The 141405-nt window shown below is 40.5% G+C and overlaps 11 protein-coding genes across 19 annotated transcripts in view; 6 read left to right on the top strand and 5 right to left on the bottom strand.

Annotated features, from left to right (window-relative positions):
- pcp4a (Purkinje cell protein 4a) overlaps positions 1–7356 on the bottom strand; it is a 24229-nt gene extending 16873 nt beyond the window's left edge. The window contains exon 1 of the mRNA XM_058626591.1: positions 7207–7356. Within this exon, the coding sequence (XP_058482574.1) occupies positions 7207–7215 (9 nt within the window). The 5' untranslated portion in view covers positions 7216–7356. The remainder of the gene's footprint in view (positions 1–7206) is intronic.
- Positions 7357–13652: 6296 nt separating this feature from the next.
- Positions 13653–24649, bottom strand: igsf5a (immunoglobulin superfamily, member 5a). 2 transcript variants are annotated; one of them, XM_058627637.1, is made up of 9 exons: positions 24467–24649; positions 23664–23745; positions 20887–21201; positions 18213–18503; positions 16419–16529; positions 16182–16206; positions 15988–16085; positions 15418–15476; positions 13653–14298 (listed from the first exon to the last, which is right to left on the bottom strand). In XM_058627637.1, the coding sequence occupies exons 2-9, from the start codon at positions 23728–23730 to the stop codon at positions 14191–14193; spliced, it is 1074 nt and encodes a 357-aa protein (XP_058483620.1). In that variant the 5' UTR covers positions 23731–23745; positions 24467–24649; the 3' UTR covers positions 13653–14190. The 2 variants fall into 2 exon arrangements, with proteins under 2 accessions (XP_058483620.1, XP_058483619.1); XM_058627636.1 differs by lacking the exons at positions 23664–23745; positions 24467–24649 and adding an exon at positions 21507–22787.
- A 6303-nt stretch (positions 24650–30952) lies between these two features.
- Positions 30953–34515, top strand: hmgn1b (high mobility group nucleosome binding domain 1b). Its single transcript, XM_058627346.1, has 6 exons — positions 30953–31155; positions 32837–32860; positions 33026–33058; positions 33160–33201; positions 33293–33400; positions 33495–34515. The coding sequence occupies exons 1-6, from the start codon at positions 31138–31140 to the stop codon at positions 33537–33539; spliced, it is 270 nt and encodes an 89-aa protein (XP_058483329.1). The 5' UTR covers positions 30953–31137; the 3' UTR covers positions 33540–34515.
- A 2057-nt stretch (positions 34516–36572) lies between these two features.
- slc37a4b (solute carrier family 37 member 4b) lies at positions 36573–43498 on the bottom strand. Of its 5 annotated transcripts, none has more exons than XM_058627341.1 (10): positions 43340–43498; positions 41705–42097; positions 40258–40490; positions 38743–38989; positions 38488–38640; positions 38327–38412; positions 38123–38236; positions 37972–38037; positions 37747–37885; positions 36573–36757 (listed from the first exon to the last, which is right to left on the bottom strand). In XM_058627341.1, exons 2-10 carry the CDS (start codon positions 41844–41846, stop codon positions 36591–36593), a joined length of 1347 nt encoding a protein of 448 aa, XP_058483324.1. In that variant the 5' UTR covers positions 41847–42097; positions 43340–43498; the 3' UTR covers positions 36573–36590. The 5 variants fall into 5 exon arrangements, with proteins under 5 accessions (XP_058483324.1, XP_058483326.1, XP_058483325.1 ...); XM_058627343.1 differs by having other exon boundaries at positions 41705–42139; positions 43340–43496; XM_058627342.1 differs by having other exon boundaries at positions 41705–42094; positions 43340–43496.
- Positions 43499–62227: 18729 nt separating this feature from the next.
- b3gat1b (beta-1,3-glucuronyltransferase 1 (glucuronosyltransferase P) b) lies at positions 62228–79131 on the top strand. Its single transcript, XM_058628329.1, has 6 exons — positions 62228–62480; positions 73995–74103; positions 75786–75924; positions 76022–76533; positions 76639–76935; positions 77234–79131. The coding sequence occupies exons 3-6, from the start codon at positions 75813–75815 to the stop codon at positions 77318–77320; spliced, it is 1008 nt and encodes a 335-aa protein (XP_058484312.1). The 5' UTR covers positions 62228–62480; positions 73995–74103; positions 75786–75812; the 3' UTR covers positions 77321–79131.
- A 680-nt stretch (positions 79132–79811) lies between these two features.
- LOC131458453 (beta-galactosidase-1-like protein 2) lies at positions 79812–86113 on the bottom strand. 2 transcript variants are annotated; one of them, XM_058627571.1, is made up of 19 exons: positions 85985–86113; positions 85407–85592; positions 85256–85324; positions 84701–84796; positions 83903–84011; positions 83714–83806; positions 83548–83629; positions 83389–83453; positions 83199–83283; positions 82115–82252; positions 81854–81934; positions 81654–81763; positions 81412–81558; positions 80951–81022; positions 80737–80815; positions 80546–80633; positions 80347–80458; positions 80162–80278; positions 79812–80031 (listed from the first exon to the last, which is right to left on the bottom strand). In XM_058627571.1, exons 1-19 carry the CDS (start codon positions 86077–86079, stop codon positions 79945–79947), a joined length of 1911 nt encoding a protein of 636 aa, XP_058483554.1. In that variant the 5' UTR covers positions 86080–86113; the 3' UTR covers positions 79812–79944. The 2 variants fall into 2 exon arrangements, with proteins under 2 accessions (XP_058483554.1, XP_058483553.1); XM_058627570.1 differs by having other exon boundaries at positions 80347–80633.
- Positions 86114–87917: 1804 nt separating this feature from the next.
- On the top strand, positions 87918–95112 carry ei24 (EI24 autophagy associated transmembrane protein). The gene is made up of 11 exons (XM_058628368.1): positions 87918–88055; positions 89298–89434; positions 90741–90886; positions 91446–91506; positions 91972–92038; positions 92135–92259; positions 92511–92630; positions 92819–92930; positions 93020–93131; positions 93739–93813; positions 93896–95112. The coding sequence occupies exons 2-11, from the start codon at positions 89393–89395 to the stop codon at positions 94056–94058; spliced, it is 1023 nt and encodes a 340-aa protein (XP_058484351.1). The 5' UTR covers positions 87918–88055; positions 89298–89392; the 3' UTR covers positions 94059–95112.
- A 388-nt stretch (positions 95113–95500) lies between these two features.
- Positions 95501–104001, top strand: stt3a (STT3 oligosaccharyltransferase complex catalytic subunit A). 2 transcript variants are annotated; one of them, XM_058627487.1, is made up of 18 exons: positions 95501–95650; positions 96616–96736; positions 96835–96895; positions 96991–97112; positions 97293–97438; positions 98244–98334; positions 98429–98535; positions 98615–98779; positions 98922–99102; positions 99224–99379; positions 99474–99565; positions 99699–99854; positions 100358–100546; positions 100664–100780; positions 100848–100950; positions 101557–101745; positions 102344–102459; positions 103331–104001. In XM_058627487.1, the coding sequence occupies exons 2-18, from the start codon at positions 96649–96651 to the stop codon at positions 103367–103369; spliced, it is 2118 nt and encodes a 705-aa protein (XP_058483470.1). In that variant the 5' UTR covers positions 95501–95650; positions 96616–96648; the 3' UTR covers positions 103370–104001. The 2 variants fall into 2 exon arrangements, with proteins under 2 accessions (XP_058483470.1, XP_058483472.1); XM_058627489.1 differs by lacking the exon at positions 95501–95650 and adding an exon at positions 95918–95939.
- A 796-nt stretch (positions 104002–104797) lies between these two features.
- On the bottom strand, positions 104798–107853 carry si:ch211-266i6.3 (cytoskeleton-associated protein 2). Of its 2 annotated transcripts, none has more exons than XM_058627491.1 (7): positions 107645–107853; positions 107255–107334; positions 106393–107159; positions 106000–106300; positions 105852–105912; positions 105450–105705; positions 104798–105340 (listed from the first exon to the last, which is right to left on the bottom strand). In XM_058627491.1, exons 2-7 carry the CDS (start codon positions 107294–107296, stop codon positions 105082–105084), a joined length of 1686 nt encoding a protein of 561 aa, XP_058483474.1. In that variant the 5' UTR covers positions 107297–107334; positions 107645–107853; the 3' UTR covers positions 104798–105081. The 2 variants fall into 2 exon arrangements, with proteins under 2 accessions (XP_058483474.1, XP_058483473.1); XM_058627490.1 differs by having other exon boundaries at positions 105450–105708; positions 107645–107850.
- A 1120-nt stretch (positions 107854–108973) lies between these two features.
- Positions 108974–113505, top strand: thap12a (THAP domain containing 12a). Its single transcript, XM_058628403.1, has 5 exons — positions 108974–109148; positions 109735–109852; positions 110063–110161; positions 110255–110291; positions 111000–113505. Exons 1-5 carry the CDS (start codon positions 109063–109065, stop codon positions 112817–112819), a joined length of 2160 nt encoding a protein of 719 aa, XP_058484386.1. The 5' UTR covers positions 108974–109062; the 3' UTR covers positions 112820–113505.
- A 594-nt stretch (positions 113506–114099) lies between these two features.
- si:dkey-250d21.1 (uncharacterized) lies at positions 114100–127322 on the top strand. The gene is made up of 11 exons (XM_058627023.1): positions 114100–114475; positions 116978–117098; positions 117546–117653; positions 117740–117776; positions 117943–119738; positions 119840–119870; positions 120661–122423; positions 122528–122576; positions 122687–124482; positions 124992–125028; positions 125130–127322. Exons 1-11 carry the CDS (start codon positions 114387–114389, stop codon positions 126659–126661), a joined length of 7359 nt encoding a protein of 2452 aa, XP_058483006.1. The 5' UTR covers positions 114100–114386; the 3' UTR covers positions 126662–127322.
- Positions 127323–141405: the final 14083 nt, after the last annotated feature.

Genomic DNA, 141405 nt, shown 5'->3' with positions numbered 1-141405 from the left:
GCTCAAGTGAGCGATAAAGTAACTGCTTATATTAATACAGTATATGGTGGTGATGCTTCTTTATCCATTCATTTATGACAAGTGATATGACTTGGTGATGAGTGGGGTTTTTTGTTCAAAATTAAATGGAAAATTAAAAAAACATTATTATTATTATAATATTAAGTTATTTGATTTTCAAAATAAAATAGAAAACGGATAATGACTTGTGTTTTTCCCAATTTCTGATATTGTACTCAAATGAAAAAGGTTCCTCTATGTCCACTGGCTGTTTAACAGCGTGGTTACAGTATGAGGTCGATACACTCTGCCATCCAGCTGGAGTTATTCAAGTAAAACTAATGGCAGAGCTGCACAGTTTTACTAAACAACATTAGCATCCATTAGGCAGAGTTTGGGCCTCCCAGCAAAACACATCAGACTGTACAGAACAGTCGTCTTCTCGCTCTGTTCGCACAGTGAGCGGTCATTAAAAGAGGGAATAAGCAACTTTTTACTGCTCTGTTGACCATCTGCAGTCATTTTGATGGAAAACGGCTTCGCCTTGTGCTCTAATGCAGTGCAATAACGGACTCAAATGCATTTCAAGTCAAACAAAGACAACTAAAGCTCAAATCATCTCCCAGTCGTCATTAAAAACAAAATGGCTAGTCAAAATGGTTTAGTCCATAGGTCCTCGTTTACTTTTTTGAGTGTACAAACGTGATGAACACGTGTACCAACTTTCACTCATGTACGTTAAACGTGGCACCTAATAGAAGTGTTTGGGGGACAGTTTTTTTAGCCCCTCCCACTTCCAAATTTACCACATTCTCCAAACCACTTTTCGCAAAATGAGAGTTTTCAGGCATGTTTAGGACCTTAAATTGATGATTTATTTCAAAATAATGCACACTTTGTGCACTCTGATCCTAATACATGATCATGAAGGAGGTAGTTTTATTCAAATCATTGCATCCTGTGTCATTTCTGTTGCATTTCTGCTGTTACAGCAGGTGGTACCTTTACCTCACCCTTCATTTCTAATTTCCTGTAATTTCCTATTCATACAAGCGGGTGATTGTATACTTTGCAGTTAATTACAATTAATTTATCTTCAATTTCTGTCAAATGAAAATAATTCCACCTAAATTCCACTTCATTTTAAGGTTAACAGCTGTCCTGTGAGATTACATGTACAGTATATATGCCATTCCTGAGAAATGATGTGTGACTTCTGAAGAGCCTCGGGGCGAGGTCCTTGGCAGTTTCATAGCAATCTGCACGATTTCCTCGCGTCTCGTACCATTCACGTTCATTTTCTCTCCGCGACGACCCGGCAGGACCCGGGATTACCCCACAGGCCGGGCTATGGTGAGCTATGGTGAGGCACCCACCACCAAAGCCTGTTGACTGTTCAAATGGATTACAGATTATTTTCAGTGTAATCTCTGTTCATTGTTTAAAGTAGGATTAGGGTCAGCGACATGCCTCATGACAAATCACAGACAGAGTGTATTTGAGATGAGGTAAGAAAATGATCATATCAACAAATGGTTTTAAATGCTCTTTGAATGTTTTCTGCACTGACTTTCAGTTTCAGTTTGGATCCCAATCACTTCATCAGTATGAAGTCAGCAAAAAAAGAAAGAAAAGAAAATCCGTCTGCGACCACTTTTTCCACGTCAGCTTGCTGTTTCTTTCTACGTTGATCAGCAACTTTTAACACTCTTATCTCATTAATTTAATAAAAAGGGGCTCTGGCCCACTTTGGATGATGAAACAAATGGCTTTGCCAAGTAGCTCCCGCTCTCCCTGTAATTAAAGTATGGGGGAGGCGCGCACGGCGAGAGACCACTTAAATGTTGACGCATTGATTGAAAGGACGGTCATCTGCAAACCATGATGTGCCTTTTAATTCTGCTTATGGAAGTCGTTTAGTAATTACATCCTCGGACTGAGTTTATACTGATGGGAGAGGAATCGCCGTTTAATTATTCATACACTGCCCTCCCACATAAATGCGGACGCCGATGCATATGAGCATAAAAGAGACTTCACATCATGAAGGGCAGTAAAATTCCAGCAAATTCAGATGTCAAGTAGCATTTCAGCGAAGTGTCCAGCATTGAAATCACAACAAATTCAGATTTCACAAGCCGTTCCTACACGAGGTTCATGTTTCTGCAGAAAAAGACAGCATTTTAGGAGACCTGTAACGGTATCTTTTCAAAAACGACGACGTCATTTCACACATGGGGGTGGAAAACAAAGTGTTGAATTGTAAAATAAAGACAACCTAGTTTTACTTGAATAAACAAGACAGATCAGTGCGGCAGAATTGTGCTTTTCCTCCTCTTATAAGTATTTAGGTTACGACGGCACAAGTATTTAGGTTGCAAAAAACGGCACGAAACAACAACATAAACAAATATAAACATTATTTCTCTTTCTTTCTCCTGGCTCGATTCATTCTGTATTCATTTCTGTTATTATACCTGTAATGTTTACAATGTCTTCTTCTGTGTTTTGGTGTAACGTTACAGCACAACTCACAGTCCTGGCATATGTACTACAGCGTTTTGAGTTGTTTTAGGTGTGGAGGAAGATACTGTATTTCTTGAAATGATGCAAAGAAAAAGATTGTTTACGTTTCCTCCTGTTTCCATCTGGACGTGGCCTTATATTTATGTTTACAGACTTTACAGACTGAACATGCTCATGAAGCCGATTCTCTCCTCCGCAGTAGTTAGAAGGTGAATGTGTGTCATTGTTTTTCACAGCTCTCTGTTTCTGGCCCATCCAGAAGTGTTTTCAAGGTCGTGAGGACGGCAGGTATATGTGGAGTAGTGAAAAGCAGGAGAAAGAGAGCGAAAAGGGAAGACACGCAGCAAATGACCAACAGCCAGATTCAAACCCCGGCGGAGAACGCCAGCCCTAATGTGAGCGATCCATCACCCGTGCATATTTAAACAAAAACAGAGTGCTGTAAATGTAGCCTCAGAGAATATACTCTGTGCAGAATGTTCCTAAGGTTTGTGTAAAAGTATAATTGCAACAGTTTTGTCAAAGCAGACATGTTTTTACATTAGCTTTTAGCAGCTGGAGTCGTCCACCATCCGTGTTCCTGTTAGGGATGCACGATATTATCAGTACGATATTCGGTATCAGCAGATTTTGGATTTAAAATGTATCGCATAGATCACCTGATATGACTAATGATGTAAACGTTTGCTTTTATTAATCGATTATGAAAATAATCGTTAGTTGCAGCTCTAAAATATAGTAATAATAATAATAATCAGTAATATTGGGATGTGATTCTTGTTGATACCATGAGCATTATTGGCTTATTATCACTCCTCCAACTCTAACTTCATCTCTGTCACAGCTACACTGAATAGAACAGCTATTAAAGACTGTTTTGACCTTTTACTAAAATGCAGACAAACAGATGGAGAGTGACTGACAGCAGTGCACATGTGCTCTGTTCTGTAGGTGCTCCTCCTGCTTAGAATCAACTCTTAACAGGGTACAGAATCATTTATCAGCTTCTACTGAAAACCAGAAAGTTGGAAGTGACATATCTTGGCAACCTCCCACAGCTGGCTACAGCCTCTGCACTAAGTGCCATCTAATTAGTTTTGTTGCACCACCTGAGGCTTAAATGGGCGATGACATGTGTGCGACGTGGGGAGAGGTGGAAAGTAATGAATTACATTTACTCACGTTACTGTAACTGAGTAGGTTTTTTGTGTACGGACATGTGATTGATGAGGACATGTGAATGATGAGGACAGGTAAACGATGAGGACAGGTGAACGATGAGCACAGGTGAATGATGAGGACATGTGAATGATGGGGACAGGTGAATGATGAGCACAGGTGAACGATGAGGACAGGTGAACGATGAGGACATGTGAATGATGAGGACAGGTGAATGATGAGCAAAGGTGAATGATGAGCACATGTGAACGATGAGGACAGGTGAATGATGAGCACAGGTGAACGATGAGGACAGGTGAACGATGAGCACAGGTAAATGATGAGGACATTGGAATGATGGGGACAGGTGAAGGATGAGGACAGGTGAATAATGAGGACAGGTGAAAGATGAGCACAGATGAATGATGAGGACAGGTGAATGATGAGCACAGGTGAAGGATGAGGACAGGTGAAGGATGAGGACAGGTGAATGATGAGGACATGTGAACAATGAGGACATGTGAACAATGAGGACAGGTGAACAATGAGGACATGTGAAGGATGAGGACAGGTGAATTTGTGCTAATTAAGGTCCCTGAGTGAGTGACAAACTTAAAGAATTTGTGACCTTTGACCCATGTTGACTGATAAATTGTGTGTTGACATATTTTATTTTTCCAGCACATTTAATTTTTAAAGGTTTGCCTTTAATTAAAAAACAATTAATGTGAGATTTGTGTCCCCTTGTCCTTTTTGCACGACACAAGAAAGAACCTCAACTAAATAACTTATCTACTCGGAGTACATTTGAAACAAGCTACTTTTTAACTTTAACTTGAGTTCATTTTTAGAGTCAGTACTTTTACTTGTACTTAAGTCAAATATTATCAAAATAGTGGTACTTTTACTTGGGTAGATTATTTCCACCTCTGGACGTGGGTTTACTCCAGTTTTCTCCCACAGTCCTAAAACATACAGAGGTTAATTGGACACTCTGACTGCTTGTTCATCTCAGCTGGGATCGGCTCCAGCGACCCCGCGACCCTCATGTGACGGATAAAACTGTAGACAATGAATGAATGAACTTATTACAGTCGCACCACTTCACACATGACTTGGTTTGACATGGAAAAAACACGAGAGGCAGTCGCCGAGGGTGAGTTTGACAGACGCGGCGTCTTAATCCAGAATCAGGATTTAACGGGTAGTTTATTCTATGTAGTGTAACATTAATGCTGAACTGTCGTTATTTGAAAAATATAGAATCCATGTCTGCTGCAGCCTGGAGGAAAAGCTGCACTGTTTATTACTATGGTGACAGGCAAGAGACATTAAAGCTGCTCTCGCCACATGGAGGCTCAAGCTGTTTGACGATTATGGATCCTACAGAACATAAATCAGCTGCTGTCTCACCAGTGGAGACGTGGTTATGGCCTCATTTCTGCACAAGAATCACAGCAAAGTATCATTATGATACTGATATTCTCAAAAGGAATATAGTATATACGCTTATATGTAGAATTAAAAAAGATATGTCAATCAACCAGTGCTCTGAGGTTTGGATCTAACGGATATTTGGCTGAATGATTTATTCATTTTGAGTGTAAAACATATCTTTATGTTCTCACCCTTGCATTACATTAAATACTGCTCTATTGTGCTTTCATTTTAAACTACAGCAACATTGAACTAGCAGCATTACCTTAACAATAATATTGCAAATGAAATTGCCATGGTAATATTTGTCATTAAAAATAGCACGTGGATGTTTTCCCTATGATAATTCAGCTGTATTTATGACGCAGCCTCTGTGAAGGCTATTTATTGTTTGTCAATATTATACTTGCCTGCAATTATATTATCAATATTTAAGGGCCCATTGAGAATGAAGACATTCCGTTTCTTGGTCCAAACTTGCCTGGAATGCTTAATTAACCTGCAGAGCAGCAGGCCACTAAAACTACAGTATGTGTGGGTCTGAGCACAATCGTTCCTATTAAAGTATTTATTCAGAAAAACATTAATGTCGTGTCTGACATTAGATGTAACGTCCTCGGTGTAACGTCTCATTTATTTAGCTCCACTGTCGACACAAAGGAGTCGGTGAAGACTGTGCAGCACAAAAAGTCTGCAATAAAAGATTCATAATGACCGACGAGGCACCCGGGGGCTCGCGGTTTAGATGATGAAGGATAACATCTCGTCCTCAAATCCTTATCACAGCAATTTTGGTTCATGTTTTTTATCTCATATTAGCTGCTATGTGTGTGTGTGTGTGTGAGAGAGAGAGAGAGCAGGAGTGGACGCCGTCGTGTTTAACACGACCCAATTAATACATTACATGCTTTTAGTCAGTGCAGTTGAACAAAGTCATGATGAGGTCCTGCCGGAGACTGTAGCTCTCCCGCTCTTATCACTGTGCTTTATTTCTCCGGCTGAGCGCAAGCTTTGAATAATTCAGTGACGAAAGGATGTGCTCTTTGCTACTGAATTGTTTTTCAGTGAAGACTCTCACTCAGGTCTCGACATGAGCTCCCCCCTCTCTCTTCAAGTCCACATATGCATACATGAGTTGTTTTATATAAACACAGCTGCTCCATACATAGTGTCTCTGCAGGCTCAAAAATATTGCAATTGTGACATTATTCATTAGTAATTTAACTCAATTTTACTGTCAGTCTGTAAATTAATAAAAATATATTTTCTTATGTGAAGAGAAAGAGTTTTGGGCCATTTAATTCCTGCATTTGAATCCTGAATGTCATCATAATGCTGTTTGGACACGCTCTGTCTCATCAGATAAATAATTGCATTGTCTTTCGATCCCGATATTGCACTTGGCTGGTTTTTATTATTATTATTTTAAGTTTTGCAGCCCCAATAGACAGACTCTCACATCTTCTGCCATTTTACATTTGGTTGATTTGACAATAGGGCTGCAACTAACTATTTTTTTCATCATCGGTTGTTATTTTCTCGATTAATCGAGTACTCGTTTGGTCTGTAAAAGGATGTTCTCAAATGTCTTGTTTTGTCCACAAACCAAAAAGGGTTTCTTTGTTACATGGAGCAAAGAAACCAGAACATATTCACATTTAAGAAGAAATATCTGAAAACTTTGCTATGATTTTGGTTTGATTGTGTTGTTCAGTGGCTCTAAGCAAGTACACTATAAACACTATACACTGTGGTGTGTTTAACAGCAGATGGACGGTGGTTATGTGCAGAACTGTGGGTCTCACTGAAAAACCCACTCACTTCAAAACAAAACCACAATCCATTCTTTATTCTCGTAGTTGGTTCAAACAACATTTATAAATAACAACATTTCACAACATGGAAAATGAAGCTATAATGACTCTTTTTGCGTGTATTTGGACAATAATTCCACTGATATTTATGCGTCTCAGCATGTCTCCACACTCCCTGCTGACGATCGCGCTCTGAGAACTTTTTTATTTTGAGACTGAAGAATAACTGAACGCTTAAATGTCATCTTGCATGACTAAAAGAAGCTCCTACCTCACTCATGGCTGTGTCGCGCTGTGTCTGCGTGTGGATCCAGGAGTGTGTGGTGCGCACCGGGCAGTGAGTGAAGCTCAGTCCTCTTTCTTTCTTTCTTAATCTCTATTTCTCCAAAACGCAGCGCTTGGCTGCTTTTATAGCTGCACTCTCTCTCTCTCTCTCTCTCTCTCTCTCCTCACATATCATCTCCATCAAAACCAGTAGATACGGGGTTTCCTTGTCTCCAGCGCTGCACTCAACACCAACCTCCTTATTTTTATAATCCGCCTCGTGTTTGACTTTCCCTCACTCTCTGTTGTATGGAAGCCTGTTTCTGCCATATGGGGAAAAGAATGATATCCAAGTCATAATGATGCCAAACTAAGTCATAATTTATGCTTGATATTTATTATGAGATACTAAGTCATAATAATGAGATACTAAGTCATAATAATGAGATACTAAGTCATATATATGAGATACTAAATCATATTTATGAGACACTAAGTCATATTTATGAGACACTAAGTCATATTTATGAGACACTAAGTCATATTTATGAGATACTAAGTCATAATGAGATACTAAATCATATGTATGAGATACTAAATCATATTTATGAGATACTAAGTCATAATGAGATACTAAATCATATGTATGAGATACTAAGTCATAATAATGATACTAAGTCATATGTATGAGATACTAAGTCATAATAATGAGATACTAAATCATATTTATGAGATACTAAGTCATATGTATGAGACACTAAGTCATATGTATGAGATACTGTTAGGAACGGTGAATACACTGCTTGGACCCAAATGCACGAGACAGGAGGCAGGACGAATGGTTAAAGAGTCTTTATTTTTTCTCTTGAGAAGGCATGGAAACAAACAAAATCACTTCTTAACAGAAGGAGAACAAACAAGACTTGACTTGACTAAGGTGAAACAAACTTGGGACCTGACGTGAACTCTATAGGAGCATAAACGACACTCTGGCAAAAGACAAAAGAACTGGGGACACTATGTAGGGGAGAGGGAATCACGGGCAGGTGCAAGTGATTACTTAAGGATCACCAGGTGAAGTGCATGAGGGGATTTGGGGACATGTGTCAAAACTACTGAGGAAACTATGAGACAGGAAGACATGACATTTACCAAAATAAAAGGGGAAGTGAAAATCAAACCCATTTCTAATACATAGTTTTATTTTTCAAGTGGCACAAAGGGGCTTCCACACTGGTGAGCTATACTGACTGATTTACATAGGAAATAAAACACATCCTTCCATTTGATAATGATGAAGTTAATCTAAACAAATGAGGATGAAATATTTAATTAAATAAACTGAGTCGGTGTAAAGAACCACAGAAAAAGAAGAAATCCTCCTCTGATTGGATCAATATAGAGATATCCCCCTTGTACCGTATATTCACCCTCGCTCCAAATTGATTTAAATGAAGGGAGACATGTCACACACAGAATACATGATTGCGAATGGATTCACCCGCTCACCCTTTTTCACTTCACCTTGAAATACCACAATCAATCACTCTGTCAGATCATTTACTGTAGATTCCAGATCATACATACAGATGGACTTTCTCTTTTCAATTGGACTCTATTATTTCTGTTCTGGACTTATAAGATGATGCATTAAAGCATCATCAAGTGTCTGAGGTAGATTTTATTCAGGTATTACACAGTAAAAATCATATCAGCCTATATTTTATATATATATATATATATATATATATATATATATATATATATATTATTTTAAAGATCTTCTGAATCCTAACATTTTTTATAAGCAATAGAATTCGCAAGTCTTGAACGTCCAAAGTAGAGCTGAACGGTTTTGAATAAGTGTCTAAAATGCCATTATTTTGACAGGAATTGTGATATGATCACGATAGAAAGAATTTTTAACATCATTTTTCTCATTTCCATTGGAAAACCATGTTTTAAAATGATTAATTGTGAGATATGTGTGCAACAAAGATGTTTTTCTTCACTTAACATTGAAGTACAGTTCTTGGTCTGTCAGATTACAGATTATTCAAATTTCTGCTCTCCATCTGTAAAAACTGCAGCATTCGAGGCTAAAAGGAGGTTGGGACATACTCTGCACAACAACTGTTGTTGTAAGGGAAATGGAGAATTGAATAGGATTTATTTCCCGTTTTTAAATGTGTGCGTATCTTGGACACATTTGAAGAGACCGTTTCTCATTTTTACAGTAAACCGTTTCCCCGGTGCCGTGTTGACTTGTTTTATTATTATCAGCAAATCCAGTTGAACCAGCGCTCGGGGCGTCTCTGCTCTACAGAGAATAAAAGTGCTGAGCTGTTTCAGAATAAACTACACAGGCCGTGTGCGGTGTAATAAAAGAATTTCTCACCCAGTGCAACAGTATGATGCCTTTTATAGAGGCTTTTAGAAGGAGTGCGGAGCGGTGTGTCTTTTTTATCTAAACACAGTAAAAATGATATAGTAAATTAAACTGTGAGCGTTTCTGTATTAAAAGCTTCTCTTCTGTTGCTCTGGCTGCTCCTTCTTCACTGAACAACAATCTCACACTACAACCTAACGTTGGGTTTATACTAGTACACATTAATTGTGTGTGTGTGTGTGTCATTAATCAGGCTGACTTGGCATAAATCCGTCACTTTTTAATCAGAGCTCTCTGCTGCGTGGAGATCCAGCAGAAACAGAGTCCCTGAGGATCCACGTTTTGAGACTAATTGATCACCAGTCAGCCTGAGAATCGATTTATTTGGACTGCACTCACACACACACACACACACACACACACAGAATCTCATCACCTGCTTGAATTAAAGCTCAAGCTTTAAGCGAAAATAGGTGCATCATTTAGTTAGTCCCCATTTATAATGCCTTTATGTTTTTGATAAATGTTCCTAAATAACTTAGGTTAGACTCTTGTTAATATTCTGTGAATGTTTGTAACCAGGAGCAATATTTTCCTTAATAGCCTTTTACACTCACCTTATATTGCAATTTGCTGAGTAGGTTAAAGATAAACTTGTTAGGAAGGGTGAATAGTACACTGATTGGACCCAAATGCACGAGACAGGAGGCACGATGAATGATTCAGGGGTATTTATTTTCCTCTTGAGAAAAACAGGCAAATCAAAATAACTTCTTAGTAGAAGGAGAAACTAAACTAGACTATTCTTGACGAAAACAAAATCGCTTCTTCACAGAAGGAAAGACTGAACTAGACCGAACTCTGACAAAAAGAGAGAGGGAATCAAGGGCAGGTGCAAGTGATTACTTAACCATCACCAGGTGAAGTGCATGAGGGAATTAGGGGAGATGTGTCAAATCAACTGAGGAAACTACGAGACAGGAAGACATGACATTTACCAAAATAAAAGGGGAAGTGAAAATCAAACCCACACCAAAAGAGACAAGAACATGTCATGTAGCCATTGTCATGATGTCAATAATGTATGTAATGAATGTTTTTCTCAGTTGTAACTACTAGCAAACTTTTTTTTAACTTCTCTACAACTAAACGTGCAGGTTTTTATTGACAAAAATGGAAATCCAGTTGTAACATTTGTGTACTGTTGAATGAGTTTAAGATTTTGTTGCACATACAAGTGCATTAAGCCTACACAGAAATGTGATTGTTGTCTTGAATCCTGGGACTGTGACAATTACACAGAGATGATAAAAGAGGCTTGCAACTTCAAGGCTACCACGTGAGGAAGAGGAGGATGATGAGATACAAATTATCTTATTGGGAGTTGTGAGTTCGGCCACTGTATTTTAATGGTGGTGATAATAGTTTTATTTGGAGGGCTCAATATTTTGCTCAGGTGGTACTTGGTATAACACTGTGTTACACCCATGTGTTTCTGTGTCTTCCACAGATTTCTCAGCACATTTATGCTGCATATCCAAGGGTTTGGGCCATTTTCAGTTGTTTTTTAATATAAGGTCTTCTCTGAAATCAGGATATTGCAGATGGTAAAATAAAAAATAAGATGTTAAACTAAAAATAAGAGAACCCTATAGACATGTCTATATTTGAGGGTGTGCTCAGTGTGTAGCAGCTGGGGAACATTTTGGCTTTCGCATGGTTCAGCTCTGCAAACTCGCTCTAAACTTACTCTGCCCCGTGTCCCGAGGACATATTGACAACCTGACAAAGTGAGCACTCCTCTGCGGCCTCTCTTTGCAAGCTAAGTTGCAGGGTTTCCATTACTAGATACATGTCAAGTGTGCTCTCTCCCTTTCCTTCTCTCTTCCTCCCTCAAATTCTCTTATTATATTATGGAGGCTTTTATAGTATAATATCTGCTGCCTCAAGAACGGCTATTTTTAGAGTTGCTGCTCTGAGGAGTCGTCTTTGTCGGTCTTGATCAGTGCATTTTGCTGTAAGAGGCGAGGTTTTTAGTATGACGAAGACAACACAGTGCAATACATTATGCATTGTTTTTTGTTTTACAAACACAGCCTCACATATTAAAATATTAATCTTTTTCTGCACACATAATTACTGCATGTCTACGTTGCTGCGATACGTGACCGTTGTTGCGCTGCAAATTTTGCTCGCTGAGATAAATCCTTGTGCAGCCAAAGAAACTGGAAGCATCTCCATGGCAACATCAATCAACCAACCTTGATTAATGTTGCATGCACTCCTTAGAAGAACTCAGCACACAGAAAGGACTTATAAAGAGATTAAATAAGATAGTGGGATCATGTTTAAGAGTTCATCACAGTGAGATTTAAACATTCAAATCTTCCAAATGATAATTCACTCAAAGAAAGGAGTGATTTTGAAGGCGAGTTTGCTGCTTTTACTTAGAAGCCATATTTTACACTTAAACCACTTAGTGCTTTCCATTACTTTTCACTCACCATTTTACCTGATGCCAGCAGGAGACATACGTGCCATCCCAGTTCCCTGCAGAGCCAATTTGATGATTGGAGGCTGCTGTGCTAAATTAATTTGCTAGACCTTCCTTACGCAATGGTAAAACTGCTTAGAGCGAGCCCTTAAAAGCCCGAGTGGCTTGACAACCCGCACTATATATGGCTTATCAATAGTCATTACCACAGCTCTATTTATTCATTCTATTGGTCCTATTCATTAACTCTTTCAGCCAGTGCCAACATGCTGCTTAAGTAATTGTCTGTAGAGTCTGTGAGTCATGAGAGAAGTGTTCCTCTGCTCAAAACGGGATCAAATTACTACGATATAATTGATTAATACACACAAACACTGTCTTCTCACAACAGAGGAAATACAGATTAAGACAGAAAAGGATCTTCGGTGCTATTTATCACATGTTAGAGAAGCTAAATTGAGGAGAACATTAATGGCACTAATGTCATTTCCAAGGTGGATACACAGAGTAAACAGAGCAGGTAATCAGATTTAGTGTTGGCTTTCCCAGACTTGAAGGGTTCTTAGAGCCGGCTTTAAAAGAAGAGTCTCATTCACCGTCAAGACACGGGACAAACAGCCTCAGCATGTCACGCTGACATAAAGTGACTCAAAGCAAACCCGTCATATAGACGTCATTTCTTCTGATGCACGGCCAGACTCCTTTTTCAAATTATCTTTCATATTGAATTGGACATTATCTTATCTCCTCATCAACTTCACATTTTGTGAGTCTTCTCCTTTGTATTTGATTATGTGGCTTGTTTTTCTGGTTTGTGCTGTAATCTGTAGTGAATTAGATTTAAATCTGAACAATGCAGATGCATGCGTTTAGGCAAAAAGCCACTTCAATTCTGATATGACCATTTCTCACTGGATATACTGGTTCATATGATGTACAAAAATCTGATTTGAGTCACTTCAGCCTGGTAATCTAAATGTAATCAAAGAGTAAAGAACATCATTTATAGTAGCAGACATGATTCCAGTGTGGTACAACAGAAACCTGCTCTTGCTTTTTTTTTGATCTTGAACCAAGAGCTAAGTAAGTATGATACTATGGACATTTATGTTATTATCCTGTTTTAACTCTAAGTACTTTTTATATTCAGTATGAGCTTGCAGTTAAAGCTTCTCCGTTATTTTTTGCACTATTTTCCTCTTATTTAGTCTGGTTTATTTTGTATATTTTCTCTTGTGTATCATGTCTCATTTTACCTGCTTCCCTTCTGTGTTTCTTGCCTCCCTGATTACACACACACACACACACACACACGTCTCATTAGCTTCCTGTTGTATATAGTCTCTCTATTTAAATCTATATCATCTTGAGAATGTTTGCCACTTTATCTTGATGTTAGACAACATTTTCTGACTGGAAACAGAAAACTGAACTGCATCCATTTCCATATTCATGCATGTGTTCAAGACGATTTTCATACATTATAAATGAAAATGCTTTCATCACAATCCATAACTAGTCATGGTGACTGTTATATAAACAGACATTTACGGATGTAGAAGAACGGCAATGAATTATTTGAAGAATTTAATATGGATTACATAACAAAAGATAAAAATCTATGGTTTAATATAAACTAGATGTAGACCCAGACCCGTTCGTCCCCCATATGGAAACAGTTTCACGTCAAATGTAGCATCAGTTGTTTGTCATTCATTTGTTCCTTGTTGGAAAATTCCATTCCACTCTATTCCATTTAGCTTTGTCAGTTCCATGGTGGTTCACTGTCACACTGTACTGACGTACATAAACTGGACAGGTCCATTCTTACTGTGATCAGTAAAATGTTTTTTTTTTTTACTGCTGAAACATGTCAAAATGTCCGATGTGCAAAAAGGCTCAACGATTTATAGAAGACTCCAAAAAAAATGTGTTCTACTCGTTTCCGATCGTACGTTCTGCCAATACAACGTCAAGACAAACGGGGAACATTGACTTTAGTCCAGCCTTCAGTCTTCCCACCTTTCTACAGTCTTTACATTCCATGGTTTGCTTTAAGCTTCAGAGAAGCGAGTGCAGGTGTGTTGTTTGCAGTCTTCTGTCCGTCCTTACACTAAGGTAACATGTCTGTGTTTCCTGATGCCCGATGGATTCACAGAGTTGATGCCATAAACGTTGATATTAACTGCCTGGTTATTGTTGATAATATCAGGCATCTAAAAGAATGGAGGGGGAAAAAAAAAGGAAGTTTACATTAGTAATATATCTCATTATCACCACCACCATTATCCCATGCTTTTTCAAGACAAAGTTTATATAACACATAAAATATATAACTGTTGTGCATTATTCAAATGAAAAAGGCCATTAACAAGCTGTCATCGTGAGCCCTGAATACATATGTGTTTATGAGCTACCTCATCCATACAGTAGTTTAAATTAAGTTGAGTGATCAACAATCATCAGCAGTGAGTGATTCAGCTGTCTGTACAGAGGCTGATAAATAACATACCCAGTGATTAGTATCCTCAGAGTTAAATATGAGACAGTCTCATGGTTGATGAGTGTTTTATTTTGTTTGCATGAGCAAAGTAAAGAGATCAATGTAAATGATCACCTCGGAAGGCTTTTAAAAAAAGGGAAGTGCTCAGCGTGAGCAGCCGATCAGAGACTCTGCACAGTTTCTCCTGTGCATGGTGCGTGACTGACAAACAGTGACATGATTTAGAGGCAGGATGCCCAATTTAAAATAACACATAGGACTTTGTGGAGCGTCTTAATGAGGGGCTTCAGCTCAGTTTGTTCCTGAGAGGTCATACTGCAGCGCATGCCGGTGGGTCAATGCACTGGCTTGAAAAAAATTGTACATTTGTACAGTCCTCAGGGGGTTGGATTTGGCTTTAAACACAAAGTGGTTCACATTAGAATGGCGCATAGCATGTTTCCAGAAGTCTACATCTCAATTATCTGCTTTATGATTTTGGTTTTCGGCCTAAATACCTGACCTGTATCATAATTGATTTTGTTCTTGATCCTGCTGTGAATGCTTTACAACGATAACATCCTTCAACAATGACGGGTTAGACGTCATTACTACTTAATATCTTACAGCTATACTGATCCCATCATTAATATCTTTAGGTAAAAGATTAATATGTGCACTAGCCAAGGGAAAAGAAGAACCCACAATTCCACTGATGCTGTATCCACCAAACACTGCATCTCTCTCTGAAGCACCTCTTAATTCTTGCATCCCCTGATATAAAAGGGTTTATGTATACACAACTGCATGCAAACACTGATCGCACATCACCCAACGACACTGAAACACCTACCGCATAAACAGTTTCCCTGCGCGAGCTGTGGTCCGAGAGTTCACTCGGAGCTCGGACACCTGTGGACGGAGACAAGAGCCAGAGAGACGGTTGGACTTTATAATATCTGATGGTTGTGTGTGAAAAGCTAGATTTGATTCTAAAAAGGTGATATTTGAGGAGACTGAAGTGCAAAACAGCATTCGGACAGTTCTTTCTCAGTTAAAGGTTTGGAATACCTTTTTTAATAAAGACGTTCAACACTGAAGCAAAAACCTACGGCTTAAACAACGACAGACCTGAGGACACTAAGTTGTGTTTTATACACAATAGTCGTTACGTTCAGCTACTGTTCTTAATTCCATGTTTTTCCCCGTCATGATTAATCTGATCATCTTTACTGTTAGTTTTTATGCATTTATGTGTCTGCTGTACATATATTCTGTTACTCATACATCCCATAAGCCTAACAAGGGAAAATGACTGCACATTAGCCATGGCTAGAAGTACTATATACTGTATTTAATGAGATATAACAATTAAAGTATTTATGCAATTTGAAAACCATGTACATGCACACGTTAGACTTACTTGTTTGACCCTCCAGTTCAAACCCTGTGTTCACCTGACCCCGGCTCTGTCCAGGCACACTGACACTACTTATCTGGCTCTGTGTCCTTACTCTGCGTCTACACACACACACGAAGGTAAACACAGCATTTGAAGAAACATATCAAAGCTGCTTAGTATTTAAAGAATGTCTTTTCATTTGAGTGTTTTCTCACATCATTTCATCTTGGTAGCTTGATTCTGGAGGGGAAATAGGAAATAACAAATTACAACAGTTTCATTCTGAACAGATTTTACACAAGTCTGTGTCTGAAAGCAGCCCCGGTTTTGTTAATGTTATATTCATATATAAAACAATATGATAAAATAAATTTTAATGGTTATTACCATGACATATGACACAGTATACACTGCGAGTTGAGTTGCGTTAGAAGAATTTTAATGAGCCTCACGTTTTTCTTTTCTGCGTTTGTAGCAGAAGATGATTCCCAGGATGAGCAAAACCAGCAGAGCGGAACATCCAAACGACAGGACCACAGCGATCAGCACAGTCCAGTCAGGAACTGCAATAGGAAAGACAGTCGCACTACATTTCAGAGACGCTGTAAAGAAAAGCACATTACATAGATCCCAATAGAGACCAATACAGCAACATCTCTGTACCTGAACTGCTTCCATTAGATACAACACAAAACATCATAACAGCTCTGTGGTACCTGTGTAAAACCTGACACTCCGGTGCATGGCTGTTATTGTCATGGCTACTGTGTCATTCAAAGCACATAAGAGGTTTAAATGGAATCAATGCCTCTTTTTTTTGTAATGAGATGCCCTAATGTTGAGAAAAAGCATCAGTTCCCCTATTCAGTCCATAATTACTACAGCAAATCCATTCAGCCTCTGAATGCATGGTCATTGCTCCTGTCTCTTCAAGTCTCCCTCTCAATAAGTAACAGTCTGCTCTGATTGGCCACATAACAGGCGGAGCACTCACAGGAGCCCGAGGAGCAGTGTGTTCTTACGGGAGGAGTGTGGCATCAAGGTATCCTTTGACCATGCAGCCATTTTCAAAGGCTACAGTTGGAAAATCACAGACACAAGCGATCAATGAATGATGTGCCAAAATGGCTGCCGTGCAAAGGGTCCATTACCACAGTCTTGCTGAACATCTACATAGTTCGCGTTAACCGAGAATTCTCCATCATTGACGGATTTATGATGTTCAAACAGTCATTTTGACAGAGTGAACACTGAGGGCGATCTACGGTAACATCAGATAATTCACACACACACACAACACACTGCAATTAGATATACTGACAGGTATATAGAAGCACAGGCCGCCTCCATTTGGCACACCATGGAGATACAGTACTACATCTATCCAAAAAAAATATAACTTCCCTTGAAGAAATGTTCCCTCACTTTAAAACTCTAGCCGAAATGGTGCTGGTGATTCCAGTCGCGGTTTCAGGCTTCAGAAAATCATTAAAACGACCATGAGAAGTCGTCTATCTGACAGAAACACAGAACCTAATGACAATCGCCTCTGCAGCAGACTCTCTTTCTCCCTCTCTCCCTCCCTTGATCCGCTTCATTGCGCTGAAGCGAGCAAGTTTAAGTCTTAAGAAGGTCAGCTAAGTTTAATTTCTTAATAGCGTGCGCATCCTTTTAGTTGTGATTGTCTAATTCTGTATATTTGCATCATTCATATTTGCTGTAGTGGTTTAGTGGCCTTCCTCCGCTTTGAGTGACTAGACTAGAAAAAGCACTATATAAATACAAACCATTTACAGATTTGCCCCTCAATATTTCACAGACTGTAACTTTAAAGCCACTGGATCAGTTTTATTTTAATCCAGTGTTTGTAAGGTAGGTGGTGAACTCTATAATCGTATCACCTTTCATATATTCCTGCTGCGGTTAATTTATTTAAATTTTATGGTTGTGTTGCTGCATCGAACCAGTTGTTAATTCAGCTCCATTCCCAAGGCAGTCACTGATTGGGGAGTTTGGTGGTAAAGTGTACTTTCTTGAGCACACCGTGTGTGTGTGTGTGTGTGTGTGTGTGTGTGTGTGTGTGTGTGTGTGTGTGTGTGTGTGTGTGTGTGTGTGTCTAGTGGGCTTGAGCATCTCCTCACAGCAAGCCCATGGGGAAGGGCTTTGATCATATTTTTCTGGCTCCAAACTTGGAATAGCAGAAAGTGTGGGAGGAAGGTGGTTGCTAAAAAAGTAAACTTTCTTACCAACTACCAAGAAGACGGAACTGGATAGTGGGTTTGTTGATGTTGGCACAGTTGCATGACACGCCACTACGGTGTCGCCAACTGCATGTAATTTGAGAATGCTGGTGGAGCTGAAGGAATCCCCATCTGCCACGCTGGTGGTGTTGGGCAGGCTGCTGTCCACAGCGTGTCCATTCAGTGTCCAGGTTATAGTGGGTGCAGGGAACCAAGCGGTGGTTACACACTGGAACGCCACCTCCTGGTCCTGTGTTACAGTCACGTTCCCTCCCAGGATGTTGATTGTACCAGTTTCTGAGATAAAAAAAAAAAAAAAGACAGGGACAATGGAGATTAAATAAAGAATGCATCAAGTGACTCTCTGCATCTATGTTTCCCATTTTCAATAAAAGCTTCATCTCCTGACACCATTTTATTAGTTGCTGTTCTCTGGGTGTCAAATATGCTGCATGAATCTTCATCTCAGTATCAACAAATTAAGACCTTGTGTTTTGATACAGAAAGCAGTGAACTTGCAGTTATCTTACATACTTAAACCCTAGCTGCACCTCCTGAACCCGACTTGGCCTTCATGTGAAATATAAAGCCAGGATTTAATGATTCGACCAGATCAAGCGTGACATTCTCAGTATTCTTCGTTTATCTTTTCTTCTGCTTTTGTGAAATAGCCCTCTGTATTCTTCACAAGACTTGGGGTCTGTTGTTAAACTTTGCTTTTGAACTGTCAGTGTCCCTCATTAACGCCCACATGCAGAAGAGCAATCAATGTGCTCAATGGCAGGTCTATTAAGTGGATTTATTAGCTTTAGTACATGCCACGTGAATACGTCTCTTTATCAGGGAAGTCCTAATCAGCGGCATGAGAAAGGGCTCCGGCATCTTCACGATCAATAGCCATTCACAGCCAAGGAGCACAGGATGAGATATCTAGATATTTCATCATGAGATTAGCTTCAGATTACTGTCAGGTTCGTGCATGGCTTTTGCTTGTGGTGCTCTATGGCACTTTGGCATTTTGAGGCACAAAGGGTGAAGATAACCATTTCCTGGTTATGGGTGTTTTTAGGTTTAGGCACAAAAAACATCTGTTTAAGCCTAGAAAAAGATTGTGGTTTTTTTGAAAAACACAATGCATTGCGACATAAAAAGAGATTGTCATGTCCTTATAGTACTGTAAAAACCATAAAAACTAAATTTGTCACAGAGCAAAAACACACCAACGTTTGGTTCTAAAGTGTGGTTTGCTGCCTGACAGATGTTTCTCTCTTGCTCACTTGCACGCAACCCAACTCCTCCAACTCAAATACTATACAAGATGTCACTTTATGTACTCCAATATGTGTCATAACAGGACATTATTGCATTTAAACCTTACTCTAATGCAATTAGAGATGTGGATGTTTAGAAATGTTGAGATGTATATGAACCAATTTGCCAAAACACCACATTCAAACATTTGATCTGCTCACAATCTGCAGATGTAACGTTTCTCGTGGTTTGCAGAATAGAAACATTTATGGGACTGTATACATGTTCTATTGTATAACAAAGCCTCCTTTTGTTTCCTGAAGAAAACTTGTAATGAAAGATTTTACTCCAACATAAAATACATTATTCTACTGGAACTATTGTTTTCTTTGGTTTATATATAACCTGTAGACTACAGTGTATCTGACATGACCCCCTCTTTAACAAATCCACTTTCTCATTACAGAAGCAACAATAGCTATTCTCTGTTTGCTCAGAGCTGCAATGCTCAGAGGATCTGACCACACAGATAAGCTGGTGGGTTTTTTCCTCATCCACTCTTGAACACTGCTCTCCAGTGAAGTTGATATGGGAGATAATGAGTCCTACAAGGGTCATGGTGTCACGTTGTGATGAAAGGCATGCGTGTGCACATGCACTAAGGCACATTTAGATTTATGCTTATCAGCTGAAGAAATTATCTTTTTTTTTTCTTGCATATTGTTAAAGCTTCTTGGGGAAAAATGTCTTGTCAAGATCACAGGAAGCTGAAGCTTAATGTCTGATTCTTCAGTGAGTTGCAGAGAAAATGAGCACACTGCTGCCCTCCACAGTAGGTCCCAGGTATTACACCACTGTTTTTGTACTACATAATGCATTCACTATAACATCAGTGGGACTGCTGAATGAAGGCGTGTACATTGCCTGACCAAATAAATGTTACACGGTATATATTTTGTCGGACCACCTTTAGCTTGGTGGTGTCATGCATTAGCTGTGACATTTAAAAAATAAATAAAAATAAAGTTAAAATTTCAGAGCCGAGTTGCACTGACTTTTCACCAAGACCTTGTATTTATGAGGGGAGTTGGACCAGTATGTGGAGTCTTCTCCAACACATCCCCAGTGGGCTTACTCTGAACTCTGTAGAAGCCAATCCATATATGAAAATGATGTCTCATGTTTCCTGAACCACACTCTTTAAAATCTGAGCCTGATGAAACCTGGCATTCATCTTTGAATATACTCTAAAAACACTGGTCATTTAGAATGTTAAGATAGAACTGAAGCAAACACAGATCATAACACTGCTCCCAAAGGCTTGTACTATAAGCACTACATGAAATATTTATTTATTAGAGTATGTGACCTTGTATTGGTCGACCAGTGTATACTGTATGAGCCCAACCTGTGTGTTTACTTCATTTACCTTCAACATAAAGCTGTGCAGTCTTCGATCCGTACTCCCCCTGCACAGTGCACATGATCGGCCCAGACTCTCTGCGGGTGACGTTGTGGATGGTGAACTCCACACAGCGGGTGTCACCGGCCGAGCAGAATCTGGCAGAAAACTGCTCTGAGGATGAGGTTACGTTGTCATCCACAGGGACAGTGAGAACCAGGAACCCTCGGACCTGCCAGGTCATGACCTGCCAGCTTCCACCCACCTCGGCTTGGAAGCTTGCATCCGTGCCATACAGCACTGTTGAATTCTGCGGACGCAGCAAGAACTGCTGCAACATCACTGAACACACAGAAAGGGATATGTAAGAAATTATATTTGAGCCATAGAGTTAATCACAGCAATTAAGTTCATCACTGAAATTGAGGAAACTCAATGGAACTCAACAATTGTTAATAAAATCATTTCTTACTGTGATTTGTTTTGCTGTGATGCAAACTCGCTTTTATCATATGGTGGATAATACATTTTTTCAGTGTTTATTAATTTACATTTATATCTTGGCTTCGTGCATTGCACAACAGTACCGGGACTGGATTTAAGTTTAAATGCACATTTCACTTGACTAAACATTGAGCTGCTGTTACCTATGTTGCAATGTCTCAATACAATGTATTGCTTTTTAAAGGCAACCCATGCGACCCAGCCAGCGGTGATGAGATCCTGACTTCTGTCCAAGCTGTGCATTTACCCACAGATCTCCCCCCTCTGGATCCACACCCACCCATAGGTGTTTTCTGCTGCCTCCATAATGTTAAGCAGGGTTCTTCTTTCTTTGCAGTCCTCTTTTCCCAAGGAGTGTGAGAAACCATGTCAGTGAGTGCCTCCAACCATTCCTCGACTATGACCTGTGCATACTTTGCTCTTCTCCACAAATGATCTTCCTGAATCCTGTCTTCATAGGGGATGGGAAGTTCCAATACGACCACCTGCTTTGTTGTTTCAAATGTTAGAACGATGTCTGAGAGTAGCTGCAATGTGGTGTTGGATTCTTCAGCTGTTTCCACAGATCGACAGGGAGCGGCGGGTGGTGGTAAGAAGCCCTCCAACAGCCTCGCACTCCCAGACCTGATGAAGGCGGTGTATTGTTTGGGGAGGGCTGGTCTTCGGTGTAGTTTGCATCTGCCCATATCCTGGTCATGGTGCCATGTGTTCCAAAGTTCCCTTCTTCAGGCACAGTTGGCAGGCTGAGGAGTCCGTCATGCCTCATAGGTGAAGGTTGGCTGGGCTCGAGTGAATGTCATACGCCGATTGGATGAGGAATTTGGTGTGCAGTGGTTCAGCTTTCCAGAGCTCTGGCCAGGGGATTTTGCACAGTTCTGCACACTCTCCCCTGGTCCCGGTGCCATGATGGTGCATATTTGCCATCTTGCTGTGGAGTTCTTCCTCCATTTCTGCACATACTTCATCCTGCCTCAGCCTGCTCTTCTCTTTTACCCTGGGGCTGTTCAGGGTGTTGTGCCGCAGCCTTGCTTCTGCTCTTATTACCACCTTCTGTGCCTGCCACTTCCTTAGATTCTACTCTCTAAACATGAACAAGGTTAGTGAGTGACTTAAGAAGGGGAAAGGGAAAGGAGACCAGGTGCTGACAATCAGGGAGTGATACCAGGTGCAAACACTCAAGGTAATCAGACAAGACAAGGACAAGGTAGACGTAGTGCAGGCCAACAGGAAACCCTAAACCCTCACCAAAATAAAACAGGAAATGACAAAAACATGACTCCCAAAACAAAACATAACTAACAAATTTGCCGACATGTAACAGGTTCTTGATTGGCTTTTCTGTCACTGTTGCTATCTGCGGCCTTCCCAGGCTAAAACTGAACCGCTCACACCTTTTCTCAGGACCAGAGACCGGCATTTGGCTGCCTTCAAAGTCATGAGGTGAATTGTTCCAGGCCTTGGAGGAGCTACCGACATCATGGACAGATGTAGATGGCAGTGTGAGGTCGCCCATGAAAGCCCTTTAGACTTGGGGCCTAAATTCAATTTCTATGCTACAGAGAGGCACATCAGTAACTGATGCACTGGAATGCAATTTAATACCCCTTGTTTAAAGCCACTCGTATGTTACTGATTGATTGGAGCCATTGGGCACGGCCTTTTAGAACGTGAGATGCATTTGTGTTTGCCCAAGGTACATAAATGTTACACATGCGGGGCACTGGTCTTGTTTAGCTGGTTTTTTATATATAACTGAAACTCAAACACAACATTCACCCGAACAAATCCCTGAAACATTAAAGCTATAAGGTCATGTATGGGTTAGTATGGGATTGTTTGCCCACTGTTGTTGCTTCAGAGCAAAATGAAAACAGTCAGGAATGAGTACGACTTCTTACATTCTGACTGAACAGCTTGGTTTGATTCCGTGTTTTTTTTTTCTTCTCTGGGACAGCAGCAATGATTAATTAGAGTAAGAGTATGTGCACAAAATAAACCAGTCCAACCTGACGTGTTGTACAGAAACTACAGAAAATACTCTAAAAGTAACTAACTTGATGATGAAGTATGAGCAGTTCTAGTACAATCTTTCCATTTCAACCACAACCATCTTCTATTTGTAAAGTTAATATTAAATTAAATTTAGTTTGTCTGAAATGGAACATTATTCACTGTACCTGGGCAAAACGAGGCATGAATTGTAAAAATGCAAACTTTATCAAGCAGGCCGTTATTCTAAAATTTGCAGGTTTACACATATTTTATGTGATAAAGTGAATAAATAAAAAAACAAATCTGACCTCCTTGTGCACACAGAAGTAAACAGATGTGGAGGAGCATGGCCCGTGATTTCCAGGACAGACTCATGTTTGTGTTGCTGACCTGTAAGAAGAAGGAGAGACGGCTGAAACACACTGTTCAGAAAAGACTATTCTAAAAAATAAAAGTCACATTTGTACACGTGCACACATTGGTTTGTAGTGAAAGCAGGAGAAGAATAGTGAGTGGATTTTTAGATGCTGGCGCCTGCTGATGGTATCGCTCAGTTATTTTCTATTACTATTTGATGAAAAGGTTACTTTTGATCTTATTTTTAGTTTTTCTCTGTAGTTTTGGGCAAGCACATTTTGACTTGTGATGAAAACTGAATTGACAAAATGATTGTGTCATTTTTAATGACTACACAGGCTGGAGTAAATATACTGAACGGTGTATATGTTATTATAAAATCATGAAAAAAACACAAATAAGGTCAATCTAAGGCGGCTGTTTTGCCTTTTTTGCCTAAAGGAATATTGTACCATTTAAAAGGTTACATTTACAAATGTATTCAATCTTCTATTTCATATTTCTGTATGTGGACAAAAGCCATGTCACTCATTCACTACATCATCCAGTTTTATCCCTTTTATTACTATAATATAGTACAAACATGGTGTCACTTACTTACAGTGGAACAGAACCGTTAATGTGATACATGCTGGCTTTACGTTGATCTAATTTAACATAAAACTCGTCTGAAATCACATACGTGTGTAGACTCTCTGCATTCAGAACACAATGATCCGTAGAAGTCACAACATATCCAGTTGAACAGACTTACTGTGTGATGGCTCCGGATGTGGACGTGTCTGTGTGTGAAATGGATGAAAGCTTCATTTCCTGAAAGTGCAGGTGAGCAGCGGGTTTCCACCTTATGGCTGTGAAACTCTCAGGGAGCAAGGTTCAGGTCTGCGTGGACGCTGAAGCCAAGCCATAATCTACACAGCATACCTGTCAGTGAGTAATGGTGATAGGGAGTCTTGAGTGGCCGTTGGGCTGTGTGTGTGTTTGTGTGTGTGTGTGTTCACCTGGCAGCAGCACACACAGGTGAGGTGGTGATAAAATGTTTTTATTGCTCAACAATCATACGTTTGATTCCGTGTCCCTGCTCCAACAAAGTAGAAGAAATCAAATTTGAAATAAAAGAAAAAAACGTCTTAATACATATTAAAAGATCTTAAACTGATGCTTCTTCTCCCATGTTTGCCTTATATGAGCTCTCCTCACTGGTTTAAAGTTGGTGAGGCTCATTTTTCCACATAATTTGACTCTGCAGCCAAACCCTCAGAGTCCTAATGACGCAGTAAATTGAGTTGTCTCTCCATAACCAGGTCAACATATCAGTGTAATTACATACATATAGACAAAGTGTTTCAGCTTCAGGCCTGCGATTCAAGTCTGAATCAAACCCTCGGGCGTGTTTAGACTCATAGTGACCAGGGTTGTGTTTCTGTTACTATGTATAACGGCATTGTTATTGTCCGTGGGAGTTCTGACCTTTAACCAGCCTGTAGTGATAAGAGAGAGAAGAAGAGCCACTGTGTGGCACAACTATTATTACACTCACAGTTCACACTTGTACGGAAATGACATCATTACCATCAAGATCATTTCCACTGTCTGCATTGAGATGCCGTGTATAGTCAGTGCTGTTGCGCAAATTGACCACTAGAGGCCATTGTAGGATTATGTTTTTATATGGAACTCTGTGCTCTGTTCATGCAGAAATACACACTTTTGTACACACACTGGCATTTGTTTGTGTGCAAACACTCTTTGATAGTTTAGAGCAATTTAAATTTAAAAAGCTGGTATGTTGAATATGCCAAATTCAGCTTTGCTTTTAAATGATTTGATCATCATGAATTACAAGAATAATCTTCACCCTGGTTGTACATTGTCACTAAATTACACACTTCTGTCACATGAGGAAGAAGTATTAGACCATTTACTTAAAAAAAAGAGAAAAGAACCTATTCACTACTTTATTTCAATGAACTGCTGAATTGTCAGAACTGCATGTTACAATCCTTTTGGATCATTACTAATGTGACATTTAAGCTACTGGGTTAAAGTGGACCTAAGTTTAATATCATATACTTTAAGAAATGTTAAATATGACACTATTAACACTTCATTTTCAAAGTAATTTGTGTTTTTTCTGGTGTTTATACATTTTTTGTACAATGAAAAATATTTTCGAAATTAGACTATTTGTAAATGCAGATCTAGATCCATTCTTTTAAGCTGTTTTTGCATAACTCATTTACATTTAGTTTTTCATATTGAAATACATATTGTATTCAAAATAATAAATATGATATAATAAAGATGGAGGAAAGGTTGTCATCGTTGGAACTGCCTCCTGGGTAGCAGATCTTCCAGGATGCATTGAGAAGCTGCGTCTCCTCACTGTTCTGCTTATCAGCTTCTCTGGCCCACACTCATGGTTTTATGAGGGGCGCAGTATAGTAGGAGCTAGAATGTCTCCAGACACAGCTGGTATTGTATAGGCAGGAGCAAGCAGACAACCATGAAAAACAGGAAGAAGATAGTGGGGGAGGGTCGGTGCGCAGATCCTCTACACATGCAGTAGCAATGATTCAGGGGCCTCCTCTGCCACGAGAGACGCCGTGTCATGGATCATGAGTCATAAGTCATCATACGCGCTCCTCCTTGTGTACGCTGCTTCCCTTAACCACCCCATTGTTTAGCGTCTTTGTTTGTGAGTGTAGCTCCATTCAATTGCCCCCCCCCCCCCCTTATGTAAGTTAATGAGATATGACTACACAATGCAACGCCTTCACACAGGGTGCACGCCTTGAGAGCGTGCATTAGTCGCCATAGTGGGATTTGTATTTGTGGTGTCAGCAGTTGGCTGATCAATGGTTAAAGCCGACTAGGTTCATTGTTGGTGAGCTTATTAGGCCATGTTGCCACTGGGGCAAGTCTCCGCCCTCTCTCACATGCAAAATACTATGTTCCAGGCAGGTAATGGTCACTCCCCTTGTGAAACCAAAAACAAAATGTCTTATCTTTGCGATAAGCATGAGCACTCTCAGTGAATATAGACTGGACCTCATAATCCATTGAACTTTTGTATCTTTAATTACAGTATATTTATATAACCTTTATTTAAAATCAAGTCTTTATCTGTGTAGGAGTGTGGTTCCTTTTCTGTGAAGTGAACTTCCCAAGGAGAACATGGCCTAATTATAAGTGCATTTTTGTCATTTCTACTTTATATCATGTAATCATTTGAATTCATACTGCTCTGTTTCTTCCAATTCTATATCATTAGGCTCTCTTTATCAATGAACGCTGATAACAGACGTTCACATCTGAAGTTGCTGCAGAAGTTGCATGCATGTGGAGTCGTGCTGTGAGGTTCTGGTGGTGCCAGAGCCCCTCGCACACAAACTGGTGTAATCTGGTTTTACCCACGCTGCTCCATATGGGAAGGCCACCATTTATCGCATGGAAGAAATCCACTTAAGTAAGAGGGAAGAGGGTAAGACTCAGCTTTTCTTGCATGCAGCTGATCTGTCACAGTCTTCCCTGTCACATCTCCAAACAACTGATGATTTGCAGGCTGACAGTGTGTGTGTGTGTGTCTCTGTCTCTGTGTGTGTGTGTGTGTGTGCACAGCACAGTTGCTCCTTCTCACCTGTTCCTGGTCTACAAGACTTAAAACCAGTTGTGACTGACATGTGGCAGTTGTATGTGTGCGAAGGAAGAGTGAGTGACGAACACACATAGCCCTCCGTCAAAGAGGCTTTGGTTGAGGTCACCTTTACTCTCATTCTCTCACCCCTCCTTCCCCGGGGGGGATTATGCCAACATCTCCTCTGAGACAGCGTAATGTTCTGTGTATTCTTTCTTTTTTAAGTGTTAAATATGAGTTATTTGTGCCACATTAATGATGAACAACACTAAAAAAGGGGGAGCTACATGGTTCCATCTTCATGTGGGTTAAAACACTCACAAGCAGGTGGAGCAACAGTTTCAACCTGCGCTGTAACGACTTTAAGGAGGAAGACAAGTGAGCGAAAAAGGAGGGAGAGGTCACCAACAGGCAGCAGCTGTGATGGAAGTGCTCCTCCAAATCCTACACACAACAGTATTGTTATATGACACCTACAGTACCTAATGGCTTTTAGCCTCCTGCCCTTCCTTTATGTGGCCTTCGTCTGTCTTATACATTACTGTGTGTAAACGCTGTTTTTATTCAGCGAATTAAGAGTCAAACGACAGCTCAAGCTCCTACAGTCAAGTAATAGCGGAACAGTTTTTGAATGTGTTTGCTGCAAAACTTTAACTTGTGTACTTCTCTCGGCAACCTCATCCTGTCCGTCCACTTTGAAAGGAAAAGCAGGTTTTTGCTTATCATTTATTCACCAACTTTTCCATAACCTGTTTGTAATCATTGAAACAAACACACTGTAATGCGGATGTAAATAGACAATCTCAGGTTTTATTGATGGGAGGTTACTTGGAATTCATACTTTAGTTTTTAGTTTCCTTGTCTATTTATATTCTATCATCCACAGTGATAATAAGTGTTAGCAAACAATGATAAACACTTACACCATGTGTTCCAGTGTTACAGGTGTTATAATTCTATAAGAGGCAAATTGAAAGTCTGTTCTTGGTTAGAATAGATTTGTATTGCAATTGCATACGTGTGCATCCTGGATAAGGCACTGACAGCACAAAAAATAATTGGCATTAATAGTTCAGACACAGCAAGACAGCATTTTCCTCAGTGGGGTTTAATATTGTAATATATGGGTTTCTGTCTTGAAGGATAAGTACATCTCCCAGTGAACTAGAGCAGTACATAATTTGTGTGAAATTGTATAGCTCTTGTGGTAAATGAACTGAATTAGGCCTGTTTTACATCAGCGAGAAGATATTTCTTATGTCAGATTTTTATTTACAATGCAGCACGTCAAGGCCTGTCGGTTTTTTCTGTTACGTGTCCGCATCCCTTAACGCATCTGTGTCATCTTTCAGCGTGTTTGTCGTGTGTTTCAACATACACGGCACCAGAAAGTGAATTATTGGACTCCAGCCCTGTAATTACCCTGCAGCACCAACACTAGTTGACAAAGAAGGAGCCAATGCAACTTGTGGAACAGGTTGCTGTGATGATGATGATGATTTACAATCTGAATACAAAGTGTGATTCTGTTGCAAATGGTTGTAGTTAATGTACTCATCCCTCACCCTGTCCTTGGTGTTGCTGAATGGGGTTGCGGGGTGAAATGAAGCTCTGCCGTCATTACCATGATAATACTGGCAAACGTCAAGCATCAGCATATGACTTAGTTTGATTGTTAACACCTTTGTGCCCACAGGAATCAACAGGGTGTGGGTGTTGGGGATGTGGGAGTCTGTCTCCAATGCAAACTAGCAATCCACACTTACAAAGGTGTATTTATATATATCAAATATTGTCTGTAATTAGAAATGTGGGTCACAATCTCATGCCACGTGAGAATGCGTAACCACTTTAACATCTCAGATCTCATTAAGTGCCAGTAAATCTCAGGTCAGGAGTGCGTGTCTCTGGCAATAAAATAATCACATGGAGGATGAATTTTCAACAGTTATTTTGCATAGGCCTACAGGAGTTCTTAGATGTTGAAATCCAATTTAAATTTAAAAAAAAAAAACACACAAAAAAAACTATCCCAGTACTATGAACAACTTTTGTTTTTAGATCATTTTATGAGTGGCCAGGAACAAAAGAAGCAAAAAAAACAGATATACACGTAGGCTACTCTTGCATTTGTTAGTGAAATGTCACAGACAAATACTCCAAACAAATTGAAATTTGTTGTGTTCACAGGCTGCCGTTGAATGAATGAATACCCTGCAGGAAATACCACTCTACTGTGAATTCAAGTCTGCATGTGTAATGGTGGTCACACCAGATAAAGAAGCATGCAAGTTCTGGTGACATAGCAGCTCACATGAGAAACAGGCAATGAGCCTTTACTGCATCACTGCATGGAATAAATAAATAAAGAAGAAGAAGGGGAGGAAAAAAACAGGTTATAACCAGTCACATGATTCTATGGCCAGTCCAAGGTGAAAGAAAGCCAAAAGATGAGTTTCTTTTCAGTTACGCATGCACTCTTACGCTTTAGTTGACATGACAGCAACTTCATACATGTATATTATCTTCTTAAGATTGTATTAGTGTACATGTGGTTATCATTCATAACATATTATACCAAATATTATACAATTACAAGTCACAGTTTGAAGGCTCTTTGAGTAGACTTGACTTAAAAATATGTGAAGGCTCATTATTATGATTTCATACAAGCTCAGGTTGAAGCATGCGCATAAGTTTACTCCTCACATCTGGTAAAAGTAACAATTTGTAGTAGGACTGAAAAAAATTACTCGATTAATGGTCAACTTTTTTTAAATAATAGATCAGTTCAGTGTTTTTTTTTTAAGGAATTAAAAAAAAACTTGTTTTTTCAGCTTCTTAAATGTGATTTTCTGGCTTCTTTGCTCCATGTAGCATTTTCTGGACCAAATGGTTACTCAATTAATTGAGAAAATAATCGACATATTAACCTATTGTGAAAATAATTGTCAGTTGCAGCCCTTATTTGTAGTGAAATTATTGCAATAAAGTGTTAAATAAATGTATGTCAGTTCTCTGTCACATAGAAGGAAGTTGGCATTAATCTAGGCAGTATTATTATATTTTCCCAATATACAGGGTATCCAGAGATAAATTATAAGTTTATAAATTATAATCATAAGTAAGAAACTGGAGTTGCACACATGCTGTAAGATCAGTAACCGCACGTCTCCTGTCGCCATTTTCCCAAGCTATAATACAAAAGACTTTGACTGAGGGAGAACACGCCCCTTTCTCAATCTCCTGCCAACACATATGCCTCTTTTCTTCCGTCACAAAGCATCGTTGCAAACGCAGAATGGCCTTTCTATAAACATGCATCTGTAAGCAATGCCGGGACATAATATCCTGGGTAAATAAAACGCGCGGTAAAAGGCCGATTTAATGATAATGTCGCCTTGTTACAGCAGATGGCTGCACAGACAGACAAATGGCTCACAGTGGTTGTTGACTGACGTGTGGCGCGCCCACACAGGTAAAGGCCTAGAGTTTAAATCGTCTCGCTGATCATGGGCTCGTCCAATCAGCGCGCAGCGGAGGCGGGATAAAGCGCCGTCAATCACGCAGTAACTGTAGCGGCTCGAGAGGGGAGGGAGGGGGAGAATCCAATCCGGTTTGAGCTAGTTTTTCTTCCTATGGAACATTAAGTCTCGCAGCGCTGTATTAGACTGTACTGGTACAGCTTTATCCAGAATATACCACTGTATTTACGTCTGTATTCAGCAACATTTAGCTGGACTGTTTTTTTCTTCCATTTTTAAAAACACACCCCACACAAACCAACCATGCCTAAAAAGAACAAAGTGAGTAGACCGACATCTTTCTTGCATTCAGTAATACAGCGTGTATAATCCTCAGGAGCAGTTGGTTAAATGGACGCTTTGGCGCCGGGGTTGTTGAAATGTTGTTTTAGATATTTTTTTGTATCGAGTGAATGTCAGCGCTGGTGATCCGTGCAGCTCACAGTTTAGTTGCTATCCGGGTCTGTTTTGATTTTGTGAACAGACTCGTTCTTGCTCTTGTCTCTCGTGTGCTGCGATAATCATTGTGCCGAGGGATTTTTCTCCCCCGTGTGTTTGTTAAAATGTCTGTTTGTATTACAACCGAAGGCGGACGTGCACTGTTGCATTTGTTTTCACATTTCTTAGCAGTGTTTCGGACAAAGCGCTGGTCGTTTCTCGGTCTATACATGGCTTCTCTGCAGAGAAAGTTGGCGGCATATTGATTGTTTTGAATGGGGGGTGGGGGGGAGGGTCGTCAGGCTCGATAGTAAAGTTTCCCTGAGACGATAATGTTAATTAAAAAAATGCATTCATTATTGTGTTATTCAGTGACAGTTGAGATATGACGTTAATGCTGCTTTGTGTGGATATCGTGTCGTTTAAATTTCATATGGAACAAAAAAAAAAATCACTTGTAAATGTCCTGCCACGACTATACGGCTTAATTCTCTACACCATAAGTGTACGTGGGGCTGTTTTTCATTAATGTGCGGTGTTTCCGTGGGTCTACGTGTGTTTCGTGTGAGTACGTCGTCGTGTAAGCTTCGTGTCCTCCCGTGTCTTGTCGGCTCAGGCCAGTTAGGTTATGCAATGGCGATGCTCCGTCAGCACAGCGCTGCTCCTGTTGCTGGGGGTTCCAGTAGATTCTGCTACCAGCAGACCGACGGAGTGACTTCTTTTTTTCAAACGAATGGCGGGAACGCTCAGTTTTCTCCCAACATTGGAAATCCCATCTATTACCAATGAATGGTTGTGTCGTGAGGAGGCGGGGCCCGCCCCTCCTCCACCGGAGTGTTACAGTCGGCAGTAAAGAGAGAGAGCACGACTACACTGGAGGGAAAAAAAGGAAAATGGTTAACTTAAAACAAACATTTGTACCAATGTTAATACACACATTGATGAAGTTAATCCAATTTCCATTCGATGTGTTATGTGTACTTTGAATTATTTGGGACAATTCCAAGTAATTTAAAACTAAAATAACTACTTTGTGCTGCTTCTCTGCGACCACTGTTGTACATTTTACATTTTATGGTTACATTACATTTTATGTTTATGATATTTTCTTGTATTGCTGCTATGTCGAAAAACAATTTCCCCTTGGGGATGAATAAAGTATTTCTATTCTATTATGATCTATTCAAACAGGCCGAAGAACATACTCCATGTAATTTACCATTCCTGCCACCAAGGAGTAATTCCCAAACGTACCATGTGACATTTAAAACTTATTTGGCCGTGATTATGTTATTTACTATGCACGTGAGCGCCACTTCCTATTTAGCTCACATCTCAGTGATCTGTGTTAATCTAAATTATGTATGGAGCTGCATGTGCAGCCATGGGCTAATACTCTGTGTGGAAACGCCCACTTTTACTTAGTTACATAACTAAAAGCTCACGCCACACTATTAATTAAACTCAAAATTGGTAGCATGAATTCCATTCACTAATTTTCCCCCCTTCTTTTTCCCCGTCGCAGACATCATCAGCAGGTGACTCAGTGGTAAGGGACAATTCTTGCATTTGAATTTTGTTTTATTCATACTCTTAATCATGAGAGACAGACTGTGTGCCCACCAGGGGTCAGTAATACACCACTAACTAGAGCCAGCGGCTGATAATGAATGTGAAAGCAATAATCCAAATTTTTTTTGTCTCTCACTTTCAGCCCGCTAAGAGAAGATCTCTCAGGTTGAGTCATGTAAGTACACATAAGACCAGATTGTCACAGACTTAATGCATAATTTGACTGGGTGTCATTGCACTTTTGATGCTGACTGGAATGCTTCTCTTCTTCTGCAGAAACCTGAACCTGCAGCCCCAGAGCCCAAAGCTAAGCCAAAGGTGGGTCCCTGTTATGATTACCTCTGATGAGACATTTACCAGACTGTTGGTTGTGAGTGACTAATGTGATAGTTTGTGTTTTTGTTTGCAGAAGGCACCTGCTAAGACAAAGAAAGCAAAGGAGGTGGAGAAGGCCAAGCCTGAGGAGAAAGCACCAGAAGCTCCAGCTGAGAATGGCGAAGCCAAAGCTGAGGAAGAGGTACATGCCATTTCGTCACATGTAAACACAAGAAAAAGTTTTCAAATTTGTGACGCTGTAACACTGACAGGTAACTTTTTTTTTTGTCTTTCAGGCACCAGCTGAGGATGCAGCTGAAGAAAAAAAGGACGCAGAATAACATTTCTCAAACCACATCTTTTACCAGTGCTCCCTGTACCTCTTTTCTTGTACAATTCAGGGGAATATTTTTATCAACTATTTTCTAAATACAGGTTTTTTAGTAGTTTGATTGTAGAGAACACTTTTTTTTTAAATGAAAAAACAAAATCAATTTGGAGATGGGAATTTCATCACATCCCACAATTTTGCATCGCCATAAATTTTGCGGTCATTGTTGTTGCTGTCAGTGGATTTCATTTCAGTTTTAAATGTGAAGGAAGGGGGAGGGTGGGGGTGCAGGACAGGTTACCACGGCTACACGCAAGCACGACGTTGACAGGAGCGGGGGCAACAACCACAAGAGCTTGCCTGCGTGGATTACATTCCATATGCTTTAAAAGGGACAGTGTATGTAATCTGTGCTGGGGTGGGGATGGATGAAGACACAGGGCAACTCATTGTTTTATTGTTTGAAATGATGAACAGTGTTTTAGGATGTTTGTAAGCTTTGTTCCTATGTGTTAACTCTTGTACTGATGCAGTTTTCTTAATGAACCTGATCAATAAAGCTAAAAATCCTTAGTATTGGAGCTCTCCCTTTCAGAACTGTGCATCGCGTGTGTTGGTTTGTCTCTGTTCTGTGATAGCATCGCAATAAATTTGTATAGCTGCTGTGAAAAGGGTTTTCAAACTTTCTATATGCAGTGTGTAATGGTACATTGTAAGGATGGTAAAAATGGAATTTGTTTTCTTAGCAAAGCTATTTGAGGTGTGTAACCATAAGAAACAAGACACTTGAGACTGGTTTCTTAGGGCCAACTGTCAAAGTGTACATTTATTTGAGATGTCAAATGCATACCAGCAGTAGCAATATTCATGTGGGTTTTAGGTATCTGTATTAAGTACAAGTGTGCAGTTTTTTTTTATCTGTTTATAGATGTACCTGTGTAATGATTGTTATCAACAAACCAATAAAACTCAGTTGGTAGTTGTTACTTTGTTTCATTCTGAAAATTCACTAAGTTTTTTTTTGGCTATAATTTAACTGAGCTGGTAACGCTGTTTGTATTTTAATGAATATTCTCCTGTCAAAAGAAATGACATTATGACAATAAATATTCACATTGTGTAATATTCAAGTGATGAGAAAACAAAGATATTAGATCTGTGTTTTTACCGCACCAGGTTGTAAATGAAATGTAGTGCAGGGTTCCCACATGTCAATTTCAAGGCCTTTAAGTTGACATCTAGGTAAATTAGGGAATTGGTCCTGGAAAGTCCTTGAACTTGATGTCAACCAAGGTGTGGGAACCCTGGTAGTGGTGCAAGTATGTGTATATGAATATGTATTCTCATACATGGTGATATTATTGTTTTCCAATTAGTGTTTATGGTTTTATTTAAACAGAAATCCCCCAATTCTAACTCTATTCAGTTATTGACCCTAAAATTTTAATTTAAATGTGTGAGGTCCTCACTTTCACGTTGTTTTCCTATGGTTTACATGTTTTCTTGGTCCTTGCAAATACATACACAATTACTGTGAATGGCAGAGAATCAGGAAGTGTGTGTAATTGTACCTGTCAGGCATGACATGTTCACGGTTTCCAGGAAAACTAATTTCATCTTGCATAATTCAGGACAGTGAAGCAATAACATGCATCTGTACATGTTACTCAGCCTGCTACAGTATGTTTTTTTTTACTTTTCCCACTCTCAAAACTCACCCAAATTCTTTACTTTACTCATGATGTCTTTCTTGAATTGTGTTTTTTACATTTGATTGCACGTGACAGATAAGACACTTTCCATCTCCAGTTATTTGTTTTAATGCTGTGAATAAGAAGTCATTACTTATTGAGTTTTAAAAAATTTCATTAACCAAGCCCGTCTAGCTTTGCAGCTTTTTTTCCCCTCATTTCTAAAACTCTGCCAGTATTGACATGTCTTTTATTGTATTTGTCTGTAGACTTTTCCCTTTATTTTTTTAATCTTTTTTAATCTTTGCAGCATATTACATTTTTTGTCAGCGCTGTTCTCCCATTGAGTTTTCATTTCATTTCTCTCTCAGATCACTTGATTGACATTACATTGGGCAAGTTATTACTGAGTTTTGATAAGTTTTTGATACCACAATCCTATTCCCTGTACCTGTGCTAGAGGAATTCATGCTGTTGAATGTAATACTACTAAGTTTTGTCATCGACATAAAGGCTGAACGTGTTTTGCATCATCAACTACTAAGACAGTTCTGTGAATAAAACATCTGTGTATACCCACATCTGATTTAACTGTGACCACTGAAGCCTTATACAGTATTTCCTGTGCTGAACATGTGATCGGAAATTTCTCACCTGTTTGCTTGAGAAATATGGACAGAAGACAAAAACTGCAGTTGTGAAGGTTGAAATATGACTGGAAATACTCTAATGTATCCTTAACTATACAAAGGTACAAAGGCAGTGTGACCTAACACCTGTAGCAAAGGTTTGACCACAAAAGCTGCCCTGACCTAAGACTTGAGCCTGCAAGTGTTTTTCCTGCATCATTTAGCAAAGAACTTGGTATAAAAATAACACATTTCTTAGACCGAGTGAAATAATTAACCTGTTGTCTATACAAATACATGCTACATGTGTGCAAATACCTGGACGAATAGGGCAATCCATAAAGTTCTATATTCAAGTTTCATGTAACTGACCTCCACTGAAGGCGCGGGTATGCAGTGAGCAGCATACATTTCATTTTATCTCACCCAAATCCACCCAAACCTTTACAGACCTTTGTGTCTACGTTGTGACATTTAAATATCGTTACATGAAAAGTGCACCTAGGATCATGTAGAAGCACTAAATAATGCTGTGTGTGTGACAAACAGTTATGATCTGGCCGACTGTGACTTCAAATGTTATTTAACAGCCTTCACCCACCCCTGAGCATCTACATTCTTTCTTTTTTGTTTCATTTTGGTCAGATTGGAGCAATGTGCAGTATTCTGTATACGGGGCAAAAACATGTCCCATGTAGTAACAAAACAGGAGAGTGAAGGCTAGTTTCAGACCAGGGTACATTAGTCCATTTTCTCTGCGATCCGTCCCATTTTTGTGCGCATGTTCCGTACGAGGAAGAACCCGATGGTCGCTGTAGCCATTGCCACCTCAGCGACCCAGAACGCCATGTCCCAGCTGTGTTGTTTGGCAATCGTGCTGAAGGGAAGCCCTGCCATGAAAGCCCCCACTGCAACACAAGGGACAAAGAAACACGGATTACAGGCAATAATGGAATATCACACTGAAGATACTAAGTTGACTTGAAAAGCACAGTCTACCAAAAAGTTTCGGTAAGTCTACAAAACTCTTTAAGAGTTTCAGGGTTCTCCCTGAATGATGATGTATTGAGTAAACTATTCCTTTAAATCTGTAATAGGAAGAATATCTCAAACAATAGTTGAGTTTCATCCCCACATTGTGCTAATACTAATATTTTGGATCACAGCTCTCTTGTTTTGAACTTCTCCCACCAGATAAGCATGCACACTTGGTCATACTGGTTCACTGGATACTACTCGTAAATTGTGTGCGTGCTGCATATTAACTGCTCCGTGGAGGTTGATTTGTGCGGGAACGAAGTGCGATCGTTTGCTGTGTTCACACAAGATCATTAGAACCTATGTAGGGGAGAAACGCCCGTCCGGTTTTGGAACAACAAGCTAGGTATGAAAGCAATAAACATGGCTGTTATGTAAGGAATACAATTAAATGTAGCATGTTAGTTCTTGAAGATTAGAGCTGAAACAATTAACCGATTATTAATCGATTACTAAATTAATCGACAACTATTTTGATAATCGATCAATCGGTTTGAAGCTTTTTTCATGATTAAAACAAGAATTCGGATTGTTTAAGCTGCTTAAATGTGAATATTTTCTTAATTTCTTTGCTCTGGATAACAAATAAATCATTATAGGTTTATCATTTTGGTTTGTGGACAAAACAAGACATTTGAGAACATCATCATCTCTAGGTTTGACAGACCTAGAGATGATGATGTTTTCTGATATTTCATGGAACAACCGATCAATCGAGAAAATAATCGACAGATTAATCGATTATGAAAATAATCGTTAGTTCCAGCTCTATTGAAGATACAGCATGTTTTGCAGGGAGGTATGTTTTTATGTTTGTTCAGCAGAAACTAATAGCTGGTTGTATGAATCTGTAGCTTACCATTAGCCATCAGGGCCACAACAGCATGAGAGGTTCCACAGAAATTGGGAGGAGCACTTTCACTGGCGATCACCCCAAACAGGGCAATTGGTCCATAAGAAGAAAATCCAAATACAGCACCAAGGAAGAGGATCCAAATCTATAAAGGATTACAAGAAAATAAACCGTTGTGTTGTCAATGTCTTGCTATTTTCACTCCGCAACTTTAAGAATTTTGGAGCCTACCTCTTTTTCGGACACTCCAATGAGGACAGACACCGGGTGAATGATTTGAACCCAAAGAGGAGCCTCCTGAGCAAATGAAATGAACTACTGTAATCATGTACATTGAGCATATTTTACACAGTGATCATAGACGATGTGATGGTAAAATTACCTGTGGTATTTCTGGTGTGATGGTAACTCTGAAGAGGTACATGGACACAAACATACCAGCCATCATGAAAATGAGCAGACCATGTCTGGGGTTGCCGTGTGTGCCCAGACCTTGCTGGAGAAAGTGAAATGGAGGGATGTTTAGAAAGCTGTAATTTAATGGAAAAAAAAACCAAATCAAACTAATCAAAGTCATGTTACTCACCCGAGCGACCGCTCTGTCTGAGATGAAGCCTGACGCGAGGCTGCCAACGAATCCTCCCACCTCCAAGGCACTCATGTAAGTGCTGCCTATTAAACACCACAGCTGCGGTTAGGGTCAGATTAAATGAAAGCCAACAAGGAGCAAAGCACTTAGTTGCCTACCCATTAGAACAGTTTGGCCTTTCTCCTGCATGAGGAACAGCTGGCCCCAGTCAGTGGCGGCCGTCTTCACCCCAAACACCACCAAGTAGCCCAAAGACAGGACCCACAGGAACGGAGAGAGGAGGAATTCCCTCAGCGTGCTCTCATTGTTGCCTTGTGAGGGGAGAAAACGCACACAAGTGGCCCATTCACACTAAATCAGAATTATGCACACATACACAACTGGTGTAGCCAGATGTTGTGGGAAAGTCTTACCTCCCTTCGCTCCTTTCTTTGCCACGACCCCGACGCTGGGCAGACCCACGTCCTTCGGGTCATTCTTTACAAACACCAGGCAAACAAATGAGAAGGAGGCGCAGAAAATGCCCGACATGGTCAGAATAGTCCTCCAGTCATAGTACTGCAGGAGCACCGTGACCAGGATTGGACCCAGACTCCCGGCCAGGTTCATGCTGCAGGAGAGCACGGACCACCATGTTCCAAACTGGGAGGGCTCAAACCACTGATGAAGAGGAGAGAGCAAGCACAGACAGAGTTCATCATTTCCAAAATACGACACAGGGTTCCCGCACCTTGGTTGACATCAAATTCAAGGACTTTCCTTGACCGATTTCCTCAAATTCAAGGACCAAATGTGCTGAAACAGTGTAAGATGGGAGGGCAACTTGTAAGAGCTGCTTCTCTCATGGCGTCCACTTTTATTGATTGTCCTTGGGATCTTGGGCAAGTCAGTCTTTGTGAGCCAGAGATCTTGACATTTGCATTTCCCAGGCATCACGTAATATGCTCTCTCTTTCTTTATGTTACTCGCTTATTGTGCTGCATGGAATCTCATGTCAACGGTGGAGACAGTGTACAATTCTATTACTTTCAATGAGCCATGTCTATTTAGGTCAATTTTCAAAAACTTTCAAGGGCTTTGAAAAAACATTTTCAAATCCACAAACTTTCAAGGATTTCAAGAATGTCCACTGAGTCATAGAAAGCAAACATGTGACATCTTTGTCAACAGATCATCTTCAGATTAGCAACATGTATTATTACTATTATTCTTATTCTAAAGTGCTTTCAGCAAAATGGCATCAGGACAACACCTCATCACCACCGTCATGTAACATGGCTGAGGGCAGCCGTTAATATTCCTCACACAGTACGACCAGCACGGCAACACAAAACCAGTAACTTCACGAACGGCTTGTCAGACACTAAAAAACGCAGCTCGCAGGTGAATTTAACACAGTGTGACTCCACAGTGTGTGGACGTTAACTCAGCTGTGGTCGAGGAGTGGCAGCAAACTGCTGACACAGACATTAAAAGGCATTTCCTCATGCTGAGGAGGGAAAACATCTTTGTCAAACGTTCTTTTCTTTACGATCTACGGAGGACCTACTAAAAATACATTCTCCTGTAATCTGATCCCTTACCCCACAGCGAACACATGCCAAAGCCTATTTATTCCCCACTTTTCAAACACTGCTACTTTGATGGCAGCTTCTCGAGAGCCTCAATGTGCTGCAGGACCCTTTCACACTTTTAAAATCATGCCTATAACATATATAAAATCTACTACACATGGAACTTAATAACATTAACATTTTAAATAATTCATGGTGGTGGAAGAATAGTAGCCTCCATAAAGTGATTATACACAAATACACACACATTTATGTGTAGAATATATTTAATTTCCGCCAATAAACCGTCCAAAATGTTACACAAAAGCTGAATGAGGACTCTGATGCACTCAGTGGCAGGCGGGACGGCAATACCTTGCGCAGCACTTTCCCACAGGGGGGCCAGCCACAGCCCTGTCCCAGGCCGTTGATGAACCACAGCAGAGAAAACATGGACACAGTGGAGGACCAGGAGAAGGCGATGTTGATGCCTCCCACCAAGAAGAGGCCGATGGAGAAAAGCCAGCGGGCGCTGATTTGATCCGAAAGCACGCCGCTGATGAACTTACTGATGGCGTAGGCCATGGTCTGGCTGCTGGTGATCAGACCTGTAGAAAACACCATGACAGTTATTGAAAATGAAAATAGAGGAGACTATACTACATAAAATCAGTCTAACCTTCAGTAGTATAAGTAATTCAATACTCCTGAATATTATTATTGCTACTAAACTGCTTAAAAGTGAAGCCAACCATCTTTCCTCAACTGTCAGTTGTTAGTACATGGCTGTGGTTCCATTCAAACTAAAATGAGGGTCTGCATAGTCAGTCTAACAGTATGTTCCATGACTTTGCCCCCATCTGCGTGCTCTTGTATTATTTAAGCGATGTGTTGTACATGTGTGGGTACTGACGGACATCCATGCATGACTTAAAGTAAAGCTCCATGGTTGATGCTCTCAAAATATAGGGGTGCTCTTATGCACATATTGCCATGTCACACCATTATCGCCAACATTAAAATATAGTGGCGTAAATAGGCCGAGCAAAGTCAGCTACAGGCTTTTAACTTTTAGGAGGCAGATTTATTCCCAATAAGATCATTTGCTCTCTCATCTTCACATGTACTGAATACACTGGTAAAGTGAACTTAGATTAAGATGGAGCAAGAAATAAGGTGACTCTAATTATTATTCTTTCATTTAATATTACACACCCCGGTCAAAATTCCTCAGCTCCACTCCGATCACATACCCTGGTATATACAGTAATAAATATTTTCCTTCAAGTAACACCAGAAGAAGCCCGCGTACCACTGGTGGTACATGTACCACAGCTTGAGAACCATGGAATTAGATTAAGTATGCTTGCGGCCAAATATTTCTTCACTTGGGTCAAGTGAAATGATGAGGACATCTGCTAGAGTAAATTGCTGCTTCAGACATTTAAGCTGATTTTGACTTTTGGCTACCTTTCTGTCTGTTGCTGCCATTAGCATTCCACTCTCCGCTCCTTATGTCATTTTATGAGGTCATTTTTACTCACTTATTGTCAGTGAGGACTGGCCCCATTTGACACATGTAGTAGCTTACACATTTCATTAACAGCAGCTTTAATAATAAATGTAACAGGCAGTCAGGATGTGGAGGATGAAGGACAGTGAGGGGACAAAGATATCAGACAAAGTAGACAAAATATCTGGCAAGTTAAGTCACTTAGATTTAGACACTTTGGCACAATGTGTCTGTCAAACAAAGTTTCTTGCGTAAACTAAAACTGAACCACAATATCAACAAAAGGCACCATTAATACAACCTCCTTACCCAAGTCATCTTTGTCCAGGTCAATTTCTTCCATCACAGACGGCATGACGAAGGAGAACGTCTTCCTGTTAAAGAAGTACAGCGAGTAGCCAGTGAACATGCACAAGAAGATGGCGACCCGATAGTAGGTGTAACCCGCCATGACTGCACTTGATCCAACAAGAAACTTCAAGGACGACAAGGGAAAAACAGCGATTATGTCCTCAGACTCCTTCCGTCGGCTGGGTCTTTTATTCGGATCCTCAAGCTGAGTGGAGTTCTGGTCTCAACAGGTGTTGTTGGAGTGTTCTCAGGAGAACATGTGATGTGAAACCAGATGTAGCTTTGGATGGGCAGCAGTGATCAAATACATCAGCTCTCCTCAAGCAGGCTGGGCGCTCTGTCTATCTGCTGCTGTGTGCAGAGGACGACAAAGGAGGGAGAAGTTACACCAGCCTGAAAATGAAAAACAACATAACACAGATTTCGGGCAGGGGCTAATTTTAGTGATTGGACGCATTTTAACAATGTCATATCTGACTCTTTGACAGTAATCAATGAGTCTTTCACTGCAACGGCACAAACTGAGGGTGGAGAAATTACAAAAATTACAAAATCGTCTGAGAGTACGGATGTGCATATTATTGGTATGATATTAAAAATGTATTATTGGATATCAGCAAACACAAAAGGATCTCGTAAGAGACTAAATTAACTCTGCAGTTGGTCACAAAGAAAAACCAAACTCACACAGTGAGAGCAAATCAAAGCAACAGACCCACAATGCAGTTTGGCAACATTTGACACCTCCATATTTAAAAAGAAAGAATGAGCAGTGTTTCAGTTGAGGCCTCCAAAATAATTGCCAATTACTGTAATAGTCGATTACTTCAGCCCTAATTAGTACGATTGTCTTGCAATATTTCAATGATTGCAGCTTTGTTGTATTGCAATATTATGGTTACCATGGTTTCCATCTCAGTACAAACTCAGTGAGATGATATGTGGCATTGACTTTCTCCAGAGGAACAGTTTTCTCCATGCTGGTGGTTGTTGTGAAGATGGTTTATATTTACATCAGCAGCTGCAGGCCGGGCCAGGATAGTGTGACATGCAGCTCAGCCTCCTTCACACACTGTCTGTCATGTAAATGTCAAAGTTGCTGTTCCAAATGGTCTGGGCATGTGGTGTGTACGTCTTCCGTCAGCAAGCCTGGTAATATCAGGTGTCGGACTACTTTAACTCAAAGCACTGGCCTAGTTTAAGACAGTATATCATATAAATGAGAGGGGAAAATCACGAAAATGCTCGTGAAAGGTCTCTAATAGTGACATGTTTAGCCTAATGCTGAAGTTAGCTTTAACAAACTGAAGGTCTGTGGTAGTCACTGCAGTTACAGTTAGTTACAGCAGCTCAGCGAAAACCAACAGGACGTTAACTGTAGTCTAACTAATATCACCGCGCCATACAAACTACTCTCCTTGAGGAATTGATTTAACGGTCGCTTCGTGGACATGAACGCCCCCACGGGCCCACATTTAACCACATGCCGACATAGTACGAGACAGGCCGGTGCTCGACAGCGTCTGGCACCGCGAGTTAGCGTGTCGGTGATGTCCCGAGTGAGGGGGAAAAAACCCGGAAGACTGCCGTTACCTTTCATCCGCGTCCCTCCTGCAGAGCTGATCCCCATCCATTCATAGCGACGACGCGCGTTCACGAGTGTGCAGACGCTGGAAGCGCGTCACAGTCTGTCATGCTAAAAAAAAAAACAAACACACGCAACCGGAGAGAGGGTGCTGGATGCATGTGGAAATAAGGGGTTATTCCGATATTTAGGTACTTTGTGACGCCACCAAAGCGTCTTTAAATGTCTGTGTGTTTTAGCTTTGATGTGTCCAACGACTGAGACAACCAATGTAATCGACATTAGGCTGCAGAATTCTGCACTATCAAATCAATGCAATCTCAACACTGCTCACTGCTGCCCCCTGTCGTTTGAATCAAACACTTGCAAGGTCTACACTTCCCCTTAATTTCTTACGTGTTCCAATATCATCCACATTTCTACATGTTATGTTGTCTAAACATCTATCTATTACAGTCATAATATTTTATTTATTGGCATCTTTCAGGACATTTGACACTTATACAATAATATTGATATTATATTATAATAATATTTCCTTAATAGTATGTTAAGGAAATGTGTCATGGTGTGTATTTTTATTTTTATTTTTTAAATATAATATTTCACTCGTCCGGTGGTGTCCACGCTGTCTCACTGTCAGTTATGTCGATATACAGGGACACTAAACAGACAACAGCCATGTTTGATGTTATAAAGGACACACCTTCTGTGTCATATCAAAATGTCTGCTGTGAAAAAATACCCGTTTATTTCCTTGTCTATTATCTAGCTTTACATATTGTTTTTTGTGTTAGTCTTAAAGGGTACCTGTTAAAAAAAATGTCTGTCTTTTTCATGTAAACATTGCTGTGATGAGCAGCAGCACTCACTGTACCACTTACTATATTTACAATATAGAGAGTGGGTGAGAGTGGTAAGATGTCTTCTTTGTATAAACTGGTTTAAATATTGCTAATGACTGCTCTAATGTCTTTTCCATGACAGTCACTCGTGTTCGGACGTCTTGCCAATAGGTGGAGCTATAACAACACGTTACACGGTCTACAGCTGATTGAGCAGAATCCACAGTGGTGGAGTGATGACAACAATCAGCTGAAACTGTTGCAATTTGGTGGCTGATCAGTGCAAAGCCACGAAAGAAAGGAGAAACCTTCATCTTGTGAAGCTATTTCATCATCTACACACGAGTGACCTCATTTTTCTGTGTGAATGAACACATGGATCAATTGTTTTAAATCACAATTTTTCCAGTCCTCCAATTTACTACAGCTTTATATATACATAGACACACACACGTATTGCGTATGTGTGTATTGTCATGTACTGACATAAGATCAAACAACAAACAATAATAACAATGAGATATTACATCTGTATTTTCTCACTACCCATACAGTATTGATTATTAGTGAGATATAGCCTGCGATATTCAGAGAGAGAGAGAATTTTCTACATTACATTATTCTACAGAATGTTATTTTCATGTGAAGCTGCTCATTAAAGATTAAACCATGTTTAAACTCAAATGCAATGATGCAACACGTATACAACAATCTGCTTTTTTATTATTGAAGACAATGGCTGTGTGTTGTGAAAGAAATGTGTGCGTGGGCTTAATGGTCCATTATTATTTTGAAATCAGTTCTAACCCTATAATTCATACTCACTGCTATGCAACCAACTGAAGCAGGGCCGGTCCAAGCGTTTATGGGGGCCCTTAGCAGAGTTTGAGTTTGGGGCCACTCCCACCACCTCAGAGTAGCGTGTGCTTGACTATTATTGATACAAACGTAACACTATAAATTGCATTATTTATAATTGTGTTATTGACACCAAACCAGTTTTTTTAACCTTAGAGGGCAGTAAAATCACAAAAAGGGTTTAGTGTTAATTTACACTTTACTTCCTATTCAGAATGTGGTGATACTGAACCTCCAGTCGTGCAGGAAGTCCTGAATGATTCTGTGAACAAACCTTTTTAATGAACTGATTACACACAAAAAAAACAACTGCTTTGCTCGTTACCATTTTGTGTGTTTGTGTCATGTATAAAACGACGACCGCGTTATGACGGACACGCATATGCCTAGGGCCGGCTCTGAACCAACCCACCAACTGACCAAACAGTCAACTAAACAACCAATTCAATAAACAAACAACCAACTAATCACCCAAAGGACCCGATATGCACAACGACCATTTTGACTAGTTTAAGGAGGGAAAGCACAGGTGTGACAGATCACATTAACGATGGCTGTGTTCAGTCCATGTAAGTCAGGGACCAGCCTGCAACCCTGGAACTCATTAACTCAATCCTTTACACCTGTGCTTCTCCTTTTGTGACCTATCAAAAATGTCTGCAGTGTGCAAAGGGCACATTAACCGTAAAAAAAACAAAAAACAACCAACTTTGTGTATGTTTAAACTTTCCTTCCACAGCACTGCTCTCTGAAACATCAGCAGAGGGAGAGGAACACTGCAAGTGTGAACATCACACCTGTCAGGATGAGGCAAAAAATGTTCTGTTTATTTGACTCTTCTTGTTCCACAGCAGGAGCCACAGGTCACAGAGCAGGAACTAGCTTCACATCCAATTAATGCATCAAACTCTGCTCGTGCTGCTGGAAAACGTCCCCTCGCCTTCTCCTGTCGGCCTGTTTAAGACGGAGCTGCTCCCTGCAGTTACACATCATTTCCTGCTGTTCCAATTTCACCTGTGTGCAGCGTGCGTTAGTCATGCTGTCATGGAAATGTCGTTTGCTCTCGCCGTCTGTCCGTCTGCCAAACACGATATCACAGGACTGACTCGAGGGAATTTCCTGCAATATGGAACAAAATGTTAATTTGGACTCAAGGATCGGATGATTTGATTTCAAAGAAAATTATGAAATTACACTTTACATAAAATGCCAGCTCGTAATAAAAAACATATTTTAGATTTCCTCCACAGTTGACGAGGCGGGTCAAATATCTGTTTTTGAATTAAGATTTTTTACAGCAAGATATTTTCTCATACCCACATACAAAATGACTTTGGAATGAAATGTGTGAGCAGAATATCAACAACCAAAGCATGAAGTCAGATTATTGTATTACAATCAATCAGTCAAACTTTATGTGCATAATTCCCTTCCTATAGTTTAGTGCAGTTTAATGTGTTTCATAATAATAAGACAGTAAATCATATGCCCCAGATAATAATCATGAGAAAATTATTATGTGAAATAAACTTGTGAACTTGTTAGCAGAGGTGTAAACGTGTGAGTGAGGTGTGAGGTGTTTCTAATAAGAAAAGAAAATGTAACATGCAGGTCTTTGATTATGGCAAAAACAGGACAGGCAGCAGAATGTCACAGCACGATGGAGACTTTCAGTGTGGAACTGCCTGAAGTTCTTTTCCTTTGATCCCCAGACACCACAGACCCAGTAGCTACTGTGCAGTTGTGCTATTTATAATGTGGCTGTCCATCATGATGCCTGATGCCTTCCCTTGGGGGGGGGGGGGAGGATTTACCACAGAACATTAACTCAAGTCTTCTGAAATGACAGCCTGACAAACTTTCAACTACAGTTGAAATGGTGCCGTTTAATTTGTGTAAATCTGTGTAAACACTTAAAATAAGGTCAAATGAGAGCTACACCATGGCTGCTATATATGTTTATGTAAAATATGTAAATGTAGGAGTGAGAGGCTGATAACATCTGAATATAAACATCACTTGACGCTGTTGTTGGATTTCTTCATTGACACAGATGAGAGAGAGAGAGGGAGAGAGAGGGAGAGAGAGAGAGACAAGGTCAGTGTGATGTGAGTAAAATTATATAAAATAATTTCCACAGTAATACTCACAATCTGCATCACTCTACAGACTCAAAAAAATAATTTGTTCAAATTTCCACAAAACTGTCTTGTGTTCAAACTAATGTAATACTACTATTACAGAGAAAATAATTAACATATTTGAAACCAACAAGACTGTATTAAGTCATTTCAATATTATCTGGTCAAGTTAGCCTTAATTGATCAAAAAGTGTTCAGCTAACTAAGCAGGCATTCATTACACTGACCTAACTCACTAATGTAAATGTAACTCAGCTGTATTGAGTAACACTAATTGAACAACTCATTGTAGTTCCAATTTAAGTGACCTGAATAATCAGTACTTACATAGCTCTCATTGTTATCAAGCTAGTGAATTATGTTGGACTTATTAAACCTAGTTATGTCAACAATTTCCCCACAATGTAGTTAAGTAAATTCAAATTACAATACCTTAGTTCTGTGAAAAATATTATTTCTTACCAATGGTAATACAACCATCACAAACAAATTTAAAACCACAAACTTTGAATTTGTGTGAGTTATACCTTAAAATTGCCTTAAACATCAGTTGCACATTACACAACATTTATTATCCTAAATGTCACATGTCACTGCTCGGTGTATTAGTAATGCGAAGGCAGACATAAAGCTATTGTTATCTTTTATTTTTCCACTAAACACCTTTTCTGGGATAAACACTGACCTTGTCAGGACCAGTAACCTGGTCTTAATGAGACAGAACCTAATTTTTGAGGAACCGGTTACTTATTTTAATAGTAGCCCTTCACTGGCAGTGTGTTTCTCAATCCTGGTCCTCAGGGACCCAGTGCCCCGCATGTTTTCGAGGTTTCCCTGCTCCAACACACCTGCATCAAATGAATAGGTGATTATCAAGCTGTGGCAGAGCTTACTGATGAGCTGACCATGTGAATCAGGTGTGCTGGAGCACGGAAACTTCTAAAACATGCAGGGAGGGAATGTTCTCCAACCACCTCAACCCCAGCTATGGACGTTATAAACAATGTTGTGAGGCAGTAAGTGCAGGTTCATAAGTCATTTGCTCAATTGAATCCCGCTTTTGGGGAAATTAATTAAAAAAAAAGATCAAATTAAAACATTACAGCACTATGAAATATGTGAAAATACACACAATGCTCTCTACCAATATGCAAATTGCTTGCTGTGGGTGTTTGCATGCATATGTGTTATTAAAGAGTCATTGCAACTGGACACAGGTTTGTGTGTCACTCGTCTGCAGCAGCTAAAGCTGTCACGCACAGAGTGGGAGATTACAGGTGCTCTGCCCCCCCCCCCCCCAAGAAAAAAAAATACAATATGGAAATTTAATAAAAATGTAAATTTTTCTCAAGAGTTCTCGAAAGCAATTTGAGGATCTGCAGAACCATGTCCAGATAATTGGATGGTGTGAGCACACTGATGGGTAGAGGTGATTGTTTACTGAGGTGTTCGGTTCCTGAAGTCCTGAAACTTGTTCTACGTGAACGTGTAATTATTGCAAACCAACAGAATCCCGGAGTACACAGAGTGTGAGTGGTCCTATCAGCGCACGTACTTGTGTTAATAAAAAACTGAGGAGAGTGAAATGCATCCAAAAGGGCTGCCACTTATAATCAACGGCTGTTGATTATGCGTGCGCTGGACCGGACTATTAATGACTTATCTCCATGCAAACTGTAATGATAAACAGGAAACAGCACGGTTATGATTAGACTTTAATTACTAGATACCTGCTCTAACATAAATTAGTCAGCCAGGGGTAAATTATGCAGGAATATCAGGTTAATCCAAGATACATGTTAATATAACAGAATGGATGATTGAGGAAATGACAAAAAGTGGACGGAAGTGAAAGGAAAGAAAGGAAAGTAAATCCCTGTTCCCAGTTTAATATCCACAGCTTTGAATCATTACCTCATTTTCACTCCACTCACTTACACACACACGTGTCGGAGAACAACCACTGGCAGTTTGAACGGCTTCACCCGTTGATTTCAGTGTGAAAGAGGCTACAGTGACTTATGCAGCGTGACAAACTTGTTTCTTATTAAAGTAAATAATGAAATTCTCTCTCTCTTTCTCTCTCTCTCTGTCCAGCAGCTGTGAGTTAACATTTAGAGAAGCTGTTACACAAGAGGAAAACTTTTCCCCTCCTACATTCACACTTTGAAAGATGGAAATGAAAAGTAGGACAGATTAAAAATACATATATATTTAAAGCTACTATGACGTCATTTTAAAGGTGCAATGTGCCTTACAATATGTCCAGAAACAAATATTACTAATGATGTGTAGAGTGATGTCACATGTTACACTGGCTGGTCCGGATGTGGCATTTGAACCGTGGTGTTCAAATGGGGGTAGTTGTACTGTGTTCACAAGACAAGCCCATGTACTCTAAAGGCCCTGGTATACTTCCAACGCGCACTCTTGTGTAGACTGCAGCCCAAATCGGATTTTTAAGCATTTCCAGTCTGGACAGCCAAAAATCACATCCAGTTTTTCCAAAATCTGATTTAAACCACATACAGAGGTGGTTTCGAATGCAATTCTGATCGGATTTTTACAGATCCGTTCCAATCTGAACGTCTCGGTCGCTCAGAGAAGTCTTCAAAGTGTCTTCTGCGTCATTCACAGCACGACTCAAACAACTAACGAATGACGGAAGTTAATTGGAGGAGCGTCACAGCAACGATGGGATGTTTGAGTGCCACATTGCATCATCAAACGTCCCAACCACCATGGCAACACCAAATGCGGCACAGCTCCTCCATTTCAGTCACTTCCTTGCAATCAGAAGAAAGAGTCTGTGCCCTGGCTCCACATAACCATTTGGGAAAGAAACATGATTGCAAACACGATTTGGGCTGCAGTCTAAAAAGGTTTTCTGAAGGCGCCTCCTTTTGCATTTGCCCCCTTTTCTGGGACTTATGCTGTATCTTCAGAGCTCTATGTCACTAAAGACTAACAATACTATGTTTCATTTAGAGGTCAGAGCTTACAGTAAAGTGGAGGATGTAAAGCTGAGATGAACGCCTCTCGGAAACCTTTAATTATGCTTGTTTGTTATCACCTTCAATCCCAGCTGTGTGGTGTTTTGCATATATAGCATGTCCACAGGATGAGGTCGCTGCATGTCTGACTTAGTGACACACAGACTAGACTAGACACGTAGTATAATACACTTTGTCCTGTGTCATGATCTGCCCTTTAAAGAGTGAGTGATTATGTTTTTTTGATGTTGTTTTTCCATAGTGGTTTTAAAACACTGTTCTGTTTTTCAGCTTTATATTTTCATTTTTGGCGTTGGATTATTTTACATTTATTTTTTACTTTCTGCTTTACTTTGGCGGTTCCTTCCTGCCTGCTGTGTGCTGCACTCGCTGCACCTGTGTTTCCCCTGATTACCTGCTGATTGTTTTCACCTGTGTCTAGTTCACTTATATGTGGAACGTTTCTCCCCATTTGACTTCACCAGTCTGCAGATCTTTGTATTCTTTGTATTCTTCATGCCTGTTCCTCTTTTTGCCTGAACTGTCAAACCATGTGACTGTTTTTCACATTGACTGTCCAGTATTTCAGTGGAGCACACAAAGTCAATTCCAATGAATATTAAGGGCTCTCTTTCTCTATCTCTCTCTCTCTCATGGGGCTTTTGGTGTTATGATCTCACCCTATTATGACTAATCAATGGAGATACACCATTTAATGCCTTTTTCAAGATATAACTATTATCACTCAAAGACCATAATTTATGGTGAAGGAAAGAAATGTTAATTTTTCTATAAAAAACATTTACCACTAAGGAAAGATTTTTACACAAATTGTACATGGTATAATTTATAAATTTCATTCATTCATTCCTACTAACAGTGAAAAGTAAAATAGTTTATTCATATTACTGAATCATATATTTTTTGTGGGTTTCCTGTTTTATTTGGACACATCCTGTTTTGTTTCTCTTGTCATGTCACTTCATCACTTTCCCGCCTTTTTGATTACCTTGCCCCGCCCTAATTAGTTTCACCTGTGCCTTCCCTTTGTTGAATCTGGTTTGCTCCTTGTATCCTGTTTCCCCCGGGGTTACTATCTATGTAGGGTTGTTTTTTGTCCTTTTGCTTTGCTTTACTTGCTTTGTTCTTCTTTTTATTTTTGCTTGAGTCTGCCTGCCTGATTTTTAAGACATGAGTTCTCAATGTATTTACACGGGTGATATTTGTCTCCTGATTTCTTGTGTTGCATATTGGTTCTTTTCAGAAACAGAACATCACCGGTTATTGAAGTTTAATGTGTGTATATGTCTGTTTTCAATGGCTACAACAGAAGTTATTCACTGTGGAATCCCATAGTTGGTGAATGGAACATCAGATTAACAAAAGAGACACATATTTATCTTGTCAAATGTCAAACTGCTCAGAAACAATGAGCTCCAGGTTTCTCCTCACGTTCATGAGTTTGTGAACTGACAGACCGTCGATGTAATGTACCGACTGGACTGGACTGGACCAGGTTTTAATGATGCCATGAGTACTAACAGGTTAATAATGGGCAGAATAATCCTCTTGAGTGGCAGAAAACATGCGTTCTGTGGAACATCTGAGCTCCTGACATGATGGATGCCACAGTCGGGGCTTGGCCCGTGTTGCAAGATGGGTTTTCATGTTTCCATAGAGCCCAGAGCTATAGTGTAATTTGTCATGTGCGCGTGGCTGACAGATGAAGAAGAATGAATCACATACTATATGTGAGGCTTGCAAATAGCCAAGATTGCCCCCAGAAAACCTAGATGTATGAGATTTGTTTGACGTGACTGACAGCAGGTCAGGACATGACATCTAGAAAATACCGAAGAATATTTACATTCCAATTCTTAATATAAATGAGCACAAAATTAAAAGAAAATTCACCCCGGTACCCCATACTACATTATGTAGAGCCATGGTTCTCAAACTGTGGCATGTGTACCACCAGTGGTACGTAAGCTTCCCCTGGTGATACTTGGAGAAAAATCAGAAGTGCTGTTCTACTGTATATACCAGGGTATGTGATCGAAGTGGAGCTGAGGAATTTTAAAGCGGAGTGCGTAGAAAATGAAACAAATAACATAAAAATTTAAAATAAACTTTATACCAGTGTCTGAAGTATGTGAGTGGAGTATTTGAGGCAAAATTCACACACAAACTCTGGAACAAATCATAGATTTTACTACGAGTTTACAAAGTTACTTGCAGCTTCTACTGGATCCTAAGATCAAAATAGCACGAAAAGAAGTGTTGAGTGTATGAAAAGGAGTGCGGTCGCAGCTCATCCTCCTCCCTGCACACAGTTTTACAAACATCAGGCAGAAGAGTCAACACAGGCAAATAGAGGAGGTGGAATGACTGTGGGGGTTCACAGGATGTCTCGGTATGGAGTAAAATATTGTTTCTCCAGTCACCTCCTGAGATACAGGTCCTCTTGCTCAGGCTCTAATTATTAAACACAAGGTTGTTTGTGTTCTTATGTTGGAGGAGGGATGTGGAAATAAAAGCTGAAGGTCTCATTTAAAGTGGGGGCCTCTTCTTTCTGGGAAGAACAGGAGTCCTGTCTGACATAATTTGACTATATATGCAAAAACATGAATGCTCCACATTTTTTTTAATGAATTGAAGTAAAAAAATGTCATATTTCTTATACCAAAACAAATAACAGGCTTATTTCTCGCAAATTTGGTTCACAAAATTGTTCAAATCTGTATTAGTGAGCACTACACCGTTACTATTCTACAATAATCCACCCACCTGGCAGGTGAATCATACCACGATGCTGATTAAGGAACATTAGTTGTGCCTTGGACTGGTCCCAATAAAAGCCAATATGAGTGTAAAGAATGTAGTGGGGTTCATTGTGGACAATGAACAAAAGGTTCATTTTATTGAATGAGCAGATATACAATTATGTCATGGGGCGAAGATCTATACACAGTTCCTGGAAACTGAAATCGTTCCACGTCTTGTGAAGACAATGTGTTGCACTGCATGAGATAAATGTTCTGTCATTTTGAATATTGATAAACTGCACATTTGAGTGTCCCTATATTAACCCCCTTTTTCCACCAACATTTCCAGAAACCTTTATGACCAGGAACATATTTAACTGGGGGAAAATAATCCCCGGTAATCTGGTCTGGTTTGCTTTTCCACCGCACCTCAAAGTTCCGGAGAATGTATTCAAATCAGGCTGATGACAAACAGGGGGAGTGGTAAGAAGAAATTAAAGGCCAAACAAACACGAAGATGTTATGAAACGCACCCGACAAGCACAACCGCACTGGTTCCTGGTAATCTGTGTCTTTGTCGCATTTAGATACTTGAAGGTTTGGGGTCGAGAGAATTTTTACAACCATGTTAATCATGATTATTGAGCTCATCACTTTCAATGTGATGAAATAAGAAAATAATTCATTCCTTTTCAGTTATAAATGAAAAACAAAATGAATGTATGAGCGGTCAAAATGACCACTATGGTCATTCTAGTAGGTTCATCATTTCCGGGAGTTCGAGTGTTAATCAGCAACTTGATGTGTCTCACCTGCCAGGAGGTTAAATATTTATAGTAAAGGTGTAAAGCTCACTATTACAGATTTGAAACAATTTGGAAACCAAACGTTGAGAGGAGTAAGTCTTTTGTTTGCATGTATCTGCTGAGTACATGTATAGAATGTATTTTGACCACTATTAGTACATATGGGACATATGTACTCCATTACACAGTTCTAGCACTACTCTGCTCTACACGGTTTGGTATCAGGCAGGTCATTTTCCAGCTGCACAAAACTGAAACTGAGAAACCAAAAAGATTAGTTCAGAGAATGGTTCAGTACTTCCTGCATGACCGGAGCACGAGCTCCATCTGACACGGTCACTGAACTGAAATCCGGCCGAACGGGTTGTGACTCGGCTCACGGTCAGCCAGCTTTCAGCGGTGCCGTCTCCAAAAACGCCAGACTCTTCTGTTAAATATTGAGATTTTAGAAATGTCCTCGCTAAATGTTGGAGATTTCCACATATTTTTCAGGATTTTTAAGTCTTTTTAACCGATGTACAGTTTCGGCATTGTTCGGTTTGATTCTCGTGTCAGATGTTGCATCATGGGGAGGTGAATGGGGACCAATGACAGCAGAGCAGCAGCAGCAGCAGCAGCAGCAGCAGCAGCAGCAGCAGCAGCAGCACTGTGGCAGAAAGAGAACATGTTTTAAAGATGATATCAACCAGAAGATTGGCTAATGATGCAAGCGTGTTGCAGCAGCACTTTAGGAGCAGACGAGACCAGCTAATGAAGAAGCTGATCATGGTTCTGAAACCCCAGGAAAGATCTATGAGAACAGAGAACATGCAGTAGATATTGTAATTTGTTTTTTAATAAATGATTTGTTTATTGTATATCATGTATATTATGTCATTTTTAAACAATTTTTTGCATGACAGCTGCATCTGAACAATTTACTGAGTCACCGAGTCTGTGCAGCAGTGGCTTCATCCATAGCTTTTTGTAGAGGGAGAATTTCTGCCCACATGATTGAGCCTGTCACAATGGGCTCCATTATTCAGCGTTATACATCATGTGGAGAAGAAATGATTGGACGTGATTTCTGCAAGGATTTATAAACAGAGGAGGAGGAGGAGGAATGTGGGGGACTGATACAAGTAAAAAAACATTTCACCGTCTGCTGTATGTCCTGTATGTTGTTACATATTTGATTTGAGGAGAAAACAGTGTAGGATGGGTCGACCTTGGTGAATGGCAACTATAAAAGTACTATATTAAGTAGTAATCTCTGTGTGACTAAATGGCAGCTAAGACTTAAGTGCTTTACAAACGCAGTTATTAACCAATCTTGAAAAAGACCATTTGGGTTCAGAAAATACATTCCTTTGCTAAATGCAATTTCTTTTTTTGGAAAGCACTATATATAACACAATCATCCTAGTGTCTTGGCATTTATAAGCATGAATTATGACCAAATATTTGTTTCCACTGAGTATCTATTTACTTGTTCACTTCATTTCAAAGGTTTGATTCAAATGCTCAACAATAGTAACTGTATTTGTTTGTAACAAAAAAAAGAAGGCATAGAAATAAGGCTTTTATCAAAACACTGAATAAGAAAATGCTTAGTGTACCAACACAAACCATCCATAATTGCTAAATTATACTTAAATAGAAGAGCCAAAAGAATCAAAATATAAAAAATATATAAAAGCAAAAATCAAATATAAGGCCTTTGAACTACGATGAACTACAGGGACAAAGGGACAAATGCAGTAATTTGCTGATATTTTCTTTTTCTTTGCTCTGATTTGATGAAGTCAATTTGTGTGGACTCTTTACAATACTATACAATTAGCTGTGAAATGCTTGAGCTTAGCTTTAAATTGCCACAGTAGTCATCAGCAACATTATGTGTTAAATAAAAGTTTTTTTAAAGGGGTGCAGATCAAGTGCATTTATTCAAGTGCAGTCATTTATTTGCCATTCGAGTACAGTATTAAGTCATTGTAGCATTTCACGGCAATGACGGCAGCATATTTGATAAACAAATAATCCATAATTTAAGGTCTCATCCCAGGACTTTCTGTTGATTTTACAGCAAGTCAGCAAACAAACAAGGCAAAGTTGATTCGATGGCTTCATTTAAGTGTGACCGACGACTGGGAGGGAAGGATAGTGAGTCACTGAGGCTGCAAAAGCATCAAGTATTAATGACTTTCATGCAAAGCTGCGACAACATCTCTCTGCAATAGTCTTTACTATGAAACCCTGTCCACAATAAAAAACGCTGAGTGCTCTCAAATGTGCTGGGGGGGGGGGGGTTAGGTAGCACGATGTTGTTGGGAATGAAATATTAAGATGTAGAAGTAGGTGACATGTTTTTCAATAACAAAACCAAACTGGACATAAACGAGAAGAAGAATACAGATATGTATTTGACTGTTTATTTCAATTGGAGCGTCTCTTTTTCAGCCACTTCATTATGTCAACGGCGTCCCGTGAAATGACACATAAATAACAGCGTGCGGCGAATTTACAGATGCAGCGTAGAACTGAAACCGAGGCGACTTTAACGGCGAGTCTGATGATTGTACAGGACGTCAAATACCAGACGCTTAATATTAATCTTGTAAAGCAACAAGATTAATACATCCAATATGTTTCTGACAGGTTCATTATTATACTTCAGTGCAGTCGTTTGTATTTTGGCAGATAGAAAACAAAATTAAGAAAGATATCTTAGGAGTGGGGGGGAAATATAGATGATTTTAAAAATCCTTTCGCTGCCTGTTCGCCTCAGAACATAATGAAAGTTCTGTTTGTCAGCTTTTCAGTTTTATTTGACTATTTTTGTGTGTGTGCTGTCTTGTTTTTGTAAGATCTCTTCGTCTTTGCCCAAGTATCGTGACAAAAAGCATATCATCCCAGCTCTAATAAGAGTGTTTCTGTGTACACTTTACGCTTGAGAGGGTAATGATTTATCACAGGATTTAATCCTCAAAGACGCAAACCATTAATGTAAGAAAACTGGGCAAAGCACTCACCTCCACTGTTGTGAATGAATGAGTGGCAAAGAAAGTTTATTTCCGAGTGAACTCCTGCTTCATATGTGCTTAATAAATGTCAAAATGTATAAAATGCCACATTTTAGCTGCTGTACTACCAGCCGAAAAGTAAAGAATTCAAAATAAATGCACAAAAAAACAAGAATGCATATTATCTACATGACGGTTTACAAATAAAACATAAAGCACAGCGTTATACAGTGTCCTCTCTGCAGTTTGATATTATTAAATTAGAATATTTATTGTCCCGAGCGAGGGCTCTTACAAGATTCTTCCTGATCGCTCAAACTGCGTCACAACTGCATCACCCCGGACAAGACAGTTGTCTTTCTCTGTTTGATACTGAATAATGAAGTGAGGCCATTTGGTCCATTCATAATTCAAACGACAAGATAAATAACCTTGGGCCAAGTTTTCTGCTCCAAATATGAAAACTACGGGAACATCTGAATGATTTAGAGGCATAAATACAATCATTCTAGTTTGATTTTTATCTTTTTTTTTTGATCACGGTTATTGGAGGAATGAAAATGTAAACCCTGCATCGTTTGAATACAGTCGTAACATCTCATCCTCGGCGACAGCAGGTTTTTAAATAAGGCGACGGTGGATCAGTGGTAGAGCTAGTCATCTCTCAACGTAAAGGTTGTGGGTTTGATTGCCGGCTCCGCTAGTATACATGCCGATGTGTCCTTGGGCAAGACACTTAAAGGAATACTTCACAGATTTGCATTTAGCTTGGTCCGAGGTTTGAAATGGCGCCAAAGACGCTGATTCGCCGGGTTCCTGCAACAGCGCGAGTGAAATTACCGTAATAATCACATATCGGCTTTGACTTGCAGCTTCTCAGCTTTCAGAAACCGTTGGAATTTTTCCGATAGCACAAACCGTCGCGTAATTACGGTAATGCAAAGTGGGCTTGTGCAAATTTAAAGTAATGTTTGCTTCTGGTGTAGACAGTAACACAAAGAAGCATCTGTTTGACTTGTCTTTTTGCGCTATAACTCTGCACATCCTAAGACAAATGTCACCGCCTACAAAGTCAACCTGCAAACAGGTGGTAAATGAAATCTATACGGAGAAGACAGAGGGACTCGCTTTTGCCTCAGAGCGTTGGATCAGATTAATTCTGCCACAGTTTAATGACGTCACCATGGTGAACATTAGATCAACACAGCAACCCTGTGTTCAGTTAGGAAAGTGTATTTCAAATGATGACTTGTATCTCAAGATCATGTCATTATCGCGGGATAGCGGCCTGTTATCTCTGATAACAAAACATATTCATTGGTGATCATGAGATTAAAAGGCACATTTTCTTGTGAAGCAGACGTAGATGCCATAATGTGTTTATTTGGGATGAGAACGCTCGTTTTCGTTGACATAAATTGATGAGTTATCGTGATGATGAGGTCATTTCTCTGGTTATCTTGCAATAAGACACAGTGTTAGACTTGGACTGAAGCACAGCCCAGATTCTCCATTTTGTAATATTTCAGCTAGTGGAATTTTATTTTACTTTTTTGTTTTATTGTTATCACAAGAAAACAAGACTAATCAGTGATCTCGAGATAACAGAATTAAAAAAAATATGCAGTAGGACGTTCTCGGCTTCCATAGTTCTGTGATTTTTTCAGTATTATTATTATTATTATTATTATAGAACCCTGGAACACTTTTATCTCTGGACGCTGCTGTCTTAAAACTGTCATAAAACTGCAACACAAATGTACCTACGGGTACAAATAAAGTGTTTAAGTGACAGAGCTGTAAGTGCGTGAAACAATAAAAATGACAGGAATTGGACTATTATGTTATTATAATATATTATTTTACCTTAATGATGCGAAAAATGTTGCTTGATTTGTGGCTTATGTTGACTTTCTGATGACCTGAAGACAGCATGAGGTGTTTAAAAAAATATTCTTCATTTCTTTTCTCTTTTCATGTTTTATGTCCTTTTTTAGGGCTACAGACGAATGTGTAAAATTGTAATTGGTAAATTTTGCCACATCTTTTAGTGTAACCCTTCCAAGTGTGTAGGAGAAACTATAAAGGCTTCAATTAGCGTCAAAACTCAAAAGATGTTTAGTTTGTCCATTGTGGGCTACTGTAAAAACATGGTGGTCCAACTGGCGGCTTCCTTAGAGCCGATAAAAATATAAAAGAGTCATTCATATGCAATCACGTACTGTAATTGTACTCTTATATTTAAAAAAAACATTATTTCTTTCGAATATAATTTCATATAAATTTTACATTTACAGCGAGTGATTATTTATCCCCGAAACAAACTGTTTCACTTTAGTTGCGGAGAAACATCATTTCCCGAAGACAGATATCCTCCTTATGTATGTATGTTAAAAAAGAAAACCCCAAAACAAACAAGGAAGGTCGTTGTTTGTGAATGAAGTCACTTCTCAGCGAGCGAAGCACACCTATAACTCTGTTTGAATCTGTTTGTTATTCCACTGTTCATTTCCCAACACAAAGGGCTGGAGAATCAGCCGCAGAATACTAATTGACCTGGGGAAGTGATTTGTTTGCCGGTTTGGGGGAGCTTTTGTGAAGCGTGAATTAACACACACTGTCGGCCGCCCACTGAGCCACTCAGAGACAAAACACCGGACCACTCAGCTTCACTGAGACTTTTTATTTCCTCCTGTGTGTGTGTCTCTCTCTCTCTCTCTCTCTCTCTCTGTGTGTGTGTGTGTGTTAGCCATCGTTGCTGCAGTCGTGTCAGAAGACTCGTGACGAGGTAGATGATGCTTCTCCTTTAAGGTCCAATCAACCTATAAGTCAAAGCAAACAGAAAACACCCTATTCAAACTCATGTTTGCCTATGTTTCCAGTTCATATTTGCAGTCCTCTTAATTCTGTAACTCGGTGTATGAACAGTATATGCTGCACACTACTGTGCAGACTCTGCCCTAAATATTGCCTTCGCCCCTCTGGAGACCGACGTTGTAGGAGATCTGGGAGTCTGTCAAAGGGCTTTCATGGTCCCCAGGCACATTGACCTACTTGTTTCTTTTGAAAAGCAAACTCGGGAGATGTAGAGCAGCCGAAAAAAGACAAGGAGAAAGCATCCAACAGGAAAAAGAAGAAAATATGCAGCCAAAATCTGTATAAATATTCAAGATTGTACTATTTAAATGTTGACTTATTTGTAACTTTGTGAGAAATGCCTGTATTCCTGATTTTAGTCGTTCTGAAATGATGCAGATCAGGAGTTTGTTGAGGATCTTTGTTGATCACTGTGTAATCTGGTGTGTTTTGTAAAAATACTATCATGACCACGTATAGAAATAAAGCTGCCTTGCCTTACCTTACCCATCGATCATCTGGTTTTAAAGGCTGACGCTTTAATGCGATTTTTGCTTTTAAATATCACTTTCCAGGTTTTGTTGACAGACGTGTAAGCCTGTCATTTTTTGGCTCTGCTGAGCTCTACTGAAATGTAGATCACCATATTTGTCCGGCATCAAACTCATGTCATTGATTAATGTCTGATGGAATTTCATTAGGTCATTTGGTGTCGCTCGGTTGCCAGGTTTGTACGCAAGGTTCCGCAGAAGCAGACACTCAAAGTTTGCTGTGTTTCAAAAGCAAAGTGTAACGGTTACCCCTCAATATCTGAGAAAAGAAAAGTATTTTGCCGATTTTACCGGATTTATCCTCTGGTAAGATAAGGGTTTCAGTAAAATACAAGATTTATACAAGCATGGTATTTTAATGTTTTTTGAACAACTGGTTGATAAATATAACCTTATAACCATACCAGAAGGAATAAGTCCTAATTTGTTTACAAAGCAAGATTCATCTATAAGAATTTGCATAAGCAAATAAGCAAAAGCTTATTTAGTCAAATATTATACATGGAACAGAAAAACTTTTTCTGTGTTAAAACACACACACACACACACACACACACAAAAACACTCCCATCCACTTTTATACTCACTAATCACTAGGATTGGGGACTGTAGAGGTCAAAATTCAAACCTTGAAAGGTCACAGCTGCAGCATGCGCAGGTCTTATCTTAATGTCAGATGATGTACTGAGTTGCACAGGCAAGAGGAAGTAACTGCAGTACAGAAAAAAACACAAAACATTTTTTAACAGAAAACTCTGACCATATATGGAACACAAGACTATAAGCCAGGGGTGTCAAACATAAGGCCTGTGGGCCAGAAGATAATGACCTGGGCTTTTAAAGAGAAGCGTACAAAACACTTCTCACCAGAGGGTTTTAGAATATCAGTGTCCCCAGAACTGGAGCCAGAGAGCTTTCAGTGTTTGATTGATGGCTTCAGGAGGGTGATTTCACTTCATTACTTTGTGGCTGAGTTGCATGTCTCACTTGAAACAACACAGTTTTCTTCCCATTAATCACTGTAGTCCATTAAAGAGACAGAGTCTCCTCATGTGCACGCAATCCTGGCTTTATGACTGTTGCGGTGAGTTGTTGGAGTTTTTTTTTTGTAATCACTTAGGTGTCACATGACATGTAGCCACGATCAATTATCATTATTATTATTTTTTTTAAAGATTAAAGGCACACGTTTGGTGTGTCACCCTCAGCAGCTTAGCATTTTCTTCTAAATGTCACAAAAAAGAGGAGAAATGGCACTTAATGGTTTGTACAGGGTGATCACTCAGTGTCAAACTGTGAAGATGTTCATTTTGTGCTTGTTTAACATACTCTACAGCAGGGGGGTCAAACCTACGGCTAAACGCTGGCCAGAACCGGCCCACCACTGGGTCCGATCAGGCCCTCAGTTCACTTGGGCTTCGTATTGTTGAGATTGCACTTGTTTTTATGACGAAGTTTCAGGCATGTTTTGTAAAACGATACTTCATTTAATGTAAAACAGAGGGGAGTTCGAGTGCTTGTAGTTAATAGGTTATTATGCTATTATTGGACTGGTCCTGTCCACTTGAGATCTTGAATTGTGCTGCATGTGGCCGCCGAACTAAAAACGAGTTTGACACCATTGCTCTACAGCATCTAAGAAAAACACACACACACACACACACACACACTCAGTAAACTCTTTTCCTCCTCATCCTTGTGTAGCTTGCAGACTGTCAGTCGCTCTCCAGTGTCAGTCACTGCTTGTTTCACAGAGGATGGGGGTTGGTCCTGTCCTCAAAGCAGAGACTCTGTCAGTCCCATATAAATACACTCACAGTGTGTCTCGCTTCAAGCTCTGTCTGTATCCCTCTCTCTCCCTCTCTCACACACACACACACACACTCCTGCAGGAATCAGACCATTAATATAAAAACAGCAAGCACAACAAGTGCAAAACAAGAAAAGAAAAAAAAGTGGAATAAGATGTATAGAAAGTGTGACAGTGAAATGAAGAGCAAGGGGAGGAGAGTAGGAAAAAAAAGGCAGGCAGGGAGGGAGGGAGGCAGGGTTTAGTGCCAGTTAGGCTCTCGCCTCTCCTCCTGCATCTCATTCTGCGAGCGTTGGAGCACACAGTGTGAGCTCTGGTGCGCGTCCCCATCATGTACACATGTACGCTCCGTTCATTCATACAGGGACACGGCGATCATGTATGAATGGCCGCGGCACAGATGAGGCGTTGACAGTGGCCAAGTGAAGAGATTCTCAGCCTGTTCTCTGTTAGATCACTGGAGCTCGGAGACAGAGGCAGTGGAGGAGAGGGCGACACATCACAGTCTGCAGCACAACTAAGGTCTGGACCCCTTTTTTACTCTCAGCCTAATGACAGCAATGTTTTTGTCTGTGCTTTTGCTGTGTTTTAAATCCCACCCCAATAGAGAGGAGTTTGTTCCACCTTCTGGTGTCTGTTGTGGTTGAACTACAGAGAACTTTGATGCTGATACAAGTGATTTACAGAAGGAGAATGAATCACAGCCACGACAGAGATGTTGAAGATCTATGTTTGTCTCTGACTTCTTCTGTTGTTTCACAGCATGCAATCTGCTCTGGGAACTGTAACCACTGATCCATTCCAGTTGAAAAGACTGGATTTGTACAGAATAATGATTTGTCAGTCACTTTATTGGAACACATACAGAAAATACTATTATTTCATGTTGAGTATCTGCTGTAAAAACGAAGCTCTATTACACCACGTTCACCCACATCATTCCAATCCAAATGCCAATGATTGCAGAATGAAAAACAAACAAACAAACAAAGCTGGTGGTGTCCTGAGACGTTTGCACAGTACTGTCATTCTTGGCTCCGCATTACTGAAATGGAAGTCCATTAATTAGACTTTGGATGATGTTCAAGAGCTCTGTCTGGCATCTTTTGGGGAAAAAACACACACACACACACAGTGACATGAATGAAGATGCATGCAGTTCCCGGAACAAAATACATCTCACTCCCCTGCATTATTTGATTTAGATAGAAGAGAACTCCAGCAGGGACCTCTGCTTGTCTCAGCATAAAAACAACAGCCCACGAGAAGCAATGAACTTGAAATAAACAGGAAAAGATTCCCAGTCATTTAGTCGGAAGAACGTGTGTCACACCAGCAGGAACTGTGCTAGTTCCCACATTATTAAAAAAGGACGACAAGCAGATAAATGGATCGTAACAATCACCCTGTGTTAGAAGAACTCATTAAGCCCACGGTGCTCAAACTGTGGTACGTGGGCCACCAGTGGTACACTGGCTTCCCCTGGTGGTACTTGGAAAATGAAAGAAAATGTAGAAAATGAAACAAATAACTAAAATATTATAAGTACAAAAGTCTGTAGCTCACGTTGCTCGTTGCTCGGCGTGTTTACACCGCTGTATTTTAACGTTGGTGATGACGGCGTTACTTCAAGAGCTGAATATTTTCTCAGGTGGAACTTGGTCTAAAAGTTTTGAGAACCTCTGCATTAAGCTACGTCATATGGACAAAGGTCACACCTGTTAAGTATTGAATTCAAGTGTTTCAATCAGGCTTTGGGCTAGGCCTCTTATATCCAATGAAGGACAATCCCAATGCTTCAGCATACCAAGACATTTTGGACAATGCCATGCTTTGAGAAAGGCCCTTTTTCTATTCCAACATGGTTGTGCCCGAGTGCACAAAACAAGGGCTATAAAGACATGGTTTGCTGAGATTGGTGTGGAAGAACTTGACTGACCCGCGTCCTGACCTCAATCCCATCGACCACCGTTTGGCATGAACTGGAACAGAGATTGTGAGCCAGGCCTTTTGTTGTCCGACTTCAGTGCCTGACCTCATAAATGCTCTACAGAATGACTGGACACAAATTCACATTAAAACACTTGGAGAAAGGTCTTCCAAGGAGTGTGGAAGCTGTTGTAGCTGCAAAAGAGGGACCAACTCCATATTAAAGTCCTGTATATGTATCTGAATACGTCATTGGTGTAATGGTCAGACATATATAATAATATAATGACAGCGTACCACACTCTTACTTTACTGTTGGACCCTTTACACGCTCCTGATGTTTCCCTTCCGCCACAAGAACCACGGAGCCACATTTGTCATTAAAACGTGTGAAATGGCCGTGTGGAAGTTCGTTCTTTCTTTGCAACTATTTAATGAAGCCTAAAAAGAAGTATTTTGTTGTGGAATAAGAACCCATTTAGAAAAATTCATAGACCACTGTTGTAATGGAGAATGGAGAACTTCCCAGTACCTTTATTTCTGCAGCAGTTCCTGTGGGACCCACACCGAATGCATCTTCAGCTCAGAAGCATAATCAAGGGAAAATGTCGCCGATGGGTGACATCCCAGTGGGTTGACAGTTGCGTGGATCACTCCTATTTAATAATATCGCCACATTTCTTCCAATAGTCAAGGCAATAATATCCTGCTGTGACTTGAAGGCAAAACGAGAAGCTATAACAACTTGCACAGAATTGCTGTTTCTGGCTTTGATCGTGAGAAAAATTGGATTAAACTAATTACATGCCCAGCAGAATATTACACTTGTACCCAGCAGACGTGTATGTACTATGATTTTTGATGGACCTAATTGTCATTTGCCTCTGGCAGCTGCTTTAGATTCTATCATAAGAATGCATCAGTTGAAACGACGGTTGTGTAAGCATCTTAGCATAATTATTACTTTGATTATGGTCACATTTAGTGAATTGATTCAGCAGCGAGACATGAATTTTCATCTTGATTGCCTCGGAGGAAACAAGAACATAATTATTTACTCCATCAACAAATTCAGTATGCAAAATACGAATAGCTGGGTCAATATATTCTCCCACATGGTGTAATTAGATTAGAGCGTGCCCAGAGTCAAAGCCAGGGTGCACCAGTTCAGCAATTATAAAAGTTTGACTTTTAAATCAACAAATATCTGTTACAGTCAAACAATTCTAGCTTTGTTTTTCAGTATCCACCTTATTCCCACGGCCCATGATACCTTGCGTGAATAATGGCCGCGGCTTCCGGAGCGTCCTGTCACTGAAGCCGAACCGACGTTTTCCATGGTCGCTGAACACTAATCGTCCCGGAGCGACTGTGAAATTTAACACGTGGAGACATCAAATGTTACACCTCACAGGGGGATGATGTGATCGTTCACTGCCTGATTCTACACAGTGAATGCTGAAGCGTGAAAAGCAAGAGTGAAAGTGTCAAATCAACACCAATTCTGATTAGGACAAGATGCAGTCGGGATTTGTGTTAAATTTAACTCAGGTCGAAGAGTATGCATGAATATTATTATAACATTGTATTATAACATCTGTTTTCCGAAATAATAATAAATGTAAAAAGTCAAATTAACTTAGAGATGGTTTGGCTATGAACAATCTGAAAAGCTCTGAGGTGTAGAGGTGGAAGAAAATGTTATTAAAGGAACAGTTTGGTATTGTACGTGTTTTCTTTGTGTTTCCATTAGGGAAACTGTTCTATTTTTTCTGTACTCTTATGGTACTGTTGGAGCTTGACCCACGACAACGGGCGTTCTTCAACATAACGATTGCTAACGATTACTGACACAGGCCCATTCGGACGGCACTAAAATCACTGAGAATCTAACTGCTAATCTTTTCTTAGGAGACCTCTCCATGTAAAACTAATCCCGTCCAAATAGGGCCACCACTGAGTTCTGGTGGTGGTGTTTATCATCGTCCTCGTTGCCTTATCTAAGCCAAAAGTACCACAAGCAGTTAAAGCATGATCACTCTCTGAAAGTGTGGTTCAAAACCATGAGGTCACACTAATGTGTGGTTTGGAGAAACATACAGCTGTGAAGCCACTAATTATCACCCGGACACATCACACTTGAAACAGACGTTATGATCCACGGCGTTTTCATCACAAAATATTAATTGAATTTGACGATTTGCATTTTAATAGCACACCTACACTTCTGTATGTGCTCGCCTTTGAAATATTTCATTAATATGTCCATCTATTAAACTGTGAATGACATTTTTCTGCTCGTACACGTAAACAAACGCAGACAGAATATAGATGTGAGGGTGTGATTAATTCTCCTCTTCACACATTGTATGTTAGAAAATTGTAGCAGCGCGAAAAAAAAAGACTGAAAACTGTTTCTCTCCATGTCTAAAAATATGACTTAATAATGCACTGGAGCCATAGTTAGCATATCTCCTCTTCAAACACTGTAAGAATATGAAGACTTCATCGAGCTTTATCAGCTGTTTACTGTTTTCTTGTGAGTGACTGCACTCGCTCCGACACGACAGCCTTTGAGATGTCGTCCCAGAAATATGTCTTCCCTTGATGCAGAAACACACAGAATAGCTCTGCCACTTTATGAGGAAATGAAGTAGGGATGAAGAATTGAGAACCTCCACGAGATAGAGAAGAAGAAGTACAGGAAGAAGCGCAGACTGTCATGCCCCGCCTTGCCTCCTCCTTTCTCTCCTGCTTCCACCTCCAGCATGCAATCAGCTCACCTGCGGCAGGAGCACACCTGCTCCCAATTCACTCATCATCTCAGCCTTCATACATCCTGGCCCTGCAGTCACTCATCGCCAGATCGTAACAGCCACCTCGGTGTAAACGTCACGGCTCTCCTGAAAACCTCATTTACTCGCTGCTTGTTGTTTCGCCTTTTTGCTAATCTCTCCTCGTGCGCGTGCTGTGTTTGACGCTTATCCTCACTGCCGCTTGGAACTAATCGCCTCCTCTATTTCTTCAACTACTTCCCTCACGTTTGTTAAACCTTTTGAATAAACAGTCAAAAAGTAACACAGAATAGTAATAGTAATACAAACTGAATAGTAACACAGACTCCTGTGGCTGCAGTACCACTGATGGAGAAAGAGGGAGACAGAGAGCAGGACTGTAGCTAAACCAGCTCTGTGTTTGAGTAGTGTGTCGTTAAACTGTGACCAAAATGTTAAAAATATCGTTTCACTACATTTTTACATTTATATCCTGTACAGACAATGATTAACAGCGATTGATTATGGTCCCCACTAAAGTGTATAAGGCTGTGTGTGTGTGGCAGTGCCTAAGTAGGGCAAGATAAAATTCCTCACGTGCAGTTTAGTTGTGGCCAAAGCAGGTGAACATCACTTCTCTACATGTTTGTAGGAAGTTTGTTATCAATGCGTTAACTTTAAAATTCTGCCAAAACTTTTTTTTTTACAGACTTTGGTCCCCACCAAGTCTGTGTGTGTATTTTTTTATATCTTTGTGAGGACATTTGACCTTGTGGGGACATTTTGTCTGAGAATTAAGATCTGGTTTTTGGGTTCAAAGAATTGGGTTTAGGCACCTAGTTGTGATGGTTAAGGTTAGGGTAAGGAGCTAAGGGAGGCATTATGTCTGTGAGTGTCCTCACTATGAATGGAGTGGCCCCTAGAATTTCACAGCAGAGAATGTTTGCTGAATTCCAATTTGGTAAAGTGGGAAAGCACCTTATCAGGTGAGGACAGAGTAGCACATGGTCAATATGTTGAGAAATTACCTCTTTTTGGATCCGGAATGGATCCTGAGCTTTCAGAGCAACTCGTTATTTACACTGAGTCTGTTTATGTGCACATATTATTTTTAGTAGCTCTGCCAGACACAATACAGCTATTGCATGAAAGGCTGTTTCTGAGAACCATCCCATGCTGCTCCCTGTTAATATATGCATGAATAAACAAGCAGTGGTGAGACGTTCCAGAGGAAAATGAGGCTGGTGCAGGTGGTCTGGTGCATACATAGCCAATGTTTAGGAAATATTCTAGATGAATGACTTGAATTATTCACTATGAGGATAATAATATCAGAGGAAAGAGGAGTAAAATTGGAAATTCAGGTTGGGATATTTCATATTTGAAAGTGAGAGCAAATGGGACAAATGCTGCTCTGTTGCTCAAAGCACTTTAGTCTGAGACAGAATGTAATTTACTTGAGATAACCAACTTAAAGAAAATGTGAAAATTCAGCAAACTGCGGACCTACTGTGTACTGTTGACAAGTAAAGCCACAAGACCTTGAAGATAATCACTATATCAAGTCAGTGCCTTGCTGGATTTAATGCTGATCTATTCTGATCATTTGTCTGGATTTGTTGACGAGTGGGAGTTCATGTATCACCATAATTTTAGAAATCTGCCATGTTTGTATAAGCTTTAGTTTAGTTAGTTTAGCATCAAGTTTGGAAAGATTGTTTGAGGCATAATTCTCCCACAGAGGTTAAGGGGCAGGTGTTGGAGTGTAACATAGTGAGCAAGAAGTCTCCAAGAAAGCATCAGATTACAGTTTGAGACCAAATATCTCTTGTTGTTGTTGTTGTTGTTGTTGTTGTTGTGGTAGATACCCTGCTTTGGAAGCTTAACATAAACCTAATACACTTACCTGCAGTATTTATTCTACGCACACCATTCAGTCCTTGCCAATTTGTCTTTTCACTCAGCTGAATAGACAACTGATCACGATATATTTTCTCATATAGTCCCAAACGATTTTTATCACAAGTTTTTATACTGCCAACTGTAGAGCATCTGTACTGAAAACTGAAGAAACTAGAGATTAGCTCGACATTCAGAGTAATCATAGCTTTTGCAAGTTGATTGTTGTAGCTACACCGCTGGTGGCAGAACTGCTTGGCTGTGCAGGTTGAGCTCACTTTTTTATGCTTTTTGTGTAGTCACTTGGATGGTATTTGTTTTCCAGTGATTAAACATTTGTATTGTTTCTTTGTAGACACCGACTGCCAACATACCTTACATACCGGCTTAACTTGCTCCCCGTTCGCTTTGGCCATACCTTAACCATTGTCATACAACTGATGTTGTGTAACCTTTCTTGTCGACAATGACTGTCTGACATCATTTTTGCTGCCCTCGGTTCCACTTTCGTTCACTCTGCTCTTTTCTTGCTTAACCTTCCCCCGGCAATTCACAAACGGTAGTGGTGCAGCCCCAAGCTGATCAGAATTAGAATTAGTCCTTTTTGCACACACACCAATAAGTGATAGTAAATTTGTCCTCTGCCTTTGACCCTTCCCTTTTACACACCAGTAGTGAACACACACAAGCTGGGCGCAGGAGCAGTGGGCAGCACTTATCAGGGGCACCCCAGCCCTGAGCAAGGCTGTCCCAGGAATGAACCAGCGATTTGATCAATATTCACCATCGAATAATCACCCAGCCCTAGTGCCAGCATTTCTCTCCTGTTAGTCTCCAGTGTATCATCCTTGTTTGACTCGCTGGTCAAGGGCTTTTGTACCTTTTGTTCTGATCCTGACCCTTTTTGCCAGTAAATTACTATTGATTTACTCCAAATTGTGTCTTTTGAGTCCACTTCCTGTTCCAGTTGTTACAATATCTGGTCTGGAGAAACACACAGTGGCAACTGGATTGTTGACCTAGCTGATCTCATCTGAACCACCTAATAATGAGTGTCATTCACTCTACCATCCTCTTTAGTGTTGAGCTGTTGGGTTTTTACTATGGACTGTATAAGAAATGGAAGTTCTCCGGTTGCAAGATCAGCTCCTGCTGTAAAGTGTAGTGGCAAAGTTAATTCCAAAGCCACCGAAAGCCGTTAGCTGTAGGCCCCTTCCTATGGGCTTGACTCATAGGTACTGTTTTAATTAATCAATCACCAGGGCAAGAAAGAGTCGTGTGAAGGGTTTGCACATTTATTTCCACTTGCCGCACATCCACGTTACATTTCTATCCACATACAGTATATCCAAGCTTCTTTCGGATCAACAACACATAGAAATATTCCAGGTCATGAATGACGATCTATTGATTTAACAGTAATATAACGTAACCTAACGTAACATAGCGTGACCTGACGGTCAAAAAACCTATTTACACCAAACCTAGTACAGCTTCTAACACATCAAAGAATATTTCATCAAACATAAAGCATTGAGTTTGCCATTTGAGCTGCACTCACTAGCTGTCCTCTCACATGTGCAGTGTTTTATCATCTATTTTCCTCGAAATGGGAACATAATTTGAAGAACTTTGCAATTATTTTTGCAAACAGTGGAGTCACTCCCTGGAGGCTAACTGCTACTTCCATCCTTATTCACTTTTCAAACTGAAAGGCAAGGTCCATTTCTGAAGGCGTTTATGTTCTACTTACTGCTTTACACCTCAGTGTCTATATGTACATTTCCTTTGTCAAAGGCATATTTTTACACTCTGCCTTTATTAGACTTTTCAAGCAAAGGGGTCCATTCAGAGTGCACTCCTTTCATATGCCTGGCAGGAAATGACAGCAAAGTGAACAGAAGTGTCTGACCATTGGACCATGTGACTTACTGTTTATGCCTCAGATAAACAACCCCCACGTTCTCACTGGGTCTCTCAATTTTCCAAATCCCTCTTCATCCATAAGTAAGAATTCCATTTATGGGGCTGTGGCATTTTTTATGTGATTTATTCTATTGTTCTGGGTTCTCTGGCCATGGCTGCCCCTCCGCCCGTCCCCAAGCCATCAGCTTTCACAAACCCAGCCTTTGTTTTTGCAATGAGAAGCAGCATTCTTCTAGAGGGATGACCTCCCTTGTCTCTAACTGGCACCACGACCCTACCCAAGGATTGGAATGCACCCACCGGATGCCGTGAACAAATAGTTGTCACCTAAACTCTGCTGCTCAGCTGTGTACCAACCATGTCCTCCGTCACCAGGAAGATAACTTGGTGGGTTCCATCATGGCCCTTTTTTCATTATCAGCACTTCTCTTATAATCAAAGATCAACAGGATAACTCTCTGCAGGGAAAGTGGAGCATCTTTTGTTTCTGTGAGTAACACTTGATGATTTTAATTAGTAACTATCGTATTAACACTGTACTGTAATGCCGATATTGTCATTACAATGTTTCTAATGTGAAATTCTTTTATAAAGCTGAATTACTTTTCTTTGGCCAAAACAAGAACAATTTACTTTTTAGAAGCACTGAGAGGAAGAAACAATACCTAATCAATATTAGCCTTTGATATGTACTTTGTCAAGGCCTTGCGTTATTGATGCTGCCGCCTCCATCTTTCTGCAGCAGTCCAAATGTAGGTCATTGATGTGCTTGAGTAAGCGAGGAGTGAAATAAGGAGTCCTCTGTTTGTTACATTCTGCAGTTTCACCATGAGATGTCACTGATTATTACTCACTGGATCCTTTAGGCATTCGAGTAAATACAGTTGGCAATAAGGACAAAGTCTCCAGAGTAAAAGCCTCGGTTGGAGGATGACCACAAAGATAAAACTGAAAAGGTGTAATCATTGGTGTCGAAAGTCAGTCAGGTGTAAGCTGCATACAGTACCTCATGGTCAGTTCTAGCTTGCCTTTGCTCTGCACATTGTTCTCCAGGCCTGTTGCTCTTTAAATTGAGGATCTTTCATCAGCCTACCCTCACTGTTATCTACTTCATAGCCCCTAGCACCCTCCTGACATTTGGCTGTCATTAATACGCCTCTGTTGCGTCTTGTGTGCAAAACCAAAAGAAGAAGGAGAGGACTGTCATTAGCACTAACAACATTAGTATAGATTTCCCACTGAGACAGGATTTTAAAGACGTGTCTCTGAGAGGTTTGATATCCAGGGAGACCTATTTATAATTCTCCTCATGAGCCTTCATGTATTTTAAATAAGCAATAAGAAGCTTTCAGTCTCTCTCAGTGATAAAGGAATGTCCCTTACATTAAAACCATTGTCTTCAGGGTTCACCATGATGATCTTCTGCATACCTGCGTAATGAATGGTTATTCGAGTTACGGTCCCCTTTTGTACTCCAGTGGATCAAAATATTCAAACCAATCCTCCTTTGAGGGGTCACCACAGTGGATCATCTGCCTTTGTCTTGCCCTCTCCCTGATGTCCTTCCTCACAACTCTTTTCCTTCTGTCCATATTCAACATCCTTTGTCCAATATAATCACTATCCCTCCTCTGCATGCGACCAAACCATCTCAACCTTACCTCTCTTGCTTTATTTCCAAAATATTTAACCTGAGCTGTCCGAATAATATGCTAATTTTTGTCCATCCTGGTCACTCCCAACAAAAATCTCAGCATCTTCAGCTCTTGTCTTTAAGCCATACATGATCAATGTCCGATATCAACTGAGATTGGCACAGCACCCCCCGTAGCCCTTATGTGGAGGATAAAGCAGTAGAAAATGGATGGATGGATGGACATGGTTGATTTATAGAGCAGAGGGGCCGAATGAGCTCAAGACAAGTCTCTGACAGATACGGATTCTAAACACAAAAGGCTGCACTGCCTCTTATTTTAGATGTAAATCAAAAATCTTTCAAAGCTCCACAAGTGGTTAAAACAGTGTCACACTGATGCACTCATCTGTTGACACGTAACATGTGATCCTGGCAGCTGTTTTCTTTTCTCCTCCACTTTGTGCTCTGCTTGTCTGTTGTCATGACACTTATTCACTTGAAAATTATGATGCAACACGTGGAGTGGGTGGAAAGAGGAGCCATGGCTTTTCAACATGATGTGCGTAGATAATTAGCTGGTCGACACCAATGCCATGCTACTCAAACATGACCCTATTAAACCCCATCATGATGTGTTAATTATCGAGCACAACTTTTGATCTCGGACCGGGCCTGATCTTTTTTTAATCAAGGATTAATTATGTCTAAAGACTGGTGATTAAGCAGTGGAGTAAAATGTGGGGACTTAGCTGTGACTGATCCTACAAAAATGACTCTGACATCACTTCATGCATTTCTTGTTTTACTGAATTCATGATGAACGACACGGAGGTTAATGCGAACGGCACAGGATCTCACAAGTTCATCTCTTCTGATGAACAGTTCCTCGATTATCCCTGTTTTCCATATCTGGTGTGGTGTCTTGTCATCTCAGACGAGCACGAGTACATTTCTGCAAAATAATGCAGTGTCTCCAACTGACAAGAGTTTGAGGAGCGCTCCGCAAATTCTCACAGCAGGTCGAGAGTTTGCACTGCAAGTTCCACACCAAGTACATTTTTATGCATGCCGTCGTGTGCGTGAAAGCGAGCGTACGTCGCCTTTTTGTGCGTACGCACTGTTTATACATGAGACCCCTGCCCTGATGCAATGATTCCTTTCACTATCTCTCACGTGTGTCTCTCATACCAGAGTGCATGACTCAGTCGTGACAGTGTTTAATCAACAGTTTTCTTCAGTGACACAGATATCGTGATACCTGATTGCAATATATGGATTATCACAGAATCGTTTCTAACGTGATATTATTGGTATTGTGGACCCATGTATCGAGTATCATATCGTTCCGCCGCCACCTATGATAATTTTGCCTATATTAATTGATTAATTTATTTAAGAAATGTTTACCATGTTTTGCAGAAAAGAGATGTGTTCCTTTTAGACCAGTCAGTCTCAACAGCGGGAAATGCTTCCACATCCAAAAGACATGCATTGAATATGCTGTGTTGGTGTGACTTAATATTTCCACATAGAAAAATATAACATAGCATTAAGCGGGGACTTTTAAACTGTAGAACCCACAACGTACTGTATAATCCAATCAGGGGCCAGAAACGCACAGTGAGGCGATCCTCTGAATAAATGCTAGAGTGAGTAAATGCTGCACACTGTTTCTTCCACAATGGATGTAAAACACAGTCACACTCAGCATCACCCCGAAATAACCTCACTACATTACTACATATGTTTATGACAAGGCAGGTCACATGATTAGAGCAACTTTCACACATATTAGAAATGGGAGTTTTCTTTATATATCTGCACCATCACCCTGAGACTAATGGAAACTCATCACATGTTTTCTGTCTGCAGAGATAATTGACTGGACTGAACCACTGATGCAGTTTCTTCTTCTTCTCCTGGTGTCTTTGTACCAAGAATCTGATCCTGGAATGACGTGTTTGGTTTGGTATAAACTTAGGTAAGAGTATTGTGTTTATATTCTGTTTTTAAACTCAGCACAATCCTGAGACCCATTACTCAAATATGACATATAGATTCATTTCATCTTTGGTTTACTCCTGATTGAAGATAAGCTACTGTCAAAACATGGGATAAGTGTGGACACCCTATTCTGTGTCTGATACGGATTAAACTGGTACATTAATATCACAACTTTGAATACATACTGATATTGAACTGATACTGTATGTGTATGGTCTTAAACACCTGAACTGTTAATAACCGCTGAGCCATAAACCAGCAATTTCAAAAGCTACTGCTCAAACAAATATTCTTCCCCTATAATAGAAGAAATGTTTCAGTAGCTAACAACATGACTGTTTTGGAAAAACCTGTGCAGATGTATGCAGCAAGCATGTATTGATGGATGTAATTCTGCATTACTAGGTGAATGTCTACAGGCGAACCAGCTGAGTTAGAGATAAAGGTCTGGGCTTCTCTGCTACTGACCACAAAGGTCACATGGACTGTGTTTCAACTAAAACTACAAAGGAGTGAATGTATAGAGCTTGTGTCTTGGTCAGCTGCTTCCAGGCAGAAAAGGGCTTTACACTTTCATCTGCTGAAATGTTATGTCGTACATTAGTTTGCTTTCAAAGAAGACAAAGGGAAAGCTGGGAGCAGTTTCTGACCTATTTTGTGTCGAAGGAGCTCCAGCAGACTGCATCTTAACAAAAGGCCTCTTTCCTTATAGTGTGTGTGTGTGAATTGCGGCCACAGCACACTGCTGCTCAATAGATGGCCACTGTGTATGGATGTAAAAATGCACTGCAGAAAATGTGAACAATTCAATAAACTACCTCATCTACAGGCTTTAAGAGGGGATTGCTATAAAAGCATCCAATATTCCCTTTAGAAATGAGAGTAAACGGAGTCTGGAGAAAGACACTCAGAAAGTCATCACTCTCTAATCTCAGTTACTGAAAGGGAAAAAAAATCAGCAGTCTATGAGTCACACATTTTAAATCCCCTTAAGTTATAGATGATGAACAAAATACTTTGAAATGTTCTTCAAATAGTTGAGCACCTTTGCAGTGGAGCATGTCGGACCAAAATCGTGACAGCTAATATCAGCAGAAAACTATCATGCAACATTATGAAGTTACTCCCAATTCATTTGGGAATCCTTTCTCGTTTCATAGAGCTCTTTATGTCTGAAGCCTTTTTAGCCACATAACGAGCATCTTTGGAAGATAATCCATAGAACTGCCTTCAGCTGGACACTTTGAACCATTTTCTTCTGGTATTGTGTTCAAGAGAAACTTGAAGACACGTCATATACACAGGACATCCTTAACTGGAGTGTTAAAATGTATGAACTGCTACCCAAAACTGCTACCCAAACATAGACCGTGAAATCTCTCTCTATAAGACATTAATACTGTAGTTTACTGTATATTTAGTTAGTGTTTTATTTCCTGATATCATGGGAAGCTAAATATTCCACTTGAAGCTGTAGCAGGATTGAGTTTCATCCAATTCTGTATGCAGAGCAGTTTAGTAGAACTTCCATGTAAAGGCCAAAGTCTCCTGTCATGCATGGGTCAGGGCCTAAAATATTCTGCCCACTACACCTTTACAAATATGTATGTTTTTGCTGGCTTTGGATTGTGCGCCACATCATATGTTTATGCCTAATAGTGACGTGTCTCAGGCCTGACCCTGGAGATGTCGAAAAGACGAGACATTGTCGCCGTCGTGTTGATCGTGTTGCCTTGGACTCTGCTGATTACTGTTTGGCACCAGAGCACTGTCACTCCTCTGCTTTCTACTCGAAAGGGTGAGGGTAAAAACTTTTGTTTCCCGCCAATATTCATCAAAGCAGAATGTTCTTTAATTCTCACAAACTCAATGTAACCGTTTTCCCCTCTTGTTAGATGACAGACAAGGTGGACGCTCCAACTCGAGGAACACGTTTGCTGTCAAGCAGCCCTGCTCACTGCAGAAGCGGGACATCATGGAGGTGATGCGTACTGAGCACATTTACAGTCGCCCTCCTCCCTGGTCTGACTCTTTGCCCACTATCCACGTCATCACTCCCACCTACAGCCGGCCAGTACAGAAGGCAGAGCTGACACGTCTGGCCAACACTTTGCTCCATGTGCCGAACCTGCACTGGATCTTGGTGGAGGACTCTCACAGGAGAACCCCTCTGGTTAGCCATCTCCTCCAGGAGACAAGGCTAAACTACACACACCTCAACGTGGAGACACCCAGAAACTACAAGGTACGCGGGGACATAAAGAACCCCAGGATTCCACGCGGCACCATCCAGAGGAACCTGGCACTGAGGTGGCTCCGGGAGACCCTCAGCATAAATACCAGCCTCTCTGGGATTGTCTACTTTGCAGATGATGACAACACGTATAGTCTGGAGCTGTTTGAGGAGGTAGGGAGCATAAACATAACCTAGAGCTGAATTGTGCTTTTTGGGATATATGGAGAAAGGTGGAGATGACTGACTTTTGTCTTGGTCTGTGTTTCTCAATGCCAGATGCGTGAGACCCAAAAAGTGTCCGTGTGGCCCGTGGCTTTTGTGGGTGGCCTCCGGTACGAGTCCCCGAAAGTAAATGCTTTGGGCAAGGTTTACGGCTGGAAGACTGTGTTTGACCCCCATCGGCCCTTTGCCATCGACATGGCTGGGTTTGCAGTGAACCTGCACCTCATTCTGTCTAAACCTCAAGCTTATTTCAAGTTACGTGGAGTGAAGGGAGGATACCAGGAGAGCAGTCTGTTGAAGGACCTAGTGACTCTTGGCGATTTGGAGCCTAAAGCTGCTAACTGTACTAAAGTGAGTCTCTCTGCATGTAACACTGGTGATATATTAAAACAAGCTGCATCTATAAACACTGGCAGTGTGTCTTAAGATACTTGGCTGTCATAAAAAAAATTATTTTTAAAGTCACTAAACTGCTTATAGCCAACCTTGTACACTTAGAACTCCTTGAAATATGTTGCATTCTGCCTCTATATATCTATATATCTCGCCTTTGTTTTGACACTGTTCACCCGAATACCCGAATTCACCTTATCTCATCACACTGACTGTGCTCCCGTTTGCCTACATCCCCTGTCTTCTTAATCCACAGGTATTAGTATGGCACACACGGACAGAGAAGCCTATGCTGGTAAATGAGGGCAAGAAAGGATTTACAGACTCTAACGTGGAGATATGACATCCTTCATCTCACACGGGTAATGACAGAGATTTAGAAAAGCAAATTGTAGCCTTATGGCACGTTTAAAGGATTGCCTCCTGCAGTGTCTGTCATGAAAAGTTGAGTGATTTAGTTTGGATATTTTTGCCATTAGGTATGTTGACATATTGGGGCATGTGTGGGTGTGTGTTTCTGTCTGTTGGATCACTTAGCCTGAGGCCTTTAGTGGATTGATTGCCATGAAAATCTTACGGTTAGGGTTAAATCTACAGACATTCAAGGTCTTAAGAAGAAATTTTTTTCTCTGTGTGTGTCCAATCCAAAAACATGCAGAGGTTAATTGGACACTCTAAATTGACTCTTAAATAGGTTTGAGTGTGAGAGTGGATGGTTGTCTGTCTCTGTGTTTGCTCCGTGATGGACTGGCAACCTGTCCAGGGTGTAGCCCGCCATTTTGACCTATGTCAGCTGGGATTGGCACCAGTGGCCCTGCGACCCTCATGTGGAAGATATAGCAGTAGACCCTGAATGAATGAAATACTCAAAGCCAAGTTGTAAATAAAACTTTCTAGAGAATTTGTCATGATTTACAGTGGGAAACATGCAATATTGATAAGTCTAATATGACATGAAAGCATTATGCAGCCTTGTTCTTTGGTTGTCCTTGTTCTAAATGTAAACGTCTCGTTTCAGAGGAGGCATCGCTCCACGGGATTCTACCTGGATTCTACCAACCTCAGAGCTCCTTTGAGCCACAGCCGGAGTCAAAGACATTATCACAGCACAGTAACTGCAGCACAGGCCCGGAAATGGCGTCTGTCCACCCCAGGAGGTGACGGGAAGCCATGTGCGTGTACCATCCAGAGCATCAAAGCACAACATCACTAAAAAAAAACCTGTCTGTTCTGGCCGATGTGACACAGTGGTGGAACTTGCCAGGAGGAGACTAGCGAGCTCTGCTAAGACAGACGATGTTACGCAACGTAAACGACAGGAAGTGATGGCACAGTGAGCGATAAAGAGCCATCTCAGCACAGACAACACCAGCAAATCTGCATTAAATAGGGCCCTTTTGCTCTAAGGCAAACTGGCTGTCAGGCACAGGGCTGCACAAAGGAATACAAGGGTTTCTTGTCATAAGAGAGTCGGCAGTGACTAACAGACCCTCCCAACTTGAACTGTACAACACTGGGCTCTTTAGATAGCGCCGTTAAACCCAGTACTAATTAGGACTCATGTTACTCCCCAGCACACATGAGTACACACTGCACATTATGAGCACACAGACACTGCAGTGATTTACTACAGTGTTTTGTACAATAGTACAAAAGTTCCATCCGCAACAGTCATTTACTCCTGACTATTGTTTTTTGTTTTTTTTCCCAATAATATGCTGTGCCACTACTGAGCTCATGTTTGAGAGAAGAGTCTGTGTTCCTATTAAGGTTTACAGCCTTTATTAAGCTCGTGAAAAAAAAAAACTTGTCAATGAACTGAACGTTTCTCAGCAGAATTATTTATCGTTTCAGGGTAAGTCGTGAGCTATGTTTGGAAGAGTCAATGGGATATGAAGCCATTACCATAAAAAAACTGGATGCGCATGCCTTCACACGACTGTATTACAAAGTATAATTGCTCCCACCGAGGATGGCTGGCTTGTAATAGATGATTTCATACCCCACTGACTTGCAGTGACACTGCTCACAAATGTTAATTGTGCTCCCAGACTCTGCAACTGGTCAGACTCTGGTGGTCAGATGTCAAAGAACCTTGAACTGTTACTGTATGGCGAGGGTGCGGTGGCGCTACATTGCTGCTTGTGTTTCATTTAAGGGCATTCACGCTGTTTCTGTCTCGGCCCACGTTGCCACAAACCTTTTGTTGTTGTTTTTATTTGTTGTTTTACGGGCTGCTACACTATGTTCACACAAGCAATACAAATCTAACACAATGGCACATAACTACCATCCACAATCAAACAGTATTACTCATGTGGGGGTCCACCACCTATAGCTTGGGGGTCTGCTAAAATAAATAGCAATAAATTATAAAATGACGCCTTAACGGGCAAGAAAACAGGTGAGGAAATTCCAACTTGTGGATGATTTCAAAATGCATGGCATGTATGGATGGTGGAGCCACCATCAAGCCTCCAGCACTAAGCCTCAGGCACAACCACCATCCTAATAACAATATGAGTCCCCCCCCCCCTTGCCCCCACAAGGGTCCCTGGCCCTACAAAGTTTGAGAGCCACTGCACTACAACATAACAATATGTAAAGAGTCACTGAACTAAAGGTACTGTATGAACATAGCTATAAATTGCTCCCATAAAAAAACATGTCTCGCTCTGTCTGTGTTTGCTCGGTGAAGTGTTGATATTTTGGGCTGTGAGTATGTATATAGATTTTAAGGTGTTAAATTATTTAAGAAAAAACAATTCACACATCATCCGATGCATTTGCATTGGAATGTGGAAACTCCAGGAACAGAATATTCTGCACTGCTCTTGCTCGGCATCACAGTTTATTACTTTATAACGGTCAACAGTCCTTCAGACAAAGGCAATAAATTAGAAATACAAAATCAGCAACATTGAAGCGTCTAAATTGGAAGGTTTAATCGCACGTGACAAACTTCAGTCACTGGATGTCTGCTGCCATGCCAAGATCAGGCGTATCCTCAAAGTGGACCTTGTAGTCTCCCTCTTGCTCCTCAAACATAATGACCTTATTTGTTTTAACAGAAAAACGTGAGAGAAAATGAGCCGATTAATTCTTGACGACAACTTGTGTTTGCACATTTTTCCCTATTAAAATGAATCGAAAACGTATTCAAAAACACAACGTTTCAGTGTACCTGGTTAATTCCACTGTTCAGGAACGGACCAGGGAGGTACAACGCCTGCTGTGGACCAATGGACCAGTATCGGCCCAGATTCAGCCCGTTGATGAACACAACACCTTTCTCCCAGCCCTGTGGACAAATGTGTTAAAGCGCTTCGCATCGTGTAAAAAAAAGAAAAAAAGTTATTTTTCACTTACTGGGAGCTTCACAAAAGTGTCACTTGGATACCCATATGCAAACATCCTTCCCATGAAAAATCCAGGGAAGCTGGGATTTTCAGGAAGTGTTTTCCACGGTGCCTGGTAGAGACTGAGATAAGGCGTCCATTTAGACAAACACATTCGACGTACAAAAAGTGATGCGCAGTGTGTGGTAGGTTCAATAAAGCACACAAACCTATCAATGAAGCTGGGTTTCATATCCAAACTGTATATTGTAAAATCCCGCAAGGGAATATTGTTTAATAAAATGTCTCCCACGAGTCCTGAAAGAGCATAAATCAAAAGTGACTTGTGTACTACCCACCGATTGTGTGAGTGCTTTCATAGCATGCAATAACAATGAACTACTTATTGTGAGTCAATCACCTTTATGTTGTTTGTCAAGGTCCCTTCCCTGGTGAACTCGTCCACAGTTCTCCACCAGTAAACTCAAGGTCCGTCGACCCTGCAGGAATTGTTCGCTTTTATGTATTTGGGCATGTTTTACCATTCCAACACTTGACAATCCATCATATTTGATAAAGCACTGTTAATAATATTTATTGCACATGTGCTGCCAATGTCCAACTTGATGCCATACCTTACCATCAGGAACCGCCAGCTCCACATTCTGGCGCTTGAAAAGTCCTATGTAGCTTCTGTCTACAAACACCTAGGAGGAAGTATGTCACAGAGTAATACATAGTTTTAAGCCAGTTCCGTCATCTACAGCTAACTACAGAAGATGGGTAACAGAGAACCTTCACAGACTTCACAGATAGTTTGATAAGATCCATTAGACTCCCTTAAGAAGGTTAAGAAGGCTAAAGCATGTCAGTATGTATTTTAAAATTATGAACTGCAGTGTTATCATTTGTCTTTTATTACTAGGAGCTGGTCCTCGTCCTCTGTGTTTACCTCGTGGTCACCATATAAAGTCTTATAATCAAGAATTAAAAGAAACCACCATAGGTTCTCATACTCACTTGTGTCGGGAGCAGGTACAGTATTTGGTTGCAATATTCAACTTTACGTACAGTCAGATGTACAGTAAGGACTCACCAGTGCTCTGTCTCTGACATTGTCTCCAGAGCTCAGTAAACCTCCACTGGTGATGGTAGTCTCATACAACATGTATCCATAAGACTGGCCATTTCCATTGTTCACAGGTAAACTCTCCATATTCACTGGCCTGAGTGACTTAAATGGCTGTGGAGAGATGTTAAAATAGTTTTCCTACTTGACGAAGAAGTAGTTCCTTTCATGACACTTGTAGTTCACTGATAATCTTACGTAAAACATACTCCCTCTGTGAATCTCAGAGCGTCCCATAAGGACAGGTGGTGGTACATGATTGCTGGTTCATAAGCCTCCCTGTAATGTAGTGCTGGCATATCAGGGAGATCCACACCTCCTGAAAAAGGTCAAATATTCTCAGATCAAGCAAAGTGGTCCATGACAGCATCACCACTATCTCATCGATGTAAACTGTTGTAGAACTTACCGTTGTGGCGAGACAAAAGATCTCTAAGGAGATGATACTTTGGAGTGTACTCCCCAGCTTCAGTCAAAGGAGCATCAAAATCTGGAAAATGGAGCGACAGACTAGTCATGCATTGCCCCCTGCTGGGTATTAAGGGCAATGCTGATCTGTATGCCTCCGCTCTGACAGAGCACAGAGCTTCATCATTGTCTTCTGTAAACATTTACATGGCAGGCACAAGTGATTTGTTTGCAGTAGATCACATGACACAGAGAAACCAACCGTAGCTGGGGACCAGAGCTTTGTAGGAAGGGTCAGCGAGCGCTCCGCTCAAGAAGCCAAATGTGGAGCCTCCGTGGAACATGTAGAGGTTGACCGACATGCCCCGTCTCAGAATCTCCCTCATGGTGGACACCATATCTGTCAAGTAGATCCACATGTTCACATGTGAACAAACAAATTCATTGAAAAACACAGAGGTTCCTGCTGCAGGACAATGCCAGTCATTATAGGTCTTCTGTGTTACTGTTAGGTGAAATTATTTTCATTTAGCAAAACCAATAGATGTTGCTAGATTTTACACAGTGTACCTTAAAGTTAATACGTGTTTAGGGATTAAAAGTATTTTCTATTCATTCAAACATTTTCTACCACTTTATCCTCCACATGAGGGTTGTGGAGGGTCTCAGCTGCCATAGGGTGAAAGTCGGGTCGCCAGTCCATCACAGGGCCACATAGAGACAATATACAACCATCCACCCTCACACCCACAGTCAATTTAGAGTGTCAAATCTTGCCTAATTTAAATTATTTTCATTATTTTTTATTCATAATTCCTTAAAATGTGTTGTCCATTGTTTAAGTTAAGTGTTTTCTTTGTCTGCATTTACGGTCGCCCCTGACTATAAAGGTGTCTCTCTTGTTACTACAAACACAACACAGACGTGTGACAATCCCGGTGATGACAACCTATTGTAGTAGTAAGTATTTTGTTTGCAGCAGATGAGAGAACATAATGTAGCCTTCAGTTAGCATGACAAAATTGTATCCTGGTAACAAGGCTGCCCCGGCCCGTGATATTAATATAAAAGGTTCATTCAGGGGTAAAAGAATAATAGCAATTCAGGTGACTGTAAAATTTCTAAAATGTGTACCTAAATTTTACACATTGGACCTTTAATATCATGAGTACTACTTCAGACCATAAACAACCATCCATCCATTCATCCAGCTGACATTGGATAAGAGGTGGGGGTTCAACCCTTCACTCTCACATTCACAACTGGATTATTCTGGTAATTTGAGTGCGAATTAAACAGAGATTCATCTACAGGTCCATTGATATAAAAATAGAAAACTCCTCTACCCTCTGGAGGGAGCACGTGGTGAAGGTCACCCCACATGTCAAACCAGCCAGTCCAGAAGTCCATCACCATGGTGGGGCTGTTCGGCTGACGAACAGGAAACAACAGTGAGCGCAGAGATCAGTCTGTGTATTTGACATCCACAGTGACAGCGAGTGAATCCGTGTGGAAATGTGAATGTGAAGTACACACCTGGATGGAATTCAGATCCTGGATGTCTCTCTGATTGAGCTTCTGCAGCTTCAATGATCTGATGGCTACAAGATCACAAGATGAGGAGTGTGTGTGTGTGTGTGTGTGTGTGTGTTATCGTCTGTAATTGTGATAATGTGTGTAAAGTGTACACCATACCTCCATCTACACCTCCTGACTTTAATGTGTTGTGGTTGTCTGATGTGAGCAAGAGCTCGCTGATCCCTCTGGACTGTAAAGCCTTTTAAAATAAAAGAGTGTCACGTGTTAGACACACGTGAATGTTCATATCCTATGTGCTAAAGGCGACAATCAATCACTTTACCTCTTTGATATAAAACATGTAACCGTCATCCTTTGCAAAGGATCCGTACCCGTTTTCGACCTGAATTGCGATAATGGGACCTCCTTTCTTGAACTAAAAAAGACAAGAAAACATTCCATTTCAAGGATGACAAGTGTTTGTTTCAAGCACAACTGATTTAATAAATAAATTAAAAAAAAGAAAATTGACCTGCAGCTGAACCAATTTTGGTATAAGTTTGTCAAAAAAGGTGTTGACAGCCTGAGTGAAGCCTGAGTGAGTCGTCCTCAGTCTCATGCTGCTGTCACGGAGCAGCCAGCTGCAAAGAGACAGACAACAGCATGCTGAGGTATGACGCACTCCACAGAGCCTATACCTAAACCTATACTTTACCAAGCTTTGCATACTGGACAAGCCTTCCATAGACAAATAGATGCAAATGTAAAGTTGTTTTTGCTTTATATTTCTAGCTATATACTGTAAATCTTTACTAAAGAGATTGTGTGTACACAGCCTTTCAGTTGAATGGTTGATATATATATATAGCACCATTGGTAACAAGTGCAAAGCAATATCACATAGATTGGAAGGAATGCATCTATCTGTTTGTGTTTGTCTGGTGCTAGGTCAGGACAGAGAGCCACACTCCAACACTTTGTCTCGAGATTCTGCCTACTACAGCTTTATCAGCAGCAACACAGATAAAGGCAAGATAAAGAATAAAACTGTAGTGATTAACTGAGAGACAACGGCAACAATGAGCTATTAAAGTGAGATGGCTTCAAACGACCGAAAATACTAAGAAAAACACTCATGAGAAGTTCTAAAAGTAAACCGTGCTGCTCAAAAAACCCAGTCCTTAAGCAGTTTGACAGGATACTCCCACCCACCCATGTGCTGCTGCTGCTCTATGCACACTAACGCTCTGTCAGTCAGGTCTCATACTGTTGGACACACCACACAAATGATGGGAGACAGAATAATAACATAAAGAATAATGCACTCTACCTGGGCAGTCCTCCGAGGTCCAGCTCAGAGGAAATGTAGGGTCCTGGACGTAAAATCACCCACAATCCCAATTCAGCAGCAAGACTGATGTAAGCTCTGCAATAAAGTCATAAGAAGAAAGTAGTAAGAAGAAGTTTTTTTTAATCATTGTGTTACATTGTGAGTTTAGACCCTATCTCATCGTATGAGTTGCATTAAAATGTCCTGGGCAACAACAGCAACAGGCTGACACGTCATGTGCCTCTTCACTTCTCTGCGTGTGCTTAATTGCTTGATACTTTGCTGTTGCCATGGAGACAATGCTGTTGTCAAGTGGTACTCTGAGTCTAGCTACTCCCTCGAGCGTGTGGGCAGATAATGGGAGAAAAACGAGAGTATTCCCATCACACCTTATGGCAGGTAACACTGTTAGAACTGAAATTACGATGGGTGGGGGTGTTTTTCGTGCCAATTGTCTTTTTACAGAACATTTGTGCAATTATGAAAGCCCCAAAGCAGCACACGGTGCGGTGATTAATCACCATCAACGAGCGTTAACTTCAAATTACTCCTTACTGCAAATCCAGCTGTGTGTGGAAGTTGAAAACCCCTCTCTCTGGCTGGTGCAGACTCCATGGCACGTACCTGCAAAGATATTCTTTGTGAATGCTTTAAAAAGGTGACCAGCACTTGTGACACAAAACAAATGAGAGGCTGTTTTCCCTACGTAGTGAGTGTGTTGATGCCACAGGCCTTCATTTTCATCAGCCGGTCTCTCCAGTAGGCCCTAGGCACACGGAAATAGTGGATGGATCCCCCGATGATTTGAAAAGGCGCTCCCTCCAGGGTGAACTGGGAGACATTGGCTCTTAGGCCCACTTTCCTGCTCATCCCCCGTCCCCGTGCTGGCACTCTGGAACAAGAGTGGTGTTTTATTGTAGCACAGAGGCTATTGTATTATGACTGACCACATGACATAGTTGATACAGGAATTCGCAGATGTCTCGTGTTGGCAGCAGGAACATATCCAGATGTAGTGGCAAGACGGAGACTTCATTTTTTTACTTTTTAAATTAGTTTTATATCTTTTCTATAACATCCATTATATTAGTGTGAAATCATCCTTCATTAATGTCCACAGGGCAAACACCCAAACAATATTCAGGTATAACTGTTGAAACTGCTGTTTGTTGTAGTTCCATTACATTTATAGATTCTACATCAACAACTCAGCAGATCATGAAGAACACTGATCACAAACTCCCTCAAAGTAGCCAAACAATTTAAACAAGAGGAGGAACTCACCTGAGATATCTGTAGAACATGATGAACCCAATGATGAGCAGACAGATAAGAGCATATTTCCTTTTGTGAACATTTCTGATCCTCAGGACAACCATTGATGGATTGTGTCATACAGGCAGCGGTTAAGTCCACAGTAGCGTCTGAGCTCAGATGAATGCATGAAGTGGGCATGAAGATTGCACCGCCTCGTGGGAGTGCCTTTGCACAGCCACAGAAATCTGATACACCTCATTAACACGCTGTGCCTGTGTCACTCTCTTTAGGTTTTCTGGTGTGTAATATAGGTAAGGATGACCTTTGTTCAAGTAATGATCTACAGTACATGTATAGTGCAAAAAATTATTATCCTGATATAATTATTTGTTTAATTAACCATAGTTAACTCAGTAAAGATTGGGTTCTCAATGAATTCATCGATTGCTTTTAATATAAAATGACTATCAGGGTTCATTCAGTTTATTTTTGTAGAGGAAATGAAATTATACACATGAAAGAAACTAATTAATCACACAATGAGAAAACATAGTAGTTATTTAAATTAGTTAACTAATTTGAACCTATGTGTAAAAAGAATGTAGCAAATAATATGAGCATCTCCAGTAATTTGAACACTTCTACTATTATCTACTATTAAATACAGTTTGGGAAAATCACAACAAAACAATACATTTTTCTTTATGTATTTGGATAAATGTTGTCCAGTCTTTCTTTTATTTCATTGACAAAAAAGACCACAATATCAAGCAATTATTTGCAGATTAAGTGATATTCAAATATTTAACTGATTATTGAGACTTGATGACACAATAACCCAGAATGGACAAATAGCTGCTTTACAAAAGGCTCACCCAATAAAATCTTATTCTGTGTAAGTCTGTGATGTCTTTAGTCTTTAACAATATATTATATTGTCCCTCACTTCTCACTGTTAGACAGCCTTTTCCAGGTGGAAAGTGAAAACCACTCACTCTCCTGCAGTGTGGAAATCAGGGAGCTGCTGCTCTGCCGCTGTCGTCTTTGGCAGTTCACTTACCTGAACAAAGGATTTCAAACATCAAAGCCAAATAGTATACAAATACAAATGCATTGGTGGAGGCAGCACTGGATCAATAGTTGATTTTCTCTGTGCACTTTAGTGCAGGGAGTGAGAGGCGTGAGCTGAAAAAGGGCTGCCTGGTCACAATGTAAAGTGACAAACATTCTTATGATACTGTAAACTTAAACAGGTAAGATTTTAAGTCGATAATCAAGGCGGGAGTGTGTAGCTTTTATGGATTTTTGTTGTCAATGATGTTATTTATTCTGCCTGTGAGGGCTCTTAGAAACAGTGTAACTTTATCTGTTAGATTCTGAGTTGAAAACCACAGAGGGACAGTATTTTTGCTATTAGGGCCCTTGAAGCTCTACAGCTGTCTGAGTCAGTGTCTCACTTTAAAACATACTTTTATTGGAAAGCTGCAACAGGTTTACTTCCCTGGCTTTCAGTTTCGTTTCTCATTGATTTTAATTTGCTTAATTTTATTTTATTTTTTCTATACTCTGTCAGACCTGACTCATGGAGTATTTGTGTGGACAGCAGCATTGCAGGCGCAGGCAGGAACAAGTAATATAATCCCATCAAACTATTGGATGATTGAGTATTTCAAGCAATATAATTAACTTTACTAGTGTAATGTTGCTGTTGCCTCTGTCTGTCTTGTAATAATACAAATCACTGTGACTTGTATGAATTGTAGTTGTAGATATTATAGATATCTACAATGTCATTATCTTGAATTTAAAATGACTAAAATCCGTTTTTCTCGAGTCCCTGTCTCTCTGTGAGAGAGCGGGTGTCTGTGTTCCATGCTGTTGCTCAGTGTGAAAGTGTCAACACCTCAAACAAAAACAGTGAACTATCTCTTTAAGAATATGAGGACTACACTTCCGGTGAGACATAGAAGCTGGCGCTTGCGCAGTACGTTTTCCACGGCCCTGGCTGTTGGCTGTTGTGTTGTTGTTGTTTTGACATTAAAGGGGCTGAAAGAGAAAAAATAACCAAGTTTATTATATCCAGAGCCTGTTGTATGAGGTAAGGAAGACGCCGCGTTTCGCTGTGTGCCGTTTCTCTGACTTCTGTCACTTGGCTCAGTGTTGTCACGTTGGAACAACAACTAAATATGTTGCTGAGCGTTAGAGAACAGTTAGCGAGCAACACTAGCTGACAATCTATCAGAGCACAGCCATGAACAATCTAGCGAAAGTCTAATCGTGTGAGAGCAGAGACTCTATGATGACCAGACTAACTCCACGCTCACGGTGTCCACACGTCATATTTGCAAAGGCCTGACTATTTCTCCGTGTGGCCAGGGAGAGGCAGCTAACACAGGTCACCCCTTTGAGCTAACCACTGAGTCAGCTTTGCTAATGTGTCACAAAGAAACACCGGCAGAAGAATAATTTGTACTTCGGCCTCATTGTGAAACGTTAAGGTTATTGGACTGCATATAGTCAGGTTTGATGCTGCCGTTTTGTGACATTACCATGTAAGCAAACTCACAATAGCAGCAATAATAAAGCAGACAGTACCTTATCAGTTCTTCTCTTATCTCAGTTAGTTAGTAACTGCTAATAATCACACCAGGTCCAGTTAGATTTTCTCTTTTCAGTGCTTATGAAGCTGAATAACTAGTGTATGTTCTGTTTTTCTTCATGTGATACACATTGCACTTCTCAAACTTTACATATTCAGGCTCACGTTTGAGAAATGGCAATATATAGCAATCTATTGTGATAGACAATATAAGTGGTTTTAAGAGCAATCCTGTGCTTAACTTAGTAGTATTTCTATTTGTCCTGCCATTCACAAAATGAGTAATAGCAGAGCCATGAAATTAACCTACTAACTCCAATTCCATTGAAGTTGGGACGCTGTGTAAAATGCAAATCCCACAAAGATTTAACTGAACCACTACAAAATAAATGTAACTGAGATGTTTATTTTGGATGAATATGGTCAATTCTACTTCTGGGTGAAGCTGACATATGAAAGTTGGAATGTTAAGTGCAATAGTGTATATCAGGGGTGGAACAACAAATTGAGGAATTTATTGCAAAATTAATTGCAAACCTTTTTGATTGTTGATTAATCAGTTGAACTGATAACGACAACAATCATTAGTTATAGTTTCTGTAGATTGTAGGAAAATTCACTACAGAATATGAATTGAGGTACTGTGTATCCCACCACACCAGAGTGAGTCTTCAAATTGCTAGATAAAGTCCCACCTGCTCTTGTTGTAATGTTGGCTGTGTGGATTTGGGGTTTTTGCAGGTTACTGGGTGAGCCCCTCCCTGCCATGAGAGCTGACCACAATATCACCACCCCCCTCTCCTTCTGCAGTTGATGGATCTGCAGCTGGTCCAGAGATGACAGACAGCGTCAGGGCCTTCCTCCGCAATGTTGCGACGGTCAGCAGAGGCACACACAATAACATTGACCCATTAATTCATAATAATCGATTTATTAAGTGGACACTCACTCTCAACTCTACATCTAGTTGTAATATTTTTTAGCCTCATGAAAGTTAATGATGGTGATGATTAAATAAAGAGCACACCTTCCAGTATAACGCAGAATATTCTGCATTCATAACATTAGTCTTATTGTAGAATTCATTGCAAAGAAGTTTTATTGTATTGTACACGTGCACCTAATAAAGTAGAACGTGTAGCAGATTTGTTTGTTGTTTAGCTAAGCAGATTAAGGATTTTAATCAAGATACACTGACACGTGATATTGTCAAGAAAACAGGTGCCATATGTCCACAACTCAACACACACTCACTTAGATGTTAATGATATATTTTATGTCATTATAAGGACTCTGTATGTATTTGTCGTTGCGTCTGCACTTATTGAGCAAGGGCTCCCTGATCATACTTAGTGGTGGATAAGAATCTAAATGTTAATTACAAATTCAAAGTTCTTCATAGTGTATGTGCGTTGAATAAGGGCAAATATTACAATCAGACAGAGTGGCACAGTTATTGGTGCATTTTAGTGAAGGACAAATGAAGATGGCTCAATCTAATTTTCTATGTATTATCTCAAACCTTATCATTGTGTGGCCTCAGCTTGTATGTGAGCTTTCTGTTCTCCAAACAAGTCCAGAGATAACATTTGACTTTGGAATACTTATCTCCTTTTTGACCCCGATAATAGAGCTTCTCTCTCAGCTACCTGCATAAAAGAATAGAGCTTGTGGGGCCTTCCATTAAACCATTGGTGTACAACAACTTAATGTCAGTGGTCTGGTTACCATTATTTATAATTGGATCTCAGCATAATTTCCTCTCACAATTCGGCCTCCATTATCCATCTGTTACATAATAGAGGCATTGCTCGTGAACCTGGTAAGGATAGTAGATGGTTGCATGGAGAGAACTGGACAATCTGGCAGGGCATTTTGCTAAATAGCGTTTGCTTTACATTGTGTAAAACCTGCCATGAAATATTCCCAGTTACATTAATGTTTATGAACAAAATCTCAGAACAAATGTGCACATTTGCTGGAGGTTTTCAACTTAAGAAATGATTGTCCACACACTGATATTCATAAGAAATAGCAATGTTGACCTGGAACATTGATAGTGATAGGACACACAGCTTTGTAATTGTTTTGCTCAGCAAGCGCTAGCTTTGACATTTTACATTTTAATCTCAATAAGTTGGAAACTTCCTGATCAATGTATCTCTCTTGCTCTGGGCTGTGTAGGGGATCAAGGACTCCATATTGGGGATTGGAACAATCTCTAAGCTGGATACCCGCATCCAGCAGAAAAGGGAAGAGCAGCGGAGGAGAAGGGCAAGCGGGGCTCTGGCTCAGAGAAGAGCACAGAGCGAGGAGCGCAAACCAGACAAGTAGGCCTGAAAATAAAAAGCTGTATATTTTGGTTGTGATGTTTATGGTTCATATCGTATATAGTTAAGAGGAACGTCTTCTAAAGGCCCAGGGCTCCAGTTCCTCAATGAGGACATTGATTTTTTTGTTGCAAACTGAAGAATTGTAAAATATTATGTAGCACTGTGTGTGGTGTAGTATTGAAGGCTTTCTAGCCCTTGTACGATTCTCACAGGTAGAATTTGCTGTCCCAGAAACTCTCATGTTTGTATCTGTGTATCGATTGGTACATGAGGGATATTTTGTTTCTGACTAACCAAATTTGCATCACTTCAGAATATTATATGATGATGAAAACTCTATACATTTGGAAAATACAATACATTGTTGTAGTCATCAGTTGGTGCGAGGACATGAACATTTGAAAGACCCTAATTGGTAGCTGATACCACTAATCACATTCACAATGGGAAATAGCTTGAGTGTGGGCAGATATATATATGTGGTAAAACTAAAGTGAAACCACACTTTTCTTTAAGTAATCTACAGTGATGGTTATTATCTTTTTTTCTCCTTCAGTGAACCTAAAGTAGCCAGCAGGATTGTTCAGTGCTGTGCCTGGAATGGAGGAGTGTTCTGGGTAAGTCATTAAACCTAATTTTAAAGCAAAGCCTTATCTTTCACAGTATATACAACTATATAGCTGTGCTAAATTTCAGTAATGGCTGGTTTTTCATGCCACACCTTGGAATATGCCCCTCTTGCAAATATCAATATATGAAATGATTTACCACTATACTAGCTATTGTACATGTTGTGGAGCCTTAAATCTGGGGTAGGCAGACTATTTTTGGTGTTATTGATCAATAACCTTTCAGCATAATGTAAATCAATTGATCCGAGAGAGACTCCTGCAGAACCTCTAGGCTCAAATTTACTGTGTAAATTTGTCTTGAGGCTGGAGAAATTTCACCTTCTAGCTCAAAGCTTGATGAAGTTATCTCACATCAATTTGTTTTTTATGTTTCAAAAAAAATGTTGCTGTTTATTATTTTATACCTCTACAAGGTGACAAGTAACAACAGCATTTTTTTCTGCTTCCCAGCTCAGTCTGTTTCTCTTCTACCGAGTGTTTATCCCATTGCTGCAGACTCTCACAGCAAAGATCATCGGTATGTTTTAATGCTCTTGAACCTTGGATGGATTCTCTCTTTCTCTCTGGTAGTAGGAAGCATTCAGAAAAATCAGCTGATTTTTATTTTGTCCAGGTGACCCCTCCCTCCATGGCAGTGTGTGGTCCTGGTTAGAGTTCATCCTCACCTCCGTCTTCAGTGCTCTCTGGGTTCTCCCTTTGTTTGTCCTCAGCAAGATAGTCAACGCCATCTGGTTCCAGGTTAGGCCCTGTTCTGCTATGCTGATGAGTTTTAATTAATTACTTTTGTTACATGCCACTGACATTTCTATCTGCAGCTGCTTGTTTGTAAAATGAGGTCATGACTCAGAACACACAATCTGTCCTAATTTTTCTGATCTCTACTGGCGGTCTCACAACACAAGTTTTTGCTTTCTCCTGTCATCTCTTATAATGTCAAGCAAAATACAATTTTGCCAAGTGTTAATTTTATTTTATTTGCTGTGTTGCAGGACATTGCCGACCTAGCATTTGAAGTGTCTGGCTGTAAAGCTCAGCCATTCCCCAGTGTCAGTAAGATCATTGCGGACATGCTCTTTAACCTCCTCCTCCAGGCACTCTTCCTCATTCAGGTACATTCATACGAGACCAGAAGATCGCTGTTATTTGTTCTGAAGCTACAACTTTATCAACATTATTTCTTATACAAAAAAGACTCTCAATGTCCTAGCAAATGAAATGAAATACACAAACTACTCTCTCAGTAGTGTGAATAAAATAATGAATAACAATTGTCTTGTGTTTTCTTGTCGTCTTCCAGGGTATGATTGTGAGCCTCTTTCCCATTGATGCCATTGGACAGATGGTTAGTCTCCTGCACATGTCTCTGCTCTACTCCCTCTACTGCTTTGAGTATCGCTGGTTCAACCATGGTGAGACACTGGCATTATACTTATATAACCCAAAATAAATGATCTGCATTGAATGGACAAGGCCAAAAAAGAGTGTCTGTTTTTTAAAGGCATTGAGATGCACCAACGGCTGTCTAACATTGAGAGGAACTGGCCCTATTACTTCGGTTTTGGTTTACCAATGGCTCTGCTCACTGCTCTGCCCTCCTCATACTTCATCAGGTAACACTGTTATATTCTCCACTCATCTAACACATATTTCACTGACTGGTTATTTAATATCATAAGGGAACATCAGTTGCAGCACTATTCAGACCTGAAATGGACTGTTTGGCTACAGCCAAACTACTATCTTTCCATTTGGTAACAGTTTTCTTAAAAATAAAACGATCTCTTTCCAGATGAGTGTTTCAACTCCATATTAAAGTCCATATAAATGTACCTGGAAATTTATATCAAGTGATCACATAAACAAAAAGCACCACAATGGTGAAAAGTAGAGCAGAAACTTCTATTATGAGACTGACGATGAGGTGAAACTATAATTAAGTGTTCACAGAAGTTTATTGTTCACAACTGACAGTGGAGTTGTCAAATCGATTATCAAAAAAGTTGACAATTGTTTTGAGTAATTGTCTGTGACAGTCCTAGTCTGTCACAATACGTGGTATTTTCTGGTAAAATCCTACAAGTGTCTGAATAGAGATGACCGCACTACACAAAGACATCTTTATCTTTTAACAAGAGGAACAGCTATCTTTTGTCGTGGTTAACTTTTCCCTTACTACCTTTAATGTATGTCTCCTGTTTATCTTCTGTTTTTGTGTAGTGGCTGCTTGTTCTCCATCCTCTTTCCTCTATTCATCATTAGTGCTAATGAGGCTAAGACACCAACTAAGCTGTAGTAAGTATAACAAAAAGATACATATTTTATGTTATCAGTCATTTTAGTGCATGAGTCACTGACCACATTTTCACTCCTTCAGCCACTTCCAGCTGCGTCTCTTCTCCCTGGTCGTGCTGATCAGCAACAAGCTTTTCCATAAAACGGTCCACCTGCAGTCCTCCCTGTCGTCATCTGCCTCCTCAGAGAGGCTGTCCTCCCCCCACACATCTCCCACCCGCCAGAGACTCATGCCCGCCCAGTAATGGATCTACGTCCAAGGAGATGAGGAGTAGCTTCACTCAACATGGGAAAAAAAGAGGAAGCGATTCTTCCAGAAGGATTCCGCTTAATGAAGACGACGATGTGGCTTAGGACGAAGGGTCTCCGTGTTTTTATCTATGGCCCTCTGGTCATTCATTTGTAAAAATTGACTGCCCTGTGCCTCACACTCAAAAACACATTATATACTCAGCTCTAGACTTTTTGTCCTGTGGGTTTTCTTTCTTTATTTTTTGGATAATGTGCCATTTGAGTGGATCTCCTTTAGTAAATCGCAGCACAATAAATCATAGAGGTTTATTATGTCTCGACAAACTTGTGACTAAAGGATTTTTTACATTTACTTTTGGTGTGCTTTCTTTGCTTTCTAAAGCAATGCACACTCTTGTTTTACCCATAATACATGACACGTCACATCCCCTTCTCATGTGTCCTCATGGGTGTCTCTCTTAAATGATGGTGCCCCACCAGTTCCAGGAATGACCATAAACGGTTATGGGGGGGGGGGGGGGGGGTATTTTATTTTAAAATGTAGGAGCTGCTATCAAACAGACAGATGACCTTAGTATTAGAAATCAAATGTTCCACCCGTTGTGTGTTGACGGAAAGTTTGTCTGGTGCCTCATCCCAAATTCAGATGTCACTCCACTGTCTGAGGAGATGCACATTTTATAAATGACAAGGTGACACCAGCAAAGTAAAAGCTGTAACAGTGTTTTAGAAAGTGATAGGTGAGATAACACTGCCAAACTGCAATATTTATGTTTTGTTATGTTCACTTCAACAATTACAATGCTAAGATGTGTAGTCAATAAGTAAACACAAACATCAAATACATTCTGAATGAAGCAGAAACCCTCCACTATGTGTCAGCCCACTTAACAAGTTTTTACTCACTCATCAGAGGGGAGGGATCTTGAGTTTGAAATGGTGTGCAATTATTGTATGAGGAACACAGTGTTTGTGCAGACTGATATTTGTGAGTGAGGTTTTGTAAAAGTTATGCGTCTAATTTCAATAAAGTTGATCAGTAATCAAGACTTGGCTTTTGGCTGTGTTCAGGGATTTGCAACTATTTAATTAACACAGTGTCTTTCCAGTCCAGTTGCTAGTGATTCAATGCTTTTGGGATCTCTGATAGGGGACGGTGGAAGCAGCAGAAGGTACACACTAAATCTTTAATGCATTCGTTTTTTCTTTATTTCTGTGATAATGAGGAACGACTGTAGAAGCACTTCAAGAAGCAGCACACTTAAGACAGCTAACATAAACTCCCCATCTGGTGGCGCTGCGTAGCATCCAGAAATTGGCGTCTAGAGCACTTTTCTTGGGAGTAAGAGTTATCAACCGACAGGGGGCGACACACTTTCCTTCCTCACTAAGGACACGTCACTACACTACAGCAGCAAGTTCGGGGACCAAATTTGAGGAGCAGCCAAGGAACCAATCAGCTGTGTGTCGCTTTGCTGTTGACTGAAGCTAGACCAATAAACGCGCGCGCTGGCCCGGCGGGGGCGGGACTAGCTGACGGTGAAGGTTGTGTGTGAAAAGTGTATGACTAACAGGAGCGGAGCGGGTGAGTCTTAATGAACATTGAACATTTAAACATGTGTTCGTGCTCAAAAACAAGAGGTTTTTGTATATTGAGATGTTGTCCTGCTGCCAAGTGTTAAATTGCAACCGGTATTTACATAACACGCCGGGGACGAGGGTGTTCATTATACAGCAGCTAGCAGGTTAGCCTCACTAGCTACTGACACACTTCTAGGTGGATGGAAGCAGCATCACCACAAACCGGCCTGATGCTGACGAGCTGCAAGATGCTGCTGTTGGATCTTTAGAACTACGTGTTTATGTAAACGATGGTGTGTCAATTCATATATAGCTAACGTGAACTAGCTGCTGTTTTCTGGCTCTGTGGTCTTGGGAAGACACCAAAGCTACTAATGGTGTCAGTGTTCGCTCTTTAAAGGTGCTGCATTCAAATTAGTTTAGGTGGGCTGTGTCGAGCTTAGTGCTTTGATTTTCAATGAGCAAAACAGTTTTTAAAGGTTGAATCTGAAGTGGACTGGCTCAGGTCCATGCAGGAGTATTCTGGAGTAGGAGCTTCCTGGTTCCTGACGCCACTTCATAGTGCGTGGCCTTATCTGGTTGGACTGGACATGGAAGTTGACTCTTGAGAGCTGAACGACTTTAATTTGTCTCCTGAAAATTCAGCATAGGGTACAATATATTTAAGAAAGAGTACCCTTTTGTTGCACAAAAAAAAAAGTAACTTTTGCTTTCTACTTCATGGTCTAATCGATTTATCTGACGATTATTTTCTAGATTAATCATGTATTTGTTTGGTCCATAAGAAGTTGATCTGTATTCACTTATAATTATTTTTTGTTACATTGAGCAAATGATCCAAAATCAGAAAGCTTTATTTATTACAAAACACAACATATTTGTCTAAAGTAGTTGTGGGTAAAATAAAGAGTTTTTAAAAGTGTGTTTAAAGGGAAAATAAGCTTAATTTTTTTCTCTCCCTCTCTTCAGGTAGTACGGTGAGCTGTCCCTAACCTTACCAAAATGACCAAGCTGGGCTTTTTGCGCCTGTCCTATGAGAAACAGGACACGCTGCTGAAGCTGCTCATCCTGTCCATGGCTGCTGTCCTCTGTAAGTCCTCTGCATGTGATACACACCTGTATATCCTAAGTGGTTGTTAAGAGTAAATGTAACAGTAGATCAACTGTGTGCTTTTCATTTTTTTCCAGCATTCTCCACCAGACTGTTTTCTGTCTTGAGGTTTGAAAGTGTCATCCATGAGTTTGATCCGTAAGTGTTGCACGTGTCTTGATTACCGACAGTAATATTGGATGATTTCCATCGACAAAGACATGTTTTAATTTTACCCTTTATCGCATCTCCAGGTACTTCAACTACCGTACCACCCGCTTCTTGGCAGAAGAAGGATTTTATAAGTTTCACAACTGGTTTGATGACAGGGCATGGTATCCTCTGGGGAGGATCATTGGTGGCACCATCTATCCAGGTAAGAATCTAAAGAAATTACAATGGAAAAGTACAAACTAACATATGCCACCTTATCAACTTGTGTAATGTTTGTGTCACATTTGGTATAAAAGGTGTCATACACCGGTCAGCTGAAACTATTCAATGGGCCTTTTAAGGTCTGTACACTTATATGTATATGTGTTTTCTCCCTCACCAGGACTGATGATCACATCTGCCGTCCTGTATCATGTCCTACATTTTTTTCACATCACCATTGACATCCGTAACGTTTGCGTCTTCCTGGCTCCTTTGTTCTCCTCCTTCACTGCCATAGTTACCTACCACTTCACCAAGGAGCTGAAGGTAAAACACACTTTACAACCCTTTGTGTACAATATTATTCAATATAATATAATTTTGGGGTGGGCAGTATAATTGGTATGCGTTACAAAAGGTATAGATTTGGCCACAGTAGAGAGTTTATGTATGTTGACGTCCTCAACTTGTGCCAAAGCAAGAGGTTTTTTCATGACTGAGGGAAACAAGTGCATGGTGACTGAGAACACACCTAACATTTTCAGGGTTTCCCATGCAGAATCAACACTGACCGTCACAAATTTATTCGGTCTTCTTTATTCCAACGCGGTTTAAGAAACGCAACGTTTTGTTCCGTTCATTTATGTCCCTGCAGCTCTCTCCCAAATTGTATGCCCAGGTCCATGAGCAAGGCGAGAAAGAATTCTGTGAAGTGCGCAATGTACATACCCAAGAATATATTGCAATATATACCATTACCGCAAGGTGTTTCATATTATACCGAAATATGAGTTTTAAGCGGTACCACCCAACCCTAATATAATATTGTATAATTAAATAATATAATTTGATCCAATGTTGGTTTGCTTTCAGGAGCAGTTTGGACTCATAATTATTTAATTATTTAAATTCCCATAATGCAACTTAGTCTTTCATGAGGCTCTTCTTGCCTAATACAGTACATGATACTCAAATGCTACACAGATTTGCTTAAAAAACCTGATGCAGATGATATCTGACCTCAGTCAAAAATGTCCCTTTAGAGTCCTATGTGTAGCCTCATTGTAATGAGAATGTTATATTTTGTTTGTTTCCAAATGAGCTTGTTCTGATTAGTGTTTTGTCTCTGTAGGATGCAGGTGCCGGGCTCTTGGCTGCTGCCATGATCGCTGTGGTTCCTGGTTATATCTCTCGATCTGTTGCAGGCTCATATGATAATGAAGGTACACATAAATACATGGTGTGCATAACTATGCTGTTCATAGAAAATGTCTGACAAGGATTCTTAATCAAATCTGTTGGTGCTGTCCCACTTAGGTATTGCCATCTTCTGCATGCTGTTGACGTATTACATGTGGATCAAGGCTGTGAAAACAGGCTCAGTCTACTGGTCGTCCATGTGTGCTCTGGCCTACTTCTACATGGTGAGGACACCAAAATTTTAACTCATTTAATATGCAGAGTTAGTAAGGGTAATGACAAAGTCTTTGTGTGTGTATGTAGGTTTCCTCTTGGGGTGGCTACGTGTTCCTGATCAACCTTATCCCCCTCCATGTCCTGGTGCTGATGCTCACAGGCCGATTCTCTCACCGCATATATGTAGCTTACTGCACAGTCTATTGCCTGGGCACCATCCTCTCCATGCAGATCTCTTTTGTTGGTTTCCAGGTACGTTCCCAGTTACCCTGGTTCTTGTGCCTTGGCTTGCAGATCAAATTCCTGTATTAAACATCATCAAGCCCAAAGAAATTAAAAGGAAAATCATTGTCACGTGACAGCTCACCTCTCTTTTTCTTCTCTCGTCCACTAGCCAGTGCAGTCATCAGAGCACATGGCAGCCTTCGGTATGTTTGGCCTGTGCCAGATTCATGCCTTTGTGGACTACCTGCGCAGCAAACTCAATGCCCAGCAGTTTGAGGTGTTGTTCAAGAGCGTTATATCCCTGGTTGGCTTCGTCCTGCTGTCTGTTGGAACTGTTCTCATGCTGACAGGTGAGAGGAGAAACAAGGAAAACTGTTCCTGCTTTCTCCTTTTATTTTTTTGAAAAACTGATTTTATTTTTTTATATGTTGATTCGGACTGTGTCTGATGGCATAAACTCTGGTCCCTCAGGTAAGATCTCTCCCTGGACTGGTCGTTTCTACTCCCTGCTGGACCCCTCCTATGCCAAGAACAACATCCCCATTATTGCTTCTGTCTCTGAGCATCAGCCCACCACCTGGTCCTCCTACTACTTTGACCTCCAGCTGCTCGTCTTCATGTTCCCAGGCAAGCATGCACTCAACATAAACAGTATATACAAATTTATATTATTGTATACTTGCTGGGTTTTGATTCACATCATTTTTTTCCCCCCTTACAGTTGGCCTGTACTACTGTTTTAACAACTTATCTGACGCTAGGATCTTTATCATCATGTATGGAGTGACCAGCATGTACTTCTCAGCTGTCATGGTACGTATTAAGTGGCACATGTGAAATGCTCTTTGAAATCGCTGCTCAGGGAGACATTTGTTTCTTTTATGGAATTGTGAATGGAAAAACATGCATGAAGGACTTTTTTTTATCCTGGTTGTTGCCTCCTCAGGTGCGTCTGATGTTGGTGCTGGCCCCAGTCATGTGCATCCTGTCGGGCATCGGTGTGTCCCAGGTACTAACCACCTACATGAAGAATCTGGATGTGAGCCGACCAGACAAGAAGAGCAAGAAACAGCAGGACTCCACCTACCCTATCAAGAATGAGGTAAGAGGTTAAAGAGGCGGGTTCTTACTGATTGTTTATAAGATGTATACTATCATTAGATTCACCCATTGACAGTGTTCATGTTACTATGTAGCCAAACCAAACTTTCTCAGGAGATAATAATTATATTATAATTCATTTATTCATCTAAGGTGTTAAAAGATTGCTCCATGTTGCCTTGTTGATTATTAAAATATTGTTGAGACTATAAATATGTAATTTCTCCTACTGTTCAGTTTTCAACCAATATTATAATCTGTTTTTAGATATAATATCTAAAAACAGATTATAATATCCAGCTCATTATAATAATGTCATGTGTTGTCTTACAGGAATTTCCTTTCTGTATTGTGTAATTTGGATCTTGTACAATATCCAAAATATTTAGACTGATTTGTAGTTTGGTCGTCTTTTTCTTTTACCTCTGCATTGTAAGAGACAGACGTGTAGCATTCCCTAACTTTTACAACCTGATTGACATGATTGTGTTGTGTGCTGTCCAGGTTGCCAGTGGGATGATTCTGGTCATGGCCTTTTTCCTCATCACATACACCTTCCACTCTACCTGGGTGACCAGCGAGGCCTACTCCTCTCCCTCAATTGTCCTGTCTGCCCGTGGCGGTGACGGCAGCCGCATCATCTTCGATGACTTCAGAGAGGCTTACTACTGGCTCCGCCACAACACTCCTGAGGTCGGTCATGGCCACAGAAACGAAGGACTAAATTGTGTAGTGATTTAGAAAAAGTAATGGCTAGTAGGTTAGGGTTTGCTTCCATTTAGTTACTTGAGTCTGATTTTGTGTTCCCAGGATGCCAAAGTCATGTCATGGTGGGATTATGGGTATCAGATAACTGCCATGGCCAATCGAACCATTCTAGTAGACAACAACACATGGAACAACACTCACATCTCCAGAGTTGGACAGGTGAGCTGCGCAACATTCAAGGTACTCAAGTGCTACCTGCAGTGTTGACCGACTGTTTGCTGTTTAGGCCATGGCGTCCACAGAAGAGAGGGCCTATGAGATCATGAGGGAGCTGGACGTCAGTTATGTCCTGGTCATCTTCGGAGGTCTGACGGGTTATTCCTCAGATGGTAAGTACCCAGTGTTATTAGGTCAGGTCGGTGAAACACTCACAGTCTGCCTTTTAGATACTTAAACTTTATTGATCAGCCATAATATTATCTGTATCTGTTACCATTATCACTTCATTCACCGATGCTCTTATAATTGTTGGCTGGTGATGACTGGTGGCCGTGCTGATGTCAGTTTCCTCCCAAGATGAGTTGAGTTGAGCAAACTATGCTGGGTTATAGACACTAAAGGCAACATATGGCCTTATTTAAATACTTAAAAATAGTTTTTACACTAATAATCCTTAAGTCCTCCTTGTCTCTGTGTGAGGCATGAAGTGTTCCAGTTCTACATGGATTTTCTTTCAAAATAAAATGCGTAGCAGCTATTCGATATACGATATTTAACAAATAACGGCAAATATTGTGATACACAATAATGTCTACTATTGGCCCAAGCCTAGTGCAGCCTATTATTTCCGCCACTGTGTTGATATACCTTACTGTGTATTAATGTGTATTACAAATTATTTGGTTCCTTTTTGGATGAAGCAAGTTATGATCTTATAATTCTTAAAAAAGTGACATTTCTGAAGGTTTTTGTTAATTAATCTCTGTTCATCACAGACATCAATAAGTTTTTGTGGATGGTTCGGATTGGAGGGAGCACAGACACAGGCAAACACATCAAGGAGCACGACTACTACACTCCCACTGGGGAGTTCAGAGTGGATCGCGAAGGCTCCCCTGTGCTGCTCAACTGCCTCATGTACAAGATGTGCTACTACCGCTTCGGCCAGGTCTACACAGAGGCCAGTAAGTAACAGTAACCAGGTTTTTTTTTCCTCAAAGTCTAAGATGTATAGAGAATGACACACAAATATCTGGTTTTAGCCAGCTTGTTAGACATCAGACTCTCTGTGCTGAGATCAGCTGAGCTCTTGGCTTCTAAGCTGACGGCACTGTCATCTGAAAAAATATGAAATAATGAGTAATGTGGACATTTTTATTTTGTTGTGTCCACTCATTAAGTAATTTAAAGGCCAATGTGTAAGAATTGGTGACTTCCAAAGGTGTGGTGTGCAGTCCTTTCCCAATCAGGGAAATATATAGTCCAGGGAACCACAGTATCCTTCAACATACCTGTTTCTGTTTTAAGTGCCTGCTTCAATACACATGGTTTGTCGGTTCAGATTGCTTTATGAACATGGTTGTACAACATGGCAGCCTCTCTTGCTTTAAGTGCTCTTAAATGTCTTATTTTTAGGGCTACTAAAACTATTTTTATTTTAATTCTTTAATAATTATACATTTACACAGACATAGTTAGGGGTAGCCTAAATGTTATTCACTGGACCTTTTGTTAAAGTGGGTCTCAATTCTGTGTTGTAATTCCGACTTGTATTCTCTGCAGAGCGCCCACCTGGTTATGATAGAGTGAGAAATGCTGAGATTGGGAACAAAGACTTTGAGCTGGATGTGTTGGAGGAGGCCTACACAACAGAGCACTGGCTGGTCAGGATATACAAGGTAAAACCTATTGTTTTTGGGCAAATGTGTTTGATTCAGGAAATACATGACACATGGAAGGACATTGGAATAATAGAAATAATTTAAAAATTTAAATATCTTCCATCCTAAACATGCAATTAAACACTTCACCTAACACTTCAAAAATGCTGTCTTCTGACATATCAATATGTTACATTAATACTGGAATTAATACTAAACACAACTGACAGTGATTCAATATTGGAAAGAATAGTTTAAGTCTTTGCTGGAATACATTTGAACTGACTTGTAACAGTAACAGACACTTTGTCACAAAGCATGGGTATTAGTGAGAACGTCTGCAATGGCTCGATAGACCCTTTTACTGTTTATAAATGATGACATCGGTGGTAGGCAGCATTTAGATCCGTATGCTATTAAGGAGCGGGTTGATGATGCTATAGCAAGTGTCCAAATATAGTGGCCGGACACATATACGTATTTAATAAGAGAAGCTGAGCATCTACACAAGGGAGAAACTACGTGCCTACAAGTCACTGGATGCCTACGGGTACGTTATTTGTGGTCAGGTACAGGATATCAAGGTAGACTTAGAGTTTTGTGTTTTGAGATCACAAATTCAGGCTTATCTGAGGCTTTTGGTGCCTTTCCATCATACAGTTCCAGCATGACTTGGCTCTACTCTACTCGGTTTGGTATCAGTCACGTTGTTTTCCATTACTATAGAACCTGCTAAACGTGGGCGGGGTGGTCCTAGCACAGCTGCATGAAACTGCCGTGACATTATTTTAAATCTGACACAAACTCGTGCTGGGATCTGTAAAAACATTCTGCCGTGAAAGAGACCTCTGGACTTGTTTCTAACTTCGCCCCATGTTTCACATTGCAGGTGAAAGATCTGGATAACCGAGGTCTTTCAAGAACATAAACGGTCAGATGGCAGTGAACGAGAGCCTTTTAGCGCACAGCACTGAACACCTTCCCCTGTGGTCTGCAGATGAGTGAGAAAGGAAAAAAAAGAGTACTTTTTATACTTTTTGTTTTTGGGGAAGAAAGTTGCATCAAAGAGATTTTTTTTTTTTTGTGGATGATTTTCTTTTTTTATTTTGTTATAATGAAATGTCTCATCTGGGATCAGAGGAAGCAAGTGTCTAAACATCCAGTCTGATGTCCGGAGTTTTCCATGGTGGTCAGAAGAATCCAGTGTTCATTTGAGAAGTTAAGATTTTTACAGTCTGTTCAAATAAAGTGGGAATAATCGGGAAGAAAATTGTGACTTTTTTTTCTTCTCAATCTGTAGAGTAATTTGAAACATCTTAAATTGCGGCTCTGTCATTTAAACAATTGACAGGGTGAAGGAGCAACAGTGACTTTTGTGTGTCCTGTTTGGCCGCTGTCGCAGCAGTGATAAGACACTGGTGCTTTTTCTCAGAACCAGTGCTGTGTTGTCATAATCAACATCCCTGTGTGGAAAACACAATCGATGTGCTGTTCTTTGTTATGGAAATGAAATAATGGAGTTCCTTTGTACTATAAATCAAAGAGCAATGCTCCGATGCAGATGTGTCTTTTTTTTTCTTTTTTCAATCACCATTTAACTGTGCAGTCAGTGTAATCACAACAGGTTTACAACAATCCAAGTTTTTAATATCAACTTTATTTTGAAGATTTGGTAAGAAGAACAATATTAAGTTTGACATGAGCTTCAAAATAAAAAACAAAGAACATAATCACATCTTTTCATTTTACTGTCCAATTATACTGGGCTTCATTTAGGTTGTTTTGCACCTATTTTAATCAAGCCAAGACTTAACTTAAAATAAGATTTAGTTTTAAACAGAACAGTCACTTTTAACTACCGACACAGTAGCTATCAATGTTTTTTCCACAGCCAGCAGTGTGCAGCGGTAAACTGTGACTGGGCTGTTGTAGGATCAGCTGCCGGCTCCATATTTATTTGTAGGTTTATAGCAATGTGCTCATATCTAGGTGATTCAATAACATTGGATATTATAAACTACACATGCTACCAAAATTAATATTGAGGCAATCCTTTATAAGTACTACATTCTAATAGTGCATTTGAACATTTAAGATTGGGCCTTAAATTGAGATTACATTTAAAACCCTGAGAACATTGTAAAATCTGCAGTCAAAGACTATAGAAAATCAAGGTCAACTACATTTTACTGGCAGTTTCAGAATGGGTTTTGTATTGTTGGGACATTTTTATTTCACATTACCTTTACAACTCATCTGCTGTATGAAGTCAGATTTTCTTTTTAAACCACAGGCCATTTAATATGCACCATATATAGTGGACATTAAAATAACTGACTCCAATAACACAACCATCTAAGATCAGAACCTTCTTTTATTGTAGTGCATTTGGCAATACATTTGAACATTACATTAAATAGATAAAAGTCTGTAATACATTCAAAACAGAACAGACAAGACTTGTTTTCACCCCAGAACAATAAACACATTAAATTGTTAGTATTTAAAAGAGGTGCAGATTAGTACAAACATCTAATCTTTGTGTAAAGTGTCCAAAAGCCTTCGGCTTGTATCACTGAAGCCTTTATTTAGTTATTTATTAATTTATTTACATTAACCAAGACCGATATTCAGAGCCGCTTACAGTCGTGGCTCATCCGGAAGATCTTCCAGAAGAGCCAGGTTTTTTCTGTAAATGTAGGCGTTGGGATCGTCGTCCAGCTTCACCAACTCCGCCAGCGACGACACGCACGGATCGTGATCGACCAGCATCATCGGCATCCGGGATGATATGCGGTGGATGCGTGTGGAGCGGCGCACCGGTGTCAGAAACTTCAGGTCTTTGATGTTGCTCTTTTTCCTTGATGTGCTGACTTCACCTTCAATTGTCTTCTTGACACTAAACACATTAAAAAAAAACAATTTAATTTGAAGAATAATTACTTTTGGCTGCTTAATTCCTAAAAGAATTGTGGAATAAAATGATCCAGACAAAAGATTGTCCTCACCTTTGCAGGTATGGAGTCGTTTTCACACTGTATTTTACGACTGAAGCGTCCTCCACCTCTGGTGTGGTCTCGGCCACATCATCACTGTCATTTTCTTCTTCCTCATCATCATCATCATCATCATCTTCATCATCCGACTCCACCACATTTTCATCACTTTCTTCTGTGTCACTCGCCACCTCCTCTTTTTCCTGTACTTCATTTGGTTTGTTGTCCTCCATTTCAACACCACTGCACTCATCTGGCTCCTGTACAACTTCTTAATGAGAAAGAAAAAACATGTGTGTAAACTTATAAATCAATAAGTGCAATAATCAGAAATACCAGTAAAAACTTAATACCTGAATCATCAAGTCAAACTTTGTTAGTTGTAGCCATTGAACACAACACAGCTAAACTTACCATCACTGCAATGAGAGGGCGTCGCCATTGCCTCCAAAGCTTCACACAAGTTCACAACAATCTGTCAAAAATGAAAACATAGAAGAGAACCCAGTGTTTACGTGTGGACAGCGATGGATTTGATGCAACTAGATAGAAGTTTACTTACATCATCCACTCCAGACACATCTCCAGAGCTTTCAAGCAGCTCTACTGCGGAGTTGATAAACACTGGTGTTGCGATGCCTGTTAACACTTCCTGTGTGTCTGCACAGTCTGCAGCCTTGCGTGCTTCCAGTCTGGGTTCTGGTTCAGGTCTGGAGTGCAAAGCAGGCAGAGTCTCGGCACGAGACTGGGATCTGAGATCAACTCCAGGCTTAGAGACTCTGGTGTTTGAAGGTGCTGCTGCCGCCATGGCTGGTCTCTTCCTTGTCTTGCCCTTAGCAGCCAGCCAATCAGCCAGTTTTGCTCTGCAGACAAAAAACGACAAACATTTTTGGACTCTTCTGATGTACAAAGTCAACGGTGAATGTCTGTGTCTGTGAAGAACATAAAATGTTACCTTCGTTCCTCATCAGTCTCCATGTTTAATCTGTAGTGACTGAGGGAGCTTGTGACAGGAGGCTTGCTGACCTTTTTGTCTGTCACTGGAACCTTTGGCTTCATGGTCAAAGTCCCACTTCCCTTGGTGGCAGCCACAGTACGGTTTCTGGAGCTGATACTGGTTAGTGTTGCAGGCACAGTCCTAGCAGTAAGACAAGCAGAGTGGAATACGGCAGGAGGGCGACTGGCGACAGCAGGCTTGGCTACCTGCGGTGGTCTACTGGAGGCAGACCTAAACGCTGAGGGTGCAGGTCTTCTTGTGCCACATTGAGGCAGGTCAACAGATTTGGACCTTTGTTTGGAAACATTTCCATCTCTCTGATTTTCTGTTTTGGGATCTGCCCTGTCCAAACTGGTGCTTGACTTCCAAATAGATCCTATTTTAGACTGGACAATCTTGCCTTTGTACATGCCAGGGGCCGACTTGGATGACGGCACAGCGGCTGGTGGCTTTGGAGCTTCTGCAACCATCTTCTTGTGTTTGGTAGCCTGTTTTGCGATAAAGGCCTGACTATGTGTCCGTTGTGCGGTGGCAGAAACTCCTTTATCAATTTTCTGGGCAGTTTTTACCTTTTTTGGAGGCTCACTGGACATGGACCGTATGCCGGTCTCTTTGACCTTGGCTTTAAGAGGACCATTCTTTGCCTCTGTGTCTTTATTTTTGCTTTTCAGATGGAATGGAGCAACAGATGTTTTATCTCTTCCATATGCAGGCTGGGCATTCTCCTTGTTTAAACAAGCACATCATATAGAGAGGCTTTAGTGTGAATATTTGTTTATTAAATTCAAATGTATAGTAATATTCACTTCATTACACTTACTTTATTGTCGCGATTTCGTTTTAAAACTGCGACGTTGTCCATTGTGTCGCGTCAAAACCCACTTAACCAAGTTGAGTTTTCTGGAAGAAGCACAAAATAACGACAAATATGAGGAAACTGTGTCATGATCATTTATCGCGTTACAGTTATAGTTGCAACCTAGTCAAATCTTATTACTACTTTTGTTTTCTATCTTCAACTTTCATATTAACCAGATTTAAAAAGTTCACAGGGGGGAAAAATAAACATGTGTTCATTCACGTTAGCTATTATAGACGATAAACTGAAAAACAGGTCCGTTAATGGCGGTTTGACAAACCCAAGTGTTACATAACATTTACAGTTACATTTATTTCTTACTTAGAATTAAAGTACAAACTGTTGACTTACCGACTGGAGTAATTTATGACAACACAGACAGAAAACCCCTCAGCACCGCAGCTCCGGAGCGAAACAAGCCTCTCCTCTGTGTCTGCGGAAAACTGCATTCAATTTGACTTGGCGCTGTTGAGCTCCAATTGGTTGAAATAGTCTCGCGAGAGACCAGAAATGGCCAATAGAGTGTCTTCATATGGACAGCGAGACTTGGAGAACACCAGCTCTCTTATTGTGTTCCCGGGAAATATTCATTTTTTTCTGTTAGAAACGTTTGAAACCTTATGAATTCCTCTAATACTGGTCCTCCTCCCCAGAGGAGCTACGCCCAAAACATTCACAGCTACACATAGACACAGCTGATGTTCATCAAACTCTACAAGCTTTTGAAACAAATATTATTCATATGAAATAATACTAATATATGAAACACACACACACACATATATATATATATATAACTAACTGTAACATCACAAGAAAATATGACATTACATATGTAATATTTTGAGCGCACAGTCAATGTTTGTGTAGCTTTTCTCTCACATACAGTAGGTATATAGATAAATAGACATAGATAAAATCTCTAAATAGAGCTTTACTCCCTTATTGAACGGTATAAAATGAGGGTTTGACTTTCAACACTGTACATTTATTAATATAAGACATACAATGAGGTTACATAAAAGAAAATTAATTAATTTGTGAAGCCAAACAATACATCCATCAATCACATTGCAAAATCTATTATTATTATATTCTTATTCTTGTTGTTGTTGTTGTTGTTCCAGCTGCTACTACAAATTCCGTATTATGTTTTATACAGTCTATGTGACCTGGATTCTGGAATAAGTCAGGACATGTTTCAAGGATTTGAAGAAACCGCTAAGGATTATGGGAACAAATCGAAGCGCGCGCTTCCTTGAGTTGCACGTTATGTTAAGTGTGTGGTTACACATTGGCTGTTGAGCGCAACGCGTTTTTCAAAAATGACCAAGCAAACCCGTTTGCTTTCAAAATAAAAATAAAAATGACTGTTTTATACTATCCCTTAAACTAAGCGCTACAATTTTTTTTCACTCTCAGGTGTACATAAATATTTTAGGGAAAAAAAGAAGTGACAGGTCACAGGAATCCTGCATTGGTTTTAATGGACAGGATGTGTGATTATGCTATCGACCTAATAACTTAATATTTATTGAAAGGGAACGGGGTGTTGTTAGAATGTCTATTGATAAATGTGATATACTTTAAAAAAGTTTTCATATTCCACATTCTACAATTTTCAATGAAACACGTTTTTTTAATTGACTTTTTTTTATTTTGAAATCCAGAAGCGGAAGTCATATTCTTGTGGCAAGTAACTTGGTAGCTATAAGCTAACGTTAGCACTTTGACACTCTGAGAACAAAGGTGTATGATACAAACTTACGATGCAGAATCACTGTGCTGCACCGAAATGTACGAGTGGCAAGTCCGACCATCAGCCACTCTTCAGGTTTCCTCGTGACGCAGAAAGGTAACTAATGTTAACGCAATGCTAAAACAGGTAGCTAGACTGGTAGCAACACACTCGGAGTGGTTCATATTGTAGAGAGCAAAGCATGCATGTGAAAACAAGGCTACATTTCATTTAAGTATCATATTTGGTTCATTAGAATTGTCATAAGCAATCTACACATTTATTCAAGATGTTGCACGTCCATTTAAGGCTGGTTATTCAAAGGTTTGACAGCTTCGCGGGGGTGTTTTAAAAAATGTACACACCAGGGCTGAAAGATTTATGGAAAACTATATGATCTGACGTGACATCTGAAGTGTTTGATTGTGTTGAAATGATAGTAGTACATTATTATCAAATGCATTATTTAAATGTGACCTATAAAAATACAAGTTTTTTCTAATATTTATGTATTACATTTTAAGACATAAATTCCCTGCCAATGGAATAGACATGTTATAAATTGCAGACATACATACACACATTTAATGAGCACACACTGGATGCATCTCATGCAATGGGTAGTGCAGCCTCGGTGAACCTTAAAACTGAAATCTCTTGTGCCTTTTGACCTTTTTGAACTTGATTTGAACACCTGTTTCAGGTCCAAGACGTGGGCTGAGAAATGTCAGAGGAAAGACCTCATAGACAAATCGCCGGAGCAGCTGCACAGATACTACAGACTGTGTGGAAAACATTTTGACTCGTCTCTGATTGATAGTGTGAGTTACGCTTGTTAAGTTGATTATGTTGATGTTGGACCAAATGTTCATGAATAATTTGATTTAATAAATCATTTTCATACTTACTATAATTATTTAATCAAATTATTGAATAAACATTATAATAATGCTTGGATTTATGCTCGATTCAGTCCGTGTACAGTATATGTTCTGTTTGAATAATTTTTTGGGGGGCTGGACTGTTTTCAGGATGCTCAGAATAAAGTGTTAAAGGATAATGCCATACCAACTGTCTTTGATATGCCAAGCCAACCTCAAACTGGTCAGATGAAGCGCACCAAAGAGCAGGTGGGTGAAATAGTTTTGAACGTGAAAAATGATTTGCACAATTTGATTTAACCATACCTTTAATTTTTATCTTGTGTCTCTTTATTTTTATAGACCAACAATGATGAAATGGAGAGCAAGGAAAGAAAAAGTAAGTTGAAATATTACCACACATTAATGGTGTTTTCCCACTATACATTCTTAGTACCTGCTCTGGCAAGGTTCCAAGTGAGCTTAGCTGATACCAAAATGTGACGTCAACAGACTTCCGGCCAGTGATTGGCAGAGCGCGTAATCACTGGAAGAGCCACCAATCAATGGAGAACTGTAGATCAGTTTAAAAGACGTTAAAATCCCGAAAACCTGCCTTAATCTCCAACATTTAGCAAGGACATTTCTAAAATCTCAATATTTACAAGAAGAGTCTGATGTATTTCGCACCAGCACTGCCAAAAGCCGAAAATCGGAAGTCGCATCACAACCCGTTCAGCCGTATTTTAAATCTGTGTCAGATGGGGTCTGCGCTTCATTCATGCAGGAAATACTGGACTAATCTTTTTACTAAACTTGTAATGATTCAGTAAGCCAAAAACTACTGCTTTGCTCGTCACTAGTTTGTGTGTTTGTGTCACGTCTAAGACAAATGTCACGGAATTTTTGTGCAGCTGTGCTATGGCGACTCGGTCTACGCTGAGGCTGTACTATAGTAATAGAAAATGACCCAAACCGTGTAGAGTTGTGCCATGGTACAACTGTATAGTGGAAATGCACCATTATTATTTGTATAATTTGTTATTATTTATTTGTAACATGATGAATGCTTGAACTGGTTCCTGTCCTGCAACTGTTTTTCTTGTAGAAGTGAAGAAATCTCAAGCAGACGCCGATAAGGAAGATGTCCCAACTGTTTCAGAGGAAGAGAATAACAGAGAGTATCTCAAGTCATTATTTGAAGTTCTTGTTCTGTTGGGAGAGCAAAGCATTCCTCCTTCAGGGCCTGGTGATGTAAAACAGGATGGTCTTAAGTCAAGCAACTTTCAGGCATTGTTAGAATATCGCATGACGTGTGGGGATGATGTCCTCAAGAAGAGGTACGAGGAGAATACGGAGTGCTGCTCTCCAGCTCAGCTGAATCAGGTGATTGAGGTGTGTGAGAAATGGATCCGCAGCAAGCTGGTGGAAGAAGTTAAGCAACACGGCTGTTTCTCATTAATCACTGATGATTTGGTGAAGATCTCAGGAGACTGGTACCTGCCTGTGTTTGTCCGGTTTATGGACCAGTCTAACCGCCAGTGGGAGAGGTTTTTTGGATTCCTGAGCTTTGAAGGTGATGGAGATACCCTGGCAGAGACACTTGTGTCTGAAATGACTGACAAATGGGGCCTGGATATGGAACAGTGCAGAGGCCAAGCCCATTCCTACACTGGGATACATTTTAGAAAGATAAAAGCATTTTCGGCCAAAGTGATTGAGAAGTATCCAATGGCAGTACTAACACTGAGATCCACTAGTTTACTGAACATGTCACTTGCCGATGGTATGCCTTTGTCAGGGGTTCAGCTTGTCATGTCCACCTTGAAGAAGATAGAGTCGTTCTTCAGTCAGTCCCAATTACTGCAACTGGAGTTGGAAAACACCATTTCAATGTTATACCAGGACAAAGAGGACAGAGCCAATGAACTGAAGGAGATCTGTCGTACCAGCTGGACCAGACAACATGATGCATTTGAGGTGGCCGTGGACATCCTAGAGGCACTGCTGCTCTGTGTGGAAAGTGTGCATGATAATGAAGAGATAAAGTGGAGCGATCTAGTCGCACATGATGCCTTAGAGATTTCAAAAGCACTGACCGATTTTGAGTTTGTCATGGCATTGGTCGTGCTCAAAAACACAATGACACTTACTCTGGCATTTGGGAAGAATATGCAAGGGAAAGAATCAGATGTCCATTTCGCTGCAACCAGTTTAAATGCTGTACTGCACTCACTGAAGGAAGTGTCAGACAACATCGATGTATATCATGAGTTCTGGAATGACGAGGCAGTTAATCTAGCCACTGCCATGGACATCCCAGTAAAGCTTCCTCGGTCACACTTGAGAAAGCATCCATCAGACTTTGGAACCACCCAACCAGATAGTTACTACAAGAATCACCTGTCTGTTCCTATGGTGAACCACATCATCCAAGAAGTTAATGAGCTCTTCAGTGAGGACCACCTGAAGTTCCTGAGAGGTCTGTCACTAGTCCCTGCCCTCATCGAGCAACAGAAGTCTAGTGAACCTGAAGAGGAGAGCATACAGGTGTTTAAAAATTACATCCCAAATGCAGCAACCCTATCTGCTGAGCTCCACTGTTGGTGGGTTAAATGGAGCAAAAAGGTCAAAGGTGAAACAATACCTTCCAATCTCCATGAAACACTGCAGCTGGCAGACGTGAAGTTCTTTCCAAACATGCTTGCTGTCCTGAGATTAATCGGTATTCTGCCAACCTTGGCTCTGGAGGACAGCCGCAATGTAGCCTATAAGCGCTTCAAAATGTATATGGAGAACACCCCTGACCAATTCAAATCAAAAAGTCTTGCACTTTTAAACATGAACTATGATGTTGAGTTTGATCTGGATTCAATGGTTGAGAGCTATATGAAAACATACCCTGACAGAGAAGAAAATCAGGTGTGATATTGTACTTTCTGGATAGATAATCCGTATCTTGGCTCATAATGTACAGATTGTGTATGTCTGTCTTTGTCTTTTGCCCTTATGTTAATTTTCTTTAATAAAATGTAGAATCTAAATGAATAAAGGGGACAACTGGACCAAAAAACATTTATTTTGTCTCCATTGGTTCTAAAGGAATTGTGTTATAGACTGGGTTTAGAGTTATGTACATTTTCAAAGTATGTGTGCGTCACCTAATGGTATTTAATAAAGTGGGTAAGGGGGAACAGATCAACCATAAATCTCTCCTTTACATGAAAATAAATAAAATACATTCTTTGGTTGAATAACTTCATACATTTGTACTTCATGGATTTCATGATTTAAATTGACCCTGTTCTAAAATAATCAAAGCTAGTGCTAATGTAAAGCAGCATGACACTGAAATTCTCCTGTAAATAAATAGCCCTGAATTTTTCACCACTGCCCTGCGTCTCACCATCCATCTTCCTCTTTGGCAGCTGCATCTGTGAATGCAGTGTGAGCCCTGTTGGTAAACAGCTGAGTCACAAGCTGCTCTGAAGGTCAGATTTCCAGTGTGGTGCTTTGTTTTGATTAAATCTGATGCGATCGAAGACTCACATCACTTGATCCATGTACAATGTTTGCATTACAATGAACTGCCTGAATAAAAAAAAGATATTTGAGCCAGTCTGTCTGTTCTAATCCATATACAGTATACTCCTCAGCTGGTACAGGCACACTTTCACAATAAATAAATTATGCCACAATGTATTACTTCCTGCAAGGGGATTATGTCTTTGGTTGTCTGAGCAGCATAAATAATAATTATAATTCAAAAAATACCAACTAAAGTTATAAAATAACTAACACTATTAACCCTTATAAATTGTTTAACTTCTAAAAATGTCACTGTCACTTCACACAGCTAATAGTGCCTCATAAAGGTTTATGTTACTGTGTAGTGTGGTCAATATTATAATAGTATACCAGTTTTCTTTACAAATAAAAGCTTGAAAGAAGTTTTACACAACCAAAAATATCTTGTACTTGAAAATGTTGATAGGAATTATACTTTTGAATGTATCTTAACTGAAATTGTAAGTTGTTTTGTCTAAAGCAAGATGTAATAACAGTCTGTATTACGCAGTACCCTTTGCATTTTCGCCCCTGCTCTTACAAATGTCGGTGCACGCTCCTGGTCATAGCTTTGTTCTGTAGTTACTACAGGTTAACTCTTGTGGTCAGGCCTGGCGGAGCCACTCTGCCCTCTGCTGGCTCACATGTGGCACTGTTTGCTGTAGTTCCTGGTTCAGGGCATAACACGCTTTCGGAGACTCCTGCCTCACCACGCAATATCAACTTTTCCAAGCATGGAATTACAAGGTTCTTAGTTTTCCAAAGAGACATTAAGCGAACATAACACCGAAACCCAACTGTGCCGGGTGCAGGTTGTGCCCGCGGCATGAGTCCGTAGACTCTCCTGCAGGTTTGCTCACTGTAGGCTAGCCAGCTTGCAACCGCCTGCTAAGCTAGCTAACTTACTAGCTTGCTATTGCAGTTCAAAATGACTGACTGCTGCGCCGCGGCGAGCTGTGATTACCAGCCAGGGGAATCGACCACTGCCCTCTTCAGCTTCCCCGTAGATCCAGATCGGTAAGAGCTGTGCTTATTTCAGCGAGATTCCTATTATATATAATAAGCCGCGAGCATGCACAATGAATGTGTTGGCTACCCACCGTTAGCATTGCCGTTAGCTTAGCAGCATGTTGGCTAACAGTGACACAACTCTGTGGAAAATGGCGCAGACTAGTTACTCTTGAAAGAAAGAAAATGTATGAAATTCACTCCGTTCATTCATTTCACATGTGTGAATGGTCGCGGAAAGTGTTATTTTCTCCACCGATATATGTTTGTGTTTAGTGGTTACGCAGACGTCTGGAAACCTTAGTTAAAAACTTTTTTGTGCTGTTATTTAAATCGCCATCGGTACACGACACCAATCGCCTCAGTGGTGTAACATTAGAAGAGCAGGCTTCAGCTTAGGAAAACGAATTATTGATCATTATAATTTGTTCTGATTGCACTTACAAAACAATAACCCAAAAACAGTCACGTTGTAGTGTATCTCACAGTCAATCTAATATTTATGTCGTTTTAACTGGTGATGTACGTAGGGATAAATAAACATTAACGCCTTCCTCAATCTCGTCGCTGCCTTGTAACTAACGCGAGAACACGGTATATATATATTCACAGTTATACTAGCTGTGTCGTTTAATTTAATATATTCATCGAGTCCACTTAATGTAAAGATGCACAGTTGAATGTCACCTGCAGCTCAGCAGCCTGACTCACAGCGCTGTCTCCACAGGAAATAAAACCTCTGAGTCAGAGGAAAGACTATCTACTGAATACATCACTAACTCTGTAACTGAATTTTCTGTTCTGTTTCTTTTTCTTTATGTGCTCCATTTTAAAATAGCAAATGCTTTATATTGTCTTAATAATAAGTTTTTATATGGTCCCAGTAAATCCACCTCTATTCTCCACATGGATTATTAAAATAAGTTGAGTGACAGCGAGGGAGTGTAGACAGAAATAAAAGCAGACGAGTGTTGTAAAGGGTGAAGATGTTAGCCATCATTCATCTGCAATTTTGTCCATTATGTAGTGTTTAAAAATACAGCTAACCAAAGACGATCCGCCAAATCCATGTAACGGTAGTTGACAAAACTTCTACAACATGCAATGAAAGCGTCTCTCATTTAATGTGTCATTATAAGCTTTTATTTGTCCTTCCTTCCTTAAATTGTTTGTGTGTAAGGTTCATCCACACTCTTGGCCTCTAGGTGGCACACTTAATCAGTTGGTGATGTTTTCACAATTATTTACAAAATGAGTTTGCACATGATCAAAATAAATGTTTGATTTTGTTATCCGTTTTTGTCTTAATTTATCTTTTGTCTTACTTCCACGTAATTTTAATGACATAAGTGACTTGGCTTCAGTTTGACATAAACACTAATAAATCCAGTTTGGTGGAAAAGCTTGAAATCAAACTCCATTCACATTTGGAATTTTAGGTCCTGCATTGATTCATTCTCAGTACTTCCAGTCTCCTGGAGGCTCTACAGACTTAATAAAACACTATTTGTGAATAAACTTAAATCATTTTTGGTCATGGTTCAGTCCATGCATAGAATTAGGAAATCATTTATTAAAGTGGGCATGTTTATACTATATAAATAAAACATTTTCAGTGCATCCAAACAAAAGTGGGCTTAAATACAACCAAGGGCTGCAACGACAAATTGATTAAATGTTAACCAGTTACTAAATGAATTGCCATCTATTTTGATATTTGATTTGAGTGTTTGTTTTGGTTCTTAAAAATTTCAGCTTCATTAAGTGAACATGTTCTGGTTCCTTTGCTTCATATAACAAAGACATTTTTAAAATTGAGTAATTATGGTTTGTGGAAAAACCAAAACATTTGAGATTGTCATCATTTCGAAGTTTGGGAAACACCGTCAACATTTTCTGACAATTTATGGACCAAACAACAAATTGATTAATCAGGGGGAAAAAACTCATAGGTGAATCCCTCATGAAAATAACCTATGATTTATTTCTATGGATAAATAAAAGTCCACAAGTCTTTATTAATTTGCTACAAGGGCTGAAATAATTATTATTTTCATAATCTAATCATCTGTCTTTTAATTTCTCGATTAATTGAGTACTTGTTTAAAATATTGTAAAATGTCGATGGGTGTTTCCCAAACCTCGACATGATGTTCTTGAATATCATGTTTTGGCCACAAATCAAAATTAATCAGTTTTAATGATTTCTTTGTTATATGAAGCAAAAAAACCAGAAAATATTCTCATTTAAGAAGCCGAAATATCTGAAAGCTTTTTTTAAATTATTGTTTAAAATAATTATTGCAACCCAAATTGCTACCAAATGTAAGACATATGCCTTTAGTGGTTTAGTAATGATTACTAAAAAGCTTTAGTAATCAGTAATCTAGTAACAAATACATTTATTTGTTAATTTTATTTTGGGAAAGAGAATTATTAAATACTGTGTCCACATTTGTAACAGATGCTCATCGATTTAATCTTTGTGTATTCATTCACTGTGTTTTTCAGCTGCAAACAATGGCTGGTCAACTGTCATCGTGAAGATTTGTCATCAGAACCTCTTGAACAGTTGCACACGCTGTACAAACTTTGTGCAAAGCATTTTGAGCCCTCTTTGATCTCCGAACAGGTAAGAAGAATATATTTCCCTTCCCATGTATGTTGAAGAAGACGGATAAACCCTTTTTACCATTATTTTGTTAGTGACTTTTTACGTCAGCATCACCTAATTAATTTGCTGCAAATGTTTGAAATCTTAAATAAGGAAAAAGACTTGTTGTGACTATAAACCAGTCGACTGTCAAAAAGGACGATGCACAGTGTGTGTGTAAAAAGTAAACAAGCCTAGAAACTATCTGAATCAATTGTAAGCTAATGTACACCTCATAAAGACATTTGTGTCACATAAATATTTACACAATAAATCAGTAAGTATAAGCATAACGCATAATAATAATATTTGAAACTAGAAAATACATATTTTTATAGCCTTTCATACAGTTTAGGTAGGTTTCTCTTGTGAAGTTTAAGACACTGTAGATTACAGTTATACAATAACTGCCTTTTTGTTTTTCAGAGTGCCTCCGGTTCTGTCTTAAGTGATGATGCTGTTCCAACAATATTTGGCTCTGTGACACCTGAGAATAATCAACCTGCCTGCAACAGGAAAAGAAATAGAGATCCTGTAAGTGTTCGGTGTTTAACATAACAGCATTTTTTTTATCACTCATGAAAAGTGTAGACTTATGAGTTTCATTTTCATCCTTTTAGGCGGAAGAGGAGCCCACGTCTGTTAAGAAGACAAAAGGTAAAGTTACTGCATAACGTTTCTTACTAAGCCCTGGATGCATAAAAAATCTGAGCAGATAAAGTCTCTGGTGAAATGTGCTCGCCCTTGTTGTGAATGTTAATTCACTGATTGAGTTTGCCACCTTTACTACCCCTTTCAATACATGTTTTGTCTTTCCTACCAGAAAACACAGAAGCAACAGACGTGACAGAGGAGACAAAAGAATTTCCCGGTGAAAACAGTGAAACGCCTGAACTACAAAATGAAACTAATGAGGATGTGGCCATCTCCAGAGCAAAAGACACTCTGATAGTCTATTTTAAAGAAATTCTGGCACTGACGGGATTCAGCATCAACGACGCAAACACCAACACTGATGAACCAATTGGAGGTGCTCGGGGTCAGCAAGGTCTCAACCCTATCTGTGTGGAGAAAATTGACAAGCAAGAAATCCTGCAGTTCAGTGAAGACCTCATGCGGGAGGAGATCCAGAACAGCCTCACACAGGCACGATTCTTCTCCATTCTGCTTCAGGATGTGACGAGCATAGAGGGAAATGAGCAAATCCCAGTTTTCATCAGGTCGGTCACTGTCGCTGGGTTCCCACAGAAACACCTAATTGGGTTCCTGCCATGTGACCTGGATGCAGAGAGTCTATTTTACATGCTTCTTTCTGAGTTGAGAAACAAGTGGGGGCTGAGGATGGAGAACTGCAGAGGAATCACGTATCTGGTTACAGGCAGTATATGTCAGAAAATGCGCGACCTTACCTGTAAGATTCTTCAGGAGTTTCCACAAGTGGTTCTCTCACCAAGTGACCCATATGCCTTCAACATATGGATTATTCGCTGTATGCCTATGCCCTCCATCCAGAAGACTGCAGATACTGTAGAGGAAGTGGCCTCATTACTCAGGAGAACACCAGAGCTGTCCAAAAGATTGGAAGGAAAGATCCAGGCGACCTATGGGCATATAAAAGGGGAGGTGTACAGGATCACAACAGCTATCAGTGGGAACTGGGAACATAGCACTGATGCCTACCAGACTATGTTAGATATTCTGGAGCCATTCCTGAACTGCATCAATGAGATGATTTCGAAGGTAGATGAAGAGGCTGCTGAGCAGATGGCCAAGCTCAAGCCCGTTTTGAAGAATTTCAATTTCATTATCACACTTGTTGTTCTGAAGAACACTCTCTGCTGTGTGAGCATACTCAACTCAAGTCTCAGGGGAATCATTAGCATCAGCAGTACCTTGCAGTACACCATTTCCAATGCCTTAAAGCTGGTAAACAAATACCAACAGGAGCTTGCAATATTCCACAGGAAATGGGTTTCGGATGCAGTTGGCCGAGCCAAGAAGCTGGGAGTGGAAGTCACTAAACCAGAGATGGACCAAGGAGACACAAGTGAAACACCACTGGAGGACTTTTACAGGGAAACCCTGAGTCGACCTATCTTGCAGTATCTTGTTGCAGAAGTGAAGAGGGTGTTCAGCGTTGAGATGGTGAGGATTCTACGATGGCTCTCGCTAGTTCCGTCTTATATGGCGGACCACAATTTCAGCATTCGCAGAGATAAAGTAGCAGATGCCAACTTGAACAACCTTGCCAGGCCTGACACATTCTATGAAGAGCTGGGTTGCTGGGAAGTGAAATGGAGGCACGCAAGCAAGCGCAGAATCCTACCTACAACAGTGTTTGCTACACTCAAGATTCCTGATATTGGGTTTTACCCAAATGTGCAAAGCTTGCTGCGGGTGTTGGGTACAGTTCCATGTGTAAACGCCGAAGCAGATGTGTATGGTCAATACCATATGGTACTGGAACGGTGCCACTCCTACCTAAAGGCCACACCAGGGGACCAAAGGAAGAGCAGCATGGCATATATCTATGTTAACCAAGATGTGCACTTCAGTGTCGAACAAATGGTGGATTCTTATGTCCAAAAGCATCCAGACATCCTGCAGGTGCTGCAAATGGTGTGTACACTTTCATAAGCTCCATTCTTCTATTTCATGGTAGTAATGTCAGTATATTTGTTTGTCTTTGAGTCTAAACCAGTCTGTCTGTGTGTTTATAGGACGATGTCACAACAGAGAAACTTCCCAAAGGCAAGTCAATTTAATACTTTAATACCAGTTTGTATTATGAACTAAAACATGAAAATATTTGTTTTCCTTTTTACTACAGTTTTGCATTCACACATTAGTGAGGCTATGCACAGCCCCTTTTCTTTCACATTTAATCAATACAATAGATAATGGCTTGTTTTGCACTGTTGTTGCATTTTAGATCCATGTACAGTGTTCTTGCTTTCCTCATGCTTGCTCCTCTGTGTGCTATTATACTGTTGCATGCTTGTGCTATCAAAAAATGCTGCAAGAGTATTTTAATAATCACTTGTTCTGTTGATTGTTTTCCTGATTAGATCCATCAGTGGTTCTCAAATCTCAAAATGATGTTTTTCAAATGTTAATTAATTATGAAATTATATTATTGAATGATTTCTTTGTTATATGAGGCAAGTAAACCAGGAAATATTCACATTTTAGAAGCTAAAAAAAATGAACAAAGATATTGATTATCAAAATAGTTGGTAGAGTTATTGATTAGTAATTTGATTGATGAATTAATTGTTGCTGCCCTACTCAGATGGTTTCCCGCAGTTCCTCCCAGATCCTCTCTTTCATACTCTAGTTTTTGTACTTGTCACTTAAGCTCTGTTGTGCATGAGTGAACTTTCTCTGTGTCCTTCCGTGTCTCTCTGTTACTGCCATAATTCATTATATGGGAAACGCAATTTTTAGTGTATACACTCTTGATTTTTTTTTATTGCTGTCTGCCCCACTAATAAGATTAAGTTATCTCTATTTACATAATTATTCCCACTTGTCATTTTAGTGGCAGCCCGTGGAAACCATGCTGAAAAGGACACAGAAGAGGAATTACAAATCTTAAACCTTGAGATGGATGCTGAAAGGCTTGTGGAGATGAAGTGTGCAGAGACTGATAGAGAATCTCTTAAGGCTGCTTTGCAGTCTGCAGTGACGGCTGCATACAGCAGTCACAGCAGGGTACATAATGACACTTCTCAGGATGGAGAGGTCGAGTATGTGACCAAGTCTGAAATGAAAGAAGTTCTTTCTGTGTGTGAGAATGCAGTCAGGGAGGGAATCCTCACAGAAGTGGGGACTTCATTCTTTTCCTTGTTCATTGATCGTGTTGTGAAACTTGGGGAAAAGGACTATCTCCCACTTTTCCTTAGATTTGTGGACAGTTTTGATGTCATGCGGTTGGAGTTGATGGGATTCCTTGAAGCAGATCTTGATTGTGATACCATGGTTCAGCGCCTCTTGGAAGTGTTTACAGTTGAGTGGCATCTTGATTTGAGTAACTGTAGAGGTCAAGCATACCTAGGCTCTGGCGATGTCTCCTACAAGCTGAAAGCCTTTGCCTGCAAAGTGCAGGAGAAATATCCTCTTGCTATAAGCACACACTGCTCTTCCTACTCATTCAACACATGGTGGTCAAAATCCATCCCAGTACCTGCTGTTAAAAGAGCTCTGGATACATTTGAAGAGGTTTTGATGTTTTTTGGTAGCAGTGCTACTTTAGAGAAACAGCTCGACCATGTAGTAGCCTTTGGTCTCAGAGAAAGCTATGAAAAGGCCCAAGAGTTACAAGGGAAGTTCTGTACCGTCTGGCAAGAGAAGCATGATTCGTATGAAGTGTTTGTGCAGATACTGGAGCCCTTAGTTGAATGTCTCGAGAAGATCAAAATCAACCCACAGAGATGGAAATCCTTTGTATCTGAGCAAGCTGGGGCCCTTCTCGGCAAGTTAATGGAATTTGATTTCATCATTGCCATGGTGGTCTTAAAGAATACATCCTCTTTTACCAGAGAGCTGAGTGCAGGTCTCCAGAAGGACCACTTTAGCGCCGCATCTCAGCTTTGCCAAATCAGTGGTATTATGGCATCGATGAACAGAGTAAAGACAAATATGAAAGTGTTTCACCAGAACTGGTTTGACGAGGCATGTGCGGTGGCACAGAGTCTAAGAGTGCAGATTGAAGTGCCTGAAAACTCTTTGTCAAAGGATGGCATGGCAAAGCCAATAGGGTTTTACAAAGATGGCCTAAGTGTGCCCCTGGTCGATAACCTAATCAATGCAGTGAAGGACCATTTTTCAGAGGACCACATAGAAGCTCTGAACTTCCTCTCCCTGGTCCCATGCTCAGTCACTGTCAGTTACATGTTTGAGAGATTGAAATCAAAGCCACCTCTCTACAGCAGTGATCTTCCCGACGCTGAAAACTTCTTCACTGAGCTGTGCTGTTGGAGAGTAACCTGGAAGACCAAAGTGGCGTCCGTAACAATCCCAGGCTCCATATTTCACACGTTACGCCTGCCACTCATGCAGTACTTTGGGAACATCAATGCGCTGCTGAGGATTATGTCTGTGCTACCCAGCACGGCACTGGAAGACTGTGGTGTAGTAATGCGCCACAAAAAGTTCCAAGAGTACGTGAGAAATACAAATGCTAAAGACAGGTCCACGTGCTTGGCTATGCTGCAGGTGAGCACAGACTTCAGCAGAGACCTGGACCGAATGGTGACCCAGTGTTTGAAGGTTACCCCACAAGCCTTGGAGGGTATCTGTCTGGTGCGCATTCATTTTCATTTAGTTTAAAATTTGTTCATTCTTAATTTATTCTTTATTATTTATTAATTAATATATTTTTTTATTTACCTGTATCTCCCCAACAGGACAAGGAATCCAAAAGTTTCAACAGGAACGCTGAAAATAATATGGAAGGTGACTATATTAGATTACAAATTTTCACAAAGGTGAAAATGACATTCAACTAAATGTTATTTATTGAGTGTTTGCAATAACAACAGTTGTGTTATTTCTCCCTATTCTAGTTGACCCTGTCAAGGAGGAAGCTGAGCCCAAACTCGAGCAATGTCCTGACAAGATTGAGGACCAGGAAATGAAACCAGCAGATGAAAATGGGCACGCAGGAGATAATCGTCAAAGTTTGGCCACAGTGTTCAGAATGGCTGCACTACTGGGGAAAAAGAATAGCAGTCTCTCTGATCTTTCAGAAGAGGATAGAGAGCTTTTCACCCAGGAGCTCACCATGTGCCACTGGTTTGGAAGAGAGAATAAATGCATACCCTCGATAGGTGATGGTGAAATGGTGAATTTACTCATAAATGCAATCAGAGATGCCATACTCAAGGAAATACAGGAATCTCCCTTCTTCTCACTCATCACAGACAAACCAGTTAAAATTGCTGACAAGACACATCTACCTGTTTTTATCAGGTATGTTGGAGAATCTGCCCCAAAAGTTGAGCTCATGGGTTTCTTACCGTTTGACGAAAACTGTCATGTCGACACACAAGCAAATAACCTCGCAAAGATTCTTACTGAAGACTGGGGCTTGCCAATGTCTCAGTGTCGTGCACAAGCATTCATGCACTTGGGCTCAGGTTACCAAAGTCTAAAGAAGATGTCTTTGGATTTTCTGAAGAGTTATCCACTCTCTGTTGTAACGCCAAGTGAGTCTTGTGGCCTTGCCCATTGGCTGGCAGGAAGTGTGCCTTGCCCTTCAGTAGCTAAAATGTTGGATATCACAGAAGACTTGCTGCTGTTCTTTGACGAATCTCCTTGTCTAGAGGGTCAGATGGCGCAGGCCGTTGATGGGCTTTTAAATATGCCAAGAGAGGCCCTGGAGGAAATCCCAGAAACATGTTGCTCAAGGTGGAGAAAGAGAGAGGATTTCTTCGACATACTTGCTGACACGTTGGAGGGTATTCTCAGCTGTCTAGATGCTGTTAGCTCAAGTACCACAGGAGCCAAGTCGATGCATGCTCAAGTTCTCACTACTGCTCTAAGAAATGTGGATTTCATCGTCACCCTTGTGATTCTGAAGAATGCCTGTGCTCCTCTGCGTAACTGTAGCACTGTCTTCCGCTGTGGAAACCCTGCTGATATTCTCTGTGAAGTGGAAAAAATCCCTTCAATCATTGAGACTCTTAACAAAATGTTAGAAAACGTGAGCAGTGTGCACTCCACTTGGTTTGAGCAGGCCTTCCAGCTAGCAAACAAGGTAGCTCCCGAACAAGTGTGCTTTTCAGAGGAGGCCAACAGCTATGAATCTCCCGAGGTCTACTACAGAGAAAACCTGAGTGTTCCTCTCCTCAGAAGTCTCGTTGATGAGATGAAGTACAGCTTCTCGGACAGCCACTTAAAGGCCCTGTCAGTCCTGTCATTGCTGCCCTCCTGCAACCCACAGCCAATTCTGTCGGAGACCACAGACAAGCCATTCAGCCTCTACCTTACGGACCTTCCTGAGCCCGAAGCAGCTGAGCAGGAAATCAATGTCTGGGCTGCTGTGTGGAGAGAAAAAGATCAGGATGCTTCTCCTCCAACATCCATCGCTGAAACATTAGCTCACCCCGAGTCAAAGAGCCATCCAACTGTCACATTACTGCTCAGGCTAGTCGCTGTTCTGCCCAGTGTCAGCATGGAGTGTGACCTGATGAAGACCACACTGAATTCCATGAGGGATCTGTTGAAAACCACACTATGCAAAGGCAGTAGAATAGATCATGTGATGCTCCTCTCTCACTGCACAACGCTGCAGAGACTACCGGAGGTCATTGAGAAGTGTGTGGCGGTGGATCCAGAGAGCAGTCCGTGTCTGTCTCAGGTAACGATAATCATCATCGACTGTTTTGTTTTTACACCAACAGAAAATTCACCAACACATTTCATAATTGATTGTTACCGATTTTTCTGGCAAATATTAACACCTTCACAAATATCACTGACCCTTTGCACCGCAGCCATTTTGACAGGTCAAATCGCAGGTGTAAATCAAAGTGATCAGGTACAGCCTTTAATGTCATCTGTAGCATTTTAACATGGTACCATTCCTGCTAAAACATGACAGAAGGGCTGCTGTGCAAAGGGCTTATTGTTGTACTCAAATATGCTCAATGGGTTTTAAGTCTTTCATTATAGTATATTAATATCTTTGGGTTTGTGTTGTGAGTGAGACGAGAAGAATATGTCTTCTGGGAACTTAAAATTGTCATGTTTTCTTGTCTAAAATTCAAAGTATCAAAACTATTGTCATGCTATACTTGTCTTGTGAAATATACAGAGGATGTTTGTAGGATCAGCATAACAATCACATTTGTTTCACATGTTGTGTAGGTGATGGGAACTTTGCAACAACTGAAGTTAGACAAAGGTAAGTGCATCTTGATGTAACTGTGATCATAAAAAGACGATGAACAATTAGTGAAATATTTTTTTAGTATGAAGGTTTTGTTATTGCTTTCTTTAAATCAGGAGCCTTTGAAGTAAAAGCAGATGAACAACCAGAAGCTGCCAGTGGAGAAGACGGGCCTGCTGATGGGGAGGCACATTTGGCTGACGCTGAAGTGAAACTGGAGGTCATTCCTGAAGGACCAAGAAATGCCGTGTCGTTCTACGAGCCACTGCTACGTGAGCAAATCATCAAGGAACTCTGGGACTCTCAGTTCTTCACTGTTATAACTGAGAAAGATGTTGAAATCGATGGAGAGCTCTACATCCCCTTGTGTATCAGGTACCTACACAAAGAGGACATCCAGTGTGAGGAAACGCTGGCTTTCATCCCTTTCATTGAAGACCCAGTTACCCTCGCAGAAACTATTGAGACTATCCTGTCTGAAAAGTGGGGGCTCAATATGGAGTACTGCAGAGGACAGGCCTCACTAAGTGTTGGTGAAGTAGGAGCTCAGATGAGGGCTGTGAGTTTAGCTATAGCTACAAAATATCCCCAGGCTGTAAGAACTGTCAGCTCTGCTTTATCTCTTAATGTATGGCTGGCTAAATCTTGCCCCACTCCAGAAGCAGCTGATGGAGCACTTCTCATAGGAAAAATATTACACTGGCTTACTGAGGATGTCGAACGCCAGAACAAACTGGAAGACATGATCCTTCATGTGTTCCAGGAAGATGAAGGAAAGGGCAATGAGCTGCGTGACAAACTCATCAAGAACTGGGAGAGAAGCCATGACATGCATGAAGTAACGGTAGAGATTTTAGAAGCAGTCATACTCTGCCTGAACGAGCTGAAGGGAGCGGGGAGTATTCCAAACCAGCAGCAAGCATCGCAGTTCTTAAATGAGGTCAGGAAGTTTGAGTTCATCCTAGTAACAGTTGTGCAGAAAAACATCCTCATTGTCACTAAAGAGCTTAGTCAGTCTCTTCAGGGCAAACCCTTGGATTTGTTACTTGCTGTGAAAAAAATGCCCGATGTCAAAGCATCCCTCAGTAAACTGAAGAGCGATATTGACACGCATCACAAGGTCTGGTTTGACCAAGCGGTCGCACTGGCTTCTAAACTTCACGTCCCATTGTTGCATTCTGTGCTTCTAGAGCCGTTGAGTGAGTTTTACAAAGAGTCCGTAAGCACGAAAGTTGTAGAGCACTCGATAGCAGAGATCGATGACCTCTTCTCAGAAAAGGTGTTGGATACTTTGAGGTGTCTGGAGATTGTGCCTTACGCAATGTCCAAAGTAGAAACCAGCATTCTTAGTGGTCTTGTGTTCCGCCTGTACAAGGAGGACTTGCCAGATCAGCCCTCCCTTCACTCTGAGATAAAGTCATGGAAGGAGAAATGGTCTGATCCCCTGGCTGGCTACCTTCCGACTACTGTGCTCGATACCCTGAAGACGTCACAGATAAGAAGTTTTATTAACATTGAGACTCTCCTCAGACTCCAGGTCATCTTGCCATTTTCAAGAAGGGAGAGCAGCTTCAGGCAAGGAAGGAGAAGTTTACAGGAGTTCATGGTCATAGAAAAGAAGTCCCTCTCTGAGCTCCATGCACTGTAAGAGTTGAAGGTCTTCCATCACAGTTAGCAGGTTTGAGTTATGCCTTTGAGATGTCATCACCACCATACATAAGAACTACTGTCTCGACCCCAATTGAGATCCCAAGTTCTGAACTTAATATTTCTGTGTACATTATGATCTAAAATCTTTGAAATTTGCTTTTCTTGTTTTCCTGCAAACCAATCCCTATATTATGGTTTTTGTTTAATCTGTAGTTTGTACAGTTGAATTGCCCGGTGGGACCAATATCTTGGCAAAAAAAAAAAGAGAAAAAAAAGCAATGCTCCACTGACGGTTATCAATGCTTGCGTGCCTTGATGCAAAACTAACAATTCACCCCATGTATTATGGTAATACATATGTCGAAAGATGTCCCATTGGCGTGTGAAACAACTATATTTTTACCATTATGAAAATGACCAGACGGACTCCCGCGTCGCTGTCATGGATTCATTATAATCATGAAACAACACCCTTAACCTTTCCTGGGCACAAATAGAAATAGTTAGTTTAAATCATGTCCTCTGATGATTTTCCCACGTTACCTGTCTCTTTGCAGGAATGAATTTGCTGTAAACGTATCTTTGAAAGAATGTTTCCTTCATAGGAAACCCTTCGTATATATTTGTCAGAAAAGTAATAAAAAAATGCTCCAAAAATACCCACCTGGCTTTTTCATTTCTTTTATATTTTATATTCTGTTATTCATGTGTTGGGAAGTGTGTGGTCATTTCACGAAGTTAACACAAGATGGCGCAGTGAGGCTGTGAATTGTCTTTAGGGGGAAAGCTCAGAGTCTGGTATCAAGTGGGACTAGGAATAGAGAAGTGTTCCTCCAACTTTGCATCAAAATTGAGATTTGTACACTGGTTTTGTAAATCCGGCTCATATAGAATGAGTTATAAATGCAGTTTTTACATATTGTAACTCCTTGTTAGATTGTTTAGATATTGGACAATATTTTTCCATAGAGATCATCCTAGTTGTGATCTCCTTTCAATAAAAGTTTGAATTTGCATAACAGGCTGCCAGAGTTAATGATTATCAACTCATTTCACCTTCTGTGCTTGAGATGAGAATTCCTTTCATGATTCACTCACTGAGCAGCAAGGGTGTGGGTTTAAGAAAAGCAGTATATAAGGTCACGTAAACACCAGGCTATCTCTAGACGCCAGATTAATATTTATTTTTACAATACCTGTTTGCCTGACCGCTGCGCTGCCTGGCTACGTGAGAAGGACTGCTTTGACTGGTATTCGCCGCCGATGCAAATCATTCGGGGTTCCATTGTTACTGGACGCGGCGAGGTTAATATGTAATTTCTGAGTGTATTTTGTGTGTGTGTGCTCTGCTGAATAGCGTCCGTCTTTCTTGTCAATCATTTGCCATGAATTTTAATCTGGTGAATAACAAGGAATTCCAATAACACAGCTACTGTGCTGACAAATGGTGAAGCCCATTCATTTATAGCTGTACTTTGTTTAACGTAGTCTCAGTGTTAGCAGGTTTTAAACAGAATTTAAAGCACGTGCTAAAGTGGATAATTTAAAAATGCACACAGCGTTTCCCTGAATTGTATTTGAATGCCTGCTGCTTTATTACAACTCTCCTCAGGAGCTAATTGGTAAAACTGGTTGTGCCTGAAAGTATACTGACACATTTAAAACCCAAGTTCTTATTTATGACATAGTCTACAGTTAAATGCCTTCTCTGGTTTAAACGAGGTCTAGTATAGTTTTTGTGCCCGTGTGCACTAAATAACCCAAAAACAAAGACCATATGTCGCCGCAGAAGCGCCAGCGTGTACATGCACATTGTGCCTGTGGATCCGAAGCCACCTGATCTTTAACACTGATAACCCCACTGAGTGCACTTTTTTTAAAGAGACATGTATTCTTCCTGTGAGCTGTAACAGCAGATGCCTGCATGACAAAGCCCCGATTGTCGGTGCTCAGCTCACTGTGAAAGGAGTATCTCCGTGTCCCCGCTCAGCTGCTGAGCAAACGGATCTGTCTCCGCTGCTGTGGGCCGCAGGCAGCACTGCTCGCACACAGGCCTCCCTCGCCATGGCTACATGCAAAACACTGACTCGCACAAAAAAACTCCACATCCATGCTCTCTGCCAAGACTAACACAACTTCCTACAAGCTGTGTTTTATTTATTTACACTTGCAGACATGGACGGTGGTGCAGTTGGACTCTCAGGTGCGGCGTCACGGACAACATCCACCGCCTTTAAGCCAAACTGGGTATGGATCCAATTGACCCGTGCAGCAGGTTTCCTGCTGGAAGTCAAGGTTGTGCACTGATGTAAAAGCTGTGGCACTCTGTAATCATGTCCATACACAGCCAGAGTTTAACGACACTCTGGAGGGGAAGACCGAGGGCTTAGGAGGATTTTATTTCAAGGTTTGCTTTCAGGGGAAAATTGTCAGCACAGGCCTGAATTAAGATCCTCTCTGTAAGCAAAACGTTTGGTTTGAATTATTTAGATATCAGCTTGTTGATTGTAGCCTTAAAAACACTTTATTTTTTTCCTCAGCACTGTAAAAGCTTCTGAAGTTGAAACTGAAAGACATGAACCAGAACCAGTTGCTCTCAAATGTATCTCGACAGACGAAAAAGTGCACCGCCGACTTTGGACCTGCAGTGCACTTTCACACAAGCATGGTCACGCATTCAAAATACCTTTGTAATCCTTAAAGAAGGGAGCTTTAATCACGTATAAGGATGCTTTGGTGCTCTCACGCCTCTGCCAACCAAAATCTAACAGACCTGATATTCATGAGGTCCAGATGTATCAGCACAGTTTATCTATTGTATGTGTTTAAAAGCCTGCAGCTGGGCTGTTGCCTGTCCATGTGATTCCTATACCTTCCCTCAGCCCCCTTGCTTACCAGAGGGGGAGCGGATGGAGAGAGGCCTGTAAAGAACTGGATCGCCAATGGACTCTGTCGACATCTCCCCAGCCAAGTGATGCTCCCCCACCTCCATCACTGCCTTTTTGCTCCTCTTCAGCGGCACCTCGTCAGACGCCGCGATAAAGCTCCATACAGTGCCACCTCAGTGAGAGATAGCGCTGCCGCCTGTGATGCCACGGGACATCCAGAAGGAAATCCACCCCAAAAAAAGAGAAGTATGATATATAGCTCAGTGTTGGTCTGGCTGAAAAGTAAAGAGTGATGATGTCCTGCAGCTGCTTCATGGACGGTAAATAACACAACAAATCTCAGGACAGTTTAGTGGATTATAAAAGCATGATCTAATTCGCAGACATTGCAGTAAGTGCTGCTCTGCATTCAAATACAACTCTAGAAGTCTCCATTTACTAATGAAACTATGTCACCTGATTACATCATCGGTTAATGTCTTCATTGAATGGTCTCCTTTAAAGGTCCAGTGTGTAACATTTGTGAGGGTTTCTCGGGGCAGAATTAAAAGTACGACCCTTGATCATCGCTTTAAAATAAAAAAATGTTATCGTATGTTTTCATAGCCTTAGAATAAGCCTTTAATGTGTACTTGGGCAAGAACAGTGGTTTCTAGAGCCATGTTTGTACAGCAGCCTGCAACATGCACACACATATGGGAAAGAGCGGTGTCATACTTCCGTGTCCTTTGATAGCGACTTCGCATTTCCGTATGCACATACTTGCACGTAGTTTCTGTCACACACACTTAACCCTTAGAACACAGAGCATTTACGCTGCTTTTTTTCCCCCCGTTACTGTTAAAACGTACATTATATACAGAGGCTATTAGAATGTGCAATATAGAGTGTCTTGTATCCTTGTTTTCAAACAAAAAGTACTCAAAATATTTGAACTCAGATTTAATTCGGGAAATGTGGAAATATGGCACGGTTCAAAGTTCGCTTGGCTTGTTTTTGTTCATAACAAAAATGAAAGAAAAGCGGTCTATTTTGTGACTTCTGCACAATTATCGCGACTTTATATCACTACTTAAAAATGCGATTATAAAATGAATCAGAACAGTGACTCAACACACACACACACATAAAAAAACCAACCTATTTTGTAAAGCCTGAATATGTGACCTATAATCCCCCCCGGCGACTTGTGCTGTGTGAGCACTAAAGGTTAATCTCACAGTCCGTTATAAAAGTGACGATTTCTCTCCAGGAGTTTGGAGTACAGACTTGTACACACGTAGCAAACATCCAAGATGGCACTCTTTGTTGCCTCGTTTGACCAAAAGCAGCACGTTACATCTGGATTGAAAAGTGTTGAGATACAGGGAGTATGCACCGTCAGCATCTATGGTCCGCGTGGACTCAAACTATAGGTGTACTAGTGTTTGTTCACATGCAGACCACAGTGGAATTTGGCAACTGGGCCAAACTCAGCTCTGGCAATACTTTATTGTGCTTGATTAGTTGCATTACCAGTATTCACCCCCCTCATCCTGACTGCAGCTCAAACACAGCAAGCGCTCAGATTTAGTTTTTGTGAAGCGACTGGTGCGTTTTTACCTCATGGTAGAGGCTGCTGGACCACAAGACATGTTCAAAGGTGCCACCCATCTGTCACTTAAAAGAGTCCAGTCTTCCAAGCACAATAGAGACAGTGGTTATAAACAAATGGTACACAAAACACGGACGGAGCTTGTTGTTTCTGTGTCGATCCCCGCTGTGAGCTACGGCAGGCACATCAGAGGGTGATGGGATTTTCACATGGCTCCTCCTAAAGCTGTTTCTGTCCTTCTGCTTGTCTAACCTGTCAGCTCTTAGCCTGCTGCTGGAATACTGGAATACTGTTTATGATCAACATAATGTTCTTGTTATTTGTCAATAATCCGCTGGCAGTGGAGTCCAACTCCATTCAGCTGGAGATAAGAGGCAAAATGGAAACACACCGTTACGGATAAGGTTCGGTGATTGATTCCATTCTAAAGTGTCCTTTCAAGTCCTTACTTTATGGCATGTATGATGGCTGCTAATCAAAGCCCTGGTTTTAATTTCAATTAGGACATTATCTATGGTCAAATGACTTGAGTTGGTAATAGAGAACAGGCCCAACAGCCAGAAATAAACGTATCCCATAAGAGACTTAACCTTTTATGAATTTATCATTGTGGATTTCACATTTCTTCCATTCTCTCAAAAAAAAAGGATAGATGTTTCTGGTTGTGAGACGAAGGTTTGGCATTACAAGAAAGAGCATACCATGTATTTCATTGTGTTATATTTCTCTTTTAAATCACCCCAAAAGGTTCAAAATAGTAAAAGCGGAGGCGGGAAAAAAATGTACATTATTATAAGAGTACGCTGTAGCAGTGCTCGCCTGGGTTAAGTTTTATCTGCACCCTGCTCGGAGCATGGGATAAATTTCCAGGGGCATAATAGTAACTCTGCACCCATTCAGCCTCTGATCCTCATGGGTGAAAGTTGAGTGTCCTCTTCCACCACCACCCCCACCCCCACCCCCACCCCACTGAGCCTCCAGATTCATGATAATGGCTCAATCCCCTTGAGATTGGAAGAACAATGGCCCTGTGCTCTGAGCCCGAGGACTCGTTCCTCCCAAATATGAACACAGTGCTCGTTCATCGAGATACTTTAGAAAAGTCATATTTTTCCTTAGATATTTTGACTGTGACAATATTTTGCAACATACAGCATAATTAATTATCTAAAATTTGGCACTTGAAGCACATTAATTACTTTATGTTTCTGGGAAATTATATTCTAAGCTCTTGAAATATGTCACTTTGGATTTGAAATGATCAAAAAGGATTTTTTTACTTCATTTCCATTATGGCTGAACAATAAAGTGTGACACTTTTGAAATGTTCAAATATAAAATATAGATTTTCTCCAAATAAATATAATGGGTTGTCTTTCATAGCTTTTTGAACCATAAAAACACCATGATGTGAAAAGCTGATTACAGCGACAGTGTAACAGTATCTGCGTCAAGCTGTTTTTGATCCTACATGTGGATAATCTATCATACCTCAGCTGTGATTCTGCTCTTGTGTGACATGAGTTATTTCATTATCATGAACTTCAGTGGTTCTCCCCCCCCCTTCATGTTACTTAGATGGTGAGATGTGAGGATGAAGGGGCTGTGCCCTGTTGATCCTGGCTTGGGATTGGAGAGCCTGTGTGAAAAAGTTTGTCTGCAGATGTGCCCAGTCCTGCTGGAAGCTCCTCAACTCCCACACACGCGCCGACCTGTGCCCATTCACAGTTGACTGCCATGTAAAACACATGGAGTCTTTATGGGAGCAGGGTCACAGCCCCACTGTAAATAAGACACACATACATACTCGGCTACGTTTGTGTGTAGACTGCAGTGAACCCTGTTTGGCAAACAGATTTAGACACAGGATTCAGGTGATCCCAGAGGAGGAGAGCTTGTTGTGGTGTTTAACGTCTATGACATTTTGCATACTAATTGTTGGGTTTCTCTGCTCCCTATAATGTTGGCTATGGACAGTGCCTTGAGATAATGTATGTTGTGATTTGTTGCTGTACAAATACATTTTAATTTAATTGAAATAATGTCATGAAATGACATAGTATAGTATATCATCCAAAATCACCCAAAAAATGTTATGTCATCCAAAATCGGTCAAAAAAGTCATAGTATAGTATGTCGTCCAAAATGACCCAAAAAAGTCATAGTATAGTATGTCGTCCAAAATCAGTCATAAAAGTCGTCGTATAGTATGTCGTCCAAAATCAGTCATAAAAGTCATAGTATAGTATGTCGTCCAAAATCAGTCATAAAAGTCATAGTATAGTATGTCGTCCAAAATCAGTCAAAAAAAGTCATAGTATAGTATGTCGTCCAAAATGACCCAAAAAAGTCATAGTATAGTATGTCGTCCAAAATCAGTCATAAAAGTCATAGTATAATATGTCGTCCAAAATAAGTCATAAAAGTCATCGTATAGTATGTCGTCCAAAATCGGTCAAAAAAGTCATAGTATAGTATGTCGACCAAAATCAGTCAAAAAAAGTCATAGTATAGTATGTCGTCCAAAATCAGTCAAAAAAATCATAGTATAGTATGTCGTCCAAAATCAGTCAAAAAAGTCATAGTATAGTATTTCGTCCAAAATCAGTCAAAAGTCATAGTATAGTATGTCGTCCAAAATCGGTCATAAAAGTCATAGTATAATATGTCGTCCAAAATCAGTCATAAAAGTCATCGTATAGTATGTCGACCAAAATCAGTCAAAAAAAGTCATAGTATAGTATGTCGTCCAAAATCAGTCATAAAAGTCATAGTATAATATGTCGTCCAAAATCAGTCAAAAAAAGTCATAGTATAATATGTCGTCCAAAATCGGTCAAAAAAGTCATAGTATAGTATGTCGACCAAAATCAGTCAAAAAAAGTCATAGTATAGTATGTCGACCAAAATCAGTCAAAAAAAGTCATAGTATAGTATGTCGTCCAAAATCGCCCAAAAAATCATAGTATAGTTGTCAGGATCTTCTCTCTCAGTCATCTCATTTCACCCCAGCTCACCAGCCCCTCCTTCTCATCACCTTCCAGCCACTCCCTCCTCATTAGCTCAACTCCATTCACCTGTTCACAGCAGCTGCACCAGATCACTAATTAGCCCACTAGATATACTCCTCTCCACCATGCAGTCACTGCCAGATCGTTCCATGTTGCCAGTACTAGTCGCTCCCGTGTTTTTCGGATTGATTTCCTGGTTACCGACCCTACCTGTCCCTGACCTGCCTGCTCTTTCTCTACCCTGGTGATCTACTCAGCCTTCCGCCCTCGACAATGGATTCTGCCTGCTTGTTCCTGTGGCGGAACAGCTCTGCACCGGACTTGTCATCTCCCTGGTGAAAGACTATCGCTGAACGTTGGGTTAAATAAACGTCATTACCAACTCTCTGCTTGCCTCCGTGTACTGTATTTGGGTCCTTCCCTGACTCATTACAATAGTATGTCGTCCAAAATCAGCCAAATAAGTAATAGTATAGTATGTCGTCCAAAATCAGTCAAAAAAGTCATAGTATTGTATGTCGTCCAAAATCAATCAAAAAAGTCATAGTATAGTATGTTGTTCATAATCACCTGATATGTGTCGGAGACTGAGGCAGAGATGACGACCACATTCTATAATCCTATTTTCAATACAACCAGTCAAAACCTTCTGAGTAATAAGGTTCAGAGCAGTGCTGTGGTTGTGGACCAGAACCTGTCGACTGCTGGACTGGGACAACCCCACTGTTGTGGAATCTACCTTGCCATCTTGCAGGTTCGAACAACTGCAGAATTTAAATTCACCTTAAGATAATCAGCAGAAATAACTCGCTCCATCGGAAGATGACTTGTGTCTCTGAGGTTGTGAGTTCAACTCTTACTGTCAACTAAAATTCTGCACTACTTTCAAACTTCAGGCCAAAATAAGAAGTTAAAAATACCAGCAACATGTTGTTCTGCAGTTTGGTAAGAATAGCTTATTCTGGAAGAGCAAGACTTGTATGTCTGAGGTTGTCAGTTCAAGTCTTATGATGAACTCAAGTGTTTGAGTTCAGTGTTCAAAGTAAACAGTCAAAAGCCCTAAGAGAACCTGAAGAACTACGAAGAGCAGGTGGCTCAGTGGACAAGAACGCTGCTGTGATGTCCTGACATCATAGGTTCAGTTCTTGTGAGGAGCAGGTCCTTTTAAAGCTCCACATCCAAACTCAAGATTAAAAGCAGACATGCAACCCTAGACGAAGGCGGCTTTAGTGGTGTGGTGGCTTTGTTCTAAACCAGCAGGTTGTGTCTCAACAGTGAGGTGGTAGGTTCAGTTCCCGTCCTGGCAGTTGTTCACTGGAACAGAACCACACCTAACCTCTTGCTGACTGTCACAGCACACCAGGTGACCAACCCCAAGTGAGTCGTACCCCCGGTCAGGCAAGCAAAACAGTTGGAAGTCTCTTAAATCCGCATTAAGACAGTTGGGTGGTCCACCACCACTATTTTAAAGACACCTGTAAAATAACACCTGAACAGGCCTAATGTTAAGTTTCCAAACGTCCCTGATGAATTTAAGGTGGAGTAACATTAACACACATCGACTCAGCTATTTATTGATTATTAAACAATGTTGCTATCGTCTGAAGTAAGCTAGCAAGCTAACACTCTGCTCCAACATCCAACAACGGTAACTACGATGCATTATTTAATAATCTTTGCTATGACTTTATGTCGCTGTGGGCTTATATAACATTTCGAAATAATAGTAATAATGGCACTGGTAAAAAAAAAAAAAAAAAAGTATTTATAATTAAAAAAAATATATATATTTTTTTTTTTTCCTCCGTTTTCGGCGCCCCCTGCGGATGACGGCGCCCCTAGCATTTGCCTATACTGCCTATGCCCAGGGCCGGCTCTGAGCGAGGACATGAACGTTGATTAATCACAGGTGGAGCTGCTCCTGCGCAAAGACACACTGATTTAAAAAGCCTTTGTGTACTTTCCGTGACTTGGTACATTCCACTCCTCCCCTCTGTGTCGAGCTATGTGGAATGTTCCACTTCCCTTGTCGGAGCTTCTTCCAAGCCGAGACAGAAACAGGAAGAGGACGAGGAGCAGCGGGAATAAACACATGGTAACTGCTGCTTAAATGCGAGCCCCACATGTCTTAGATTCTCTGTTGACGCTCTGTTCAAACCTGCTGTTAACATCAGACCTGAGCGATCCGATCACACGTGTTCAGATTACACCTGCTACTGCTGCTAATGTGACGTCACTGCTCCTCAGCAAACACACGATCACCGTGTAACCATGTACGTGTGTTTTCAAAAAACTGACTTTGTGTCAAATATGTCATGATACAGTATGATGTCAACAACTGCCTCTTGATACTGTCCATAATGTCCAATAATATGTCAACAAAAAGTTAAAATATGAACTGTTTATGTAAATATAACTGAGTATATCGATTATTTAGTAAACTGTCCAAAATGTCAAACAATGTCCTCAACAAAAAATGTCAACATACCATTTAAACTGTTGAGTATCTAGTATCTAGAATATCTTAAAAAAAAAACCCTGTTCAGGAGCAGTGGTTTCGTAGAATAAATAAAAGTGCCTGTGTTGATATGGACCAATATATAGTTGACAGTAAAAACCTTTTAATGTATTTTACTCACATTTCTTCACTCATTTACTGCAATGACCACATTTGGACACTCTAAACTGGATACTACTTTGTCTCATCATGTCCCATGACTGAACACCTACAAACAGCTGCAGTTAAAGACACAGTTCATGTGTCTTCAAGCATCGTTGAAAGAGGTCATTATCATCAGAATTTAGGGCAATAAGAGAAGAAAAACCCAAGCCATGACTTTACAGTGAAGAGTAAGAAGAGGCTTTCACCAGCGCTGTCACTAAATACATCAGAATCCTTAAATGTTGAGATTTTAGAATTTTTTTTAGGATTTTTAAAGTCCTTTACAGTGTAACTCATCTACAGCATTGTTTGCAGCAGGTGCAGGAGGACCTGGCTGACCTGGAGGAGGACGAGGACGAGGAGCAGCACGGACAAATGTGTGGTAACTGATTCTTAAAAATGATCCACACATTTATTAGATGTTCTGTTGATGCTCTGTTCACACCTGCTGTTAACATCTGATCCGAGTCATCCGATCACAGTTGTTCAGATTACACCTGCTACTGCTATTGCTAATATCACGTCAAATGATGATTCTCAAATGTCTTTTTTTATCCACCAACCAAAAATGATTCAGTTTTAATTCCTTCTTTGTTACAAGGAACAATGAAACCGGAAAATGTTCAACATTTATAATAAAAAACAAACAATTAATCCATTATTAAAGTATTTGACAATTCATTTAGTTATCGTTTAATAATGCTGTAATCGTTGCATCCCTACTTTATATATATATTTTTTTAAAATCATCAGAGACATCATATGATTTATTGCGATACTCATACATTGTGATACACTGACACAACAGTGACCACTTGGCACCATCTAGTGGACTGAAAGGTTCATTTATTTTGTTTATTTGTAATGCTAATCCACAAAAAAGTTTGACGTTTATTTATAACATCAGTTCAAAACATTGTTATGGAACGAACCATGACTCTTTCACCTGTCATTTCATCACCTCACACGGACGACGTTAACAGCACTTGTCAACAGAGAGTTTAATGTGTGCACATCATTTTTACATTGTTAACAGGTGAAAACTAGGGACCACTCAAAGTCACAAAATTCTATCAATAAATACACCATTCAATAATGACTACAATGTGCCATTCATTCATTGATTCAAATTGGAATGAAATACATACACGTCTTATTAAATGTGACATTCATTCATTCATTCATTCAAATACCAATTCATTTGATGTAAAAAACAACATATAGAATGACTTGACTGTTGAATGAATGATTTCATGGTCCTGTGTTGCAGTGCATCATCAGTTGATTTGATGCTGATGGGTGACTTTGACACGTTAAATCAATTCATGATGCACTGCAACACAGGACCATGACATCATTCATGTCAAAGTCAAGTCATTAGATATGTTTTGTGGTATTTGAATGAATGAATGTCACATTTAATAAGACGTGTATGTATTTCATTCCAATTTGAATCAATGAATAAATGTCACATTGTAGTCCTTATTGAACGCTGTAATTATTTATTGAGTGAATTTTGTGACTTTGAGCGCTCCCTAGTTTTCACCTGTTAACAATGTAAAAATGATGTGCACACATTAATCCCACAGAAGTCTAATTGATATACTGATCATTTTTAAGCATCAGTTGCTGGACACCGGTACCCCGACTGTGTGGTCAACAGTCCAGAGAGTGGACCCCTGTCATTTTGTTTTTGTGATTTTATGGGATTTCTTGGGGATTTTCTGGGGAAAAAATGTGAAATAAAATGGCATAACCCCCTGTTGTTACCAGTGTGGGGAGCCGGGGGAGCACAGCCCAGCCCCGGCCCCAGTTTGGCCCCGGCGCCGGGGCCAAGTGTTCGGAGCATGCTGGATTTGAACCAGCCACAGCCGGACTGGCACAACCTCCTCGCGGTTGCGAACCAACCCACCACGCCACAAACCCTTTGGAGGTTTGGGAAGGAGCTCCGGGCGTTTTTCACTCTTCACTTTGGCTGTGGAACCTTAAACGTTGAAGTATAAAGGAACTGAACTCTCCACGTCAGGACTGAAAGGCAGCTCTCTAACCAGTTGAGCTAACTGTCCACACTCTTCCTTATGTTTTCTCAGACTTATTTACACTCTGCGTTGAATAGCATGCCTAAAAATTCAATTCATCCAAGTTTCGAACCCCTGACCTGAGGAACTCCAGTCTTTCTCTTAACCTTGTGAGCTATTTGTCCTCACATGGTGTGTTCCAACCTTTGGAAGTCTTTCAATAATAGAACCCATGACTTCAAAAAAACATCAGACTGATGAAATATTTTAGAACGTTTGTCCCCAAAAATGGACAACGTTGTTGGTGTAGTGGTTAGTGCTCTTGCCTTTGAAACAAGACTTTCAGGATTCAAGACCCATTTGGAACAAGTATCTTTCTGGAGTTTTTCATGTTCTCCTTGTGTGTGCGTGGCTTTTCTCCCGTTTCTCTGGCTTCCTCCTACAGTCCATCAATCATCTACCGCTTTGTCCTACACTGGAGGGTTGCGGGGAGTCCTGTGCCAAGCTCAGCTGTCATAGGGTGATAGGCGTGGTTTACCCTGCACTGTTCGCCAGTCCATTCAAAACATGCAGTACGGTGATGAGGTAAATTTCTGCTTAATCATTGACTTCATGTAAGATTCGAACCCCTGACCATAGGAACGCCAGTCCACATCTGAACCGTGTGAGCTATTTGTCTTTGCATGCTTTTTCAATCAATTTGGAAGTCTTTCAATAATACAACCCATGGCTTCAAAAAAATGTCAGACTGATGAAATATTGAAGAACCTTTGTCCCTGAAATTAGACAGCGTGGTTGGTGTAGTGGTTAGTGCTCTCGCCTTTGAAACAAGACTTTCAGGGTTCAAGACCCAGTTTGAACAAGTGTCCTAATGCGTGGAGTTTTTCATGTTCTCCCCATGTGTGCGTGGCTTTTCGCCGGGTTCTCTGGCTTCCTCCCAACAACATGCAATATGGCGATGAGGTTAATTGGTCACTCTAAATTGACCAATTGAGTTCTGTGAATGTGCTATTGAAACACTTGTAAATGTGTTGAAAGGTTGTTAGTCTCTAAAACTCCATGCACAAAGACTCTTGTTGCAAGCTGGGCTTGAACTAGGACCCTCTCGCTTCAAAGGTAAGAGCACTAACCACTATCCCAACCACGTTGTCCATGTTCGGGGACAAACGTTCTGAAATATTTCATCAGTCTGACATTTTTTTTGAAGTCATGGACTTTATTATTGAAAGACTTCCAAATTGTGCGAAAAGCTTGCAAAGACAAATAGCTCACATGGTTCAGACTTGGGCTGGCGTTCCTGTGGTCAGGGGTTCGAATCTTACATGAAGTCATTGTTTAAGCGGAAATTTACCTCATCACTGTACTGCGTGTTTTGAATGGACTGGCGAACAGTCCAGGGTGAACCCCGCCTATGACCCTATGACAGCTGAGCTTGGCACAGCAGCCCCCACCACCCTCCAGTGGAGGACAAAGTGGTAGATGATTGATGGACTGTGGGAGGAGGCCAGAGAACCCGGAGAAAAGCTGCGCACACACAAGGAGAACATGAAAAACTCCAGAAAGATGCTTGTTCCATATGGGTCTCGAACCGAGGTCTTCTTGTTTCAAAGGCAAGAGCACTAACCACTACACCAACCACGCTGTCCATGATGAGGGACAGATGTTGTTAAATATTTCATAAGGCTGAGGTCTGTGAAGTCATGAGTTCTATTATTGAAAGACTTCCAAATTGGACAAAAAAAGCATACAAGGACAACTAGCTCACATGGTTCGGACAAGGACTGTCGTTCCTATGGTCAGGGGTTCGAATCTTACCTGAAGTGGAAATTTACCTCATCACTGTATTGCATGTTTTGAATGGACTGGCCAACAGTCCAGAGTGAACACAGCCTATCACCCTATGACAGTTGAGCTTGGCACAGCAGCCCCCACGACACAGTGGTAGATGATTGATGGACTGTGGGAGGAAGCCAGACAATGTGTAGAAAAGCCACATTCTCACACGGGGAGAACATGAAAAACTCCACAAAGATCGTTGTTCCAACTGGGTCTCGAACCAAGGTCTTCTTGTTTCAAAGGCAAGAGGACTAACCACTGCACCAACTGTTTGGGCTATTAAGGAGGACATGTATCGTTAAATACCTCATTAGTCTGAGGTCTTTCTGAAGTCATGTTTGTGCTCATCTGTTATTGAAAGTCTTCCAACGTTGAAGAAGAAGTGTGTGAGTACAAATAGCTCACGTGGTTCAGACAAAGACTAGAGTTCCTGAGGTCAGAGGTTCAAATCTTAGATGAAGCAACTTTTTAAGTCCAATATTCTACACAGAGAGTGAATAGGTGTGAGAAAACGAGAGGAAAAGCATGGACACTTAGCTCAGCTGGTTAGAGAGTAGCCTTTCAGTCCTGATGTTGACGGTTCAATTCCTTTATAGGTCAAGGTTTAAGGTTCCACAGCCAAAGTTAAAACTCAAAAACGCCCGGAGCTCCATCCCAAACCTCCAAAGGGTTTGTGGCGTGGTGGGTTGGTTCGCAACCGCGAGGAGGTTGTGCCAGTCCGGCTGTGGCTGGT

This window comes from Solea solea, chromosome 4 (genome assembly GCF_958295425.1).
Source record: "Solea solea chromosome 4, fSolSol10.1, whole genome shotgun sequence".
Lineage (NCBI taxonomy): Eukaryota > Metazoa > Chordata > Actinopteri > Pleuronectiformes > Soleidae > Solea > Solea solea.
The sequence above is the reverse complement of the archived record's forward strand: the minus strand, read 5'-3'. Positions and strand labels throughout refer to the sequence as shown.

Bases quoted from the DNA above. Each gene is read 5' to 3' on its own strand.
- igsf5a (XM_058627636.1), bottom strand. From the start codon at position 21,606: ATGCACAGCTTGGACAGAAGTCAGGATCTCATCACCGCTGGCTGGGTC. The intron at 18,504-20,886 runs GTAAATGAAGTA...TTTTTATCTCAG, and splicing joins TGCACAGCTTTATGTTGAAG to AAACTGGTACAATCAACATC. The intron at 15,477-15,987 runs GTAAGTCTAACG...CTCCGTCCACAG, and splicing joins TGAACTGGAGGGTCAAACAA to GTGTCCGAGCTCCGAGTGAA.
- hmgn1b (XM_058627346.1), top strand. The intron at 33,059-33,159 runs GTAAGTACACAT...CTTCTTCTGCAG, and splicing joins GATCTCTCAGGTTGAGTCAT to AAACCTGAACCTGCAGCCCC. The intron at 33,401-33,494 runs GTACATGCCATT...TTTGTCTTTCAG, and splicing joins AAGCCAAAGCTGAGGAAGAG to GCACCAGCTGAGGATGCAGC.
- slc37a4b (XM_058627341.1), bottom strand. From the start codon at position 41,846: ATGGCGGGTTACACCTACTATCGGGTCGCCATCTTCTTGTGCATGTTC. The intron at 38,038-38,122 runs GTAATTTTACCA...TCATTTGCTCAG, and splicing joins TCACACCAGAAATACCACAG to GAGGCTCCTCTTTGGGTTCA. The intron at 36,758-37,746 runs GTAAGCTACAGA...CTTGTGTTGCAG, and splicing joins TGTGGCCCTGATGGCTAATG to TGGGGGCTTTCATGGCAGGG.
- b3gat1b (XM_058628329.1), top strand. From the start codon at position 75,813: ATGTCGAAAAGACGAGACATTGTCGCCGTCGTGTTGATCGTGTTGCCT. The intron at 76,534-76,638 runs GTAGGGAGCATA...TCTCAATGCCAG, and splicing joins GTCTGGAGCTGTTTGAGGAG to ATGCGTGAGACCCAAAAAGT. The intron at 76,936-77,233 runs GTGAGTCTCTCT...CTTAATCCACAG, and splicing joins AAGCTGCTAACTGTACTAAA to GTATTAGTATGGCACACACG.
- LOC131458453 (XM_058627570.1), bottom strand. From the start codon at position 86,079: ATGGTTGTCCTGAGGATCAGAAATGTTCACAAAAGGAAATATGCTCTT. The intron at 83,630-83,713 runs GTAAAGTGATTG...TTATTTTAAAAG, and splicing joins ACATGTTTTATATCAAAGAG to GCTTTACAGTCCAGAGGGAT. The intron at 83,284-83,388 runs GTGTGTACTTCA...CCTGTTCGTCAG, and splicing joins AGGATCTGAATTCCATCCAG to CCGAACAGCCCCACCATGGT.
- ei24 (XM_058628368.1), top strand. From the start codon at position 89,393: ATGACAGACAGCGTCAGGGCCTTCCTCCGCAATGTTGCGACG. The intron at 90,887-91,445 runs GTAGGCCTGAAA...TTTCTCCTTCAG, and splicing joins GAGGAGCGCAAACCAGACAA to TGAACCTAAAGTAGCCAGCA. The intron at 92,039-92,134 runs GTATGTTTTAAT...TATTTTGTCCAG, and splicing joins TCTCACAGCAAAGATCATCG to GTGACCCCTCCCTCCATGGC.
- stt3a (XM_058627487.1), top strand. From the start codon at position 96,649: ATGACCAAGCTGGGCTTTTTGCGCCTGTCCTATGAGAAACAGGACACG. The intron at 98,536-98,614 runs GTGAGGACACCA...GTGTGTATGTAG, and splicing joins CTCTGGCCTACTTCTACATG to GTTTCCTCTTGGGGTGGCTA. The intron at 102,460-103,330 runs GTAAAACCTATT...TTCACATTGCAG, and splicing joins GGCTGGTCAGGATATACAAG to GTGAAAGATCTGGATAACCG.
- si:ch211-266i6.3 (XM_058627490.1), bottom strand. From the start codon at position 107,296: ATGGACAACGTCGCAGTTTTAAAACGAAATCGCGACAATAAA. The intron at 105,709-105,851 runs GTAAGTTTAGCT...TTTCTCATTAAG, and splicing joins GCCCTCTCATTGCAGTGATG to AAGTTGTACAGGAGCCAGAT. The intron at 105,341-105,449 runs GTGAGGACAATC...TAATGTGTTTAG, and splicing joins ACGACTCCATACCTGCAAAG to TGTCAAGAAGACAATTGAAG.
- thap12a (XM_058628403.1), top strand. From the start codon at position 109,063: ATGCAGAATCACTGTGCTGCACCGAAATGTACGAGTGGCAAGTCCGAC. The intron at 109,149-109,734 runs GTAACTAATGTT...CACCTGTTTCAG, and splicing joins TTTCCTCGTGACGCAGAAAG to GTCCAAGACGTGGGCTGAGA. The intron at 109,853-110,062 runs GTGAGTTACGCT...GACTGTTTTCAG, and splicing joins ACTCGTCTCTGATTGATAGT to GATGCTCAGAATAAAGTGTT.
- si:dkey-250d21.1 (XM_058627023.1), top strand. From the start codon at position 114,387: ATGACTGACTGCTGCGCCGCGGCGAGCTGTGATTACCAGCCAGGGGAA. The intron at 117,654-117,739 runs GTAAGTGTTCGG...TCATCCTTTTAG, and splicing joins GGAAAAGAAATAGAGATCCT to GCGGAAGAGGAGCCCACGTC. The intron at 125,029-125,129 runs GTAAGTGCATCT...TCTTTAAATCAG, and splicing joins ACAACTGAAGTTAGACAAAG to GAGCCTTTGAAGTAAAAGCA.